The sequence below is a fragment of the Arvicanthis niloticus genome, chromosome 10 (assembly GCF_011762505.2).
Source record: "Arvicanthis niloticus isolate mArvNil1 chromosome 10, mArvNil1.pat.X, whole genome shotgun sequence".
NCBI lineage: Eukaryota > Metazoa > Chordata > Mammalia > Rodentia > Muridae > Arvicanthis > Arvicanthis niloticus.
The window spans coordinates 40,331,679-40,475,504 of record NC_047667.1 but is presented as its reverse complement, the minus strand read 5'-3'; the positions used below and the strand labels follow the sequence as shown (position 1 = coordinate 40,475,504).

Below are 143,826 nucleotides of genomic sequence, written 5' to 3'. Positions count from 1 at the left end.
AACCTGAGTTCAGTCCCTGTAACCCAGTGTGGGAGGAGGGAACTGACTCCCTTAAGTTGCCCTCTGAGCTCCATGGGTATTCCCACACTCACTGTGGGAATTCGCAACAATAATAAGTTAAATAAATTCTAAAAATTAGAGCTCTCTAGATATTCCTCATGCAGCTTCCCCAACTGTCTTTGCCTCCTACCCTGAGAGCAGGGGAAGCATTATCAGAACTCTTTTCAGTTTTAATCCCTCAAAGAGTTGCTTGAATTTGTAAGTAGACAGAGTTAGGAGGCAGGTTACTCCCCCACCCCCCAGCCCCAGTAGAGCCAGCTTCCAGCTAGCTAGCACTGAATCCTGATTCTGCTTCCCATCCTGTATCTTCTCTGTGGACTCTGGCACTGTAGCATTAAATATGCACTCATCATTCCTACCGAATGCCTAAAACGGGGAACTCTTGCTTTAGTGACCTGGGCCCCGAGTATCTACATCCTAAGGAGATCTTGTCTTTATGTCTAAGTAGATATCTTCTGGTCCTGGAGTCTTGCAGGTACTTCAAATCTACCTGAGTATGAGTATCTGAGATGAACTTATCAGCCACTTTTATAACACTGGTTATCTTCTGTTATTTCAGTAAAGGGCACCATTTTCCATTTTAATCCAGAAATTTAAATGTGGTTCCTAATCTTCCACTTGATGGGATGAGAAGCAGCTGTTCTGATGAGGATGTAGAGCAAGTATAATAAGTAGAGGCAGCTTTTAGAGCACCCGACCCACGCTGTCTACTGCTGGGCCTCGCGGTGCTGGCTCCCTGCACTCCACTCCAGGCCATTCATTTCTCTGTAGTTTACTGGCCCTGTTTCATGTTTCGCATGCCATTGCTCCTGGAATATTGCCACATCTTTAAGAAGATGTTCTTCAAGCAGGGCATGGTGGCACATACCTTTTAACCCCTGCACTCCTGAAGGCAGAGGCAGGCAGACCTCTGAGTTGGAGGCCAGCCTGGTCTACAGAGTGAGGTCCAGGGTTTGTAAAGAGACCCTGTCACAAAACAAAACATGAACTAAAAGAAGAAGAACTTGTTCTTAATTTCTATCCCTTCTAATCCCTACACTGGCCATAAAGTCAAGTCTGAACATGCATTTCTTGGGGTAAGTCCTTCACTAGTGACCGTTGACCTCTGTTGGAATAGTTCTCATGATCTTTTTCATCTCCAGCTGTCCTCTGTACTTCTGGCTACTGTGCAACTCCTCTGGTGACCACCTCACTCCCACCCACGCCATTTCTTTAGCTCAGCCACTCTCTCACTAGTTCTAAGCATATTTTGGTCTTGGAAGTCGATGCCACTTTCCTCAGGAAACACTCCACAAACCTGGTTTAGGTGGCTTTCATCCATGCCCCTCAGATGGAATGCCCCATGCTTGTGATAGGACCGGCACGAGGAAACTGCATTCCTGTGCCCACCGAGCTTAGCCTGTGATCCCGGCAGTGTATGTGGCTGTCTGAGCAAGTTACCACAGAGCTCTTTCCCTCTTCTTTGTGGCCAGAGGTGAGAGAGAAAAGCTGCTTAAAGGGAGGCTGAGAGCTCAGCTGGGAAGCCAGCAAGCACCAGAGCTTACCGACAGCAGTGCAGGTCTCTGGATGTTTTTCTGCTATGGACATGTGAGGAGCCTTGTGTGCAGACTTATTTCAGAAGGTGTCTGCCATAGGTCAGGGTGCTAAAAAGCACTGAGATGTCAGGAAGGTAGAGAAAAAAGAAACACAAGGTAATGTGGAAGCCCATGAGAATCCCAGGCCACCTACTCCTGTGCAGAATCAACTGTTTGCCTTGTTGGAATGTCTTAGATAGTAAGTTTCTGGAATACCATGCATACTGTACAACAGTCTCATCCTCATGGCTTGCCATTTTTTGATTTAGCAGAGACAATGGTTCTTTCAACAAAGCTGTAGAAACTGTCGTATGTGACCTGTTGGGAAAAGTGTTATGTAGGTACCTTAGGGAGATCTGTATTTGTGGAATGTTCTTTGCTGAATGTAATTACTAAGTAGCCCCTGGGTCAGTTAGGTCCTTGACTGAATAGGTCCAAACCCTTGGTTCAAGAGTTGTCTTCATAAACTCTATTATAATATTGCTTTATACCTCCTAGAACTTTATAATGCGTCAAGGATGTGCAAGAGTGGATGGGCAGGATTGTCCTTGTCGTTGTAAAAGAGAAACCGCTACAGAGAAATCAGACAGCTAGTAAGCACAGGAGCCAGGCCTGAGCACAGCCCTCATGGAGCCCAGTCCTGTCTTCTAGCATTATTCAGCTTTGTGTTTCAGTTCAGGTGCATGTCTGTCTGTCTGTCTGTCTGTCTGTCTGTCTGTCGGCAGTTATTAAATCTCTTCTATGATGTGGACCAGTTAAGAAAATCAGTCTTGGCCATAAATAAAGCTGGCTAGGAGGACCTGACCGGGATGCACACTAGAGGACTTCCCCGGCATCTCAGAGGACAGGAGTCCCTGTTCTGCACGGAAGAAAGTCAGGGTGTTTTTTGTTTTTTCTAAGAGGTGATTCACTTGGAGGCGGCGGAGTACATGCCACCTCCTTGAGAGCAGAGAGTTGGTCTGTACACATCCTGTGCCCAGTGTACACAGGACTGAATGTGGAGTTGCACTGAGCAAATACTTGTGAACCCAGCTGTGGTCACCGTGTGTCTCTGGTATGGCAGAGACGTAGCAGAGCAAATGTGTTGTAAGGCCTCACAAGAGCTTGGGTGAGGATTAGATAGCTGCAAAGTGTCTGAGGTCACGCCATGCAAACCTTGGCCATGCCCTGGCTGTGCCAAGGACCCAATGGCCCTTCTTCTACAGGGCTGGCAGCCCATGACTCCTCCTCTTCCTGTCCTTTGTCGCTCAGAGCTTGCTTCTCCTGTGTTCTCTTGTGAACATCTTCAGATATAACCTTTCTCTTTTTTATGTCTCTTTGTTGAGCTTTTGAATGAGGATATTTCTCCATTCCTGTTTCTGTCTCAAACACTCTCCTCACTAGGGTAGATAGTAGTTCTGAGGACAGCCTTCACATACCAGGAGAAGCACTCTAGCTAATGAGGGTAAGGCTTTGAATGTACTGAAAGTCCCCAGAGGACCCATTCCAAAAGTTTTCAGATTTTTAAGAAAATATATTTTAATTAAGCAGTCAGTGAAGCCCAGCATTAAGACTGGGTGAGCTTGTACTTTGTATTTTGTGGGGAAATGTGCAGTTTCCAGGTTTAGGAAGAGCCTACTGGGCCACTAGTGTGCTTGGTGTCCTGACGTTTTCCTGGTCAAATGCTGGGTTCCTCTTCATCAAGCCTCAAACCTAGTTAGGAATGGGGGCCTTTCTTGTCTTCATCCACACGACTTAAGAACTTTGATGTGCTTGTTCCACAGGAAAGGCCTTTGACATCACTTATGTGCGTCTCAAGTTCCATACCAGCCGCCCAGAGAGTTTCGCCATTTATAAGCGCACCAGGGAAGATGGGCCATGGATTCCTTACCAGTACTACAGCGGCTCCTGTGAGAACACGTACTCAAAGGCTAACCGTGGCTTCATCAGGACAGGAGGGGACGAGCAGCAGGCCCTGTGTACGGATGAATTCAGTGACATTTCCCCCCTCACCGGCGGCAATGTGGCCTTTTCAACTCTGGAAGGAAGGCCTAGTGCCTACAACTTTGACAACAGCCCCGTGCTACAGGTAGGCACTCACAAGGTGGTGTGGGAGCTAGCTGTCCTACTTTGACCATAATCAATAATGAAAATTACCCAAGTGATCGGTCACGTGGGCAGCTAGATTTTATGCCGTCTTTTGTATGTTATCTATAAGTGGGGGAAAAAAGGCCATTTTCTTCCCACTGTCTTGGGAACATGTGTTCTTATGTTTTTTCCTCTTAAAAATATATCCTAGGGTACAACCTTTATAAAACACATGTTTAAGGAGGTTTTCGAGACAGTCTGCCCATGTATGCAGTTGAGGATGGCCTTGAACCCCTGACCCTCTTGCCTCCACCTCCCCAGTGTTGAGATTATGGGTGTGCACTACCACACTCAGCTTCCTTGCAAATCTTATTAAAGCTGAACAGTTCTAACTTTAGTCTGTGCTCTTGAGGAGGGAACATTTAGCTTCTGACTTTTTCAAGAAGATATTTGGAGTAGGGCTGGGGATGTATGGCCTAGTTGGTAGACTGTCCAGTCACCAGTGCCTCTAGGTAGTTGGTTCAAGGCCGACCTGAAATACACGAGATCCTGTCTCGAAAAGATTCTAATTGTTTTACGTTTTGAGGTTTATTTTGTGTCTCTGTGTGTAAGCACAATAGCAAGACCTTCTACCATGTAGGTCCTGGGGATTGAACTCGGGTCATCAGCCTTGGCCACAGATACCCTTACCCACTGAGACATCTCACCAGCCCTGTAATTTGTTAATACATTCAAGGACACTTCTGATTTGGTTGTATAGTTTTAGGTAGAACCAAAAGATGAGAATATATTTTTCTGTGTGTCTAGGTCTCCACCCATTGCACTCTTTTGGGCTGTCCCGAGGAGTAAATCCATTAGCTGAGGACTTTCCTCTCCGTGAAGGGTTCTTGTGATGCAGATGAGATACAAGGCGGAGAGAACAGCTGATTTAAATAGATGGAATAGCTGAAGACAGAGAGGAAGCCTCAGGAGAGGCGATTTGACACACTTTGCGGCACTTGTTTCTTGGCTTGTTTCCTGACCTGTAGAGTCTGCAGTGGGATCAGGAGAGAATGAGGTTGTAACTGGTTTTCTGTCCTTTGCTGCTTGCATGCCCTTCAGCCTGTCCTGAGCAGACCCCCTGTAGGGATCCTGCAGTTTGCTGCTCTTCATGCCATAGAAACTAGTGAGACTAAGTGTTAAGAATGCTTTGAGCGTTCCTTTCATTATGTGGTAGCTTTAATTATGTGTGTGTGGATATAAGAGCCCTGGCTTTCATAGCCTGGGGCCAAATTGGGTGAGCAGATTTGACATCTAGCTGATCAGAGTAAGCTGCCTTCTCTCCAATGGAGGAGACGGAGGTCTCTGGTCTCACTGGCTGAGTTTTGGTGTATATTGGTTTGTGGTTCTTAGCCTCTGTTATACACTTAGCTGCTCTGTAGTGCGGCGTGTTCTCAGCCATAGATGCCTGAGACGCATTCTGATGTCTAGATGTGTTAAGTCTTATAACCCTCGTAACGCTGTAAGTTGGGTGTGTTTTCTTATTATCTTAATTTTTCCAGATGAGGAATCGGAGCTCAGGAAGGATGTAGATTGCCTCAGTGTACAGTTTTAAGTGGCAGAGCTGACACTGGGACTCTGTTCAGTTAAGCCCCAGATTCTCTGTTCTTACAATATTCCTATTGGAGGCAGTTGACTCAGTGACACCCTGTGAGCTTTGAAAAAGGGGAGAAAGATGGTAAAGATGGAGCCTTAGAAGGTATTATTAGCATTAAGTAGAGGTGTGTTTAGCTATTTATGTTATGGACAACTAACAGACTCCTGCCATTATGGCCTTGAGTGGGAGTTGTTATTGAGTTCCAAGATTGGATACAGTGAAATCATCTTCTCCATTCTAATTATCCTCGAAGCTTCTGGAAGATTAGTTTTTACGAGCGCTCCTTATTGCCAGGTGTTCAGCATGGCCTAAGGCAGTGGTTCTTTATCAGGAGTGCACTTGCTGGTCTCATAGAGCCCTCTGGAAGCATAGATGCCTGCATCAGTTCCCCTGCTTGTACATCTGTGAGGGCAAGTCTGTCACACAAAGCTCAACAGTCTCCTGAACTTGAGTTGAAGTACCATCTTTGGGTCTGGGCTCACTCATCAGGTGGGTCAACTGAGGGCTGAGTCTTTCTCTTCCCCTGTGGTCTTCCATGTTCAGGAGACCAGAGCAGACTTTTCCACAGTGAGGACAAGTTTCTTGGCATCACGAATAGTCCCTATTGAGCTTCTGCTTGTGTCATATTGACTGATGTCCCCTGGCCAAAACCAGCCTTACATCCAAGCCCAGAGTCAGCATGGAAAGCGACTGCCCAGGGTGTGGCCTTGGCAGATTGAGTCATTGGGATCATTTTTATAGCAGTGTGCCACTCATGTAAGCATCTGATAAAGTTAGCTCAATGAAAACATGGTTATTATAAGGGCTTAGATATCATAAAAACCAGGGTAGTGGCGCCACTTTTATTCTTGTCCGCTGTCGTTACGGTACACCTTTCAACCTGATCAGACCTAGATTCATTCACTTTGTGCCAAACATGAGGGACCCTGCACTGAACAAAATGGACACAGATCCCAACCCTCTGATACCTTTGATCGGGTAGTGGAGGCAGTGTGGAAATGGTTGACAGCAGAAAAGCAATGAAGCAGTGGTAATTTTAAGGTAGAATGGCCAAGGAAGACCCAACGGAGGTGACGCTGTACAAAAGGTCACAACAAACACAGACTGCACTCAGCTGGCTTGGGTCAGTATGCTCACACATTACCTTGTGCTTAGGTATCTGTCTGCCCAGCGTGCCTCGCTCCACTCTTTCAGTTACCTCAGGAAGAAGTCCTCGACTTTGGAAACTCCAGGTTGTACAGAGATGGTGTTAACTGCAGAGGAGTCGAGGAGGAAGATATGAGGGAATTGAAGATAGTAGTTGAGTAGTTAGTTCACTGAGCTAGGAGAAGATGGTCTGGATTAGCATAGGGACTGTTCAGAGGAGTTCGTCAAATCTGTTTCTCATCTTCAGCTCTTCTGCTTCTCTTCATGTGTCTGCTTTCCTTTTTTTTTTTTTTTTTTTTTTGTTTTTTTTTTTTTTTTGTTTGCTTGCTTCCTGGCAGGAATGGGTAACTGCCACTGACATCAGAGTGACACTCAATCGCCTGAACACCTTTGGAGATGAAGTGTTTAACGACCCCAAAGTTCTCAAGTCCTACTATTATGCAATCTCAGACTTTGCGGTGGGCGGCAGGTGAGTGGACTGTTAAATCTGCCTTGAAGGTGGTGGGACTTTGATTAGAGCTTGTTTGTGACTTTATTAGAATTTAGAGACCATGTGGGTCTGGAGAGACAAGCCGTAAACTAGAAGACTTTTTCTTACCAGATTTTCTCTTCTGGAAGCTAAGCAACTGGGTTTTCAGAAACCTTGTTAAATCTACATTTATTGACCATTTAAGTGCAGAATCCAGTAATAGGTTCTGCAGAACTGTTGCCTAAGGGAGAAGCCTTGACCTAGGATCTTAGGAGGAAGTTAAGGATAATTCTTTTTTAAAAAGGATTTATTTATTTTATGTATATGAATATACTGTCGCTGTCTTCAGACACACCAGAAGAGGGCATCAGATCCTAGTACAGATGGTTGTGAGCCACCATGTGGTTGCTAAGAATTGAACTCAGGACCTCTGGAAGAGCAGTCAGTGCTCTTAACCACTGAGCCATCTCTCCAGCCTAAGGATAATTCTTAAATAAGTAAAAATTGAAATATAGGTTGAACATCCCTAAACTACTATCTCAAGGTGTTCTAGTTTGCTTTCTATTGTTGTGAAAAACACCCCAACTCAAAGCAAGTTAGGGAAGGAAAAGGTTTCTTCGTCTTAAAACTCCAGATTATCTCCAGATTATAGTTCATCACTGAGAGAAGTCAGAGCAGAAACTGCAGCAGGGTGGATACAGGGACTGAGCCATCAGCCGTGGAGGGTGCTGCTTACTGGCTTGTTCTCCATGGCTTGCTCAGCCTGCTTTCTTACACAGTCCAGTACCATTGCCTAAGCATAGCACTGCCTACAGTAGCTGGCCCTCCCCACATCTATCATTCACTAAGAAAATGCCTACAGACTTACCTACGGGTCAATCTGACAGAGGCATCGTTGTCAGTTGAGGGTCCTCCCAGATTCCCCACACTTATGCCAAGTTGACAGAAAAACTGACCAGCACACAATACTTGAAATGTTACAAAATGAAATATTTTCTGGTGTTCATGTGATGTCACAAGTGGACAGTCAAAATGCTGGTCCCTGAGTGTTGTGTAAAGTTACCTTCAGGCCATGAAATTCATGCTGTGACTTGGTCCCACTCCCAATATACAGCAGTCTGGTTTTGAAAAAGTTCAAGAATCCAGAAACTTCCATTCTCAAGCATTTGGGGAGGGTGTTGGACATTTAGCTTGTGCTAATGCACCCATGTGTTCAAAACAAAAAATGTCATGAATCAAGATACAGAACTGTAAGACTAGAGGAGCAGGCGGGGTCTGGATGGGCCTTAAAGGACAGGTAGGATTTGGGTAGAGATTTGGGTCGAAGATGTCTGGATTGAGTACAGGAGGATGGCTGTGTATCATCAGAAGTTCAGCGTGTGATTCTGCTTGATGGGAAGATGACATCTCTGCACAACTGTAAACCAGAAAGATTGCTTTATGGCCAGAGATGACAGCCTAAGAATCACAGACTTGCTCCTCTTGTGTTAGCCCGTGAGGTCTCAAGAGCAGAAAAATCATTTTTGTATATGGTTTTCCTGGCATGTTCAGTAAGATTGGTTTGAAATGTAACCACTGAGAAATTGACTAGCGTTTGGAGTAAGGCTGTAATATGAAAACTGAGTTAGAAAGATGAGTGTTTGTTGAGAGTAGAGGATAGTGGTACTATAGCTATGAAGATAGCTATGAAGACACCATGAAGCCCATTACTTTATATCCTAACCTGCAGAACCAGTTTAAAAGAAATGTCTCAGGTGAGTGTGGAAACAGGGTAAAGGTGCAGCGTGGCTGGTAGAATTTCTGTTCCTCTTTGATGCTGTATAATCTGAATATGAAACAGCAAACACCTGATACCATGCAGATCGAGAGGGACATATAGGTGCATTTTACTGTGAAAGGAAAATTACCAGGTCTTTAGTCTAAGATGATCTTAGGGTCTGATGAGCAAGAGAACAGTGCTCCCACCAATAAAGGAAGAAAATGGGCTAACTTGGAGGAGATGATGCACTTAGTCATACACTTGGACAGTCTTAGGTCCTGGGAGACATTAAGTTTGTGTAATCACCAAGGACAGGAGCCTTAGAGAAGGATTGGAACAGAATTATCAAGGCGGGATTCATCTCTGCACAGTGAAGATGATTCCAGTGTGCACAGGCATTTTTTAGTTGTAGGTGAAGGCGTAGAATTGCTGTCTTTAAGGAAGCGAGTGAGAGAAATGTCTGTTCCAGCCACACTCATGTCTCCAAGTTCCCTCTGGCCCCCAGTTCATTGCTATACTTGCACCCAGGGGATCCTTCAGTGATCCCTGCCCACAGAGAGCCCAAAGGAACTGTTTGACTACTGGGCATCTGTGGGAAATGAGGCATCAAAGTCAGTGGCTCACCTGCTTCAGTCTGGCACACTCATTAGGGTGAATTACTGATATGTGTATTAACTTGTATTCTGTGCAGTCCTGAGTGCAGAAATAGAGCAATTCCCAGTGACTCTGAGAGGAGCTTTATCGTTGTCTCTGTTTTACAGGTGAGACTGTAAGTGACAGGGAAGGGTTTTAAACCCAGGTGGCCTGGTGTCAGACTTTATTTATTCTTAGCTATTGTCTTCTGCTGCTTCCCGACAGTCTTAACTTCAGGAAACATCCTGCTGGTGTTCTTAGAAACTGTTAGGGACTTTCTACTATCTAGTTAATGATGTCCCATCTTGGTGTGTGTGTGTGTGTGTGTGTGTGTGTGTGTGTGTGTGTGTGTGTGCGAGCTTATCCTCAGTTTATACTTTCGAATGGTAAAAGTCAAAGAATTCTTAGGTTACTTTTGGTTTGCTATGTACACACTTCTTCTGCATCATTTCTAGGATCTCCCAGCGGTTCCATTCTTAGCTATTTCTGTCTTCTCTCCAGGTGTAAATGTAACGGACATGCCAGCGAGTGTGTAAAGAATGAGTTTGACAAACTCGTGTGTAACTGCAAACATAACACATATGGAGTTGATTGTGAGAAGTGCCTGCCTTTCTTCAATGACCGGCCGTGGAGGAGGGCGACTGCGGAGAGTGCCAGCGAGTGCCTGCGTGAGTGCCATGGGTGTAGCCTGCCCATTTGTCTTAAGGACTATAGCAGGAGGGAGGGTGGGTGGTTTCCTCATGGATGAAATCTGTGAAGGGTATGGCTCCTGAAGAGTAGGGTACTGAACCACATGCCTGTCAGAGGAAACGATAAATGAGGAAGTTGATTGTAAATAAGCCCCCCTGGTTTTGTTTCCTTTGTGAACATCAGCTAGGAAGCAAATCTCCAAGGTTCAAGAGTTTGATTAGACTCAAATACTGGGCCAATGTAGCACCTCTAAAATGTGACCTCTGTAGTCACTGTGGCCCTTTAAAATCAATCATTCCTCAGTATCTGTATGAGATGGATTCCAGAACCTTCCTCACATACACGTCCATGCATGTTCAAGCTCTCTATGTAAAATGGCGTAGTATTGGCATGAGGCCACGTGCACTCTCTTCCACACTTGTTGTCTGTTGGTTACAGTGCAGATGCCATGTAAATAGTTGTCCCACATTGTTTGGGGAATAAGGACAGTAGAGAAATGTCTGTACATATGTATAGACATAAGTACAGACATTTCTCCCCTAAATAGTTTCTCTTGAGAGCGGATGGGATCTGTGGGAGTGCATCACGCTAGGTACACTTGTTCAGACTCCGTCACTCAAGCAGCCAGCTTGGTTAGCACGAGTCAGGTACACTGACCTGATCCGTCTTTCCTTTATCTGATCAATGGGAATAGTGGGAAGAGTTTGCCCAGCCACGGCCCTGCAAATCTGGGTGGCTTTGGGAGATGGGGTAGATCTTGTGCCCTATTAAGGGTCAAGATGAAGAAGTTAACATGTGTTTATCCTTCATAATGTCTTGATTCTGTACAGCCTGAGAGGGGAACTCCAGAGAGGAAACATAGAGTCATGATCTGTGAAAGGCTTAATAGTAACAAACTTTTAAGCAACCACAGTGTTCTTGAGTTCTTTGTTAGAGTGGGAAACAGAAGGACTGAGAAAAGGAACACTTGGAACTTAGAGCAATTACCACAGCACCTTGAGAAGGAATTACCTCCTGACTTATGACTGTTCTCATTGAGTTGTCTTGAACAGATTCATCTTCAGTTTCTCTCAACAAACCCCAGAGTTGCTGATAAACTTTCTAGCTTCCTCTAGTGTTTCTAAGCATTCCAGGGAGCTCCTTTAATCCCATTACCACACTAATGTAATTGGATGTTGTAAGGTGAGGACTCGAGAAGGAGATACATGAAGCACTTCTAAAACATGTCATCTAAACACATGTGCATTTGAAAAGTCCTGTGCACGTAGATGCCATGTTTCTAGTCTATCCAGGAAATAAGAACAAACAAAATGCTGTTAGTTTGCTACTAACCAGCTTTGATAAGGAGTTCACCGGGTTTGCCTTCTTCCGTAGTCTCTTCAGGACTAACCCTTCAGAGTAAAGTTCATGGATGATGTGACTATAGCAGGACGGTCCGGAAACTGAGGCTAGACAAGGGAGGAACACAGCTGTCTTCTTTCATCCTAGCCATTTATGAGAGAAGCACAGAACGTGCTATGGCAGCTTTGGGCAGGAGCAGAGTGGTCATGAGAACCATTCTGCCTCATGATCCCACACCGGACCACTCCTGGAAGGCTGGGTTGACTCCAAGGTGACATAGAACAGCTTGGGGTAAGACAGATAGCAAGTGAAAGGGGAAGATACCATACAGCAGCTACTGAAAGGGGGCGGGTACCAGCTTAACAAACTTGGTGCCAGCAACTCAAGTTTCTAAAAATGTTTTCAGTTGTAATTCTGTAATAGAATATATTGTACAGAGAAAGAAAATACGTATTCAAATATCTTTTAAAATAGTTTGAAAAGTATTTATCATAAATCAAGCAAAACTTTGTTTTTATGTGATGACCAAGAGCTTATATGTGCTTCGGACAGATTAAGTCTGAGAAAGTCATCTCACTACAAGCAGCACTAAAGACTCAAATATTTATTTGTTTGTTTATTTTAGAGACTGTATCTCAGTGTGTAGCCTTGGTCTGGAACTCACTGTGGAGACCAGTCTAGCCTCAGACACAGAATTGCCTTCTAAGTGCACCCTGCCAAGGCCAGCCAGTTACTTAGTTTTAAAGTATGGTTGTGTTTAACAGATGACCTAGTTAGAACTGTGGTTCCCCAGCAGATGGATCTGAAGTGTCTAGATTTCCCTGTAATTCTGCTTGCGTCATCAGACATGCTAATTTAAACCTGCAAGTCTTATGTTCCCTGGTCTGGAGAAAGTAATCTGGCCCCTTGGAAGCTGGTGTCTTAATGTGTTTGAATTGTTGAGGCAAATGTTCAAAGAAAAGATGCATGATAAATTAGTGCCTTGTTTTTGCTCTTAGTGCTAGAAGTAGAGGATGAAGAGTTAAGAAAGTGGGTGTGGTGATGCATGCTGTTACCCCGGGGTGCACTGGGAGGCGGAGGCAGGCAGATGTACGACTCAAGGCCAGATCTACAGTGTGAGTTCCAGAACAGCCAGCACTGCATAGTGAAATCCTGTCTAAAAACACAGTTAGAAAAATGATCATTTGACTTGGCTCTTATGTAAGAAGAGCCAATGGGAATCAGATTCTTTGCTGAATATAGGAGTTCTTAAGTATCCTTTTTCTATAAGGATGGATATTTCTCAGTAAAGTGATGGGTGGTCAGGCTTTCTAAATTTGTTGATATACTGGATTTTTTAATAAACAGTGTACCCAGTAGTCATTTTTATTCTATACCACCTGTCACAGAAATGTAGCAAATTGTGGTTTGGTTTTCTTGAGAGTCTTTTTAAAGGTATACAGGTCTTGGAGGCTACCACGCTGACTCGGAGGTTAAGAACACTTACAACTCATCTTCCAGGGTTTATTTCCCAATAAAGCACCTGTGTTGGGCGGCTCACAACTGCCCCTAACTCTAGCTCCAGGGGATCTGACTCTCTGCAGGTGTTCCCCCCACCCCTCCACCCCCACATACGGCATTCACTCACACAGATACACACATACATTTTCTTTAAAGGTATACTTATCTGGCATAACTTGTATATTTAGCTTGTGACTGCAATGGCCGATCCCAAGAATGCTACTTCGACCCTGAACTATACCGTTCCACTGGACATGGCGGCCACTGTACCAACTGCCGGGATAACACAGATGGCGCCAAGTGTGAAAGGTGCCGGGAGAACTTCTTCCGCCTGGGGAACACGGAAGCCTGCTCTCCATGCCACTGCAGCCCCGTTGGTGAGTGACATCCATCCCACTGGGTGGAGTAAGATGAAACAGGAGTCTCCTGAACCCCAGGAAAGAAAGCCTTGCTCTCTGAGCATGTGCCCAGTAAATGTGGCAGCATGTATGCTGTTCTAGCTTATAAATGTCTCACTGCTCCTTCATGCTAAGCAAGTTGAACTCTCAGATAACTTTCTAGTGTGTATAGAAGAAGTAAGTGGTTCTGTAAATAATTGGCAGCTGGGTCATAGACCATTTGAACTTTGACTGTGAAAGGCTTTTCCTTGTTAATGATTTTGTTTAGTCTGATGTCCGTAGAGAGCTGGGCCGTGTACAGCATGTCAGTGTCTGTCTCGAGATGCATAACATTACATTTCGTCTCCTATAATCTTTTTGGGGGGAGGGGATGGGACTTGGGCTAATATTTTGTTGTTTGTGCCTTTGTATATACTAAAGTTCTAGATGGAAGCCTTAAGGAACATTTGATTGCCAGAGACTTGACTCATCTGTGTGTACTGTATTGCTGGGTACAGTTTTGTTAAGAGCAATGGGTAGATTTACTTCAGGGCGTGCCTGTTAGGGCTTACAAAGCTGTGATCTACAAAGAGCTGTCATTTGGAATTCAGTCTTTACTTTCTCTGTCATCTGGAGATGACGCGCTGCTCATCAGGCTTTGCTTTTGGCTCCTGCTTGTGTGTGCTTTGACATTGGTTTTTGCTTATCCGTCTGTCCAGACTTGGGGTTGAACATGAACTCATTACATTTTAGGTTCTCTCAGCACACAGTGTGACAGTTACGGCCGGTGCAGCTGTAAGCCCGGAGTGATGGGTGACAAGTGTGACCGTTGCCAGCCTGGGTTCCATTCCCTCACTGAGGCAGGATGCAGGTAAATGTTTTCAGAACCAGAGACTGGTCCTGAATCTGCACAGGGAAGCAGTATCTATAGTGAGAACACTCTCAGCAGTAATGGTCAACAAGCTTCCAGACGGGTTGATGCCCCCGGGGTTTTGGAGAGTACAAAAAACTGTTTCTTACTAGTTTTATGTTATTGTGCACAGTATTAGGTTTTATCACCAGTGATGAGTATTCTTGACTGAAACCAAACCCAAATATAAAAATAACAGGAGTTTACCCTGTCCTTTAGAGATGCACTGTGTGTAGAATCCGCTGTTGTGTAAAACAGTTTAACTTTCAGAGTGGGGCTTTTTTCTTGTTCTTTTATTTAATTCTATTTCCCTCAAACAGGCCATGCTCCTGTGATCCTTCTGGCAGCACAGATGAGTGTAATGTTGAAACAGGAAGATGCGTTTGCAAAGACAATGTTGAAGGCTTCAGCTGTGAGAGGTAGCTCCAGCTTTCTCCAGTGTCTTCCTTGGTGTCAGACTTCCCGAGAAAGCAATGGCTGACCATGCCTTAATCTCTTTCAGATGCAAACCTGGGTTTTTTAATCTGGAGTCATCTAATCCTAAGGGTTGCACACCCTGCTTCTGCTTTGGGCATTCTTCTGTTTGCACAAATGCTGTCGGCTACAGTGTTTATGACATCTCCTCAACCTTTCACATTGGTAAGTTAGCCCTTAATCAACGCCTCACAGGCCTCCAGAACTCCCAAGACCATTTCTGTATGGGTATTTTTTGAATCAGTAACTTGGGAGAGTTTTTGATACTAGGAACATTTGATGGTACTAATACACATGGTTTTTCTCTTGTGTGGCCCTTTAATGAGAACATACATATGGTTTTAGAGAATGTACTGTAGTAAGCAGTAACTATAAATATTTTATTAAAAATACAGCTAAATGTGTCTTTCAGGGGACAGTGTATATATAGGTTCTGTTGTAGGGTCAATTTTTTTTATTGGTGATTTTCTCTATAGAAGGTGCAGTTTCATACATTTTGTGGGGCCTGGATATAGGATGTTTGTCATCTGAATGTACTTGGGTCTTCATCCCTACCTGCAGATGAGGATGGGTGGCGTGTGGAACAGAGAGATGGCTCGGAGGCATCCCTCGAGTGGTCCTCAGACAGGCAGGATATTGCCGTGATCTCAGACAGTTACTTTCCTAGATACTTCATCGCCCCTGGTAAGTGAGGCTGAAAAGCCACATGGCTTTCTGGATGCTTCTCTTGGTCACATCCTCACACTCTGACCCAGTCTAATATCTGCCTTCCAGCAAAGTTCCTGGGCAACCAGGTCCTGAGTTACGGGCAGAACCTTTCCTTCTCCTTCCGAGTGGATAGACGGGACACTCGCCTCTCTGCAGAGGATCTAGTGCTTGAAGGCGCTGGCTTGAGAGTATCCGTGCCATTGATTGCTCAGGGCAACTCCTACCCTAGTGAGACTACTGTGAAGTACATCTTCAGGTGAGACTGGTCTGTCAACTCAGGCCTGAATAGCTGAGAAAAAGAAAGTGGTTTTCTGTTGTTTTGCTTTATCTGAGTTGATCTGACCTCAAGGTATGTGTTAAAGAAAAACTTCTAGGCTAGATGTGGTGGCTCATGCTTACAGTCCTAAACCAGTGGAGGTTGAGGCAGGAGGATTGCCAGGAGCTCAAGGCCAGCCTAGATTACATAGCTAAATTCTCTGTAAAAACAAAACAAGTAAACAAACAAAGAAGTCCTTATGGATTATTGAGATGAGCCTGATTTTCTTTTGATCTTTCTCTTTTATAGTTGTAATGAGAAACTGGTGATACTCTTTTATTTGGTTAGATTGCCAGTATTGCCTGTGGTGGCAAGAAACAGGCTCCTTGCAGATCATCCTTACAGAGGTTCTGTGCCCTTTTTTTGTCTCCAGGCTCCATGAAGCAACGGATTACCCCTGGAGGCCTGCTCTCTCTCCCTTTGAATTTCAGAAGCTCTTAAACAACCTGACCTCTATCAAGATCCGTGGCACATACAGTGAGAGAAGTAAGTTGTGATGTCGTTAGGAGTTGATTGAGAAGGTGACTGGGTAGAAGGATTCATGCAAAAGAAAAGGTCCTGTTCTGATGTGTTCACACTGATCCAAAGTATTATCAACTGTATATTAAAATGTACTTTGAAACTCTCTGCAAGGATCTGGATAACATTCACTAAAATTAGTGATGGTTGTATTTTATAATTAATAAGCCAGTTGAAATGCCATTGTATATATATTTTCTCAGTCGTATTATTAATTACTGGTTCAACTTGCTTGATTTTCAACCTTCATTTCTTTTTGTTTACTGCCATGTAATTATCAAGTGATTTGAACTATTAGCTAAATTATCAGAGACTATGTATGATCCTGTGAACATTTGCTTTAACTTTGTGTAAACAAGGGTTAAAAATATGCCTTCAAGAACTTACTAATGAGGACTTTTTCCCTCTCAGGTAAGTAAAGGCTGTAACTTGGATGGGCTGGGGTGTTTGGTTGGTTATTTTTGAAATCCCTGCATGAGTGCATCCAGATGGAAATGTTTTATAAGTAATTACTAATATGCATCTGGGCCCTTGGAAGAGGTTTGGATTACAAATATAGGTTAGAAGCTGTCTACATTTTGGTCATTTACTTTTAAATTTGGGAAAACAGAGAAAGGGGATGGGATCCTAGAAACAGAGTTGAGGTCTGTGCCCTGAGGCCCACGGAGGAGAATTTGGAGAAGAAAGAATAGTTGTAGGTTTCACTGGGTTTCAGATGGGCATCGGGAGGTGATTGGGAAAGACCTTAGCTTGGCTTAGTGTGGAAGCTGAGCATGATCCCAGGACTCTCTGAACAGTGATTTTGAATGTGAGAAAGTATAATAAAGAATATTCATTTCAAACAGTTTGAAAGAGAGGAAAAGAGATGAATTATCTTTGGGGAGTAGGAGCAAGATTAAAGGGAGAATATTTTTAGGCCAGTGAGATAGAAGAATGTTTAGAGATTGGAAGTACATCATAAGTCATGATCTGACTGGAAAAAAAGCCGTACTCCTACCAAAAGTTAAGTTCAAGCCAGCAATAGAAGTTTCCTTCAGCCTAGGTGGTCAGTTTCCACATGAATTGTATAAACAGCAAGTCATGTTCTATAATATGAGAGGAATGTACTTTACCCATGACGATATCTTCAAAGATACTGTATAGCCTTAGAGCATAGCAGCTGTTTCTGCTAGATTGGATGGGCCATTGGCCTAGCTCATGGAAATACAAGAGCATGACTTGTGACATAATGGCTTTGGGCGGATTGCACACTTGTCAGAGCTATACAATCATCCTTGTGTGTGTGTGTGTGTGTGTGTGTGTGTGTCTGTGTGTGTGTCTGTGTGTGTGTCTGTGTGTCTGTGTGTGTCTGTATGTGTGTGTCTGTGTCTGTCTGTCTGTCTGTCTGTCTGTCTGTCTGTATGAGTGATGTTTCTATAACGTTGTCATACTTTGACTCCATGAGTACCCTGTACCACATAGTTGTCCCGGATGCTGTTTTCTGGTTGCTGTTCCTGATGAATGACTTAAGCTGATGGTTAGTTTTGTCTACACTCTTGGGTCTGGCTTCTCATGAGCTACTCAGTCTTGACGAGCTTCTGGGGGCTGGAAGACACTTCAGTGTGTCTCTTTTCCACACCACAAACAGGTGCTGGGTATTTGGATGATGTCACCTTGCAAAGTGCTCGTCCTGGGCCCGGAATCCCTGCCATGTGGGTGGAGTCCTGCACCTGTCCGGTGGGGTACGGAGGGCAGTTCTGTGAGATGTGCCTCCCAGGCTACAGAAGAGAGACTCCAAGCCTTGGACCTTACAGCCCGTGTGTGCTCTGTACTTGTAATGGGCACAGTGAGACCTGTGATCCAGAGTCAGGTAAGAAGGCCTGAGGCCGCTGCTGGGCCTGTGGGTCCTTTTGCCTTTAGCAGTGGCATTCATTGTCTTCTTGTTATTTACCTGATGGTGTATCTCTGCTCTCGAAATAGGTGTCTGTGACTGCAGAGACAATACAGCCGGCCCCCACTGTGAGAAATGTAGTGATGGGTACTATGGAGACTCAACCCTGGGCACCTCCTCTGACTGCCAGCCTTGTCCCTGCCCTGGTGGCTCAAATTGTGCCATTGTCCCAAAGACAAAGGAAGTGGTGTGCACACACTGTCCAACTGGCACTGCTGGTGAGTCTGCCTTGTTCCCCATCCTTTCAGAGTTCTGTACAGTTGTCAGCATTCACACAGCCTTCCTCGGGCGACCTCACAGCCCCAAGATGGAACTGTGACTGTTGTTTTGCTGTGACTAAAAAGGGCGCAGAAACAGTTGAGTGCCGTGTCCAAGGCTGTGTGGCAAGGCACTGGTGAGCTGGGGCTGCAGCACAACCTTATGACTCCAAATAGAACTGTCACCATATAATGTTATTTTTCATAAAGTGAGAACCCAGACTGGGCTTTCAGTGCTGGCTTGTCTGGAATTGTTCATGTGAAATGGCAATTTTAAAATTCTCTGAATTACCCTTCTAGCGTCTCAGAGTCCGTCACATTAGATTGGGAACATACGCCTTATCTATCTATCTATCTATCTATCTATCTATCTATCTATCTATCTATTTAAAGAGCTTTGAGTAGACTTCTGTCCCCATTTTAGCCGCCCCATTCATTTCCCAAAGAACATAAAATTACATCTGTTTTAGGTGATCATAGCTACTCTGACCACAGAGGGGTCGGGTTTACTAGCAGACTACCCCACCTTGGCTTACTTTGCCTTCACTGAAGGGCAGGAAGACAAATCCAGGGCTAAACAGCATGCTGCTTGGTCAGTGCATGTAAGGAGTGTGGGATTTGAACCGTGTCCCTAGACTTTGAAAGCAAATTGCATTTTGGAATGAGTTTAACTCAGGCTACCTGGTGTCTCTGGTTTAGTCTGATTCAAAACTCGTTTCAAGCTTTTGAAGCATAGGTTGCATGTGGACTAGCCCACTATCAGAGGAGGCATCATAGCTGGAATGCTGCCTTTGTCCCTGTGGTGATGGCTCTGTGGGAGCCTGGTGGCTGCCCTCAGCAGGGCCAGGAGGAGCCCCCATTCCCCTCTGTTATCCTGCGTTCTTACTTCTGCTCTCTGCTTTATCTCCAGCAATACTTCTGCTCGGCTTATTAACCCGTGTCTTTGCTTGTCAGGTCTAGTGGTCAGTATCATGGCTGTGCTGGACAGTGTGGCTGACTGTCCCCTGATCTGTTCTCTGACTTCCCACTCTCCTTGGTTTTCTTCCCTTTCCTCTTGGGTACCCCTTGATCACCTTTTTATTTCAACTGGAGATTTTCATATGAGTTTGATGATCTAATCTCTTCAGGCTACCAGGTCTGTACCTCACCACTGGGCTTGCTATGGTCTATGCACACACACAAACAAACAACAATGTGGCTTGTCTTGTAGCTTGTCACTGCACTTGAATTTAAACCTTCCTGCCGCCATGGTCCGACCTGGGTTAGTTGGTTCTGTTTCTATGTATAGCCTTGTTCAGAAGTGTTCCCATAGGTAGTCTCCTGACAGACTTATCTGAATTCTAATCCTAATGCCTCTTCTCCCAGTGTAAAGTGGCCTACACCGTCACTGTCATTTTAGCCATGGGGGTTTGGTTTAATGCTCTTGTGTTTGTCTGCATCTGATGTCTTGTGTGCTTATCTGTGCTGTTCCTCTAACTGCAGTAGCAGCTTCATGGGAGCAGAGACCACATCTACCCGCTCACACCCTGGAAGAGTGCTGGTGTGGATGTTCACAAGCAGTTGTTTAGTGAGTTAGCAAACAAATGTAATTACTGAGAAACATTGGGCTCTCTTAGGCCCTGCTGGCTGCACAGATGAAAGAGCCCATCTCCAGATGTCGGTGGCGGGGGTGTGGGGAAGGATGGAGCTGAGCAGTGAGGATGGAGAGAGCCTGAAACTGAGTTTCTAATTCCAATGCAGACATGGGTGATACCTGGTTGTGTTCTAGAGTTCAGCGTTAGCTGACAGTGCTTGACTAGGGATAGTGAATCTCTTTTATAAGTTAAGAGAGACCCTGCTCGCCCTGTCATTTGGAAAACTTAATGCATCAAAGGCTGTGCTTCATCTTTTTTAAGTCCAGCTAGAGGCTGTGTGGATGTGTTATTCCTTGGGAATTCAGAGGATGGTAAACCTTTGGCCTGTCTCATTTACCAAGAATTTTAACACAGCATCTTGGTTAATTGTCAGAGAGTTTGAAACGAGGTAGGCAAACCAGAGACTACCCTACTGAGGAAGTATGTCAAGGCCACTCCGCTGCTGACCCAGTGCTGGCCTTGGCCTGGATTTCCTGTTCACACCACACCACAGGTCCTTGTATGTACCCATTGGTAGTCTACAGCAGGAATGCCTCAGGCCTTTCTCCTTTAACCACGGATCCTCTCATTTCCAGGTAAGAGATGCGAACTCTGTGATGACGGCTACTTTGGAGACCCTCTGGGCAGCAATGGACCTGTGAGACTGTGCCGCCCATGTCAATGTAACGACAACATAGACCCCAACGCGGTTGGCAACTGTAACCGCCTGACGGGAGAATGTCTGAAATGCATCTATAACACGGCTGGCTTCTACTGTGACCGATGCAAGGAAGGGTTTTTCGGGAATCCCCTGGCTCCCAATCCAGCAGACAAATGCAAAGGTTAGTCTCTGGCCAGACTCAGTCACGCACACACCTTGATGTGCAGATCCATTGTGGGGTCTCTTTCAGTACTTACAGAAATTTGCGCAAATGCAGTGTGAACCACTTACATAACTTAAAATTGCTACACTCAAATAAATAAAACAGGAGAATGAATTTATTATAACAATATAGCTGACATTTTATTACTTATTATTCTGCAGGTAATAATCAGTTAAAAACTATTAATAAGATGGTTCTTCTTTTTTTTACCCTGCCCTATGTTTACAAAGTCCGTGTGTTTTAATTGATAGCACATCTCTGTTCAGATTGCCAAGACAAGACTATCTGTGCCTATCAGCTTCTGTATGAGACAACACAGGCCCAAAGACCCTGTTAAGTGTCTTATGTTTTAGTCCGTTCCCTAGTGATTTGCATCTGTTGCTTTCTCTGTCTTCCCACACTAGCCTGCGCCTGCAATCCCTATGGGACAGTACAGCAGCAGAGCAGCTGTAACCCGGTGACCGGGCAGTGCCAGTGTCTGCCTCATGTGTCTGGCCGGGACTGTGGCGCTTGTGACCCTGGCTTCTACAACCTGCAGAGCGGGCAAGGCTGCGAGAGGTGAGACCTGAGTCTTTGTATAAAGTGATCCTTGCTGTATGTGTTATAAGAAGTCCATTTCTCCAGGTTACTCTTAACAGCTGGCTTGATGATGTTTAGGAATTGTTTTCAGTGTCTTATGCAGGAAAGGTACCGTGTATGAGGACTTAAGTTGGGGACAGAAGGGATGGCACGGTGGCAATCCTGGTGTGTCAGACACTTCAAAATGCAGATTGCAAGGTTTCTTCTGAGATAGACTCATCAGGGCTGCAGCCTGGGAGTCTATCCAGTTCTCCGTCAGTAGGGTTTAGTGTGGAGGTTGCTGATATAGGGGAGTCTTGACAAAGAGTCCTGAATAGCACTCACAGAAAGTGTCTGGACGTAAGGGAACAAACATGCTGCCTTTCGGTAGAGAATATTGCTCGAACTCTGCTCCTCTTACCCTAGAAATGTCTTGTGTTTCTCTTCAGGTGTAACTGCCATGCTTTGGGTTCCACCAATGGGCAATGTGACATCCGCACCGGGCAGTGTGAGTGCCAGCCTGGCATCACCGGTCAGCACTGTGAGCGCTGTGAGACCAACCACTTTGGGTTTGGACCTGAAGGCTGCAAACGTAAGACATGGTGACTTTCAGTGCAGTGTCTCCCAGCTCCAGTTAATGCCTTACATCGACAGCCTCTGTGGTCATGGAAGAGACCTTCTGTGAATATTATAAAACTTTGAAAATCAAGGGCCTTTTGGTTCCTCTGTAACCACCTAGTTGATGTCTCCTTTTCTAGTTTTTAATACCTATTCCTCCTTGTAATCTTGTTTTCTAAAGAAAAAAAAAAATCTCCCCTTAAGTACTGAGCTTGCCCACTCGGCTTGTTCAGACTTGTTCAGCGATTGCACCGTCACTGCAGATAAGGAAGCAGCCATGGGTTCTGCTCAGCCGCTGTTGTCTTACTGTGGTCACTTTCCACCCTTGGAGCCTATTTGGTTTGGTTACTTATAAACATCTGCTTCTCCTTGGCATAAACACTTGCCTGGAAATCAGAACAGTTTTGCATTTTTTTGCTTTCTGAATTCTTTCATTTCTTCTGTGGAATGTAGAATAAGTCATTGAGTCAGTTCAGAGAGCAAAGTGAGAAGACAAACTGTAAAGAAATGCAAGAAGTGTTAGCATTTGGGTTTTCTTATTTCTTAGAGAAATTGAAGCTGTGGAAAGACGAGAGTAGAGGGGAATGAAGCATAAAGAGCACTACGTTGTTTAATATGCTGCGCGCACGCGCGTGTGTGCGTGCGTGCGTGTGTGTGTGTGTGTGTGTGTGTGTGTGTGTGTGTGTGTGTCTGCGTGTGTATATTCTTTTCTGTGTAGCTCAGGCTGACCTCACTTATCCTTCCTCTACCTCCCAGAGGCATATTCACCATGCCTGATATTCATGTAATTATTATACCACATGAAATGTGCCCCAAGGGGATGGGGAGGTGACTCAGTCGATAAAGTGACCAAGAGAGCCTGAGTTCAGATCCCCAGTACTCATGTAAAAAGGTAGGTAGATCCCTGGAGCTCACTGGCCAGCAGGTCAGGTTGAGAAACATGTCTCAGAATATAAGGGAGATCTGGCCACAGTGGCACACACCTTTCATGCCGACACAGAGGCTCTACCTTAAGTCCGGCACTCAAAGGCAAAGGTTAGCAGAACTCTTGTGAGTTTGAAGCCATCCTGGTCTCCATAGTGAGATCCAGGCCAAGCAGGGCTGCATAGTGAGACCTTGTCTCAAAAACACACAAAAAAATAAACAACAGAAATTAGGTAAAAGGTGGTGGAGGAGGATGGATACCCAGTGTTGACCTCTGACCTTTGTAGGCACATGCATGTACATGTGTGCACACCTATGCAACACACAAAATGGGCCCCAAAGAATGCTCATTTTACTTCACAACTTACTTTCCCTTTTAAAGTGTCTATCTTGTCTGCTACGTGGACTTAACCATTTAAAATCTCCTAAGTGAAATTTTCATAAGTACTCAGAATGATGGTACTATCAGTCTGAGTTAAAATGGGAATTGTCTTCTCATTCCATAGCTTGTGACTGTCACCATGAAGGATCCCTTTCGCTCCAATGTAAAGATGACGGCCGTTGTGAATGCAGGGAAGGCTTTGTGGGCAATCGCTGTGACCAGTGTGAAGAGAACTATTTCTACAATCGGTCTTGGCCCGGCTGCCAGGAGTGTCCAGCTTGTTACCGGCTGGTGAAGGATAAGGTAAGTCATCAGTAGGGCATTCATTCATTCGTTCATTCATTCACTCATTCCTTCAGTAGATGTGTACTAGAAACTTAGTCTGCTCTAAGCTCCAGAGAAAAAAATGACGAACACGTTGGACTTCGTCTCTTCTCAGAGGCGTATGCTCTAGTGAGGGAGAATGACCAGAACTGCATGTGTAAGAAAGCTACTGACGGAAAGGAATAGGTAATAACCATGGGAAACTGTGCAAGGCCTCTGCAAGGAAACTCCTGTGATGTGAGATTCCCAAGGATAGAGAGGCAGGAGTCGTGTGAGGAGGACTGTGGTCGGCAAAGGCCTGGAACCTGGAAGCTGCCTGGATCCTGCCCTGGGAGGAACTTCGTTGGTGGCAAGTTATATAGAACTGTGTTGTCTGTAGCAAGGAGTTTGGGGAATTATGTTCAAATCCAGTGGGAATAATGTACAGAAGTCCAATACGAGGAGTGTCATGACTGCCGATGGGGTGAAGGGGAAGCCCTTGCATGGACAAGATAAATATGTGTGTCGAGAGACCAGGCACTGGGAAAAAGAAGAATCAGGAACAGGCCTTGGGGCTGTTGCTTATTGTTGCTGGAGATGGTTTTAAGTCCCTGAGGAGAACAGAATCTAGAGTTCAGTTTGAGATACCTAGCAGGGATCTAACTGATGTTCCGGGGAGAGGTCAGGACTGGAGAACTGTCAGGCTGTGTGTACAGAAAGATGGTACCAAGAGCTTGCCGTGGAAGCCGGAGGAATGGCTTTTGCCGTCTGTGAGCCGCACAGACCTCCCTCACACCGCTCCTGTTTCCCACAGCGCACACAGCTACCTCTTTTTCTCGCCTCCTTAGGTCGCTGAGCACCGAGTGAAGCTCCAGGAGTTAGAGAGCCTCATAGCAAACCTTGGGACCGGGGATGAGATGGTGACAGATCAGGCCTTTGAGGACAGACTGAAGGAAGCAGAGAGGGAGGTGACAGATCTCCTCCGTGAGGCTCAGGAAGTCAAAGGTACCGTGAGCAGACTGCGTGCCTGGTGTCTCATTCCTAATCTGAATAGTTTTATGAAACTCTCAGAGGTTTGTTTGGTTTGTTTGTTTGTTTGTTTGTTGTTTCTAGACAAGGGGTTTCTCTGTGTAGCCTTGGCTGTCCTGGAACTCACTCTGGACCAGGCTGGCCATAAACTCTGAGATCCTCCTGCCTCTACCTCCTAAGTGCTGTCCTTACTCTAAACTAGGCTTTTTTAAATAAATAAATAAATAAATAAATAAATAAATAAATAAAATTTAAAAGGCAGATTCCTTTCTACAATTATTAAGTGCCTATAGCAAGCCTGGCCCTGAGCTCAGTGCCAGTGATGAGAAAGTGAATAAAGTCTCCTCCTGTTTAAGTCTCCTCCTGTTTGCAGGGTGCTCATCAGACTCAGCCCATTTGGTGTGGGGCTTTCCATTATGGGACAAATGTGCTCCCAGGTGCACATAATAAATGTTCATTAAAATTAGCAAGCATGGGACAGCAGTAACCAACTTCTCTTTGAGTTTATATATTTGTATCCATTTGGAGTTACATAGAGAAGTTAGCCTGTGCAAGAATATAGGTCAGAAACTAAATATGTTGCTTTTTATCTTTATAGAAATATCACTAATGTATAGAATTTTAATTTTTTATGATAATTGAAATAGGAAAGGAAATAACTGGACATATCTGGTTATGGCAAGTTGGTTTGGTTTATTTTTTTTAATGAGAGTCCACGTGAGACCTTTTTAGATATCAAAAAGCATAATGTTAGATGCTTATATATTTATTTGGGGTTGCTTGTGTGTATCATTTTAAGTGGTAAACACTGCCCATTTACGATGTTGGTTTCGTCGGTCACTTTGGCATGTGGCTTTCCGTTAGCATGCTTTATTAAAACAACAAATCCACATGTTGTTTGCTGTATACACAATATCATGAGGTTGATTATATTCTGACATGCCAGTTGGGCTAACCAGGATGTGATAGAATGCTCTGGGCCAGTACCACCAGCATACAGGAGGAGGCCCAGGGCCAAAGAAAGGCACCAAGTCTGGGCACCATCATTCCAAGCAACTTGGTATAGCTGAGCTACTGGCAGCATCCTCTGGCCACAGAAAGCACATATTTCCTATGCCCACACAGATGGGTCTGCTGGCTGGAAGCTCCACCACACTTCCTTGTACTATCTGCAAGCTGGAAGCACAAGGGGTCCTGGGCCAGGGTTAAAAGTCCCTTTCTGACCTCATTCATGTGAGTTCCCCACTGACCTTTCCTGCTTAGGTTCCAACTGGCCAAGAATGCCTTCATAAGGCCTTGCCTTTTGAGCCTGCTAATGCTCACGTGTAGTTGAGATGCGCTTATACTGCAGATTTGGAAGACAATTATATGGTATGGTTTAGGGCTGACAAGCAGACATTGGAAGTTGAAGGACAATTGACTTGAGCCTCCCCGTAACTGTCTCTGTCGTCTTCTCTGTGCTATGCTGGAAAACTGGACCATGAGGAGTGGCAGTTGGGGTGTAAAGCATACACGCTGCTTTAACCACATTGGCTGATTTTTTTTCTCTTCTAAACTTGTCTTTATTTCCAGTTTCTTAAAAATCTCTATATTATCAAAGAACGTCCTCTAAGCAGGACCCAGTGTGCAGTTGGGCATGGGCGTCACTTAGCACAAGGGTTTCAGAACCTCACTGTCCAGTTGCTGTTTTCCAGACACACTTCATTTGATCCCATCGTGGAACTTTCATATTTTTACATTCCTTAGAAAATTTGGATTTCAACACAGCATCATACTGAAATTAAAATTGCTCAATTTTTAAAAATTAAGTTCATTTTAAGTGCTATATTGAACTTAAAATTATTACATATATTCATAGAATGATAACATTTTGATATACAATGCATATATGCATTGCACAACTTTTAAATCAGGATAAACATATTTAGCTCCTAAAACATTTATTATTTCTTTATGGTGAAAACTGTCAAAATCCGTTCTTCTGTCTTTTTAAAATATATAGTGTGGATTATTACAGTTGCCTCGGTCACTATTCAGTAGCACATCAGAACTTCGTAGACTTGCCTAACTTACTGTCCACTGTCCATCTCCCACCATCCCTGCCTTCTGCTGCCATAATCAGACGGTATCGTTTCTTAGAGTTTTACTGCTGTGAACAGATACCATGACCAAGGCAAATTTTATAAGGACAACATTTAATTGGGGCTGGTTTACAGGTTCAGAGGTTCAGTCCATTATCATCAAGGTGGGAACATGGTAGCATCCAGGCAGGCTTGGTGCAAGAGGAGCTGAGAGTTCTGCATCTTCATTTGAAGGCTGCTAGCAGAACACTGACTTCCAGGAAGCTAGGATGAGGGTCTTAAAGCCCACACCCCCAGTGCCATGTCTACTCCAATAGGGCCACACCTTCTAATAGTGCCACTCCCTGGGCACAGCATATACATACAAACCATCACAATTGTTGATATCACATTTTTAAAACTTCCACATCTGGGTAAGGTCACGAGGCACTTTTTGCTCTGTGTGACTTATTTCACCTGCTCCGTCTATGTAGTTGCAAATGATAGGATTTCATTCCTTTTTGTGGTTGAACAGTATCTTTTTGTGTTTATGTGCTGTTTCTCATTGAGTGGTAGACCCTATTATTGCTTTTACTGCTTGGCTATTGAGACTAGTGTCTCCATGACGGGACTGCAGGTGTCTCTGACTTTTCCCTAGATCGTGTCTGTAGCATTGGGATTGCTGGATCATGTTTTAGTTTGAGGAATCCCCATCATGTTCCCCATCATGACAGCATGGGCACACACTCCGACCAGCAGTGTGCGGGGGTTGTTCTCCACCCTTACCAGAGTTTGTTCTACTCCATCTCTTTGACAGTAGCCATGCTGACTGAGGTCAGGGTGTCTCTCAGTGAGGTTTTTGACTTGATTTTCCTGGTGATTGATTCTGTTAAGACATCTTTCACATATGTGTTTTCTGTTTGTGTGTCTTCTTTTGAGAAATGTCTGCTTCTGTGTGTTGCCCATTAGCTTTCCCCCTTCTTGGTAAGGAGCTTTAAAGTCCTTAAGTGCTGCGAGATGCACGGCTGTGCTTGCTCTCTCCCGGGCTGTGGTTGTCTCTGCGTGCTCCTGATGGTCCCTTTGCTGTGTAGCCCTTCAGTTCGATGTAATTGAATTTGTCCAGTTTCGCTTTTATTTCCTGTGTTTTTGGGGTCTTGTCCAAAAATATCCTTGCCAATTCCAACATCCTGAAGCATTTTTGTTTTCTTTCAGTAATTTCATTATTTCAGGCCTTCTGTTCTAGTATTTAGTTCATTTGAGTTGGTTTTATTTATTTTTTCTGACTGGTGGAGTTAAAGGTACAGCCTCATCTCACATGGTAGTCTGTGTTCCCATTCCTGTTCTGGCTATCCTTTTACTGGTGCGTGTTTTTAACAGCTCTCTTGAAAGCTGGCTAGCTGCAGAAATGTGGATGGATTTCTAGGCTCTTTTCTGTTCCCAGAACTGGTCAATTTGAATAGAACTTGAAATTTTCTATATTAATAAAACCTCATGACATGTGAGAATTTAATACTGGCAGGCTTAATATTTACACAGGTTTATATTTACTGCTTGATTTATTAGGACCCAAGCATGAGGGTTGAGAAGAATGGAATATAGTAAAGCTCAACTTGAGGGTCTGTGTAGAAGCCAGATCCAATTGAGAATTGCATACTGATTCTGGGACAGAAACAAAAAACTGTATACTTAGTTTAAAGTACAGAGTTGAGTTTGCCACACTTGCACAGCTTGTCGATGGGCTGTTTTGTTTGCTTGTCTGTTTTGTTTCACTCTCGGGGTTTTGTTTTGTTTCATGTTAGGGTTTACTTTGTATCCCTAGCTGTCCTAGAGCTCCCAAGTAGACCAGACTGGCCTGGAACACAGAGAGAGAGCCGTCTGTCTCAGTCTCCTGAGTGCTGGGATTAAAGGCGTGTACCATTCCTGGCTCTACTTGAAATGTCCTTTTTAATAGTTATGTGTTAGGCTTTTAGTACTGACAGGACTTGACTAGTATGTAGTTGTGGTTAAATATGGCAGGTGTCATAGTATAATGATCAATTTTACTTTTCTTCATCAAACATCTGCATGCTTGATTGTCTCTGCTTTGACGACTATCATATAAGATTGTGGACCCAGTGATAGGTAGGAAAGGGACTCAGAGTCACCTGAGACAGACTGCAGTGCAGCGGGGCTGGCAGCACTGGAAGCATGGTGTGGTACAATAGAGGTTGGGGAAAATGTGTCTAAAAGATGCTGTTGGGGATATATTAAAAATACAGTTCCACAGCTGCACACAGATAATAGATCCCTTCAGATCGTGTACAGACTGTCTGTGTAATGCTCTTCCAGACGTAGATCAAAATTTGATGGATCGCCTTCAGAGAGTAAATAGCAGTTTGCACAGTCAAATTAGCCGACTGCAGAATATCCGGAATACTATTGAAGAGACCGGGATCTTGGCTGATCGAGCAAGGTCTCGAGTGGAGAGTACAGAGCAGCTGATTGAGATCGCCTCCAGGGAACTCGAGAAAGCAAAAATGGCTGCCGCCAATGTGGTAAGTGACTCTGAAGTTCTGGTGGGTTTTTTGTAGCTGTTGGTGGATTAGAGTGTGCGAGTTTCCGTCCTCCGACCTGGCACTCTGGAGCAGGAGGGCCATGCTGCTCATGATTATTGGAGCAGTTGCTTTTTTCCTGCTGTGGCAAAGTGAACAGAAGCAGAGTAAGACGGGAAAGGTTTGTTTGGTTCCTCAGTGTGGGCAAAGCACTGAGACAGCTGTTGGTAGGGGCAGAAGTATGTGGTGGCTTCTCATATAGCAGGCACATCTAGAAGCCAAGAATGGGACAGAAGCAGAACAGACTTTACCTCTAAAGGCCCATTCCAGTGACCCACTTCCTAAGGTTCCATAGCTTCTCCTAAATGAGGACCAGGTGTTCAAATACAGGAGCCTGAGGGCGTCACTTCAGGTTCAAACATCAGCAATTGTCCCAAAACAGAAAGAACTGGATAAAAATGGAGAGACGTCTAGGCGTCTTTCTCTCACTTGCCTCTTCCACAGCATTCAAAATTGAAATAATTTCTAACCAAAGGTGCCAATCAGAGGTAAAGATCTCTGAAAATAAGAAAAAGCATTTTTTTGTGTAAGAATTTAACAAAAATTTCGTGTTAATACTTGCCTTATGGAACTTAAATAATTCAGTCTTTTGAGAATAAGTGTTTTGTTTCCTCTTCAGTCAATCACTCAGCCAGAGTCTACAGGGGAGCCAAACAACATGACCCTCTTGGCAGAAGAAGCCCGAAGGCTTTCGGAGCGGTAAGCTGTGGTGTGCTTTGTGGTTCAGGCTTTGTGGGTAAAGCTTTGTGGTTCAGGCTTCGTGGTTCAGGCGGAGCACCCTAGCTGACACGTGCATGCTGCCCGGTCCCACCCATGGATACTTTCCGTTGAGGTTTACCCGCTCTGAAGTGTTACCACATAGTCATACTCTTTTTCTTTCACTTCGAAACTAGAATGTTTACCTTAAGTATTAGAATATAATAGTTTAGAACAAAATTATATATTTCACAGATCATATTTTTAACATTAAAGCCTTCAAATTTATAGATTTCTAAGAAACTCAATAGACGTTATTAATTTAAAATTTTCCATTAGTTTTCCAACAAGTATTCAACTTTCAAATCTCAATAGAAAACATATACTAACTCATTATACGTTTGAATGTAAGCCAGAGACACTGACCATTTTTTTTTGTTTGTTTGTTTGTTTTTTTTTTTGGTTTTTTTTTTTTTGTTTTGTTTTGTTTTTTTCAAGACAGGGTTTCTCTGTATAGCCTTGGCTGTCCTGGAACTCACTCGGTAGACCAGGCTGGCCTCGAACTCAGAAATCGCCCTGCCTCTGCCTCCCAAGTGCTGGGTCACTGACCATTTTATTCCTGATTTGTTTGGTTTTTATACTTTTAAATTAATTATAAGATAACTTCTTTGGAAGGCCTTAAATTGCAGGAAGAATCAAATTTTTTTTTTATAATGGCAAGGATGTAGGCATTGTTGAAAGCAAGCGTCTGTGTATGAAGCCCCAGTAGAGAACACTCAGTAGACTAAGGAATACAGACGGAAGCCTTATGCAGATGTGAGACCTGTAGACCTTGCCCAGAGCAGCAGCATTGATGTCTTACAGCTTCTAGGTTATGTTAATCTTAGCAGGGTTTTTTTCTATTCTGGTAAGGGTGAACATGCGAGGCATGTAATCATCTTTGCAGAACATCCATAGTTTCACAGCTGGATTTTCTTACTAAAGGAAGATAGCTGAAAACATGGAGCCTTCCAAGAAAGCTAGGTCTTGAAGATTTACTGATGTAATGGGCTTAATGCAAGGACTCATGATGAAAGTTTCTTACGCCAAGGAGAATGGCCACATACTGGGGTGCCACAATTCAACATGAAACGTTAGAAGCTGAAAATCCATTAGCATTGCTAAGATGCATTGCTTGGCTGGAGTCCCTGTTGATATGTTCATTGCTATTTGGTGTTGCTTTTTCTGCCAGTAATTAAGGAGCATAAGAAAAGTCTGAACAGAGAGGCTGTGTAGAGACTGCAGTAACTGTGTAAAGACTATGAAGTAACTGTAGAGACTGCAGTAACTGTAGAGACTATGTGTGTAGTAGCTGTGTAGAGACTGTGTAGCGACTGTGTAGTAACTATGTAGAGACTGTGTAGTAACTATGTAGAGACTGTATGGTAACTGTGTAGAGACTGTAGTAACTGTAGGGTTTGTTGTGTTGCTGACTAGATACATGGTTTCTGGTTAGCACAATGCTAAATTACTCATATTCTAAAGTTAGTTGCCTGCTTCCTTCTCTCTCCTCTCTGTACTCTGAGACATTTTTACTTCGTAACTCATCTGGCCTAGAACGCTAATCCCCCTGCCTCAGTGCTAGGGATATGGGCAGAAGCTACTACATTCTCAACCAAAAGGTGGTTTTTCTAAGAAAATACAAATTTGTCCCTGTAGGGTTTTGTGCCACTGATTTTCTTAGAAAATACTCTTTTTTTCAGTTTACAGATGCTTTTTATAAATTTAGGTGCCTGAAATGATTTTGAAGCTCCAAATGGGACTTTGCTGTATTCCTAGATGTCTGTCTATATTAGTACATGTAAATATAACAAAGTAATTGTTACCTAAATGGTACTTGTTTCCCTATTGAACCGTCTGTTTCATGTGTGTTTTTTATTTTTCCTCCTACATGTACAGTCATAAACAGGAAGCTGATGACATTGTACGAGTGGCAAAGACAGCCAATGAGACTTCAACTGAGGCGTATAATCTGCTTTTGAAGACCCTGGCAGGAGAAAATCAAACTGCGTTGGAGATTGAAGAGCTTAACCGGAAGTGAGTGTAATTGGGAAGTGGCCTAGTCCTGCTCTGCGAAGAATCGGGTGCTGTGGATTTGGGGGTTCTCCTCATGTACATGAGGTTCATTAAGTGCTGTGGCTGATGGCTGCACATCATGCTTTCAGAGTGGTGGTGTGATTGAAAGGGGGAGTGCAGCCACACCAAACTCTGTACCTGCCAAGACAGTAAGCAGACTAGCCATGTACTTAAGATTCTTCATATATGGAAACTGGAGAGAGGAAATTCCAGTGGTGTGGAGAAAGTGCGCTGAGCTGCCAACCTTTACCCAGGGAGAATGTGTAAATAGAATAATCCTAATTTGAAAGGTTAGGGACCAGAAGCGTTTGGGACTTAAGAGACATATTTTTTGAACATTTGAATACATAATGAGATTATGGATTATATTCAAGTCTAAACACAAAGTTCATTTATGCTCCCATATACATAGCCTAAAATGTTACATAGTATTAGTAGTGTATCTTCAGTTTGATAGCAGCCCTCACGTGGGATTAGGTGTGGAATTCTCCTCCTGTGTTCTTACAGTAGTGCTAAAAACGTTACAGGGTTAGAATTTGGGGTTAGGGATAACCAGTCTATATACAGTAAGCTAAATAGAATTGAAAAAAATGCGATGTAACTTTTAGCTAAGTGTTACTATCAGAATAAGAGCGTTGATACATTTCCTTTGAGGTGTTTGGAGATGTTGTCCCAGTGATAGTGACTGGATTGTTTCTGGTTAATATTAAGATGTAAAAAACAAAACAAACAAAAAACCCCAGCTTTTTAAAACTTGAATTCCATCATTTGTTTCTTAGGTATGAACAAGCAAAGAACATCTCTCAGGACCTGGAGAAGCAGGCTGCCAGAGTCCATGAGGAAGCCAAGCGAGCAGGTGACAAAGCCGTAGAGATCTATGCCAGTGTGGCCCAGCTGACCCCTGTGGACTCTGAGGCACTGGAGGTATGTGTGCAGAGGCTCTGGTCACTGGGATCCCATCACACCCTTGTCCCTCTAGTCTGAATAAGAGCCATTTTGACAGTGCCCTGCCTCTCCCTTCCAGACCTACACCTGACTCACTGGTAAAGGTGAGTTCTACGTTTAATACTCAGATAGAACTTAGTGAGATGAAGAAGTAGAGATGTGAAGGAGCAAAGATTACCTGGTGATATGAACACTGGTCTAGATGTCCCATGTAAGTCCAAACAGTGATCCATCTGAGTTCCTTGAAGCACAGGATGGCTAGCGCCTACCTCCTAGGCATTGTGTAACAGATACCTAGACAGCAAGAAGAACCATACCAGCCTGGGAGCACTATACCAGCATCCTCAGGAGCAGGTAGAATATTCAGGAGTTGGTAGTGTTTTATTTCATTCTGTAGGCATATATTTTTTCAACCTACTTTAATAAGGGTTCAACCTTTCCTCTAGCCCACCACCCAACAGAGGTAGTGGAAAAGAAAAGTTATTAGAGTTTGGGGGACGTGGACCTATTCAGCAGTAGTTCCTTGGGGTTGAGCTCAATCTTTTTTTCTCAGCAATTCAGTCCTGTAGCAAACACCAAATGCAATTCAGCAGCTGCAGTCCAGCCCTCTAGACAGGCAGACACCAGACAGCTGTAGTTCAATCCTGAAGAAACTGCCAGGCTTGCCAGCTGGCCTAAGGCAAGGCTGCAGGAACCTCACGAGCAGTTCTTGGGAGTTTCAATGGTGGCATTATCACAAATTGAGCTCAACAACGCTATGTAAGGCAAACCAATGCTCAGTGCTTGTCTCCCTCTGTCTGTGGGGTCATATTTATACTCCTTCACCAAATGTCCTTTCACCTGTGTCTGTCTGCTTCAGGAAAACATTCTTTCACGTGTCTGCTTTAGCAAGACATCCTTTCACCTGTGTGCCTCAGCAAAACATTGTTTGACGTAACTGACTTTCCAAAGAAACAAGAAGTTTCCGCTTCATCATTCTAACCATGGCTCCTCAAACAAAGCCTCCATGGCTATATGTTTAATACTAAGCTTGAAATGTACTGTCTTATTTCCTATGTCTGAGGTGCCAACTGGTATCACAAGGTTGAGGTCTCTTCAGACACCTAATGCCATCTGAGTCCATTTGTATGGCGTGGGGAAAGAGATCAGACTGACCTGGTGGTGGTGGTGGCAGTCAGGGATGTAGTGGGGGCAGCTGCAGGAGGGAGAGATAGGGGACCCCAAGGAGCTAGCTTCTTGTGTATAGACTATTCTGCATCTTGACTGGGGTATGGGCTAGCTGAAGCTATGTATTCATCAAAGTACAGGAAACACTGGAAAATCACAACACACACACATACAAATTTTTGCCACCTGCTATCTTTTAAAACTGTCAATGGAGCCCTAAATCTTAAGAGTTCCTATGATACCTTGTCATTCACTGTCATCATTTTGTTTAAAAGTAATGACCTTCCATGTTTGTCACAGAATGAAGCAAATAAAATCAAGAAAGAAGCTGCAGATCTGGACCGTCTGATTGACCAGAAGCTAAAGGATTATGAGGACCTCAGGGAAGACATGAGGGGAAAGGAACATGAAGTAAAGAACCTTCTAGAGAAGGGAAAAGCTGAACAGCAGGTTAGTTTGATTTGCTGCTGGCTGTGATTCTTGAGGTAACAATTTAAACTGCTCGGGTGGGAGCCTAGCCTGTCTAGCTCGCGGTCTCTCTGTATGTTTCAGTCTCTGGGCTGGGGCTGTGAGGGTCTTGTCTTTAGTGGGAAAGGTGACCCAGGAAGGTTTGTCCTCTGACCTGCCGTGCATTTGCAGACTGCCGACCAACTCCTAGCTCGAGCTGACGCTGCCAAGGCTCTTGCTGAAGAAGCTGCTAAAAAGGGACGTGATACCTTACAAGAAGCCAACGACATTCTCAACAACCTGAAAGGTATGGGGTCTCGTAGCAGCAGCACCTTCTGCATGCCCTCCACAGAGGCGGTCACCCATTTACTTTTTCGTTTTGTTTTTAGCACGATTCTCTCGGAACAAATAGTGTGGTAATTCCCACAGACTATTTAGGTGCAGTAGTTAACCTTTTACCATCTTTCCTCAATCCTCCACACGTGTGTGTGTGTGTGTGTGTGTGTGTGTGTGTGTTTGCATGTATGCATATGTATATGTGTGTGGGTATGTGCACATGTGTGTGTAGACCTGAAATCAGACTTAAGGTATTTTCTTTGCTGGCTCTCCACTTTTATTTATTGAGGCAGGATCTCTCACCAAACCTGGAGCTGATGTATTTGAAAGAAAAATCAGGGTGCCTCTGTCTTCTTGCTCCATCACTCTTCATTGAAGACCAAAAGCCACGAGTGGGAGGGTGGCCTTCAGTTAGACACCATAGTCTGCCTGCTCAGCTGACTTTCAGTGATATATGGAGATTATCTTTCGTTTTTTCTGACTCTGGTACCTAATTCTTCATTTTAATGAAACATGCCCAATCCACTGAGGGGCTGATTCATGTCTGATAAAAGTAATCACAGCCTCTATAAATGAGGAGGTTTGGCAGGCATACTAGCTGCGAGTGGGAGCTTTGGTGTCAGCGGGCCTGTCTGTACCCCTGCTCCCTGGGTCAGCCTCTTCAGTAGCTGGTTTTCTCATTTATAAGAAGAGTGTCATGGTGCCTGACACACAGTTGACACTAAAGACCCTGACGACAGCGGTCCCATTCTCGGGGCCCTGCTTCTCAAGTAGAACCCTTCTCAGAAAGAAACAGATGTGCATTTGACCTGGAAAACCTTCTGCACGGGCCTGTTTTCCTCCTCATATGAGATTTCGTCCCCAGTGGTCTTGTTTTTTTTTTTTTAAAAAGAAAAAGAAAAAAACCGATTTTTATCTATTATAAAACAAAATCCAATTGCAGTTTTGTGAAAGGTTTTTTTCTCGGCAGTTTAATTCTAATACATATTTTGCACTCCTTTTAGATTTTGACAGACGCGTGAATGATAACAAGACAGCTGCGGAAGAAGCTCTTAGGAGAATTCCCGCCATCAACCGGACCGTAGCGGAAGCCAATGAGAAGACAAGGGAGGCACAGCTGGCACTGGGCAATGCGGCAGCTGACGCCACTGAGGCCAAGAACAAAGCCCACGAAGCGGAGAGGATCGCCAGCGCCGTGCAGAAGGTGAGCGCTTCCGGCTCGCACACCGCGCACACACAACTCTCTGGAATCATCCTTGTCTGTTTCTTTTCTTTCCAATACTAATGAGACTATTTGTAAGTACACTGACTGAAGAAAGAGAGTCAGGAAAAGGACTTTCTACTGTCTCCGGTGTCTGACTGAGCTGCGAAGAGGGTGGTCTTTACGTCAGAGTCCCCGCCTATAAAAGTTCCTGCTCTCTCCTACGTAAGCGTAAGCGTTCTCCAGTCCCTCCAGAAAGCTGCTGTGGCCAGTACTGCCTACACGCTTCACTGTAAAGAGGCATTTCTTCAGGCCGGCTCTTTTTATTTAAAGATTCATCTTACTTATTTTAAGGAAAGATTAATGCTTGTTTTAAAATTTTCTGAGAATCACAAACAATTTTCTTTACAAGGATTGGTTTTAAATAGGTTCTGTTTCATAAGATGCTCCCATTTCAGGATGTGGTCTTTTGTACACGAGGCTACACTCACAAGAGTGATCAGGCAGCCTTTGAATTTAACATATATCCAAGTGAGAGAGCGTAATCACTACAGTGTGGTGGAAAGTGTTCACAGTTAAACTTTTAATTGTTCTCTGTGTGTGACCTCAGCTAAACGTGGTTCTAATAGGACAGAAAATTCTAAAGAGTAAAGAAGAGAGCACAGAGGAAAACACTGTGGTGTAAAATGCTGTTGTGGTTGACAATAATTTTTTTTTTTTAATGAGAACCTAGTAAATGAGAGTTGAGTCATGTGATGTACGTTCTGGATGGCACCCTGAGCCATTCTACAGATTGTAAAAGGGAGGAGGAATGTGCTGTAGGACAGGGAAGGCTGCCTCTGAGCAGTTGCTTCTTCTGTACCTAGAATGCCACCAGTACCAAGGCGGACGCAGAAAGAACCTTCGCAGAAGTTACAGATCTGGATAATGAGGTGAACAGCATGTTGAGGCAGCTGGACGAAGCAGAGAACGAGCTGAAGAAGAAGCAAAAAGACGCTGACCAGGACATGATGATGGCAGGGATGGTAAGAAGCGGAGTGGAGGGGTGCTGACTGGGAACCCCCCACCCCAACGCCTTTTTCATGTGAGCTCCAGTTTGTATTGCAATTCATCAAGAATTGGGTCAGTCGCTTACGTAGAAGACAAAGAATCTGGCTCCTCTGCCAGGGACTGATGTTGCACAATTGCCCAGTCCCAAAGCTTCTCCCACAGCTGCAGCTCCAGAACACTTAAAACAAAACAAAAACCAAATAAAACACAATTGTGGGTATGTGATGTTTTTAAATGTCATTTGAATGGATAATTCATACATGGGATAAAACTAAAAGAAAGAGATTACAGTGAAAAGCCAATTTCTTTCTTAGTTTTTCCAGCTGCTTGCTCACTAGAGGCAGAGGCCAGTTTCTTGTACAAGACACTTGTGATGCATTCTGTAGTACTACACAGAAACACACCACCTTAAGCCTGCTTTCATTGTGCACTGTCTGTGGTAACATACATGTATCATGCCACGTGGAAGAGTGGATCTGTGAACCTACAGTATAAGGGAGAATGAGGGTCAGCTCTGTCCATTTGGTGCTGTGTTTTGCATTCAGAAGAACCTCCTGGAGTGGTAGTGTGACTGTCCCTGTCCTGTTTGGTATCGCAGCCACAGGGACAGTATATGTCAGCTTGTTTACTCACACCCTTGCAATGTCAAGGAGAAGCCCAATTTTCTAAAGCCCCCAAAACAAGGCCTCTCGCTGTGGGTTGTGTTTACTTTGGGATAGAAAAGAGAAATGCAAGGTCTGTGGAAGTGATACCAATTTTGTACACCACTCTGTACAAACAGCTGAGTTGTTTTATTTGGAGTTTTATTTATTTTTTGTTTTGTGTTTGTCTGTCTGTTTGTTTGTTTGAGACAGGATGGTTTTACTATGTACCTTTGACTGACCCAGAGCTCTATGTACACTATGATAGCCTTGAACTCATAGAAATCCTCCTGTCTCAGCTTCCCAAATACTGGGATTAAAGGTATTCACCACCATGCCTGGCTATAAAGAGCTGAGATTTTAATCTTTTTGTTGGATTGTTCTGTGATTTTTTTCTTTAATGCAAAGCGAGGCTCAAATGAAAATTACCATGAAGCAAATCAGTTTTTCTCTCATATGCAGTCTCTCTGGACTTCATTTTTGATATTACATTTATTTATTACATGTGTTTTGGATGCATATGTGCCATAAAGTACATGTAGAAGTCTTGGGACAACTTATGGGAGTTGGTTCTTTCCTTCCACCATGTGGATTTCAGCACTAGAACTCAGGATGTCAGACTTAGTGGTGAGCCCTCGTGCCCATTCAGCCATCTTGACAGCCCTGTGGATGTCACTCTGACGGAAGAAACGTTGTATGTAGATCACTGACAACAGTGAAAGATACATGTTTATGAGTTCAAAAAAGGAATATGGGTTTAATTCAAAGAGCGAAAAGTAAGTTTCTCTTTTGTCCTTTTTGGCCCATAACTTTTTGAGAGCAGCAAGCCACCCCCCTGTGTACTCTCTCTTTTGTAATTATATCAGTTTTGAAAGTCCACCATTCAGGTAGTATCGCCTGAGTCTAACATTTTCTTCAAGCAGAAGGGTTGTGGTTCTTTCTGAAAGACGCCAAAGGTCACAGGTTAAACACAGCACAATCCTGTGCCCCAGTCCCAGAGACTCACAGGAAGCCTGCCTGTATGAGCTCCGAGAACAGCTGCAATTTGAACTGAGTTAATTTTTTTTTCTGTTTTCAAAATTTTCACAATGTTTTGATCCCCAAATGTTTGCTTTGTCCTGACCCCAAAACTAGGAAAAATAATTAGTGGCCGGGAGTGCAAAGCCACTCCTTTCTGTCCTGGTTGGGTTTGTCTGAGAGGGAGAGCATCTGCTTTCTGATACAGAGATGCTTCCTTTTCCCCAGCTGCTTCCTGTGACTCATGCTGTGTGTGTTTGTCCAGGTTTCATGGAACTTTCCCAAATATGTTTACCTTTGGTTGACTTTGAAAATATCCATTGTTTGTGTGTGTGCGTGTGTGTGTGTGCGCGTGTATGTGTGTGTGTTTGTTTATAGGTTGGCAGAGAACTTTCAGAAAAGCCTCACTTTCTGGAGAAAACTCTCCAAGAATAGAACACCCCTAATAATCAGGGCCCTAAGAATATCCACATTCTAGAATAATAATTCCTACACTCAACCCATACTTAAAATAACCTGTTTCTACTTAATGTACTTTCTCATGTGTTTGCTCATGTGTTTCAAGGTATTCTTGAGTGGGGGGAGGGAGAAAATAGGATAGTATTGATTTTCTGACATTAAGTGTACCCAGGCATGGTAGTACAGTCCCAGCACTTGGAAGGCTGAGATACAAGGATCTTGTGTTTGAGACCAGCTTAGGATGCATAGTAAGTCTGTCTCAAAAAAAAAAAAAAAAAGCGTATACTGTTCTATGCAGTAGAAATAACATCCTCCACCTGAAGATACCACCCACAAAAACCCTGCAGTGAGAGAGACTCTGATTCATTACTTAAGAAAAGGGGAACACATCTGAAAATAGACCTGTTGGCTCACTGGAGAAAAATATTTAGAGAAGAAGAAAACACAGAGTCAGAAGTATTCATGCTGTTTATTCTCTTCCACTGCAGGCTTCGCAGGCCGCTCAGGAAGCTGACCTCAATGCCAGAAAGGCCAAAAACTCTGTCAGCAGCCTCCTCAGCCAACTGACCGACCTCTTGGAGCAGCTGGGTAAGTAACAGAAGAGTTGGTGCAGCCACCGCTCACAGGTCTGAGTCCACTGGTTCAGAGGTGCCATTGGTGGGAGTTCTCTGAAAGCATTCGTTAACACATCCATATTACTGTTTCATTTAGTTCTTGCTTATTTCAAGATATACACTTTTTTTTTTTCTTTTTTTTTGCTGTGTCTTGCTTGGCAGAACCTTGTAAGGGCAGCTTGCATCGTCCAACACTGCTAAGGCTGCCCATTCTAGAGTGAAAGTGACTGGAGGTGCCAAGAAGGACACCATGGTCTTCACCTTTGAAGATGAGCTGACAGCTGAGGGTGCCACTATGGCCAAGGTCCAGCATGCAATTAAACAGCCATTTCCCCTCAGTTCCACCGGCTGGTGGAACACCTTTAAGGGATTTGAAAAGAAAGTCTCAGTGGTAGAATAAAACTGTACTTGAAGCTGACTGTGCTTCAGAGCTCAGAATTCTCTTCACTTCCCAACCAAAGAACAATTTGATGAAGTGAAAATTTCCACCCCAAAAGAGAGCAAAATTTTGTTTTGTTTTATTTTGTTTTCAAGGACTTATAAGCACACTGAGCTCTCATTTTAACCCAGTTTGGCAGAGAGTGGATCTTTTTTAGGACCTATGTCCTTTTGTCAGCAGGCTCCATTATGAAAGAGTCATGTAGCCGCTGAAGACTGGAGATTTTTTTATGGTTTTTTTTGTTTGTTTGTTTGTTTTTTTCTGAAAGAGGAGAGGAATAATATTTTATCTGTCTCAGAGACCAATAATAATAAATTATGTACCTGCAGACAAGCCTAGAAGGAACACAGTCTAAAGCAGGGGCTTTACACCTTGCTTTATCTGTGAGGTTGTACAAAAGCATGCAAATGATTCTTGACCATCTGAGAGTCGGTGAGGCAGACTGGGCTCAGGAAACTGCTCCTTTTTCTGATTTCATGTTCCATAGAGCATCTTCTTCCGAAAGAAACTTCGATTTTGTTTCTTGCTACATTTAGAGCGAAGCTTTGCTTGTATTACCTTGGCGTTTCAACCTCGGCCGTTTTCCATCAGAAGGTTCCTAGTGGTGTCTAACTCTTACAAGCAGGAAGTGACCCCCCCAAGTTAGCCCATCTTCCCTGAAACCTAGGAGTTGAGGATGTTTGCTTCTATCTTAGAGACTTTGGCATCTTTGATGATACTGAAGTGGTCCACAGATTACACATAGAAACCTACAGAGGATTGAGTCTTACTAAATCACCTTCTTCAGTATAAGCAAGGTCTAAGACATGGTGCTTGTGAATTTAGAAACACATCCTCCGAGGGCTGGAGAGATGGCTCAGTGGATACAAGCACTAGCTGCCAAGCTTGACAACCTGAGTTCAGTCCCTGGAACCCTCATAGTGGAAAGAGAGAACTAAGTCCTGCAAGTTGTCCTCTGACCTCCACATACATTCTATGGCATTCATGCAGACATGCATGTACACATACAAGCACAGTAATAAATAAGAAATATTTAAAAATTAAAATATCCTGTGAAAAACACTTTCTCAAAAAAAAAAAAAATCTGTTCTAGTATTAATGATACACTCCGCCCACATCCGTTGGGTAGATCAGTACCCCTCAGGCCCTTGAACGACACGCAGGTCGGGCTGCCTTTGCGTCAAGGAGCTGCTGGCCTTAGCTCAGGACAAAGCACAGGCACTTAGGAGTCAAGCTCCAGTTCTCACGGAATGAGCTCGTTCTCTTTTGTGCACTTCCTGTCTACAGGACAGCTGGACACAGTGGACCTGAACAAGCTCAATGAGATCGAAGGCTCCCTGAACAAAGCCAAAGATGAGATGAAGGTCAGCGACCTGGACAGAAAGGTATCTGACCTAGAGAATGAGGCCCGGAAGCAGGAGGCAGCCATCATGGACTATAACCGGGACATAGCAGAGATCATCAAGGACATTCACAACCTGGAGGACATCAGGAAGACCCTACCGACCGGCTGCTTTAACACCCCGTCCATCGAGAAGCCCTAGCGGCGGGAGGGCTGTAAGACGGTGTCCCTGACAGGGGGCCCTGTAAGGCCTTGGTGCCTTGACACAAAAATTACACTTTTCAGACCCCCACTTCTCTGCTGCTCTCCGTCACTGTCCTTTTGACCCAAGAAAAGTCAGAGTTTAAAGAGAAGCAAGTTAAACATTCTTAACCAGGAACAAAGGGTTCTGCCTAATAAAGTCTCTCCTCCACTCCTGTCAGCACCCTACCGGAACTTTCCTTGTTTGCCTGAAGTCACAGCATCTTCCAGTGGCATACCCACATCATGTGAACCTTTTTATGCCAGGGCAGACCCAGCCCCCTCTCCTCTCTCAACACCAGCAGGACCTATCTCAGTACTCATATTTCTATGAAGGAAATGTTTGGCTCCTCATCATAGCATTGAGATGGCCAATATGTCCAGTCTGCATCTTCTGCCTCCTTTTTGAAACAAAAGGAAATAAACATCCTGTGCCAAAGGTATTGGTCATTTAGAATGTTGGTAGCCATCCATCCATCCATCCATCCATCCATCCATCCATCCATCCATCCATCAGACAGACACTCTGACTGTTGGAGCATAGGACATTGAGCCATGGTGGGTAATAGTGTAGTTACATATGGGTCTCCAAGAGAACATGGCTCAAAGATGCTTAAGATTTTCTCCTGTATTAATTGACTAGGAAGATACACGTTTTGCAAATCCTCAGGCAGCTGACGAAAAGTCTGGATGGGCAGCTTGCACACACCACCACACTAGGTAGCTTTTGATATTTGTATAAACAGGACTTAATGCAGAAGAAACAGAGATGTGATAACCACTCAAGTTTTTTCCCCAAGTCTTACTAATTCTCAGAGCTTTGTTAGTATGTTAGTCTTGGAACTATCGTTACGATATCTATCAAAACAGTTGTCCTCCAAGGTCTTGACCAATGAAAGAAGAGCACAGCTTTTCCCCATGTTTTCTGGGAAGTGGATGGAATTGGGATGTAACCTGTATCCTTAGGATTCTGTAAGTGCATTTCTTTGTCTCTGTTGGAGAGAGATGTAACGTCTGGCCTTCAGCTCCACTTCTCTGATGGTTCCGTTCTTTCCAGAACTCTTCAAAACACATCACTGTTTGCCAGATCCTGGTGGCGAACGCTGCTCTCAGTGTTTCTCAAGGCAGCCAACCCCTTCTAGTGCCTGCACTTTGTGGCTCTGCCCACTCAAGGCCTTTCCTCTGTGTGGAGAGGGAAGATCCATGCATGGCATTTCCTAGTGGGCTTCTCAACCTCTGATCCTCAGCTCGGTGGTTTCCTTAAGACCACACTGTGACAGTTCCCTGCCACACACCCCCTCCTCCTACCTACCTGCCTCTGAGATTCATATTTAGCCTTTAACACTATGCAATTTTGTACTTTGCGTAGCGGGGGAAAGAAACTATTATCTGACACACTGGTGCTATTAATTATTTGAAATTTATATTTTTTGTGTGAATGGATTTTGTTTATCATGATTATAGAGTAAGGAATTTATGTAAATATTCCCAGTCCTCCCAGAGTGGCACTGTCTGCTCACGTCTCTGCTCAGTTTTCCCTCTCTGGCACAGAAACCTGTACACCTCCTCCCTTCCATCCCTCTCTGAGTCATGCCTGGTCCAGTGTTCTGCTCCACCTCTGACTGTTTGCAGCACCTTCACTATTTGACAGGACGCCTGCTCACCTCCACAGCCTGACCAAAGAGGGCCCTCTTCCCCGTAGCTCTGACCATCTGGGCTGCAACTCTGTGCAGTTCTCAGTGCCTGCCCTGGAGCTGTAGCCAAGCTGACAGGGTACAGGGATTCGGAAAGTTTGCTGATGGAACCTTCCCACACGGGTCAGTTTTGTAAGGGAGCATGTGATGACTGAGCACTTGAGGGCATCGGCACAGTGCTACTGATGAGAAAGGAGGCTCTGCTCAGCCTGTCTCCATCTCTGTTGGGCATACAGAGATTATCACAGATTCTCAGCTAGGCATCCCTGAGGTTGTGCTCTTGCTCCTCCAAGGCCTTCTCTGCTTTTGCAGAGGTGCGACCCCACCAAGTGCAGTGCTGATTGGCTAGTTCCTCTAGTGCAAGCTCACCACCTTAACATTTTGGTCACAGTTGCAAAAAAAATGGCTAAAACAGACCACCAGCATCCTTTGGGTCAACTCCACTCCAGGAGGTCCTAGGCGCCGGTGGGTGGGGTGTTTGCTTTGTCTTCTCCATCTTTGTGGTATATTTTTAAACAGAATTTTATTTTTAAAAATGAAAGTTATTTACAAGATGATACCTTATTACACTCCTGTGACGCAGCCATTGCTTTATTGTATAGTTCCAATAATCTGTATTTTATGTAATCAAATGGACAGAATGGCTGCTGTAGAATGCCGGGTGTCACACGGAACAGATTGTTTTATTCCCCGCCCCCCGCCCCCCCCCCCCATGGAATTTTCCTTTGATTCCAACTGTGGCCCTTTTAAATGTGCCTTCACTTTAGCTGTTTGCCTTAATCTCTACAGTCTTCCCCCAGGGAGGTTAATAAAGCGCAACACTTGGCATTTTTTATGTTTAAAAAAGAAAACAGTATTTTATTTATAATAAAATCTGAATATTTGTAACCCTTTATATCTTGTGTGGCCTAAATGCAGTGCTAGGACATAAAATGTTTAAAAGGTTTAATGAATGGACGTCTGCTTATAGTGCCTTTGACTGACTTGTTTTCCTTGAGAACCACCCAGTGCTGTCTGTTTGTTACTTGTACTGGGGTTTGAATTTAAGTTCTCCAACATGCTAGGCAGATACTCTGCCAATTGAACTACATCCCTTTCTTCTTCTTCTCCTTCTCCTTCTCCTTCTCCTTCTCCTTCTCCTTCTCCTTCTCCTTCTCCTTCTCCTTCTCCTTCTCCTTCTCCTCCTCCTCCTCCTCCTCCTCCTCCTCCTCCTCCTCCTCCTCCTCCTCTTCCTCCTCCTCCTCCTTGTCCTTCTTCTTCTTCTGATTTAGTTATTTTATCTTATTCAAATTGTGATCTTCATTGGGATCCAGAAAGTTAGCAGCCTTTCTCTTTATAGAGCTAGATTGTGAGTGTTAACTCAGCTTTTAGCACAGAAGTGGCCTGGGAGCAAAGAGAACCAAGTGAGGAGCCTCAATGTCTAAAACTGCTTATAAGAATTCAGATGTGGTGGCTTACATCTGCAATCCCAGCACTCGAGGCCAGCCTGGGCTACAGAGAGACCGTGGCTCATTGAGCAGAGCACTTGCAGTGTAGACATGAGAATCTGGAGTTAAATCTCCAGAACCTTCATAAAACAGGACTTGGTGGAATACATCTGGATCTTTGCTCAGATCTTTGCTCCTGTATACAGAGGGGAGACCGGAGAATCCTCAGAAGCTAGTAGCCAACTAGCCTGCCATATTAGTTAGTGGCAAACAAGGGACCCTGTATCAAACAAGGTAGAAGGCAGGGACAACACCCAAGGTTGTCCTCTAATCTCCATGTGTGCATGCATACACTTCCACTCACAAACCAGAATACAGGCACACAGTGTACACACAAAAATAAACCAAACAATAAAATCCACCAGCTGGAGCTTACAGAACCCCTGATACAGTCTCAGTATCTTAACTGTCACAACAGAGCTGCTTTGGGCTCCCTGAGTAGCAATGCCTGTGAAAAGCTGCCTTTCAGTATGTAAATGCTTTTAGTTACTGATGAAAATTTTTCTCAGACTTAAAATAGACCAAAAGGGAGAAGCAAGCTGCATTTGTTGTGTTAGATTGGTGGCTCGTCCAGACAGATTGCACCAGCACAGCACAGTTCCATGGGAGAGAGGTTTATTGAGGGTTGAGGACAAAAGGAGGGGGTGACGAAGAAGAAGGAAAGAGAGCGAAGGTCAGGGGGGCATCTGCCTTTTATTTGGGCTGTGATGTAACCACGCGCACCACAGGTAAAGGTGGGCAGGTGGACCAGGTGGACACTGGGAATGTATGGTAATTGCCCTGGCAACAGACGTAGGAGTCCTTTCATAGTCACTTAGGGGTGACATCACTGTCATTGAGGGATTCAGAGGTGACCTGTGACTATAAAGCCGGTTCCTGATGCCAACAGCATTAACAGGGCAGATGTGATGTTCCATCCAGGGCACAGGGGGACAAGTGGAGACATCCAGGCGAGACATTGTAGAGCTAGAAGTGGCAGGAAGGGTTGGGGCCTACAAATGCCTCCCTGGTTCCCTGCTTATCTCCCAAGGCCCTTTGAATCCTGTGCTTCCTTTTCTAATATCATAAACTGTTATAACCGTGGTTTCTGTAAAGAGCTTCTAACCAGACCTCCTCAGAGAAAGCTTTGGAGATACTTGGTTAACCTTTACCTGAAGAGTCACAACCCTCCTCTCGCCCATCTGCAGGGTCTGACTAAGAAGGGAACGTTAATCCTTTAGCTACCGTGTAGGAGTGATGGGTCAAGTGGTTAAATCTTGCTACCATCATTTCCCCCAAGTTTACAGCTTAAATAAACAAGCCCCTTGGCACCAGCTTCACCTATAGGACACCTCAAATGGGACACTTGGCAGTCAAGAGGATGGTGGGGCAGAAAACAAGGACACCTGCCTGAGGCACAGGGAGACCCAGCCTGTAGAAAGAGCCACTCTCCCAGACCCATGGTTTATGAAAATAGAAACTGGGCCATTTTAAATTCTATGGGATTGTGTCTGTTCACCCTAAGCATGTTGAAATGAAGTATTAACAAGTTCAGGGTGGGAAGGGGAGAGTGGTGTGCAGAGATGGCTCTGAAGTTAGGAGCACCCACTCCTGCAGCCTGGTCCTCAGGAGTTGTGAACACCTTCACTGAGCAGCTCACAAATGCCTGTAACTCCAGCTCCGAAGGGTCCAACGCCCTCTTCTGCCTCAATGAGCAATTGCACTCACAGGCACACACACTCACATATAAATACAATTTTTAAAAATATTTAAGGGAGGCTGGAGAGATGGCTCAGTGGTTAAGAGCACTGACTGTTCTTTCAGAGGTGCCGAGTTCAAATCCCAGCAACCACATGGTGACTCACAACCATCTGTAATGGGATCTGATGCCCTCTTCTGGTGTGTCTGAAGACAGTGACAGTGTACTCATATAAACAATAAAATAAATCTTTTTAAAAAAATCTTTAAGGGTAATTTCTTTTAATCAACAAGCAGGGTTGGGGGAGCAGTTCTGCTAAGTATCTCTGCAGTACAATCAATTTAAACTTATCCCTGACTAACTTACAAGTAAAGGAGACTCAGACTATGGTTATTTTATTTGGCTTTGACAATTACTGGGAGTAACCCCAAGTCTACTCTTCTAAATGCTGGCCTGGCTACCTCCCCAGATACTTGCTGTTTCTCCTGGCCATGTGCTCATGGTTCCTCTCCCCGCATGGCAGCTTCCTCTCTTCTCTCCTTCTGCTTCCTCTTCTCTCCTCCTCCAACCAGGTCACACCAAACCCACCTACCTCTAATTCCTCTAGTAACTGGCTGTAGCCAGTTTTATTTAACCAATGGTTTTAAATCAAGGAACAAGACTTACACAACAAAAGCTTGTAAAAGTAAGAATTCACTGGTAGACCTAGACCTTGCGGTACAGAATTTAGCCTTACAATATGTAGTAACAGACCAAACCTCAACTGATCTCAGAGGCAGCCCTTGTTCAGGAGAGCTATTCCCTGCCTCTTGGGATTACACAGTTCACATTAAGGCTTGATGTCACTGAAGCAGAAGTGAAATACATTCTTTTGCTCTCTGGCTTCTGAAGCCAGAGAGCCAAAGTGCAAATCCAAAGGATGCATGGATTGGAAGTTCAAACCTGAGAAACTTGACATTTACTTTGTCTTTTCTTTAACTCCTCTCTGTCAAAAGTTCCTTCTTCCCTTTCCCCAGGACAGTGTAGCCTAATGTGTCGAGGAGTCACATACTCTGTTGGAACTGTCTGGTCCACCCGGAGTCTAACACCACGGGCCTGCCTGGCTGTTAGCCTGGCCCTCAGCACGCTTTCATCATTCAAGCATCCCCTGATGGCCCTTCAAGTCATTTCCACCTGCAGTGACACCTTTAGGCTGGAAGGCAGTAGTTACTGAGGTTTTCTGAGTGGCAGGGAAGTAATTGTTTGTCTCCTCTTGCACCTGCTAGCTTCTCTCCCTCCTTCCACCCACGTTCTGTACCCTCAGCCTCCTACTTGAGCATATACTGTCTCTTATTTGAAAGGAGATAAATAAAACCACTTGTACCAAATGATGTAGCACATGATGCCACAGACTGCAATTAGCTCCTGAGATCTGGTCAGTAAGGCCTGGCTTCCCGGCTTCCAACTTCACACCACCCCCTCCCACATCCGTCCCTTTGTATCTGTGGATTGTAGAAGGAGCCCCTCCTGCAGCCTGGTCCAATCTCCTAACTCTTTGGCATGATTTTCAGTAAAATTGTAACTGATTGGTTGCATTCTCCCGAGCCTCAGAATGAATATAGGCCATAAAGGTATAACTCAGGGTAGTTTGTATCTGTTAAAAGTTTAGCAGCAGGCCCTTGATTGTGTCTGTGACCTTGCCAGGTGCGTGCCTTTAATCCTAGAATTTGGAAAGCAGACAGATCACTGTAATTTCCAAGTCACTCTTGCCTATATAGGGAGTTCTAGGCTGGCCAGGGATACACAGTGAGACCCTGTATCAAAGAAAAAGCAAAGTAAAATAAAAAGGAAACGTAGTTGGGGCTGGTGTGGTGTTGAGCAGGTAAAAGCACTCGCTGTGAAGCCTGGCCTCCTGGGCTCCGTCCCTGACACCCCCTGGGATCAGGAGAGACCAGACTCTTGTAATTGTTTTTGACCTCTGTACACATGCTGTGCCACGGCATAAATATGCACCCCACACACAGACACATACATAAATGCAATTTTTTTTTTTTTTTTTTTTTTTTTTTTTTTTGGGTTTTTCGAGACAGGGTTTCTCTGTGTAGTCCTGGCTGTCCTGGAACTCACTTTGTAGACCAGGCTGGCCTCGAACTCAGAAATCCTCCTGCCTCTGCCTCCCAAGTGCTAGGATTAAAGGCGCGTGCCACCACCGCCCGGCATGCAATTTTAAATTTAAAAAATATCACCTACTGTATCAATTCCCATGAGGAAGTCCAAGTGAACTTACGTGAGGCTCCACGAAGATGCCTGGTTCTACCTTTGATGACCACCTTTCTGTCTTCCCACAGTGCAAACAACAGAAACCAGTTTTGTACTTGAGTTTCAGGTGGTGCTACTGGGACCCATCCTATGCTGTGTACCACCATACTGAGAGCCTCAACCATTTCAGTAACTCAACTCAACGATCCGAATTGTTTTTATTTTGGTAGTGTTAAAGTTTTCCAGAACAACCCTGAGTACTCAGTCTCTTCTAAGATGGCTGTCTGGTTCTCTCCTTAACCTCTTCTCTGCCAGTTGCCCCCAGACTCTGTCCATGGATGCCTCTTTCCTCCTGACAATGGTCTCTGTGTGAGGTTAGTGCCAAGTAAGCACAAGCTCGGCTTGAACAGGACTGTCTGGGAGATGGGCTGTCCGATGGTGGATTACAAGCTTCTGGGCTGCTGAGCCAGGTAAAACCTCAAGAGGCTGTGATTTCCATGATTACACGTTCAGCGAGGTCAGAGCGTGTGAGAAGACCTGATGCCCTCCTTGCTACAATCTGTACAGTGCTGTCTCAGCGGGCTATCCTAGACCTTCAGGCCTGGCCCAAGGGATGATCACTGTCACCAGGTGTCAGATGGGAACTCTAAGAATTTGCAGGACCCTGGGAGGGTTGACACTGCCAGGATAGCTTGCTGTTTTGGAAAGTTGCTTTCACAGAGCTGGAGAGACAGCGCTTCGTGGTGGAGAGCATGTGTTGCACTTGGAGAGAACTGGGGTTCCATTCACAGCACCCACATGGTAGGTAGCTCACAGTCCTCTATAACTCCCATTCCAGAGAATCTGACACCTTCTCCTGACCTCTACTCACACCAGGTACAGACATGGTACACATATACAAACATACATGCAGGCAAAACAGTCTAAACATAAAATAAAAATAAATAAGTAAAAATCGTGCCTTGGTGGTCATTTTCTCGATGCCTCATACGCAAGGTGAGATAGAGAAGGGAGTGTGGAGAGCGCCCAGCGTTCTGTACGGTCTCTCCTGCTTCTGACCAATACTTCCTTTCCAAGCTCCTATCATATCTGTGTGAATGATCCTAAGTCACATGGATTCCTCTTCTCTGAACCAGGTCATCCTCCAGCGCCATGCTGCCTCCACCATTCTCTCAGGGTTGTCTCTCCCTCTCTGTCTCTTTCTTTGCCTCAAGCCAGTTCCACCCAGTTTAATCCTCCCTAGAGGACTTCATCTGAAGTGTATCTCCCATCAGAAGGTCTCACCCATTTCCAGTGATATTCCCTTTGATTTTCAGCAACAAAAGTCTGGAGTAAATTTCCTTCACGGCAGTTTTTCATGAGGATGATGGTGCTTTGCACTTGACTCTTTTTCCTGTTCTCTAAACTTTTTTTTTTTTTTTTTTTTGAGATATTTAAGGTTTGCAGAAAAGAGACAACATTCCTATATACTCTGCATCCAGCTCCTATGGCATTGTCGACTGATAGAACTATAATCATCCATTTATCTATATTAAGAAATCACTGGGACTGGGCATAGTGGTGCACCCCTTTAATCCTAGCACTTGAGAGGCAGAGGCAGGCCAATCTATGTGAGTTCAAGGCCACCTGGTCTGCAGAGCAAGTCCAGGACAGCCAGGGCTACACAGAGAAACGATATCTCAAGAAAAAAGGAAAGAGAGAAAGAGAGAGAGAGAGAGAGAGAGAGAGAGAGAGAGAGATCGCTGAGCTGTCAGCATGGTTCAGTGGATAAGGGAGCTTGCTGCACAGGCCTGGTGATCTGAGTTCTATTCCTGTAAATCAAGTAAAAATGGAAGGAAAGAATCAGCTCTACAAAGTTGTCCTCTAACTTTCATCCATCATACACACATACAGTAATAATAATAAATTACAAAATTATTTTTTTTCACTGGGCACGGTGGCAAATGTACAATCCTAGTGTTCAAAATTATAGAGCCATGTAATCATGGTTTTAATTCCAGCACACAGGAGTTTGGGACCAGCCTGGGATACATAGCAAGTTCCAGGCCAGCTAAGACTATATAGTAAAACCACATCTCCAACATAAATATTGATGCAGTACTATTAACTAATATGTGGGTTTGTTTGTTTGTTAATCTACTGCTTTATGGGTCTTGGAATTTTGTTTGTTTGTTTGTTTGTTTTTAATAGGGTCTCATTGTGTGGCTCTACTAGAACTCGCTCTGTAGACCAGTCTGGCTGGAAACTCACAGAGATCTGCTTGCCTCTGCCTCCTGAGTGCTGTGATTAAAGACAAATGCCACCACACCTGGCTCTGTTTTAAAATCTACTTTTAAATATTGATTTTTCTCTTCAAGGCCCATTTTTAGAGAACAGAGTTTGAAACAGAAAACAAGAATATATAACATTCATATTCCAATTTATAGGTCAATCTGTGTGTGCAGTTCAGGAAAGTTGATTTGCCCTTCCCAATACACAGCTTGTTGTTAATCACAAACAATGTCCACTTTACGACTTGTTGAAATACCCTCAATCTTCCAAATGAGCTTTTTAAACCATCTGCCCAAATAGACATGTCAGTCATAGTACGCATGGATTTGTTACGTGCTCATTAGACATAGAAAATTTACTTCAGGAGGATTAGATTTTTAAAGTTTTCTATTATGGATTCAGACTTGGAGGAAAATGGTAAATGAGGTAAACGTCCCAGAATTCTAGACTTCTTTTCCCAGAATGCCCGGCGTCAATGTGCTTTTACTTGGCTTTAACTTTCCCTCGCTCTTGCTTTCAATCTCTCAGCCATACTTTGAGAAAGAAAAAAACACAGAGAGAACCATTTTAAGTGCACAAGATCCAACACTTCTCTGAGTATCCCTGATGACAAAACTTCTCATATAAGACCAGTCAAATTGCTAAAACGGGGAGACTGGATACCACAGCATTTAATCCACACCCATCATTCCAATGTTACCAGCTGTGGTGGGCACAAGGATGCCCCAAAAGATACCCTCTTCTCAATCCTAGGATCTGTGAGTGTCTGAGGTTACATGGCAGAAGGGAATCCAAGTTACTAAATTAAATTGTTCACCAGCTCATCTTAAAATAGGAGGGGATCACATTGGATGATCTGGATCGGCTCTGCCGTCACCCCAGTCCCTATAGTGGAGGAAGGAGAAGGAACTCTGAGGCAGTATGCCAGGGACTCTGCCCAGCACTGCAGCCTTGATGATGGGGGTGGGGGGTTGAGTGAGAAATGTGACCTGCAGTGGGGAGCTGGAGAAGTCAGAAGCATGGAAATCCTGGGAAAGCAACAGGGAGACCAGTGAATCATGGGGAAACCAGTGAATCATGGGGAAACCAATTTATGTTTCTAGAAACTTGGTAATTTGATAAAGTGCTGTAAACCATGTGAGTGACATTTTCTCTGTGATAAAGCAAAAGGAAGTACGAAGGTCCTGTGCTATGGTCACCTGGTTTGTCTTCATGTGAGTCCTTAGGACAGGCAGCCCAGGCCTGAATCCTCTGTCTGGGGAGGCTTCTGGCTTGTCTGTATCTCACAGATGCTTCAGAAGAGTGCAGCAGTTGATGGCAAGAGACTGTCCCAGGACTAGATTCACGTTATACCCTTTTAGCAGGGATCACAGACAGGAGCAAGACCCTGTCCTTTTCAGTCATATGTCATCAGGAACCACAGGGTGACAACAGCCTTTGCAGCCACCTGTCACCTTCTGTAATCAGTGTCTTGTGAGGAATGTTTTGATGTGTGTGTGTGTGTGTGTGTGTGCTCACGTGTGTGTTTGTGTGAGCATATGCTTGCTGTTACTCCTCATACCATGTTCTACTAACTTTAGTACCATTGATGACTGACAAATGAAGACTTTTTTTTTAAATTTCCACCCCTTCCTTTCTCCCTCTTGCTCCAGCCCTGCTTGATCCTGCCCAAAGTCCACTGTAGCTGTCTTCAGACACCCATATGAAGGCATCGGATCTCATTACGGATGGTTGTGAGCTGCCATGTAGTTGCTGGGATTTGAACTCATGTCCTCCTAAAGAGCAGTCGGTGCCCTTAACCACTGAGCCATCTCACCAGCCCGAATGAAGACTTTTCTAACTCATCACTTCTTCTACACTTATTAATTTGTAGTTTATTGTGACATAAAGACTTTTCTTTTTTCCTTATTTATTTACATTATTTTAGCTCTGTGGAGTCCTGTTTTAATCTGTGCTTGATATCCATTTTAATTCTTAATTGGGCTTGATTTGACCACAGGATTGCCCTATAGCTAGCTGTTTTAATCTTTCTATAAATACCTAGCATTCTGTGGGTATTCTTACTTTTTGGCAAATAGAGCTATCTCAGACAAATCTTGTATTTTCCCTCACCTAGTCATGGACTTGATTATTTCTACAGTAAGGAAAACTTGTTTGGGGTGGTATTTATTTATTTATTTATTTATTTATTTATAAAAAGCCAACAGTAACGGAAATAACAAAAGGTAATTTTCTCAAATGAATGCAAACACTCAACAAAGACAGGTCTGGAGACATGGCTCAGTGGTAAGAGCACTTGCTGCTCCTGCAGAAAACCCAAGGTTTTTTCCCAGCATCCACATCGGGCGGTTCACAACCTTCAGGGGCTCTGATGCCCTCTCTGTACTGAGGGTCCCACACTCCCATGGACACACCTACACATAAGCACAGATACACACATAGCTTTTAAAAACTCAACAATGATGCTACATTTTAAAACAAATTGTTCAGTAGGTGTATTGCCTTTGGGAAGCACAGCTCAGTCTCTCCCCATTGATGACTCTGCTTTATGCTTTATTGACAAATATTTTGCTCTTAGAGATGAGAACTGAACTGGAAATTTTACTTACGTAAGAATGACAGTTAGAAAGAGAACATAAGAAACAGTTCAAACAAAAACAAAGATGCATTCCCTACAAAGCAGAAGGACATGCACATTCTAGTCAGTAACAGATGCTTGGAGGTATATGTGTGTATGTATGTATGTATGCATGTATGTATGTATGTATGTATATGTGTATATGTGTGTATATGTATGTGTATATGTATGTGTATATGTATGTATATATATGTGTGTATATGTGTGTATGTGTGTATGTATGTATGTGTATGTATGTATATGTGTGTAAGTATGTATGTGTGTATGTATATGATGTGTATATATGTGTATATATATGTATGTATGTGTGTATGTATATGTATGTGTATATATGTGTGTATATATGTATGTATGTGTGTATGTATGTGTCTGTGTGTATGTATGTGTATACATGCAAACAGATATCTGTAAAGCAGATGCTTGTATACTAATTATATGATGTCTGTGAAGGACAGGTTGTATCTGTATGAAAAGGAGTGTTGTTAGCTGTAATTGATCCTGCAGCAGTGGTTCTCAACCTTTGAGTTGAGACCCCTGGGGGGGACGTCAGATGACCCTTTCACAAGAGTCTCCTAAGACAATCAGAAAACACAAATATTTACATTACGATATATAACAGTAGCAAAATTACAGTTACGAAGTGACAATGAAAATAATTTTATGGTTGGAGGGGTCACAACCACATGAGGAACCCTTTAGGGTCACAGCATTGGAAAAGTTGAGAACTGCTGGTCTAGAGGGTGGGCTTGGGGACACTGATCCAGATACAAAAACACTTGGGCAGAGGTTGTGTTAAGTGCAGCTGAGAGTCAGCCAGGGTTTCCTCTGACTCCTTCCTTTCTGCACACTGCAGGTGGATGGGAGCCCTAGCTCTCAGCGTCCACTCCTAGCCTGCTCCTTGTTCATTTCGGCTCATGGTGTCTACTCTCAACTGACTCCACTCCCTGTGCTCTCTTTCCATCTATCTTCCAGGTGTTGCTCATCTCTTGTTCCGTCCATGATGCTGTCATCTCAGGAGGCAGATGGTCACAGGGCAAGGCGGGGAGACTGGAAGTTTTCACTACTCCTTTGAGGTTCTGAAGAAGAGCCCAGAGACCTAGCAATGCCGGGACGAACAGCAGTTACCAAACTGTGGATGGCCTATTGGTGTAGCCATGGTTACAACTGTCCTTTGCCAGAAAGTCTGTGCTTTACCTGAGGCTTTCCTAATCTCTCTCTTATGCCTCTAAGACTGGTGTCCATGCACAGAATACTAGCTGTTGACTTTTTTTTAAAGATAGGATTTCATCTAGCCCAAGCTGGCCTCAGACTCAAGATGTATAGACAATGAGAGCTTGAACTAATTCCTGAACCCCGTGCCTCCACTTCTAGAGAGCTAGAATTAGAAGCATACACAGTTGTGCCCAGTTAATTCTGTACTAGAGATTCAACCCAAGGCTTTGGCATGCTAGGCAAACACTCCAGCCACTGAGGTACTCCTTAGCCCAGATATCAGGTTTCATCAATCATTTCTTAGCCTTTAATCCCAGCATTCAGGAGGCAGAGGCAGATAAATATCTGAGTTCAAGGACAGCCTGGTATACAGAGTGAGTTCCAGGATAGCCAGGGATACATAGAGAAAACCCTCTTCAAGAAAAACCAGAGAGGGGTCGGGGACAGAGGGGGAGGGAGATTATTTTCTCCTGAAGTGTTAATCAAAATCTATGTCAAGTAAAGATGACCACCCCAGGATAGACTAGGGTTTTGTGCTTCATCCTTACCATATGAGACCAAGGCGTGGCCAGTTGGTTCTGATTAGTTCTCAGATCACAAGAGGAAAGAGAGCATACACTTGAAATAGGGAAAACCAATCAATACACTTAAGCACACCCAAAGTTCTGCCTGCCTACATCTCCTCTAGCTAAGAAGGCACAACCTTAGAGAGCAGTTTATCTGCTGGGTAAGTGTGAGCATTTGATACATCCAGGAGGGCACAGGCTCAGAGATGCTTACCTGATGGGCGGGTATGCGAACCAGTACACAGAACTTACCACAGGCAAGGCAAACTGGTTTTGTGGGGTCTAAGGTTTATACAGAGCATTGGGGACAAGGAGATGATCTGGCACACAATCTGACAACCTGAGTTCAGAACTCTGGAACCCATGTATAAAGCTGCCTAAGGAAATGCATGCCTGTAAGTTCCAGCACCTCTTTGGGAGATGGGAAACAGAGACATCCAGAAGCTACAACTACCTAACCTTCAGGGCGGCACCAGAAACAGCAACAGAACTAGCTAGCCTGAAGGGGCTGCAGGGAGCATGGAAAGAGCAAGAGAGGCCATGTTTCAAAGAAGGGAGAAGTCAAGAACAGATGACCAAAAATTGCCCTCCAACCTCCACATGCACATGGGGTGAGCCTGTGAGTGCGTGCTCTCTCTGTCTGTCTCTCTCTTTCCATTTAGACACTGTGAAACACACACACACACTATGGACTTACAAAAGCTCAACTGCAGGGCTGGAAAGGGGCCCATGCACTATGTCACCCTCACAAGGAAATGCCCCTTGATAAAGTTACTATATGTATTCTAAGCCACAAGGAAGCCAGGTCCTTGTTTCCTTCATGTTCAAGCATCTGTCGGGCTTCCGTCACTGGGTGTGTACATGACTGTACTTCCCTTCTGCTGCAAACACCTCAGCCACTGTCTAGCCAGGCTAACCTGTTTGGTGTGCTCATAGGATGACACGGAGGGTGTGGCTTGATGCTGAAGGTAGCCGGAGGCTACAGAATCAGACCGTTGCCAGGGAAGAACAGGCGCCCCAAGGCACATTCGCTAGTACTGCAGTGAACTCCTGGACTGGGCAGTTTTCACTGCTTTCAGGAAACCAGACCATGTCAAGAACGGAAGAGTCAACACTGCATACTGAGAAAGACCACTTCCTCAGTAGGAACTCCAGCCATCCTGTCTTCACCTTATTGCAGATCAGAAACAGTAGTTTGGGTTGTAGTATTGGTACAAGCCCTAGCTAGCTTTGAAGATTCCCTGCACAGCAAAACGGAACATGGGTCACACCTGAACTGGACAGGGCACTGGGGACATTTTTATTAAAACCAAACAACCACAAGTACAGAACAAAGCTACTCCAAGCAACTGTGAGGTCTGAACTCTTAATTGAACTGTTCTGAGGCTGTTTTATTTGCTTGTTTGTTTGTTTTTCTAGAGCTGGTGGGAAACTCAGAACGACCTTTCTCATTTGTATAAACCCCATTTCACCAAAGGCTTAGGGTTACCCATGGGATAGTTATTCGTAGTAACAGTGGGGAGAATATTCTAGTCAGAGATCACTAGGAGAGAAATATATATATTGACAGAGAAAAGATCTTATACAGTAACCAGGCTGGTCTTGAAATCACAGCTATCTGTCTTAGGCTCCTGAGTGCCAGATTTACCATCATGAGACACTGTGCTCAAATGAAAACACTGCTTTAAGACTAGGGAACTTTTTTTTGCTTTTATCAAAGAAAAAATATTTTATAGTTGTTGATCTAGCATTATAATAACACCAAGCATGCTCACCCAGCATGCCAAAAGTCTTTCTATGACTTTCTGAAATCAAACAGGAGAGCCTGGCCAACTGTGCACAATGAAGGTGATTTTATCTAGGACCCCACCTATGCCTGAGCTCGGAGAACTCCAGCAAGTCCTTATGCTTTCCTTACTTGATGACAACTCTCTCTGAAAAGGCACAGTGGGAGGCACCGTCTTACATGAGGGGGTTGTCACATGTTACAGAACAGACCAGAATCCCACTCTGATGGACCTGGCATTCCAGTGAATAGTACATGTGAGAGATGAAGGATACAACAGTAGACAATGGAGTCTCCTCAGAAAGGCACACATTGCATGAAACAGTGAAAAACCACTGTTCTATACAAATGGAGTCAATTAGGGTAGGGCACAGCCCAATCTCAATATAGGGGCTACTATTATTCCCATGATATAGATGAGAAAAGTAAAGGACAGAGAGGTACCATTGTGTGGAAGCTATGTCAACGTGGCTGGGACCCGGGGGTGGGGCACAGTCAGGTAAATGGAGCAGGGCACAAGGTGTAGGATTCTGGGTCCATTATAAGAACCTTGGCTTTTCTTCAAAGTAAGGTGAATGGCATGAGAAGCCAATGACAAGTGAAGACATGACCTGAGTTATATATCTAATAAGAGTAGACTTGCAGCTGTGTTAGCAGAAACCAGAGGCGGGGGCAGAGGCAGGGAAGTGAGATCAAAGCTACTTACTCAAGGTGACTATGACAGGGGGTGGGGTGGGCAGAGGAAATGGTCCTTGCTGTTTGTCTTCACTCTGTGTGTGTGTGTGTACATGCATACATACACACATACATACATACATACATACATACATACATACATGCAATGCCTCTCAGAAGATTGAACAGCCAATAGGATGAAGAAAACTGAGGCAGAAGTCTAGGGGCAGAGAAAGCAGGGACTCAGCCTTGTGTATTAAAGTGAGATGTTAATTACCCATCCAAGTGCAAATTGTAAACAGATAACCGGATAGAAGAGCCTAGAGACCACCACAGCTTGGCGATCGATTTCATACACAATCTTGAAAATCTTCAGGTGACACACTGAAAGCTGTGAAACAAGTTGTGAAAGCCGCCTTTGTGTTGATGACAGAGAGAAAAGAGGTGAGGCCTAAGGCCCAAGCCTTGGGCAACGTCTTCATTCTACACTCAGAAGTCAGAAAGAAAGAGGGGAAGGGTTGAAAAGGGGGTGACCGTGACTGGGGAGGAAGGGCCCTAAGAGCCGAAAACCCAGAAGGCATTTTATAGAGAACAAATGACCGATGACATCAAACGTTGCTGGTCAGTGGGAGATGAGAGGCTTTGAAGTAGCTGGTGGTTCCCGCATGTCCCATGCGACTCTGCCCAAGTCTCATGGGGGAAAAAAAAAGTTTGAAGTAGCTGGTGGGTTTACACAGAGGTCCTTGATACTTCAGCAAATTCAGTTTGGGTGGTGGAGAGACAGGGTTTTAACTTGGCTGAGGGGATTTGGTTTTGTTGTTTGTTTGTTTGTTTGTTTGTTTTTTGAGATAGAGCCTCATTTTGTAGGTCCGGATGGCCTGGAACTCACGGAGATCTTCCTACCTCTGCCTCTGGAGTAAAGATGTGAGCCAATAGGAGAGAGTTCTTGAAGTCTATTTGGTTTCAAGAGGTAAGATGCCAGATGTAGTAGCATATGCATGTGATCCCAGCACTTGGGAGGGCAAGGCAGGAAGACTTCAAGTTCAAGGCCAGCCTGAGCATCACAGTACGATCCTGTCAAGGGGTTGGTGAGCAGAAAGGAGAAAGAAATGGGGAGGGGCTGGAGGAACAGAGATGAAGGGGTTGCATGGATTGTAGGCCTCAGTAGCTTGAGGTATCATTAAAGTCTGGTGCCTGAGGCTTTGAAGAGATGTAGGTACAAGGAACGGTAGCATCTGGGTTCCAGCATAGAAGGGCGTGGCCCAGGGAGGGTGTGCCCGCTACTCTAGGGGATTTACTCAGGTAGGCAGGCACTCTTCTCTCTCTCTTAGTTTTGAAGCAACTTCAGTAACTCAGCGTGAAGCTTTGCTTCTCAAACAAAGCTTAATGAAGTCTTTGCCTCCTGGAAGAAGCCCATGAGTCATGAATGACACATCATGATGCATGGTGGCTCTTAGCATCCTGTCCACAGACACAGTGGGAATGCTTGGGATGCTGATGTAGAAAGAGGATTTGAGCCCCAAATGAACACCAGTGTACAATCTTGGGGCTGGTGAAGTATGCTTGAGTAATCTCTGTAAAGCCAGTGGTCTGGAGAGGGTATTTAATTACCGGATTTCCTTTTGTGATTGCCCCGTGAATTTGGCTGCACCTCTTGAGAGAGGTGGAAACCATGTGCCTATGAAATCTTAATTTGACTGGCTTTTTTTCTTAGTAGTTAAGCCAACCAAGAAGGAGAATGTCTCATGAATATAAACTCCTATTGATAATCTTAATTCATTATTATTATTATTTTAGAAAAAAAAAAAAAAAAGAGTTACTGTGAGTTTCCAAGTGAGGCCCACAAATAAGCAGAAATGCAATCAACACTGTGTTAACTATGCTGCCAAAAAGCAAACATAACAGTTAAGAAGGAGCCAGATCTAAAATCCCCTGAAATGTTTTAGGCAGTAGGCATTTGTAGTGAGAACTTTGGTTTCTTTAAGAAACACAGAGATGCCAGGCAGTGGTGGCACACCCCTTTAGTCCCAGCACTTGGGAGACAGAGGCAGGTGGATTTCTGAGTTCGAGGCCAGCCTGGTCTACAGAGTGAGTTCTAGGACAGCCAGGGCTACACAGAGAAACCCTGTCTCGAAAAACAAAAAAACAAACAAACAAAAAGAAACACAGAGATATTATAAGAGTATGTTTTTGTTATGTCCCAGGGGTGGGCTATGGGGCTGCTTCAGATTGTTCACAGCAGCTGACTATGATTTGCCTCGTGCTCTAACAGGGGTGTGACTTTGCCAGTGGCAGATTGGAATTCTGGGAGCTTTTCAGAGGGTATATAAATTCTAGGGTGCCTGAGAGACAGGGTGGGTTGTTTTGGTTGTTCGTTGGTTGCTGTTGGTTGTTGTTGGTCTTGGTGTGCAAAGAAACAGAAGTTAGACATCCTGATGAAGACCAACCTTGCCTCAAGGAGCTCAACGTCCCTAGTCAGTGTGAGGTAGTCTAACAATAATCTTGTCACCTTTCCCCTCTATCCTTCTTTCTCTCTTATCTAGTGTTAGGGGGTTGAAAGAGTGGAAACGGGGTGGAGAAGTGTGGAAGAAAGAAGACCCACAAGGTAGCCAAGGACAAGCTACAGTTCAGTGTTATGGGGACATGGGGAAAATGTCCTGTCTGTTTGTGAATATGAGGAGCCACACTTTAGAAAAACTATTTATGGGGGTTTCGTTTACCTGAAACCACACTTGCTGCCCACGTCTTCTTCTTGAACCTTCTGTTGAATCAAGGTAGAGGCTGCACACTGCTCCCACAGGCAGTAAGAAACTGATGCAGCTCTGAACCAGGAATGATTGCTCTCTTTAAGAACAGTCATTCAGCCACCTTTGGGACTGTCTCGAGAGTTGTTTGTTTTTTCCTTTTCTTCCCACCTTCTTCTCCCTCCCCCCCCCCCGTTTATTTTATTTATTTATTTATTTATTTATTTATTTATTTCTATGTGCATTGACATTTTAGCTGCATTTATGCCTGTGTGAGGGTGTCGGATCCTCTGGAGTTACAGAGTTGTTTGTTTTTTCCTTTTCTTCCCACCTTCTTCTCCCTCCCTCCCCCCCCCCCGTTTATTTTATTTATTTATTTATTTATTTCTATGTGCATTGACGACATTTTAGCTGCATTTATGCCTGTGTGAGGGTGTCGGATCCTCTGGAGTTACAGGTAGTTGTATGCTATCAAGGGGAGGGGGGGAAGTGCTAAGAATTGAACCCCAGTTCTTTGGAAGAGTAGCCAGTGCTCTTACCAGCTGAGCCATCTCTCCAGTCCCTCCCCCTCCCCTTTCATTTTAATGGCCTGAGATCATAGGTCAAAATGAAGGCCTGTCTCCCTCCAGTGAGTGTGAAAGCTGGGCAGAACAGGACAGGACAGGAGTCACGGCTGCCAATGTTGGGGAATGTGCTAGCTATAGACCAAAGAATGGGTCGGTTTCCAGAGAGATGTGTCACAGTTCCTGGAAGGCTGGTCCCAGGGCAGTCAGAACTGAAGGGACTCTGGGGCACAGAGAGTCATTCTGCTTAGAGGTAAGCTTTGGAGAAGTATGCAAACACCAGTCTACTTCCAAAGCCTAAGCTTTGGAAAAGGTTTTTGGTTTTTTTTTTTTTTTTAAGGTGGAAGGGTGTTTTGAATGCATTTATCTCCGTGCCACATGCATGCCTGGAAGAGGACATTGGATTTCCTGGGACTGGAGTTACAGACAATTGTGAGATATCATTTGGATGCTAGGAATAAAACCCAGGTCCTCTGGAAGAGCAGACAGTGCTCTTAAGTGCTGAGCCATCTCTCCAGCTCCTTTTGGGAGGAAAATTCAAATCACTTTCACAGGGAAAAACAAAACAAAACAAAGCAACAACAACAACAAAAAATCCTGGTAGAGATGACGGTACCTACAGTTTGATCTGACCAGACAAATGTAGAAACAAAGTTTATAGGGAATCCAAGGATAATCCCCCCAATCTCCACCGGATTTTATCCCTCCTTTTCCCCTGTTTACTTTGTATACAGTATCCATCTCACCCCACAGCTCAGCTGGGCTGGAACTTCCAATCTGACTACAGAGTCCCAGGTGCTGGGACTGCAGGAGGCATGTGCTATCATGCTTGGCCCCTCATTTTCTTATAAATGAACAAACACCAACAGATTCTTTCTAATTTTAAGCAGACTCTCTCCAAGGAAAAGTTCAAGCAGATTTTTAGCTCTTTGGCAAATTACAGTGATGCCGAGTATTCGCTCAGGTTGTTGCTGGCATGCCATTTTAGAGAGCTGATGCTAGGCCCATGTGTGTTTTAAGAGCAGCGTGAAGATCGTCTCGGGCCTGAGTCGACACAGGATTCCTGCCAAAAAGGGTGCCTGCCGATGGCCTGAAACACTGAGAGCACACTTTCAGACAGGCAGCAGCACCAGTTCAAACTCGCCAGAAATGCTTTTCCACCTGGCTCATAGCTATTCATTCATATTGGTTTTGACCATCCTATCTGTTTGGTTGTTTTAAATCCTAATTTGTTTTCAAGCCTTTCCATATAAGGTTAGCAAAGGGATGCTGACTCCACAGCTGCCACTTGGGACATTAAGATTAATTTGAGTTTTAAAAATCTCATTTTTTTATTTTTTATTTTTTTGTCATCTCTTTCCCCTCCCCCGTTTCCCACACCCGCTCAGCTTAAGGGTGCAGCAAACGCTAAGGCTTAATTATGGAAAATTCCATCAATTTAGAAGGTATTGGTTGGCTTTGGATCTGTTTCCAGCGGTGCTCAGTAAAACTAAAATCAATTTTTCTACCAGAGATAAGAACAGAAATATGACCCAAGAGGAAAAAACAGATACAATTCTGCTGCAAAGAGAATCACAAATAATTTTGTGTTGACAAAATACCCTCGAGGAGGTGGGGGATGGGTCCCACTCTCAGGTGTGGGATGGGAGCAGAGAGCAGCATGGGAATGGGATGCAAGTGTTCAGATGACTCAGAGGAACCAGAAGGAAGCCACACTGACTGCCTGCTCCTGTGACCGTGAAGTGACAGGCCACTTCACCTCTAACGCGCAATAAGGACAGACTTAGAGCGGCCCTGACTGAAAGAGCTATAAGGGGATGTGACAGCTAAATGTATCCTGTGTGGGATCCAGGAGCAGAGAAAGAACACAGGAGGCCTGAGGGCTTAGCTCATTGGTGGAACTCATGCTTAGGGTAGTGGGGTCCCTAGGTTCAAACTCCAGCAAACATGCATGAGATACATGGGGTTTTTAAAAATTAAGAAAATCTGAATACAGGATGAATTTTAGTTTCAATATTGGTTTTGCTAATCGCAATATAAGGCATTTTAATGCAAGCTGGAACAGGGGACTGAGTATGGGTTATATGAAAACTCTGTCTTCTATCCTAGGGTTGTTTTGTTTTGTCTACAGCTGCTTTATAAGTAATAATAATAAAGTCTACACTGGGCTTGCTGGCAAAGCCCTGTAATCCCTGCTACTCCAGAGACTGAGGCAGGAGTGAAAGTCCAGGATGTAGGCTGCTGTAAAGCAAATTAAGGCCAACCAGGGAAACAGCCAGTTCATGACACAAAATTTAAGACAGTTTTTAAAAGGTCATAGGAAGCACCTGGGACTATAGCTCACTGGTAGAGCACTTTCTTGGTACTCAGGAGGCCCTAGGTTTGATTCCCAGTGCAATAACTAACTAAATAAATACATTTTTAAATTCTATTTAAAGGGGAACACTACTCAGCTTAATGACAAAGCCCACAGCTCTCACTGAATAACACAGAAAGTCGGATCACAGATGGGACAGTTCTGGGTGATTGGAACGCTTTCACTGTAGACCCTGTTCACTGTTCACTGTTTCACTGTGGCCCCTGTTGTGGTGACCCCAGCCATAAAATTATGTCGTTGCTACTTCACAGCTGTAATCTTGCGACTGATATGAATCCTAACGGAAATACCAGATGTGCAATCTCCGGGGGTCGAGACCCACAGGTTGAGAACTGTTGTCGTGTTCGCCAGCCATACTGTGAAAAGTTTGAAGTAAAGCTCCCACTTCCCAGCGCTGGACCGCTTCTCCTCACACAGACCCCAGCTAACACCGCATGTGTTGTGCTATAGTTGTGTGTAGACCATATTTCTTTTCACCGTCATGCCGGCCAACACCATGTAGTAGGCAATGGTTTTATCAGCGTCATTTTATCCACGGTGAGAATGAAGGCTAGAAAGGTGGAGAACTGTGCTCGGGTTCACCTTGCCTAGAAGACAGGGACTGGGACTCTAGTTCTCTAGGACTGGGCCCACAACCCTTTTATCTTTTATGCATACTCCTTCCCCAACTCTCCTCTTCCGACCATCTCGACCATCTCGGTAAGGGAGGGCTGGTCTTCCTTTTCCCCAACAGGAATTGCCCTCAGGATATGAATAACCGCGTTTCTTGCTGTTAACTATGCTGCATAAAGGACACAGTGGAACAATGGAGGTGGGCGGAGACAGAGAAGCCTAATTAGAGCGGTGGGACTCAATGCCATTAGGTGGTCAATTTTAACCTTAAACCTAACTGCATCTGAGGGCAGTTTCTGTACCAAACAACGGTAATCCCACCCGGTGTATGTAAATGAAGCTTCCAGTAGCTGAGCAGAGTTTCCCAGCCTTGTATTTCAGAATGGTTGGCCCCCTTTTATTTACAAAATAAAGTAGGATTGTTTCAGTCCAAGTGAGGAGAGGTGGGGCCCCCTTTCGTGCCAGCAAGAGTGTTTAGAGACTTCCATGCACCGAGTTAATTAGGATGGCAACCTCAAGCTCTGCCTTTCCCACGGGTTTCCTTAGGTAGAAAGTTCACAGTTTAATAAAGAGGGTTAGAAAGGATAGTCCATGGAAAAGGCCCATTCAATAACGTCCTAAGTATAGGGGCTAAAACCCAAAACCTCTATTATGACCTCCTGCTGGAAAAGTCAAAGTGAGTTTAGACAAAATTGCAGGGAGGGGTAGGCCTTCCAGAGCACACAGGCTGGAAGAATCCAGGGTTTGGGGTGTGCCAGACAGGGTCAGGCTTGAGTCCTCTCCCCACCCATCTCTCTGCTCTGTCTCTCTGTCTCTTTCTCCCTCCCTCCTTCCCTGTCTGTGGGAGTGGGGCAGTGTTTCTCCCTCTCTCCACAGCATCTCCCCATGTAACTCAGGTTGTCTTTAAGGTCACAGCACTCCTCCTGCCTCTGCCTCCTGAACTCCGGGGTTATCCCCAGGTGCCACACACCCAGCTCTTTTTCCTCTCTTTCCTCTCTTTGGTTGTCTCTGTCCCCAATGGTTCCACAGTGAGAACATCTTGCTCCTCTTGTAATGAAAATAAGCAAGAAGGGCCAGGACAACAAACAGGACCGGCTGTTATTTGGGCCGGGGAATTTATCATCTGAAAAATGATAGTGAGAACATGTGTGAGGCAGCAAGCATGATACCCGGACAGATTGGGCATTGCCCCGCCCTGATTCTAGAGGCCACGCCCCCTGAGACAGACCGGATGCTGCCAAGCAGTGTTGCTGTGATTTTAGGATCATTTCTTCTGTGACTGCTGCAGGATTCTGAGACATGCCACCTAACACTTGATAATCCGGCAGCCAGTTTCAGTAATTCAAGGAACAATAAAACCAGACTACACCAAGCAACAACAACCAAAGACGATTCTACCGACAACACAGGGCCACAGCTGGAATGGAGGCACAATATAGGGGCTGGCTCCTCTTGAGCTTCAAACTCAAGAGCCATGGTTCCAAAGCATTTATTGTTTCTTTTTAAATTCTGCTTTGAAAAGGACAAGAGAACCATCTTAGAGACTTCTGTCAATCCTACAGTACATCCTTCCCTGGATGAATAGCACCTTTAATATCTAAAGAATTAAGCAGCTGTCCAGTGAGGGTCCAGGTTAACCTAGGGCAAGGATTAGGCAATCTTCAGCGGCAACAGGCCTGGGCCTTCTGGTCTCTGCTGTAAGTTCTGAACTCTTGAATACATTGCGAACGTAGCCAAAACCCACACGAACTGGAAAATGATTACCATGTTCTAACACAAGTTTCCCAGAACAGCTGGCAGGCAGGATGTGGCCATGGGCAGAGGGTTTCTGGCTTCAGCTAATTCTCTTTCCTTTTAGCCCAGTGATCAGTGAGCCAGGCTGACATTCTCTAATGGGATTACTGGTCCTGAACTGTGCATAGACTGTTGGCCCATTGCGGAAGAGGAAACACTTTTGCTTGATGTTTGTAGACAATGCTTGGTGTTCCCCACCTACATGAATAAGGAAATATGGGATCCTGATGGCCACTGGCGAGCAGTCTCAGCTAAGAGTAGAAACAGCTTTCCTTTGAGATTCCTGTTAGTTCCATCTGACATAAGACTTTAAAATGAGTTTATGACTCTCAAAATTTGCAAATACTAGGATGAAGTATATACCACATACTACCATTAAATTTTCTCATTGTCCTGAAAAGTAGTAAATAAAAATCAGTATGACAAAGCAGGGTGTGGGGGTTCATACTGTAGTCCTTGAACTAGGACGATCACTAGTTCAAGGCTAGCCTGGGGTACACAGGGAGACCTTGTCTTAAAAACAAACACAGTCTTACTGACTAACTAAATCTATGCTAACTAACTGTGACAATAGCTAATCCTGTGGTCAGTTTGACTGCACCCAAATCAATTGCAACGCAAGCAGCTGGCTGCTCGGGTAAGGGGGTTTCCTGATCATATTATTTGAAGCAGGAAGAGATCCACCTTAAATGTGGGTGGCACCTTCTGTGACAGGCCAGGTAGAGGGACATGGAAGAAACAAACTGCTTTTTTGCCTGCTCATCCTCACCCTCGCTGGCAAGTTCACCTCTCATTTTGTCACATTATTTGCTCACCAATAGAACGAGCTTCTTTGACCAGCAGCTCTCCAGGATCCTCCAAGCCTTCAGTGCAATCAGGACTGCAGAGCCATCCAGCCTCATGGACGGAACAGCTACAGATTCTAGAATTCTCTGGTGTTAGTCAATGTTGGACTACCCAGATACATGCCAATTTTGCACTACCCAGATGCATCCCATTAGTTGGTCTAATATAATAACACACACACACACACACACACACACACACACACACACACACACACGTTCTATCAGCTCTGTACCTTTAGAGGACCCAGCTGATGCACCAACTAACTAGCTGTACTGGTGTATTTCGTTTGCTTACCTGCAGTAATGGGTGTGAGTTTTCCAGGGGATGGAGACACTTTCATAAATGACCTTCAGGAAACCAGGTGAGGAAGCATTGGGTACTTACACTTATTTTCTCTGTCCCTTCTCCCTGTCTCTTCTCCCCTCTTCCTGTCCCCTCTCTCTTGAGTCTTCAGGGAAGGTCTCAGGTCTCATCCCTTGCAATCATATTTATTTATTGGTCTATTTTGGTAGCACATGCTGTCCTTGAACTCACTACAGATCAGAGATTGACTTTGAACTGATCTTACCTCCTGAGTACTGACTTCCCTTCGCAGTCTTAACACTCTAAACATAAGGCAGGATTTTCCCTAAGCATCATCTCATTTTGAAGAATACTTTTTTCACACCATTCTTATTTTAGGTCCACACCATCCTTTTATATTTATTTAAATCTCCCTTCACTATAAAAACACATGCATTCATTTTATTTTTTTTTCACTTAAATTTTTTACTTACATTTTATTTTACTTAAAATAGGAAAACTTGGGCTTTGAGAATCAGTTTTTCCTCGAATAAGGTCAAATCTGTATAGTATTAACTTAGTTGTGTTCCTAACATTCTTAAGGAGTAATTTAGATAAAATATAATTTCCCTTACCACATTAATGTTTAACCTGAACTGAAGAAACGTGAGTGATTTCAGCTTTGTAAAATAAACACTAAACCATGTATAGTCCATTCATTCCAACAGATGATTCTCAAGGCTTACTTGAAGGAAGGCGTTGTGGTCGAAGTGTGGGGCTTACATGTATGCAAACAAAACACATAAAATAATAAAATAAAACTAGAAAATTAATTAAGCAACTTCTGAGGCTTATGTCAATAGAGGGTTCTAAGCAGAGACATCCAGAGCTTTGGTAAAGCATGGGCAAACCTTGTTTGCTGTCTTCATACAGCAAAAATCAAACCATTAAAAAAATTATCCAAGTCATTCAAGCCTACAACACAAATGTATACAAATCTAAAAGAACCAAGTCCTCTAGGCAAATGTATGGCTTTGGTTTTTATCCACTGAATTAGTTACCTTTTGTCCACTGAATTAGTTACATTTCTTAAGAATTCATCTAAATAGACACATTGAGGCTGGGAAAAAACTTGCAAGTAGAAAAGTGTCTCTAGATTCTGATTGTAGCTCTCTGCAATGAAGTTGGGCAGTTCCACCTTTGAACCCAAATCTGATCCAATCTTCTTTTAGACTTCCTGGTAAAGAACAACCCGGGAATGTTTGGGGATTTCTGTGCCACTAGCCCGGGAATAGTTGCACCCCATAATATAGCTACCAAATCCTTGAGCTTTTTCAGACTGCTCAGGCTCTTCCCAACTGGGCTAAAAATAGCTTCCAGTTATCCTAAGAAGTTAAATAGAGTTATTTAAATACAGGGCTCTTACATCTAGATTAAGATATCAGATGCAGAGAGAACCATTCGAGACCTGATTGGATGAGCTAAAAGAGCGCTGTGTAAGATCTGACATCGTTGTACATAGTGGAAGAGTGACCGGAGGTAATGTGAGAAGGAGAATGTACCCTCAGTAGACAAATCTTGTTTATTGTTGATTTTTGGAAGAAGAATCATTACAGAATATCATGTATGTAATAAAGATTAGGCATTTCTTGTTTTGCTTGATATATAATTTAACTTTTTGTTGTTACGGAAAGGTAAGTTTATCCAGTGAAAGACTGACTTGTTTTAATAATGTAACCTAATAATAACTCTAGCTCAGTGGTTCTCAAGCTTCCTAACACTACAGCCCTTTAATACAGGTCCTCATGTTGTGGTGTCTCCACAACCATAAAATTATTTTCATTGCTACGTCATGACTATTATTTTGTTACGTTTACGGATTGTGATATAAATATCTGTGTTTTCCGATAGTCTTAGGCAATCTCTGTGATACGGATGTTCAACCTCCAAAGTGGTTTCGACCCACTGGTTGGGAAGCATTGCTCCTGAGTGTGGTGTTGATGTGGGTTTGTGAGGGAGACTAATAACTCACACTGAGAATATTAATGGCACCTGCTTTGTGGGGAAGGAGCACACTCCCTCATGCCTGTGCAGGCTCTGGGCACATTAGTGTCCAGTACAGTCTGTCTGGCCTTATCACAACTGTCAACATTACAGCTGTGAGTGTAAAATGTGTCCAGTATTTTCAATTTAAGACAGAAGATTGGGGTCTAACTGTGACAGAATGTTTCAGACTTAATCATTCAAGCTAGGAAAGGTGGAAATGATGTCCATTTAAATTTACAAGTGTGATTAGAAACATCCTTTCCACCTTCTCTGAACAGGAGTGGGGGCTCTGATGAAGGGGTGACCACGTCACTTCCAACTTGCCTTGTCAAGCTTACTAGGGATCAGCTCTGGCCCACACACATACCATGGCAGCACAGGAAGAGTGTCACCAAAGTGGGGTCATTGGCTCTCTTTCCAATCTGTGATTGAGACACAGATGAAAGATATTAGAGGAAGTATTAACTTCTATTGGGTGGTGTCTACTCAATGTCTCTCTCCAGGACTTTGTTTGCCCCCTGGTTTGGTTTGGTTTTCTTTGTCAGTTTTGTCTTTTCCTACATAAGTCTTTTCATGCCTCCTCATTAGGTGTACTGAAAATGAATATTCCTCTCAGAAATACATCAAAAGAGATGCAAATAAGGTGTGTGTAGTGCATGTGTAGTGTGTGTGGTATGTGTGGTGTGGTGTGTGTGTACCTGCGCAATATTGTGTGTGAGTGTGTGTGGTATATGTGTGTGTGTTGTATGTGTGGTGTGGTTCATATATGTGTGTTTTGTATATGTGTGATGTATGTGGTGTGTATATGTGTGTATGTGTGGTGTGTGATGTGTGTGGTATGTGTGTGGAGTGTGGTGTGTGTATATAGTGTATGTGGTGTGTGTGTTGTGTGTGGTATGTATGTGTGTGATGTGTGTGCGTGTGTGTGTGTGTGTGTGTGTGTGTGTGTGTGTGTGTTGATGATTTCCAAACACTTCCCCTGGAAAAATGTACCACTAGCCAACCTCACACAGTCACCTCCCCGGGGCTCTTCTCTGGCTTCTCAGGAGCTCTGAAAACCTGCTGAGGGCACTTTGTATGTGTTGTTGCACAAAGTAGAATTGTGCCACTTCAGCTCGGGTTCTGCTTGAGGGAATATGGTTTCCTGGAGTGCAGCCAACCTGGGAGAATTTATGCAGCCGATCCAGGAAACACTGAAGCTTTCCATTTAAGGGCACTTTCCTTTACCCATTAAGAACAAAGCCAGAATTAGGTTGGTTTTCTTTTTCTTTTCTTTTTCTCCTAACCTCTATGTTTTAACATTTGAAATTTTAATTTGAATGGTGATATAATTAGAACTTCCTAGGGGAGACTGTTTGGAGGTCAGGGAATTGGGGCCCACAAGTCTGTCTCTATAGTTGGCATGCTAATAGCTGGTGCTTCAGTGTTTTATCATAAGTGAGTCTAAAAGCCGGTGACATGCCAGGCATTCCTTCAGAAAGTTAACTGAGGTGATAATGGAACCAGAGGCAAAAATCACCATGTCATTTGTAATTCTATTTGGGGCTTCAGGGTCCGTTCGGTAAAATGATTTACATGGCATTGTAAAAAGAAAATTCCCTTGGGTGATGGCTGAATTGAAAACGCAAGAATAACAAACAAAGGGGACTTCCAGGGCTCAACTGTGTGGGCCACGCCCGATGGGAATGCCCCAGAACCTTCCGGTATTGCGGTTGGACAGACACTAATGAAGGTGGCAGCTTTGGGTACATGGAAATCTAAAAGGCAACTTCCAGAAAGGAGAGTCCAAGCTGGGCTTGAAATTCTTACTTGTAAGCAAATATTCTAGAGAGGCATGGTTACCTTTAGAGGTCACCGAAATGAACCGGAAGAGGGGTCCTCTTGAAATTCCCAGATGCCACAAAGACTAAGATGGCAGCTTTGAGCTCCTCAGAGTAGCAGAGCTGGCTTTGCCACGTCTCATGAGTTTGCTGATCTGTTTCTGGCAGTGGCTTTGCTATTGCACATTTGCCTGCAATCTCATCTTAATGTGCAAATGCAGCTTTTTGAGACCTCTCTCCTTTAAAATAGCCTTATTTTATTTTTATTTTTAATCTGGTGTCTATGTGTATATCTGTGTGAGTTGGTGCCAGTGCCAGAGGAGGCCAGAGGTGTCAACTCTCTGGAGTTGGTTACAAGTTGCCTGATATGGCGGGGCAGTGGTGGTGCACACCTTTAATCCCAGCACTTGGGAGGCAGAGGGGTGGATTTCTGAGTTCGAGGCCAGCCTGGTCTACAGAGTGAGTTCCAGGACAGCCAGGGATACACAGAAAAACCCTGTCTCAAAAAACCAAAACCAAAACCAAAACCAAAAAAAAAAAAAAATTGCCTCATGTGATGCAGGGAACCAAACTTTGAGTCCTCTGCAGAATCAAAAATCAGGGAGTTATCTCTCTAGCTCCACCCCCTTAATATCACTTTACTGACACATAATTTACATACTATCAAGTTTACCAATTTTTGAAGCATAGGAAATATATATACACACACAGACACACCACTGGGGAAAACATTTGCCTAACATGCTCCACCCTCACTCAGTACAGTGATAATTAATTAATTGAATTAATTAGTAATTAATTAAACAAGCAAGCCAAACTTACTGCTGTTAGGTATACAATTAAACTACCTGTATGTATGTGCTTGAATGTTTCTGTGTGCTTGGATACGTGTGTGGTATTTATCAGTGTATTCAAACGTGGAGGCCAGAGATAACCTTGAATATCACCCCTCAGGTGCCCGGTTATTTTGTTTTTTGAGAAAAGCGCTCTCACTTACCTAGAGCTAGCCCATTTACCTTGGCTGACCAGACATAGAGTCCCAGGGACCTGCCTGCTTCCACCTTGCATCATTGGGATTGCAAGTGTGTGCCACCAGGGCCAAATTTTTATGTAGATTCTGAGAATTGAACTCAGGTTCTCGTGCTTGCAAGCACGTTACCAACTGAGCCAGCTATCCCTGGAGACGACCTTAAGTCACTGTGGACTCTAATCATATTTCAGAATATTTCTCTCACCCTCCAAACAACACTCAAGAAAGCTATAATCTGCTTTCTTGTCTTGTAAAATTTACATTTCTACAACTTCCTATAAATAGAATGGCATAGTTTCTTTCTTTTTGTGTCTGCTTTCTTTCCCTTGGCCCAGTGCATTGTGAGTCATCTGTGATGACTACGGATTGATAATTTATTCTTTTCTATAGCAGAGGGGTATCATCAGTTTGACTTTTGTCGAAAAAAAAGAATACAGATTTGTGTCAAACAGAAAATCAAATACATTTTGTTGCCTTTTTGAAAGGTCACATATTAAGCTTAATCATAAAACTACAGTGCACTCTATCATCTCTTTATATTTTGCTTGGAATGTAAGACCTCAGTCCACCTTAAACGAAGCTCTAAGTGGAAACACTGAACCTTAGACAAGCAGTCTGTATAGATTCCAGCTTGAGAGTGTGTGGACCACACCTATAATCCTAGGAGGGAGGCAGGAGCATAGGAATTAAAGGGTATCCTTACTTTTTTTTTTTTTTTTTTGGATTTGGTTTTGGTTTTGGTTTTTTGAGACAGGGTTTCTCTGTGTACCCCTGGCTGTCCTGGAACTCACTCTGTAGACCAAGCTGGCCTTGAACTCAGAAACCCGCCTGCCTCTGCCTCCCAAGTGCTGGGACTAAAGGTGTGCGCCACCACTGCCCGACAGGGGTATCTTTCCTTAAACAGTGAGTTCTAGGCCAGCCAAGGAAAGGGGGGGAGGGCAGAGAGCTGCATATATGGTTAAAAACTGAAAGTTAGTTAACAACTTAATGAATTTAAGTGATTCAGATATGAACTATGACAATAGGGTCCCTGGGGTTCAAAACTAAAATTAAAATCAGCAAAAAGGTTGAAGCAAGGCATTTATTTGTAAGGTGTTTGTTAGTGGCAAAAACAGATTGGCTGTTGTGATTGCTCAGACAGTAGCTTTGAGCCACCACCACTAATGGTTGCAACAGTGAATATATTATTGTAGTGCACAGAATATAGTGTGTGCCTGCGGCTGTGCCTAGCTCTGTCATTAACTCATCTACATTTCTCAACAACCCTACTAGATTCGTGTTTTATCATTATTCTCATTTTATAGTAGAAGAAACCAAAGCTCTGGGGACCCAGAGCCTTGACTGTGACCACTGGAGTCCTTTTAGAGCCAGTGATACACAGGAGAAGATTTCTGAATAAAAGGCACGAGGCCCAAGCAGAGGACTCAAGCCCGAGGTGAGGGGTTGTTTCCGTGGGTGAAGAGTGAGAAATGGAGTCAACAGGAGAGTGCCTGCTGATGGTGTAGAATCCTGTACTGTCCACAGAAATGAGGCATTGGTTGATCTGGACCCAAGATGCCTGCTGTCTTATTGACTCCCTCTGTCCAAGTGACTAGTGGGTCTTTTCAGAGCTAACATCTTGGGGAAATCACAAGCATTTGTGCAGAGTCCTTTGTGACTTGGCTTCCTGGATGAATGCCAAGAGTCCACAGTCTTGCCCATTCGGAGGTGGTTGTTGATAACTGATCTTAGATCATTCAGGATTGTGAACTTATCTTTTTCTATGGTCCTTTTTAATCTGACTATCAAAGCACTATGAACTGTGGAGCCAGATTGCCTGGCATTGCATCTTGGCTTTGCCATTCTTAGCTTGTTGCCAAACTCTTCCTGGCCTATGGCATAGGGAAATTGATAGTATATGTCATTCACAGGGTTCTATTGAATGTTAAAAGGGCTACTATGTATACCAGACTTACAGCAGTAAATGACAGATAGGTCCCTTTGTTACTATTATTATCATTATAGAGATGGTAGCAGACGAAAATGAAAGCATTTGAGATATGATAGACAATGGAAATTAGTGCTAAAAACCAAATTTTGTCTTTAAGGCTTTATTTTGCAGGGCCCCATGCAAACTAGTAGTCTCAATATTTTCATTTAGCCCATGGTAAACATGCAAAGACCGGCACTCAGAAACAAGCTCTCTCTCTCCGAGGAACTGAAATGTTAGCAGTAGCTGGACACCGATTTGGAATGGGAAGAATCTTCATATCTTTGGGACAGAGTAGAAGAGAGTTAGGTTAAGAAAATTAGAATGTCCATTCTGTTGCTTACTTTGCACTAGATTTTAGAGACGTCAGCTTATCTGCAGTATCCTATCTTGCCTCTGTTCTTCAATGCTTTATCCACTTCCTTGTTAGAACTAGGCATTTAGTTCAGACTCCATGTTCTGTACAAAGCCAGCCACATCTCTCCTGCCTACACCAGTCACTATCACACTTAGAGATGGAAATTCTCACATCATTTGACAATATATATGGATTCCATTGTTAGTTATCTTAGAGTGTTAGCTACAGAACTATCTATAGTACAGTCATTCATTTAGTCAGTGACTATGTATTTATTGAGGGCCTTTGCCGTCCTTATCATGGAAAAAAGGGAGTGGTTATTGGTTGTAATGGATACATTGTGTCTATATAAATACTAGTAAATCTTAAATCTCTAGCAGGATTTAAAAGCCTCCTCTGATAGTCACTTCTGCATTATTCACCTTAGGAGAAGTTCCCAGGGCAGTGTAGGATATGCCAAGATTTGTATCCCCTCCCCCAGTGGTGTTACTCACTTCACTGCACACGCATTTGGCTGGTACTGTCTCTCTTAATGTTTTTTCCAGCGGGGCCAGAGAGAATGGCGTGAAAAATATGCTCTAAGATGTTAAAAGACTAGGAAATCATAGTCCTTTTTTCTTATGAACAGAAGGCTTGTTGAACATCAACTGTGAACTAGTTTATGGGAGGCTGGCCTGCCAACAGTTAGTGACTTTAATGAGTTTGCTAGCTCAAGGTTTAGGGGGCAGGTAGACTCAGGAGAAGAATCTTTGGGTCACCCTGGTGTGTGTGTGTGTGTGTGTGTGTGTGTGTGTGTGTGTGTGTGTAGGTGTGAGTAAAATAGGAGGTATATCAGCTGTATCTCAGAATACAAGTTGCTTGGGCCCCTCAGTGCAGTTAATTTGCCTCTCTGTGTTTTAGACCAGAGCGGAGGGGGCTTCCACTGTGACTGGGATGGATCAGCATCTGTGCACTTGAGACTCCCTCGCTCCACCCTGGTTTGAGGAAGGGGTGAGTTCTGCCCAGGACCACCCCGGGAGAGAACGGCTGTCTCTAGGGGGGTGCGGAGAAACGGAGGGAATGTGGCACATTCCAGAAGGATCTCTGGACCGCAGCCTCTGCACCACGCCCTCGGCGGGGCCAGGTGTGCGCCCCGGTTGCGGAGGGGGGAGCCCGGGCCGCAGCGGGTTTACTGCTCCGCGTGCGCTGAGTGTTTGTCTGCCTCGGAGGGTTGGGTCCTTCTTGTTCACAGGTGAGTCACGCCCCGAAACACCGGCTCTCTTCCTGTCAGGACTGAGTCAGGTAGAAGAGTCGATAAAACACCTGATCGAGGAAAAAGGAAGGCACAGACTCGGCGCCCAGCAGGCACCCGCAGCGGCGGAGCGCGGCCCGGCCATGCCTGCGCTCTGGCTCAGCTGCTGCTTCGGTGTCGCGCTCCTGCTGCCCGCAGCCCAGGCTACCTCCAGGAGGGAAGGTGAGTGCTCCCACCGCGCCTCCAACTTGCCCTTTCCTGCAGACCGTGACTGTGGTAGAATTCACCCCCAGGATCCACATTCGGCCAGGTCAAGGATAGTATCTGCAGAGATCTTATCTCCCAATCTGGGGCTCCTTCAGAGTTGGGCTCCAAAGTGACAGTTTTCCCATAAAGCCCCCGGAGTTAAAAGCACGAAGCTGATGGGTTGTGCCAGCCGAGGGTTTCCATGCCCTAAAGCCATTCCTTTTTCAATTCTCTCCCTTTCTTTTCTTTGGCACCAGGGGACCCCTCCACATTCGTTCAATCAGTAACACGCTAGTCTTTAAACTGTCCTGTGCTTGTAATTTACCAGTGGGAGTTAGATGGGACTTTTTCCATGCCCCGTAGCACCACACAGACTAAAAACAGAACTTCCACAATCCCCTTGTTATCCGTGTTGTATTTTCGAGATAGAGAGTGAACTTTAAACATTTTCGTAATACTCAAAATGCAAGTGGTTGCTTCTTAGAACAATTTAATCTACCAGGTATTTATTGGGCTCAAATGTCAAGTATCATCTACTCCTACCGAGAGCACCGAGTGGCTGTCATGTTCTGAGGAGTTAAGTTCATGTAAACAAAATTCTGTGAGAACCTAGCGACTGCTTTATTTTTCCGTGTGCGTGTGTCCTGTCAACTATGATGACACATAGTGCGGGTTTCCCTGTCACTTAACTGAGGCGCTTTCTTCTGATCACCTGACATTCGTGTTTACTGTTGCTTCCTGCACTGGCATTTCAGTCACCACTGCGGAGGATCCCAGGCCACAGTGCTCGGTCATGTATAATTGTCACCAAAAAGGGGTAATTGTGGGATGATAGACATGTTCATTTTCTTGACAATAGTAACCATCTCACTAGTCCTACCAAAACCTGCTGTGTACCTTAGATATGTAAAATGAACTTTAAAAAAGAAAAAGTATGAAAGTGGCCATGTAGAGTAGGCTTTCTTTGAGTCAGGATAAACTAGTTGAAACCTAGTAGAAAACATTCTGAGAGTGAAAACAGTCTCTGAATATTAGAATTAAAAGTAACTGCGTATGGATCAGCAATTAAGAGTCCTTTGATAGAAAAGCTGAGCAGTTGGCAGTGTATTTGCACAAGGCCACCCAGGCAGCTATTGGCAGGGGCAGAGCCTTTGATCCAGGTGTTCTTAGCTTTTTTGACCTCATTATAAAAGAGATATATATACACAAATATATATACAAATATATATATACAATATATATAGTATATATATAGACACACATATATAAATATATATACAATATATATAGTATATATATACAAATATATATGTATCTGTGTCTGTATGCTTTTTCTTTTACAAAGATAGGTACAGCAATTTCCCTCTTGGCTATAACTAAATACATATGTGTATGTTGGTATTACATAACAAAAATAAATCTATAGCATGCCATCAATTGTTTAGTAAAGTCAGGTTCAACGGCAGACTGTGTGTCCAAGCAGTCCATCCAGACAGGTCACAAGTGCTCTGTCAGCTCATTTTTGCTCTTTCCCTTCCTTGGAGACAGATGCTTGAGATACCAGGTTCTCTCCTCAAACAGCTTTATTTGGGAGCCAAGTGAGACTATGTCATTATGGTAAATCATTCATATTTTTCCATTCATGCCACACTGGGATATAAGTTGGGCTGAAAGTATGATACCTGTTCTGATCCAAAGTGGCCTGTACCCAGGGATCTTGTGGGCTGCACCCGTGGGCTGTGAAAGTCTAAAGTTGTGATGTTGCTTCCTGGTTGTTTCTTGCAGGGGAAATTATGGTTAGGATATAATTACTGAGACTTACAGGGTTGGTCTCAGCTAAAACACTGGCTTTAGACTCAGCCTGACCTGGCAAAATTTTTTGGTTTATTCACTTGTTAATGCCTGTCTTAGTCACTGTTCTATTGCTGTAAAGAGACCCCATGACCAAGGCAGCTTATAAAAGAAAGCATTTAATTGAGGGTTGCTTACAGTTTCAGAGGGTGAGTCCATTACCATCATGGAAGGGTGCAGTAGCTGAGAGCTGATATCCTGATCAGTAGGCAACAGGCAGAGAAAGAGAGTGGGCCTAGCTGTTTTTTTTTTTTTGTTTGTTTGTTTTGTTTTTTTTTTTTAATTTTTTACATTTATTTATTTATTTATTTATTTATTTTTGGCTGGGGTTTTTTGAAACCTCAAAATCACCCCCAGTGACACACCTCCTCCAACAAGGTCACACCCCCTCATCCTTCCCAAAAAATTCCACCAACTGGGAACCAAACATTCAAATATATGAACCTATGGGTGTCATCCTTGTTCAAACCATCACAGTGTTCTCAGTAACTTTAACTCAGGCTCTTCAACTTCTTGGAGTCTGGTTCTTCATCTGCTAAATGAAACATTAGTAGTATGCAAGTTTGTAGACTTGGCAAAAGGACAGTTATTGTGAGCTGCCTTGCAAAGCTGGGTCTATCCATACTTCTTTAAGAGAGTCTGGAGTACAGGTACCATGAATTCAGATGCCCAGCAATGAGTAAGAAACCCATAGCATACTTTGGTGAGAGACTGTGGCATGTGTCCCCAAAGGTCTGGATCATATCTCTGGGGGAGGTATGGCTAGAGACGTCAAGATGCAGAGAGGAGCGTGATAGGAAAGTAGTTGTGAATCTGGCTAGTACGAGCATATGCTGCAGGCTGTATAGGAAGCCTTGTAAGCAAAGAAATGTTGCAAAGAGTTAAGGGGCAGGAATGGTTGAGTGCACTCACGTTTTAGGGAAGCCTCTGTAGAGCTCAGAGCATGGAGTCAACTGAGGAGAGCCAAATAAAAGGCCACTGCACTAATCCAAAGGAGACATATTAGTAGTGAAACACCAAGAAGAAAGGCACCATCTGAAGAACTTGGTGACCCACTAAGTACCTGATAAACCTGTGAGGCCCGTTACATTGTATCTCTAGGGCCTGCCAGGGCTTCTCTTTCATCTCTTCTCAACAGCCCAAGAGAGGTGCTAAGTATCCATCCCATTCAGGCGAACTGCTCCAGGATTTACCCAACAACCAAGGTAAAACATTAGACAAAGACCTAAAGCAGATTAGAATTTCAACCCTGGCTTTCATGTCGGCCCTCCTTGCTTTTCCTTGATCACCAGAACACATCACATAGTGATTTATCAAACCCACCCCTCCCTAGAACATGCCCAAAACATGTACGGTGGCCTTGAACTTTCTGATGGAAGCTGAATCTCTCATCTCTTTCTCTGAAAAATGTTCTGGCCAGCTTGATTCTGAAAACATTTAGTGGCGTATATGTAGTAACCATCTGTCTCTTTGTGTTTAGCTTAGTGAGTCACATAAATATATTTAAAGTCATGTGACATACAAAGTGATATACATTTGACTTGTTTGTCTTTCATGAAATAATTGCATTCATGAGGTAATTTCCACTCAAACTCAGAATCAAGATGCTTGTCTTCTTAAAGGCATTTCCACACAGTTTCTTACTTCAACTACCTTGAGATGTGATTCCACTGAACCTTTTTTGAGGAGGCAGGGCTAGGGTTTCCCTGTGTGGTCCAGGGAAGTCATGACCTGTTGCCTTTGTCTTCTGGATGCTGAAGATCTAGGTATGAGCTACTGTGCCTGGCTTTGAATCTCCTACCGTCAGTTGAAAAGTACTGGATTTTTAAAACAGTTAAAGGCTTTAAGTATTTCTGGAGCACGTTGTGATCTTCAGAGCACAGTCACCTTGAACTCTCTGTGACAGCTCCCAACACTCATGATTGTGAGATAAGGGCCGGGGTGTTGTGTGAGACAACTTGGCATTTTTCTTAGTGGTAAGTATCCAGTATATTGAGTGAGGTCATTTTAGCTTCATGTCTTCCCCAGATAACACTTAAGTCATTGAGAAAGTAGTAGGTAAGTTTTTTTTTTAAAGGACTTAAATATGACACTGCCCCTAGGAATAATTTTTGGTAAATTGAAAAGTACACACACACACACACACACACACACACACACACACACAGAGAGAGAGAGAGAGAGAGAGAGAGAGAGAGAGAGAGAGAGAGAGAGTAAACAGGGTTAGAGAATGAGGATGCAGTGTGAGCTGGGGAGTCTCCTGGGGACATTCACTTTGACATCCTAAACTGGGGCAGTTGATTTAGCTCTAGCGGTCGATAAAACTGTTGACTTGTGATCGTGTTTATGGGAAAGTCAGGATATGAAATTACCCCAATGAGACGATTCTGGGGCTTTGTTTCCCGTTTAAGTCCTCAGTAGCTTCCATTTGTTCTTTTCCTGGGGAAATTTGCAAGGTCAGGGACCAGACCCTAATCATCACTCTCAGAGCAGTGCAGAACCAGGAGCCCCAGGATTCTGGAATTCTCTAAGTTAGTCACAAATGGAGCTTAGCAGATTACTGAGGCATTCCTGGGGCTGCGTTGTAACAGACGCCCTAGATAGATGATGTCATGTTTGAATCACCTCCAAAGCCAAAAGCTGTCTTTTTCGGTGCCTGTGGGTGACTGTGTGTCTGCAGACATCCCTCCCTGCTGAACAAACATATGCTTCTTCACAGCACATCTGTGAAAGAAGAAGAGTGTGGTGGCTGTTCCTCCAACAGCAGCCAACAAATGGCTGAAGTCTTCTCCTTCTGTGGCATGGGATGAGAGGAGACCATGGAGCCAAGATCTGTGTCCCAGCCTTCCTCAGGCATAGCAGACCCATTACAGAACCCCCAACTCTATCTTGTCCAGATTATATTTTTATTTATCATGGGAATATACATTTCCATATTGTAAAAGAAAATCAAATTGAAGCCAGATCACTTCCCACAACGAACTCAAAACTAGACAGATTATCTAAATATTGAGCTGCACTTTATGTGGAAGACTTACAACAAAGGCTTACACATCCCCATTGTTTCCTAGAGCTGCGTGCTTATCCCTGTCCAGAGCAGGGCAGGGCCTAAGTAGGAGCTCCATTCATTCTGAAGTAACCTTGCTTAGTCCCACAGGACTGAATGAGAATGTATCAGACACTGAGAGAGTATATCAGACACTGAATGAGAATGGACCTATGAGGTCTCTATGCAACCTCTTGTTTTATAAGAGAGGATAATGATAATCAGGGAGGTAAAATCACTGCCTTGCCATAGCTAGAACCCTACAGTTAGTAACAGGGCCAGGACTCACATATACATACATACATACATACATACATACATACATACATACATACAAATGTGTATGTGTGTGTCCCTTTTTAGTCATAAGAGAGGATTAAGGAAGCTTTCAAAATGTTTTATTTATTTATGTGTATGTTTGTTTATTTATTTATAAGAATGTGTGCCAAATGCTTGTGTAGAGTCTAGGTGTCTGATTTCCTGGGGCTGGAGTTACAGGTGATTGTAAGCCACCCAATGTGGGTGCTGAGAACCAAACTCAGCTCCTCTGAAAGAGCAGCAAGTGCTCTTAACCACAGCCATCTCTCCGGCCTCTTAGTTTTCATTCTTGTTGTATACGTTCATTTAAATTGACTTCGGTGGCTGGAGAGATGGTGCAGGGGTTAAGAGCAGAAGTTGTTCTTTCGAAGACCTGAGTTCAGTTCTCAGCACCCATGTCAGGTTGCTTATAACTGCCCATGACTCTAGCTCCAAGGGATCTGATGCCCAATTCTGGTCTTTTAGGACACCTGTACACACACATGGCTTACATACACACATAACACTTTTATTTTACTTTATGAGTATGGGTGCTTCGTCTGCATGTATGTCTGTGCACCATGTGAGTACCTGGTGTCCTTTGTTCACCACTGACTTTGGTTTTAGTAAAAGTGGATTCCCAATGTTTGAAGACCCTTTCTCATCTTGGCTTGATCTTCTCTCCCATAACAATGGATCCTGTGTTGATCCTAACTTGTGCTCTCGCCTCATCCAGGACATGATAGGAATCTTTACCTTCTGAGCTCTGTGGAGACCTAAGGCAAGGCCACAACTTGTGTGACTAAGAAACAGAAGTGGAGAGGCAGCATGCTCACCCCACAGACATATAGGACTTGTCCCTTCTACTGCCTGGTGGAGTATCTATGGTCCATTCTTTTCCGCTCTTTGTTGCTTCCCTTGCTGGCTGTATACATGTACCTGAGCCCTTAAGAGCCCATTAATTGATTCTTCTGACTTCAAGCAATACAAGTTTAGATTTTTCAAGTAGGATTCTTAAAAATGCACTTAATGCACATTTTCCAAACCTCATAAAGCTACAATAATTACAGCCATTCTCTTGATAAAACTGAGATGTGTAACAGTACATAGTAGACACATACTTATTTAAGCATACACACACACACACACACACACACACACACACATATATACTGGTAGGTAGAAACTGTAGCTGATATTTATCTCTGAGAACTTATTGCTCATAAAAAATCAGTAAGGGATTTAGGGGAAATTTTTGTCTGCCTGGGGCTCTGGTGTCCTTATGAGGTGTTATGGGAGGCATCCCCCGGTAAGAACTCCAGGTCACCAGGCTGAGTCACCTGCAAGCCACTCACATGAGTCCAAGCCTAGTTGTGACAATATGTGTAAAGCACTGATAGTGAAGGTAGGAACTTTCTTTAGCTCATCACTATTCAAAAGAAGAGTGTGTCGATGGTCATCTCTGTGTCTCTTGGTCACTGTGGACTGTTGACAGTTGAAGAGACTTATTCATGTTCTATCATTCAAGATGAGACAATCAAGCCCTACCCAATTCCTGTGGGCTTACTGTGGCCTTAACCACACTGCTTGGATAGGACATGGCTCAGGTAAGGGACATCTCAGAAGTCCTGGCTATGCTGGCTTAAAATGCCAACTGGGAAAAAAAAGTGGAGAAGAGAGAGACAAAAAAATGGAATTCAATTAAAGATCTCTTGGTGAGGGAAATACCTGTATTCTAATCATAAACTAAGTTATATCATTCTTTAAGGGGATTAAACTGGAAACAGACATTCATACACTAAGCCGAAAGTTCAAGACAAGTTTGAAGGATGAACTAGTCATAATGTGTTTTATTTACTTAGATTAAATATTTATTCAGATTTCAGAAAGAGATGTCTCATAGAGGAGATTTTAAGATTAGAAAATCTTTATGAACATCTCATTGTCACACATAAGCATGGCAGAAGGTCATGGTTTCATCTTAAGTAGCTCAGATCTGAAGTCTGAGTTTAGATAGGATCAAAGATTCTGATGCAGTTGATACCAAGTGACAACTGATGGGTGTATTTTGCTTCAGAATTTCATAAGGATTGTGTGATTTGAATATTTGTAAAAATGCATTTAAGAACACATTAGAATAGAGCCCTACTGAAAGGACACCTCTGATCACTGCTTTTGCACTTCAGGCAGCCTGTGGCAGGCGTTTTAAAAGGGAGTAAGTATTCTCAACCTAATCCCCACTTACCAAGTTCAGTCCAGGTAAGTTTGTTCCTGCGGGACCTCATGACAGGCAAGTTCTTGGAAATGGGGATGGCAATAGATCTGTCCGTCCATCCATCCATCCATCCATCCATCCATCCATCCATCCATCTATACATTTACTTGAATTCTGTTCTCTCTCTCTCTCTCTCTCTCTCTCTCTCTCTCTCTCTCTCTCTTCCTTTTCTTTCGGTTGCATTTTACGCCAGCATAGTCAGAACTATTGAGACGACCCTTGCTTGACGGTATTAAAATGGTTGCAAAAAGAGGGGAGAGTTTGCTACAGGACCAGTCCTTAAACTCTGAAGTAGAGGGTGGTGTCTAAGAGGGAAAATTAACATCTTATGTTTAGTGTAATTTCTTTGAACAAAGGAAAGAGCTATTTGAGATTTTCTTGCCTTAACTCAGTAGTCTTCCCCATGATGGTTTTCCTTTACAAAGCAAGAGCTGTAAGAAGCATAGGGAAGAAAGATATCAACTAAACAGTATAAGCCAGGCTACCAGAAGTCCTTCAAACCCAGCTTCTTGGGAAAGTGAGGCAGAAGGACCACAATTTCAAGCCCTGTTTGGGCTATTAGAACAAATACAAAACTAATCTGGGTGGTGTGCATGAAGCTGTCAAAATAAAAGAATGAATGAAAGAACTGAGATTAGCTCTATGGTAGACCAGTAGGCTCAGTCCTCACTGCAGTAGATAGGTAGATAGGTAGGTAGATAGATAGATAGATACATACATACATACATACATACATACATACATACATACATAGAAGATAGATGATAGAAAGATAGTGTCTTAGTCAGGGTTTCTATTCCTGCACCATGACCATGAAGCAAGTTGGGGAGGAAAGGGTTTATTTAACTTACACATTCACATTGTTGTTCATCACCAAAGGAAGTCAGGACTGGAACTCACCCAGGGTAGGAAGCAGGAGCTGATGCAGAGGCCATGGAGGGATGTTACTTTCTGGCTTGCTTCCCCTGCCTTGTTCAGTTTGCTTTCTGATACAACCCAAGACTACCAGCCCAGGGATGGCACCACCCACAATGGGCCCTCCCCCCTTGATCACTAATTGAGAAAATGCCTTACAGCTGGATCTCATGGAGGCATTTCCTCAAGGGAGGCTCCTTTCTCTGTGATAACTCCAGTTTGTGTCAAGTTGACACACAAAACCAGCCAGTACAGATAAATACATACACATATATATACATAGAAGATAGATGATAATAGATAATATATACAGACAAATATATACACATACATAGAAGATAGATGATAGATAGATAGATAGATAGATACTCCTCAGATGAAAGTTTTGTGAAACTAGGGAAAAAAAAAAAAAAAAAAAAAAAAAAAAAAAGACCAGATCCTGTTTGTTTGTCCTTGTAGGCAATCAATGTGATGGAATTCTAATTTATAATCTTAGAGGAAAATGTTGGCATTCGATAGCTTTAAACAGAGAGGAGTCAAGAAAATTTATATTTTGGCAAGATTTTCTGGCTACCAAGTTAGTGGAAGGAAGCAAAAAAAGGCTTCATGTAGTCATAAAATCGGTCAGTCGTGATTTGCTCAGGGTTGGATTGAGAATATCCCCAGTGGAGACAGACTAGGGTTCACTTGAGCTGGTGGTGAGTTAAACACCGGTGTGAGACAGGTTTGTGGCAGCTGAGAAGGTTGTCTCTGGGGTTCTAAGGTTTGCTTCAAGCCACCTGACTTGAAGCCGAGGGGTTTTATTGTTGACATTTGTTTGCCTATCTGCTTTTTTGAGACAGGGTGTTGCTGTGTAGCTCAGGTTGGCTCCTCAAACTCTTGTTCTACCTGTGTCAGTCTGCCTAGTACCGGGCTTATAGGTGCCTGCCACTGTGGTTAGTTTCTGAGTTTAGTTTTAAATGGGTTTTGTCCAAAGATATAACACTCAGAAGTGGAGTGGATGGCTGAAGTTGGGGATGAGGTTTGGGCTGGGGACCTGTGCTGAGAAGGTGACCCTGACGGTAGCTATGAAAACCTTGTTTTGATTGGGATGAGGAGAATGGTGTAGAGGGAGCAGTTAATAAGACTCAGGACTGAGTCTTGAGAAACCAATATTTGGAGTTGGGGAAGGTACGGTTCAACGAGACTTGGTTGTGGAGAACAAGGCCCAGGAAGAAACCTGATAGCACGATCACGTGCTGCCTAAGAGAAGCGGGTTTGGGAAAAGCAGGGGAAGGATTTGGTGTCTCAGAAAGGGAACCCAGGAGGAGGAAAGGAGGCAGAAGGCAGACACCTTTCCCAAAATCGGGAAGACAACTCAGTGTCAATCTTAAATGTTTCTACTTGGGTTCAGTCACCGGGAGATCACTGTAAGTCATTATGCAGACCTGTACCCAGCAGCTGAACCGGAGGTAGGAGCATAGGAGCAGCGAGGCTCTCAGGTAACATTGGCTAGCACACGCTGTCAGGTTCAAACTTGCTGCTCGCTCAGATGCCTAGCTCCTGAGGTAGTACTGCTTACAGGGCAGGCTGCCCCATCAGGGCCTGCTGAGCTCATGACTCCGTCAGCCGGCTGCACACCTCTGCCTGCCCCCCCTTCACACAGCCCTTGGCTTGCTGCCCATCTGAGGCTGCTGTCTCAGGGGCCATGGAGAGATGGTAAGCCTGGGACGGAGATAGTTCCTCTGGTGTTAGAGGCAACCTGCCTGAAAGTTCCAGATCTTTTTTTAATTGAAAATACCTTCCTAACTAGATTCTTTTCTTATCTCACCATGGATGTTTTTGGGGTTGAAATAGTAGCCATTTTTACAGTGAATGTCAAACGAAAATAACACCCACAGAATTGGGTGAATTTTTATGTAGTTCCTGGGGTGAAACCTCGGGGTCTTCATGTGTTACTAGTAGCCCCCTGTCACTGAGCCTCATCCCCAGCCCTACACTCTGGGAAACGTCAACGTGTATTCCTGGACTTGTGGGATTCTCTGTAGTTCTCAGTAGGTTCAGGTTTTTATTCAACTTTTCTGTTTTTATATTATTTGCTTTTTTTAAAATTAGTGTGTGTATTTTAATGTGTCTGTGTGTATTTGTGGCTGTTTACATGCCATGGTGAGCATGCAGAGAGGTCAGAGGACATTTGTCGGAGATGTTTTTCTCTTTCCACCATGTGGATTCTATGACTTGAACTCAGGTCTTTAGGCTTGGCAGCAATCTTCCTTATCCACTGAGCCATCCCTGCCAGCCCCTGAATGATGTTTCCTACAGTCAGCCTGCCTGTATCATAATCCTCCCTCTCCTTCCTCTGCTTCTTGTTCTTCTCTCTTACTTCTCTCTGTCCATCTATCTTAGCAACAATAGTGCCAAGCCCTGGTGCAGGTACCGCTGGAAGAGACAAGAGAGAAATTCTAGACATGAACCGGACAATGCACACAGATGTGCTATATATGGAAGTAGTGAGCTCTGTGGTCATGTGGTGAGGATTGCTTCCAGCACTGAGAGAGAAGCCACTGCAGGTCGTGAGCAGCGCATAATCTGATTTATGTTTCTTAGGGCGCCCAGCCAGTTCTGTGGAAATGGCAAATCTGAGGCCAGAGGCAGCGAAGAGCTCAGGGTTCTGGAATTTGTGCAAGCATCTAGTTGTTGAGACCCAGGGAACAAGAGAAAGAGAGTTAAAGGAGGGGCTGACATGGGCCAAATATACAGGAGTATGTATATTTTACGCACATTTTCATTTTGTTCTTCTCTTTAAGTCACTAACAGGCAGAGTGACTTCACATGCTGCACCCTTGTGAAAAGCTAAGTGTATAAAGTATTTGTTTTAGTGGGTTGTTTGTTGTGTGTCTGGGACAGATTCTGCTATGTAACTTCTCTTCCAATTCAGAGCAGTCCCCCTGCTTCAGCGTCCTGATATTGGAATTACAGCCTGAGCCCCACACTTGGCTCTTTAGTGCTGATGATCAGAGGTGTGCCAAGTTAGTACGATTTCTGGTAGCTGCTTGCTCCAAAGGGTGATATTTTCTCATGGGAAGTCTAAAAAGTGTACCTGATGAACCTGTGCCCACCAGTGGTGATTATTCCTTCCCCCAAGTACAGCCCTAGGAAACATTTTCTGTTTCCTTTCATTCTCCTAAGTCTAAGGCTTGGAAACAGCCTTTGCCCCGTGGCTTCCTGTCCTGACTTGTCGGAGGCCACGTTTAGTGAGGGGTGGGAGCGCTAGGAAGAGCCCAGAGGGATTCCAAGCTCCAGGCTCCATTGTTAAAGAAGGCTTCAGCTCCTTTGATCTGCTCTCCTGAAGAGTGTGGGTGGTAGTGGGCAGACTAACCTGCCTTGTCTGGCTGCCTGGCAGGTCTCTCCTAAGGAGCACTTTGAGGGTCAGCCACCACGCTATTACAGTTATCACTATAATACACACTTAAGCAGCCAAGAAGCAGCGCACAGCACACAGACCCAGGTGCCACCCACGCTTTACTAGACCTACAGAAATTTGTGAAAATCTTTGTAAACCGATTCCGGTTCCGAAGTGTTTGTTTAGGACAGGAGGTGAACTTGATGGACGGCATTCCTTTATCTGTGGGGAGAACCTGGCTGGCTGTCAAGAGCAGAGCGGGAGTGAGGGGACAGAGAAGCAGATGAAATCTGAAGAGATGTTTGTGGCTGGGAAAGGCTGTGCTGTGAATGAATAGGCAAGGAAATAATCACCAGGATCTAGCATAGTGACAGTTCAGCTCTGAGTCCTGTGTCCAGGGTTCATGTGTGCTTTTAATTTTGTGATTTTTCCCCCCATTGCACTGTGTGTGTGTGTGGGGGGCTGCACACGCCACAGCCCATACATGTAAGTCAGGGAACAATTTATGGGAGTCACTTCTCTCCTCTCATAGTGTGGGTTCCAAGGACTGCACTTGAGTTGTCATGCCAAGTGACAAAGTGTCTTTATCTGCTGAGCCATTTTGCCAACTCTGATTTTGTGTTTTCTGGTGCAATGTTTCATATCTCTATATGTCATCTATCTATCTATCATCTATCTATCTATCTATCATCTATCTATCATCTATCTACCTATCTATCTATCAATCATCTATCTATCATCTATCTATCTCTCTATCATCTATCTATCATCTATTATCTATCTATCTATATCTATTATCTATCTATATCTATTATCTATCTATCATCTATCATCAATCTATCGTATATAAATCTATCTATCATCTATCTACCCACCTATCTGTATGTATGCATATATATGTATATATTTAAGTTGTGTGTGTATGTGTTTGTCTGCACATGTATGTGTGTACTTGCATGCATGTAGAGATCAGAGGATAATATTCCTCAAGAGCTGGTTTGGTTTTTGTTTTGTTTTGAGACAATCTCTTGGTTTTTTGAGACAGTCTCTTGTGTTTTGAGACAATCTCTCATTCGCCAAAGACTCACTGATCAGGCTAGAGTACCTGGCCAGCCAGCCCTGGAACCCATCTCTGCTTCCACAGTGCTAGGATTCTAACCCATATTTTTAATGTGGGTTCTGGGGATAAAACCCAAGTCTTCATGCTCGCATAACGAGCACTTTACTGACTGAACCGTCTCCCCAGACCCTGTAATGATATCTTAACGCTGGCTTCTGGACACAGGCCTGCTCATGGGGAAATTGGAAAACATGGGTAATAAATGTGATGAGTGTTTAGTGAATATATACAGTACTTCATTTATTTATGCCTGCTGGTTTTTATATTCCTCATTATTAAATATTGCTATCCTAATATGCTCTCTATGTATTACTCCTTTATCTTGGTTATCTGCCATGGAAACCCTTGAGGGCTGGGACATATGTGGTTTTGTTTGCTGCTGCATCCTGGAGTCTGGAATAGCCTGGTGCATGGTTAGATGCTCCGTGTGTGTTTGTCCAGAGTGGACTGAACAGGACCGAAAGGACTGTGAAATGGCCTGCTGCTGATGTGTCTTACTTGCCCTGCCATCACGTGTGTGTGTCAGGGACTCCCAGTGAAAGCTGGAAGGTATATGTACAATGTTTGAAGCTGGGTCAAAGTTAGGGAGAACAGCAACAAATTTGAAAAATAAAAGTGAAAAAAAATTTTTAGGCATAAAATTGAATACACCTAAAAATAAGGGAAGGAAAGTATACTAATAAAAAAGGATATTTTTAGAATTTCCTCTTATTTCAGAAGGTATTATGGGCTCCCATTTAGGTATGTTTCTCTAAGACTGAGCTGAGTTGGACTCCCATGGTGAAGAACAGGGAAGAAGGACTACCAATTTGTATTCTTAATATGAATGCAGATACATGGGGGTAAATATGAGTGCAGATATGTGGGGGTGGATACGAGTGCAGATACGTGGGGTAAATACGAGTGCAGATACGTGAAGGTGGAGCTCATTAAATGGTAGAAACATAGGCATCTGTCCCCATGGGTAGTGTTGAGTCCTTATTCAAGGAGTTGAGGTTAAAGCTCACACAGTTCTGCAAAAGTAGCAAAGAAACTTATGTAAAGCAAAGCAACGGAAGTGATCAGAAGACACAGCGAGGACATCGAGCCATGTGAGTGAAGACACCCACATCCTGCTTATTGCATGGAGTTGATTTGGAGTTTCCTTTTGGACTTAGGAGGGCATAGGTTACTCAGAGATTTAACATAGGCAATTTTCTATTTAGACATATACAGTCATATAGTCATTTTTCTATTGTGCATGTCCCTTCCCATAACACATCTGAGTTTAATCATATGTATGCCCAATATGCTGGCATAATATGGTAAATAAAGGATTTTCCCTGAAAATTTACTTGAGGACACGAAGTTTGCCTTCCTGTGCAGGACCAAAACCCAGCTCCAGCTGGAGCAGTCTTTTTGTTCCTTACACCTAGATGCAATGAGAATAGACACTATATTTGAATAGAAGCTGACTTAGCTTGATGGCTGTGCAGGGAAAGAGAAGTATCTTACTATCCAGAGAAGGGTGTGCATGTAGTCTTGATGCAGGGGTAGGGCAGGGTATCTGGGTACATTGTGTGGACCAGCTTCTAGCCCTACATGATACCCCAGGGCTTTAATTTTCCTATTCCTGTCTGTTCGAAGTAAGACATAAAGTATAACCCATTGCCCTTAATGCAGCTTTGTTTTTTTGTTTTTTTTTTTTGTTTGTTTGTTTTTTAAAAAGGAATACTTAAAAATATATTTAGGTAAACATTTAAGATTCAATAGATTTCCTACACAAATCCAGATTACTATTTTCGTTGAAATGTATAAATGGAAACCCTGACTACCCTTTGCCCTGGTTGGCTGCTTGTTGCTGTCCTGGGAAGGTGAATGCCACTTTCCCTTTTGGTATGGTCAGTCTGGTGGGTGCCCTGTGGCCACTGGTGAGCTCATGGTGCTATTCAGTAAGAAATGGCCTCCAAATGAAGAAGAGCTGCATGCAAAAGATGCAACAGGATGACTCTTCCCCTCGTCGTCTGGATGTGAGTGCTTGAAGCCTCAATATGGTGCAGGTCATGTAACCGCAACCCAGCCTGGCAACTAAAGAGTCCTGGAGGCAAGGCTCTTGGGAGTATTGTCACCAAGTTCTCAGGCAATGCAGACCCTCAAGGCCGACAGCTCCTTGGGTTAAGTCCATCTGTGGGATGTGGTAGCAAATGCCTGTTGTCCCAACGCTTGAGAGACAAGAACAGAAGACTCAGGGGCACACAGTCATTTTCAGCTTATATTGAGTTCCAGGTCAACCTGGGCTACATGAGACCCCATCTCAAAAACAAAACGACAGTATACTCTGAATTAGAAAAGCAGAGTGGAGTGTGTAATTGCTTAGAGACAGCTCCTGGGAGCATGGGGCAGGAAGGATGCTGGCTCATAGGATGTCACAGTGGAAGAGCCTTACAGGGACAGCTGCCTGGTGTGCATAACACACATGACGGCCATACCCGTTCCTCGGTAGAAATTTCACAGCACGTGACAGCTGTGTGGCACATCTGTTGGAGATTTAAAAAATCAGTTTCACCAGTAGTAGTTGGGAAAGACTCAACTTGGCAGTGGTTCTGTGGGAAAAAAACCAAAAAGCAAACACCTCCAGCAGTTTGAACTGGGAACAAATTCAGTACACTGTAAACTCAATGAAATGTTGGTCTTTGTCCCTGGAATAAAGATGTCCAGTCTCAGAGCAGGACTCTGTTACGAGCTGAGATGTTCAGGCCTTGAAGTACCATAGGCAAGTTCCATCTTATAAATAAAGAAAAAGTGAAAAGTGGAGTTTGGGATAGTCATGGTCACGCACACCTTTAATCCCGGTACTCAGGAGGCCCAGGCAGTGGATCTCTGAGTGCGAGGCATGTAGTGTAGTTGGCTACACTGCTTTGGCTCCCAGCGGGTTGCACAAGTGCACACACCCAAGAGCTCTTTGGATTCATGCATGAAACACACACACACACACACACACACACACACACACACAGAGTTAATGTTTGACATGCTGTGACTTGCTCAAGTGCTGGGCACTCCTAAACCTTTCCCTGCTGGCAAATGCTCACCTCTGGTACTCCTGAGACTCTTAAATTTTCTCCTGCTACCCCAGGCCCAATTGGAGAAGTGGCCACTTAACTGAATTCTTACATGGCCAGTTGAATTTCTCTCCTGCAGCTCTTATGTCCCATCCTTCTCCCCTGAGTCAGGGCGATTCTCTTTCATCCTTTCTCCCAGTTCCTAGCCTGTTCAAATCTAAAGGTCCTAGCTCAGTTTACCTGCCCAGCCATTGGCAATTGGCTCTTTATTGATCGATCAAAAACCAACCTGGAACAAGAACCTTCAGGGTTTAGACATGCAGATATCCAATTTTGGGGGCTGGATTAATTCAAACCATTGGAACCAATCCCTAACAAAGGCAAGATGCACACCTGCTCTGAGCCTTCACCTTTCCATCCCCTAAACAAAGAGGTTAAAATATTGATGGGAGGATTAACCAAGCTGATGGATGTAATCCCCAGAAACCCTTGATCAAGGGATCAAGATACCAGTAGGTAAAGGCACTTGGTGCCAAGCATGAGGACCTGAGTTTGATCCTTGGGTCCCATATGGTAGAAGGAGAGGAACTGACTGTCCTCTGTGCTCTAAATGCATGCAGTAGCATGCACACATAAAAACATGAACACACATATAATAAAACTTAAAAGAGACAGAGTGGCTCTGGGCTGGTGTTACACATTGAGGAAGCCAATGAGATGAATGGCAGTACCTTTGTGGCTTCAGAGATGGACCCGGGGCCTGCACAGGACAGCTAGCACATGCGGCACCTTTGCTGGCGTTATGGTTAGCATTCTGGTTAAGTCACAGTTCTGAACATTCCAAAACCAGCTTCACACGCACACCAAGGCTTTGCCTCATACACCAAGGCTACAGGGCCAATGAAGACAGCATGGAAAAGTTTGGCTTCAGAGCCCAGCTCTTATTGGGTCAAGTTTCTTCACCTTTAAGTGCTATTTTAAACCCTTGTCTTCCGAAGAAGAAAAAAGAGCTCATGCAAGGGCACTGGCTGGTCCTTATTCAGATGGATCCTCTTAAGGTTGCCAAAAAGATGACTTGTTCCACACTTATAGAAGAAGAAACAGGGTGCAAATGTCAAAGTGATTTACCCAAAGCACTGAGGACATAGCCCACTGGTAGAGCGCTTGCCTAACATATATAGAGCCAGGGGCTGAGTTGAAGGCACAGAGCCAGGAGGGAAAAGCAATTTGTTCAAAGAAATGTTTCAGTTCTTTGGATTTTAAGGCTCATCACCTTTTCCTATAAACCATGATTAAAATGTTTTGAGTGTCTACTATGTTTCAGATACTATGTCAATTACGTCCATGTGTGACTTTCACTTAGAACCACACGCAGAGTTGGCTAACACTGCATGCTGGTTTTCTTTGACAAGGCTTTGGGAGGGACATACAAGATACAAGTAGGGATGAGAAGAACTGATCCAGGTGATCAGTCACTCAGCGTTGACACTGTTGAGAGACAAATGTTGTATACCTTCAACGGTGGACATCATGAGCTGCTAGTGAGTTGGATGAGAGGTCATGACTGACGGTGACAAGCCTGTGGACTTGTTCTGTTGGTTTACACAGTGCTTACAGTGAATTCTCTGCAGCTATTCTAACCATGAATTTTCATATAAAAACATCACCTAAGCTTATTATAGGCTTCTCTTATGCAATTGGACAGTTTGGTGACCCTGAATTCGTGTTTCCCAAGCAATGATCACCCCAGCACTACCTAATAACTGCTTCCTTTAGGTGAAACAAGAGTCCTCATTATTCTCCCAATAGCCCACATCACCTTCTTTTTAATAAGTAGTTTAAGTCAACATGTAGTCGCCCATGCATAATCGATGATAGTAACCACCTGGGAGAAGGTTCTGATCTTTTTGTTTCTAACAGTGTCTCTGTTTCCTCTTCCCTAGTCTGTGATTGCAATGGGAAGTCCAGGCAGTGCGTCTTTGATCAGGAGCTCCATCGACAGACAGGCAACGGGTTCCGTTGCCTCAACTGCAATGACAATACAGCCGGGGTTCACTGCGAGAGATGCAGGGAGGGATTTTACCGGCAGCGAGACAGAGATCGCTGCCTACCCTGCAACTGCCACTCAAAAGGTAAGTGGGAAGAAGGTGAAGGAAGGAGAGAGGAGACTGAGGGAGGGAAGAAGGAAGGACAAAGAGAAGGGGAAAGGAGGGATTAGGGAACAAGGAAGCCGAGAGAGGTGTTGCACAACTGGGTCCCCCCACTACACATTGGTCATTTTAGCAATTGCCCCTGAGGGTAATGGAAGGACCCAGGGTCATCGGAGTCAGCCAGTTTGAATTCTACTACAGAGCCATATATTTTATTTTCGGTACTGAGAGTTTAACACAGAACCTTGCATGTACTAGACCAGCATTCTACCGCTGAGCTATACCCCCTTTAAATGTTTATAATGTTGAGATAAGCCCTAAGTTCTCTAGGCTGGCCTTACATTCCTGATCTTTCTGCTCAAGGAGTAGCTGGAATTACAGATAAATGCTACCACACCTGAGAGTGAGGTTTTTGACTTTTCTATGTAGGTAAGTGGTTAACTTCTCTATGATCCAGGGACAAAGAAAGGTGGTCTCTCCCAGTGACGGTTCTTTGCTTTGACCAGGTTATTGAAAAGAGCAATTGGCTAGGTGTGGGGTCATCTGCCTTTTAATCCTAGCACTTGGGAGGGAGAAGCAGGAGGATCAGTATTTCATGGTCATCTTCAGATGCACAGAGGGTTGCCTAGGTTACATGAGACCCAGTCTCAGAAACCAAGAAACAAAAAGGAAGAAAAAGCCAGATTGTAAGGACGTGTTTTTGCAGTTGTTCTGGGTGCTAGCCATTCAAAGTACAGACAGAAAAGCCACAGACAAAGAGTAGAGCTGCCAAAGGTGCTGTTCACAAGAGCAGACACCATATAGGAAGCTCCTAACTGGGAGGTGAGCTCAGAGAGCTAGCTGTTATTGGATTTATTCTATGTATCTGTGTATTTATGTATCTATGTATGTATCTATATATATGTATGTATCTAGTATGTATCTATGTATCTATGTATCTATGTATCTATGTATCTATCTATCTATCTATCTTACTGGGTTTTGTCATCTTCTCCAGTGTGTCTATTGTGCACATTGGGCTGTGTTCATCATGTACACATGTCAGTGTACACATGTTAGTAAACACATTGGGAGAAGCAGAGATCTATAGATATACTGAGGTTTTTATTGGTACCTCGTAGTCTATTATCTTTCCTGGCATTTGGTGCTTCTTCTTGTTGGAAAGCATTTAGGAGCATATAACATGATGCACACTTAAAGGGTAATGCCGTAGCATGGTTCTGCCTTAGTGTAGCTTAGGAACCAAGCCACAGCTGGAAGAACCTGAAACTGAACAGGCTTTTGGGTATCCAAGAGGAGTTGTTAGGGGAGTAACATCAGGAATCTTATAGGAAACTGGAATGTTTCCTATAAGGGGTGATAAAGATCTGGGGTCAGTCCCAGCTTCACCTGGGTTTGCTGTTATGTGGTCTGAAACCAATCTGTTTAGTTATGAGTTTAATTAACCTGACATCCAGAACCTCTTGGAGTTCTCAGTTCTCACCATGAACCAAAGGACTTCATAAAGAAAGAGCAAGAAAAAAAAAAAAAGATTCAATTTTAATGAGTATTTGAGATTCTTGGGGGAGCCAAGATCCCCATAAAACATGCAGCTTTGCTGCACAGCACAGGAGCTGAGTTGTCCCCATAAAATTGTCTGTGAGCATGTAACCAGAGACGCAATGGGCTCCCCTGCAAACCCTGGGCAGAATACAAAGTTTTAATTTGGAGAAGACAAGGAAGGAGCTGCTGAACAGAAAGGGCAAAGAAAGGTTTCTCATCTGTCTCTCTGTATGGTTCCCACTCGCCCAGTATCAGAAAGCATGTCTCTTTCTCTGGAGACATCTAGGACGTCACGGGAGCACAGTGGGAGGTGTAGAGACACACAATGATAGCTAGCACAGTGCTGTTCATGCAGTAATCAGATAACCTTCTGAACAGGGTGTTTGTCTCAGAAATGAGGATAGCAGACAAGAAGATGCCTGGGCAAGGTTGCAGAGCTAGGGTGTCGCGTCCTACTCGTCCAGCAAGGAAGACGCGAACAACCGGATCCTTCTCAACAGCCTTTATTACAGAAGCGCTCTTTTAGTTTTCAGGAGGAGACCCCGAATGCCCAGGGCGAGCTGCTTATATACCCTCAGCCCTGGGGGCGGGGGGGGGGGAAACGCATGGAGGTGCGCGATTGGTCAGAACTGCAGTGCCTCATTAGCATACCACATTAGCATACCCCGCCCAGGAGGGGGTGATTGGTCAGGATCGTGGTACCCCATTAGCATATCCTGCTTGATTGTGGTGCCTCATTAGCATACCCCATTCGGGTGGGGTTTGGCACCAAACTGAGTTGACACATGCGCAGTGCACTATTTACTAGTAGCCGATACCAGAGGCCGAGGCCGGCCGGCACCATCTTGACTGGCCGAGTTGGGTCGATGGCCTACACTAGGGGGCAGAGCAAGGACTTTAGCCTAGGTTTGCTGACAGCATAGCAGGTAGCGGTGAGTTTGGGAGCCAGACAGCCTGGGTTCAGATCTTGTCAGTGTGGCTCCCTCTGAGTCACTTGAGACATATGGTGTCACCTCTACACTGCTCTCGTGTTCTCATTATTTAAAAGGTCACACTATAGTGCAAGAATAATCAAACACATGATAGACAAGTTAGTAAAGTATAAGTCAATGATAGATATTCTTGTAAAGATGGAGGGTAACCTGACCTTTTGAAAACTGACCTTTTAAAAAATAATTATATCGTAACCAGATGTGATGGTACAAGCTTGTAATCCCAGCACTTGGGAGCTAGAGGAAAGAGAATCAGGAGTTCAAGACCAGTTTTAGCATTGCAAGTTCAAGGTTATCCTGGGCTACATGAAACTCTTGGTGGAGGGGGAAGGAGGGAGGGAGAGAGAGAGAAAATAAAATAATAATATCCAGGCATGACTGAAGTCTCATAGTGACCATACATATGATCTAAAATGATTTGTTAACATTTTAGTTATTACAAACTTCAGTTTAGCCTTGACTACCTGAAAGTATCTTGTAACCGTGAAGAAGCTGATCTAGAAGGTTACTAAGTAGCCCGAAATCTCCCAGCAAGGTACTGCAAGAGCTGCAAATATAATCCAGGTCTTCTGGCCCCAGAATAGGTTCTTCCTGTCCCTTCCATATGATTAAAAAAAAAAAAAATCAAAATGCATGTTTATCTCCAAGACAGACAGGTGCCCTCAAAAAACCCAGATTCCCTAAGGGCTGACTAATGCTTTAAACTCTCCAAAACATTTTCATAGCCTTGACAGGCTGTGCATGTCACACACCCACATTTCTTGTGGCGAGATGAAGAAACTACAGATTTAAGGTCCAGCTGCCTAGGCTGAGGGACACATTGGTGGGATAAACTCTTTCTATTACTTATTATTCTTAAGTACACCTGGGCTTTGCCAATCACTAACCAGTAGCCTGACTTGAGGAAAGAGTGTTAGAGACAGAACTTAGAGCCTCGTGCATGCTGGGCAAGTGCCCTGTCACTGAACTCTGATCCCAGCATCATTTTATATCGTTTTACTTTGAGACAGGGTCTCATTAAGCTGCTCAGACTGGTAGTAAACTTGCTCTGTAATTCAGCAGGCCTTGGGATTGCAATCCTCCTGCCTCAGCCTCCCAAGTAGGTAGAATTATGGGTCTGCTTTAAAGTTAACTTCCTGAGTGATTTCAGTCCCAAGGTCATTTCCATTTTCAAGCAGTAACTTGAAAGAATTTATAATAGCAGTTTCAAAAAAAAAAATCTTAGAAAAGGAAAAAAAAAAAAAAAAAAGCCATGTCATTATGTCATGTGCGGTAAATGAAGCCAACAGTTGACCGATGCTCACAGTAGTTTGGCCTTCGTACAGATTTCTGCTAAGTTTAGAAATGAGCTTATGAGTTTACACATGTGTAGTGTACGTGTGTGTGCAGATGTGGTGTGTATATGTGGGGGTACATATGTCTGCAGGTATGTGAGGGTTAGTGTACATGGTATGGAGGCCAGAACTCATTGGGTGTTTTCCTTGGTTGCTCTCCTTTATTTACTGAGGCAGGGTCTCTGACTAAGCAGAAGCTTCCAGATTCAGCTAGTGTAGCTAGCCAGCCTGCTCCCGGGATCACCTGTGAACAGAGTGAGTTCAAGGGCAGCTGATGCTGTGGAATGAGACCTTGTCTCGAAGTAACACAGTATGAGGAGGGCTTGAGATATGGCTCAGCCTCCTGGGCTCTGAGATTCAGTGAGGAGCTGGAGACTCAAACTTTGGTTCCCACATGTGAGTGCTTTATCCCCTGAGATCTCCCCAGCCAGAAGTGAGTTTATTTTAGAGGATGACTTTGTGGTTCCAGTGACAGTGCTGAGTGCTAGTCACATATATAAGTCCTGCTAACCTTTCACAGATACTTCAAAACGCACTGTGTATGTGCTCACTTTTCCCTCCATGACACCCAAGTTCTTGAGATGTGTGGCCATCAGTATCATGGGGCTTCTCTTCCTTCATTACTTTTAAAAAACATATCTATAACAGTATTACTCAGATTAGCATATTTCAGCTATTTAAAACATCTTTAGATGTAAGTTTATATGCATGTATACATGTTCATACAATGTTGAGGCTTGAATCCAGAGCCTTGCCCATGCTGAGCAAGTACTGTACTATGAACTATATTCCCAGCATGCATACATGCACATGCATACAGAAGGAGATGTGGAGGGAGGGAGGGGAGGGAGGGGAGGGAGGGAGGGAGGGAGGGAGGGAGGGAGGGAGGGAGAAGATTCTCTTGGAAATTTTCTTGGCTTAATTTTAAACATGAATTACTTTTAACACCCTCTGTGTCCTCAGATGCATAGAGATTATCTACCTGAGAACACTCCATGAGACACAAACCTGAACCAGGAAAGCCATTCTTGTCTATTCTTTAAAGCCCTGAGCCTAGCTTACAACATAGACATTGGAGCCGGCATTTTCATCCTAGTGAGGCGCTTTTAAAACCCAGTGCTGTTGTTTTAGAAGTTCTAGAATGTGAATTAAATTAGTCATGTTTGCATTTAGAGACGTCAAACAGCCCCATGCCAACCTTGAAGGCCTGCAGGATGCCTCAGGGAAAATTTCTACGGTACTGTTAACACTATAATAGTCTATTGCTGTAGTGTTTACATTTTAGGCGCCCACTATATGTGAGACACTGGCTTAGGCACCACTTACATATTAGCTCTTAGTCTCACAACAGCCTCGAGAGGCGTGTTTTCATTCTCACTTAAAAGAAATCGCGTGTAAGCAGTTTTCCCAGAGGCATGCAGCTAGAAGAGCCTGGTATTTGAATTGAGATCCATCAAACTCAAAGCTGGGGTTGTTTTCTTGTCCTCCAGCTTCTTCTAACCCAGTGGTTCTCAAACTTCCTAACCCATTAATACAGTTCCTCATGCTGTGGTGGCCCCAACCATGAAATTATTTTGTTACCGCTTCATAACTGTCATTTTGCTACTGTTATGGATCGTAATGTAAATATCTGACATACAGGATATGTGATATGCGACCCCTGAATAGTCCTCTGCAAATGTTCTCTGTCTTCCTCTGGGTGGAGGCTGAAGTGTGGAAAGGCACAGAGGGGAGGGGCACAATGGTTTAGGTGAGGGAAGATGGAACACAGACTGGGGCGGGTAAGCAGGCCTGTGCTGGAAGTGGTGAAATGTTTGCTACCCCATCCTGAGTCTTTCTTTCCTGCTGTCTCCATGCAACCTCAGAGGACCCACTTACAATTAAAAGCATGCCGGTAGGAAACTGAGTCATTACGATACTACTCACAGAAGCTAATCTTTGAGATAAGCCTGGGTGTCTGTCCACAGAAAAATGTGGCATATATACACTGTGGAGTTTTATTTAGCACAGATACGGAAGAGCTTAGGTTATTTACAGGAAGATGTGTGGAACTGGAGCTCATGTTAATTGTAATTAGAAGGACACAGAAAAACAAAAATTATATTTTCTCTGATATGTGGAACCTAGGTCATATATGCATATAGATATGTGGATGACATGAGAATAAGAGGAGGACTATCTGGGAGGAGGGGGAGCAGAGTACTGAAAAGGGAGAACTGGGGGAGGCGGGTGGGTATAGTGGGGGAGTTAATATGGTCCAAGGCATGATGCTTCTGGACCAAATGTCATTATGAGGGGAGGCTGTAGCTTAGTTGGTAGAATGATTGCCTAGCATGCTAGAAGTCCTTGGTTCAATCCCTAGGACTGCATAAACCAGGTGTGGTGGAGCACACCTGTAATCCTAGCGCTTGGGAGGTGCAGGAAGATGGGGTATCCAAGGCCATCACTGGTTATGTACTGAATTGGAAGCAAGCCTTATACCCAGGAGATCCTATCTCGAAAGCATCATTATTAAACCCATCAATGTAACGTAGTGAACGTACACTGTTGGGGGAAATGAACAAGACATTGTAAGGCAGTGACCGAGCCACCAGGAGATGTTCCACAAAGGAAGTTTTCTGCTTCCCCTGGTTAGTGAACACAGTCTTAGTTAAGGGGTTTTTGTGTGTACTTAAAAAATATATCAGGGCTAGGGAGATAGCTCAATCAGCGAACTGCTGGCAGGGCCTCCGTTTGATCCTTAGAAGCCATGTAAGAAAGAGCTGGGAGTGGTGCCACACGCTTGTAGTCACGGTGCTGGGGAGGCAGGGGCAGGTGGGTCCTGAACAACCTCGTCTAGTTGTCGAGTTCCAGGCCAATTAAAGACCCGACCTTGGCAGGAAAAATGGTGATGGTCCTCTGGCCTCCACACATATGCCTATGTTCACATTCACATAAACACACACGAGTATTGACCCCTAGAAGCTGACCTTTGGTTGCTAGACAAGGGAGAAAGTCATTCATTCTAATATGCTAATACACTAGCATTGTTTTTTCTCCTTGAGTTTTCAAAGGCTTGAACAAGTTTTGAACTCACGATGTAGACCAGGCTAACTGAACGTGTTGTGGGTCATTCTACTGGAGCCTCCAGGGGTTATAGGCATGCATTACCACACTCTATTAATGGGATTTTAAAAAAAGTAAGAAGGAAAAAGAAAGGCACTGTGCATTCCCTAATGTCAAGCCAGAGCAAGTGTGGAAATAAACATGTTTCTGTGAGTCGCCTGCTTCTTTCTGTGAAGCAGGCATCGTCACTTGTCAAAATGTCCCGTACCAAGTAGAGATTTAAACGGCATGGACTCCTTATTAAAAGCACTGGATTTGTACATTGTTTAGGGTGTCTGGAGCTCCCATGAGGAGATGGTCATTTTTTTTAATGCCTTACAAATATTTATTTTTCTTCTTCTCCCCACCTTATGGGCTACAGGTTCCCTCAGTGCTGGATGTGACAACTCTGGACAATGCAGGTGTAAGCCAGGTGTGACAGGACCCAGGTGTGACCGGTGTCAGCCAGGCTTCCATATGCTCACTGATGCTGGATGTACCCGAGACCAGAGGCAACTGTAAGCATCTACTACCTTAGTTTAACAACTCGGGGAAGAAAGGGGGTTGTTATATCTTCTACTTCCAAGTGACAATCCATCATTAAGGGAAGTCAGGGCAGGGACTCAAGACAGGAACATGAAGCAGGGACCATGGAGGACCACTGCTTCGTGGCTTACTTTCCAGGTCATGTTCGGCTACCTTTCTTTTCTTTTTTTAAATTTGTTTTATTTTATTTTTAAAGATTTATTTGTGTTATTGTACATTGTGGTATTAGTACACTGTAGCTATCTTCAGACACACCAGATTATTCTACTTCGAAGTCCTTTTTGTACAATAGGGGTGTGATGACCTTGGTATGTTCCTTCGTAAATGATATCTTGTCGTCATTGATATATTATTAAAATATTTGCTAATAAGCCTATACTTAAAAGAGTGGTTGAGTTATAGTGAAATCATATTACTAGGCCAGATGTTAGTAAAAGAGCCGAAAATGCCCCTGTTAATGGTCATGGGCTTGGGTTTACTATGTGATATGCATGGTTTTGGTGGGTTGTTATGTGTTATCATGTGGATATAGACTGACTAAAAGAGTAAATACCTATGCTTAAATTAAAGCTACAGCGAACTCTAGAATGGTAAGTAGAAGTAAGGTAATAAATGTAATGGTGGCGATTGGTGGGCTAATATTTATTAATACTAAGGTATTAATAATTAGATGTATTAGCATGTATTAGTAGATGGCCTGCGGTGATATTAGCTGTCAGTTGGACTGCTAGTGCTATAGGTTGAATAAATAGACTGGTTGTTTAATAATAATTAGCATAGGAGTCAGTGAAATAGGAGTCCCTTGTGGAAGGAAATGGGCTAGTGAGTTTTTTAATTATTTATGTCAATCCCATTATAGATGGTTATAAGCCACCATGTGGTTGCTGGGAATTGAACTCAGGACCTCTGGAAGAACAGTCAGTGCTCTTAACTGCTGAGCCATCTCTCTGACCCCTATTTTATTTTATTTTATTTTATTTTATTTTATTTTATTTTATTTTATATATGTGAATACACTGTCACTGTCTTCAGACACACCAGAAGAGGGCTGAAGGTTGTGAGCCACCACGTGGTTGCTGGGAATTGAACTCAGGACCTCTGGAAGAGCAGCCATTGCTCTTAACCGCTGAGCCATCTCTCTAGCCCCAACTACTTTTCTTATATAGCCAAGACCTGCCTGCCTAGGAATGGTATTGCCTACTGTGGGTCAGGCCCCTACACCAACTAGGCATCAAGAAAGCGCCCCATAGACTTGCCCACAAGCCATTCTCATGGAGGTAATTCTTCAACTGAGAGTCCCTGTTCCTGGGTATAAGTTGACAACCAAGATTAGCTGTCATAGCATCCTTACTCTGCCATTGCTGTTACCAAGGGAATAATGACACCACAGCCACAAATACTTTAGTGACTCTTCATGTAGGGTTGTCTAATTTTATCATTATAAAAACACTAAGCAACTGGGATTATCATTACACTCATCTTAATAAGAAGATATTTAAACCATGAAAATTTTAAATGCCCGGCATTACTGGTGACGATGGAACTGGTTTGGAAACCCAGAGACTTGGCACCTGGATGTATGTATTTGGCTTTCCTTAGTGAACTAGAAGGGACACAGAGCCTTCCATGTTCCAATCAGGGACCCATCAGACCCCAGCAAACTTTGTGTAGAAGGTTTTTTTTTTTTTTTTCCTGCTTGATTGCCATTTCCTTTTGTTTGAAATACCTGCTTTCCATCCTCAGATTCCTTTTTTGAAGGAAGGCTCAGACTGTCTTCCTTCAATGTACACTGTATATCACACAGCACTTGCAGAGACACAGAGCTGAGGGGTCTCGGGGAGCTTGATGGTGAATAATTCACCAGAGAGGTATTGGCAGAGGAATTTCTGAGACCAAGGGAAAAGCTAACTAAACCCTCTGGGCTTAACCTGCTTCATCTGCTGACATCAGCAGCCTGCCCAATGTTACTGGTCATGATGGACCTGTTTCCCTAGACTTAACCTGTTCTTGTTACTTTTCTTGATTCTGCAAGCCCCTAATTGTTGCTTTTCTAGATTTAACCATTTAGTTACTACTTTTCAAAATGTAACCAGCTCTTATTAATTTTTCTGAGTTTAACTTGCTCTTAATCATTATTTTTCTAGACTTCACTGCTCTCAGTTAATTGACTAAGTTGCTTCTAAGCACCATCAGGTTTGGAGGAATAGATAACACCTCTCATGTGAGGGTCGGAAGGGTAACAGTTGCAAACGTTCAGACCACTGACTGATGTCCAGCCACCTGTCCCCATACCTCAGCCCATAAATATCTCCAAACTCATTTCCACATCTGGCTATGTCCCGAATAAACTCTTTTGCAAGACTTGTCTTTCCAACGATTGTCATACTGCATGGCGGGCAGAACAAGCTTGATTTGGTAATAACTTGGCATGCTAGCCAGAAGCAAAGTCCAGATAGACTTCTGGCCAGTGGCTCACTGGCTTGTTTGCTGGTATTGAGATGTTGATGAGTCTAGGCAGCTGTCTGGGCCACTTGTCTCAAAGACTGTCCTCAAGATCTCTCCTGGTTTGGCGCCATTAATGTTTTATGCATCACTTCACTCTTTCTGTAGAGAAACTGTGCGCTAGGAACACGTATGGTTTGGTAAATGACTTCAGTAGGAGACACCCCCCCCCACCCGCTCTTTCCTTTTTTTTCCTCCTTTCTCCCTCATTTATTTTGGTTTGTTTGTTTTGCTTTTTTGTTTGTTTGTTTTGTTGTGTGTTTTATCCGTTATGTTTTGAGACAAGATCTTGTTCTGTAGCTCATGCTGGCCTCAAATGATCCCCTGCCTCAGCCTCCACATGAGTTATAGGTATGAGTTTCAACAACCCAGTTTAAGATTTCTGATTTTTCCTTCCCTTTGGTCTGGCCTTCACTGTGAGGATCCTGGTTTGGGGACATGGATCGTATAAAAAGATGGGGCATCTCTATCCACAAGTCCACGTGGTTCTGTTTCATTCCTGAAGTCTGATCCTGGGTTCAGGGAGAATAACAAGAAATGCATGCCCCTGGCCAGCTGTTTACAGCAGTGGAAAATGTTCATTCTGACTCTGAATACAGACCATCGGATTGCAGCCTTCAAACCTAGGTGATGTTAAGCTGTGGATTCATGGAAAGGAAAAAGATGGTAATTTTCTATAATGCCATATAGCTGCAAAATTCCTTAGACTCCAGAGAAAAATTAAATGAAAATAGGCCAGACTTGATAACATCACTTCTCTGATGCCCCTATTTGTAGTCCCTTGCTCAGATGGACACATCCTCCTGGCCTTACTGGCACTATCCTAGCCATTGTCTGGATTTTCTGTTCTCTGGGCCTTTGCATAGATTACTCTCTTCTAGCCTCCCCTGGCCTTTTAGATCACTTTCTCATTGTTTTCCTGGTTCCCACACTATAGCCACAACCTCGAAGGAATAGTGTGTGTAGCGTTCATCCCTTTTCCTACAAAGCTATGAAGCACTTCAGGAGGCTCCACACTTCACGCCATCTCCTCCAGGGCCCACCCTTATTTCCCCCACTGAGCACATAGGAGTCTACTTTTATTTTGGCTCTCCCATTTGCTATCAGCATTTGGTTTTCCTCTTGCTAGAGCTTTGTCTTGTTCATGGCTGGGTTCATTGCCTGGAGTTGAGGAAGAGGAAGAGGCACTATGGGGTGTTTCAACATGGCTGCCATTATAGACCACTGCTATTGCTGTTCCTGTATCTGCCCCACCTTGAAACCTCAAGAATCAGGACTGGTTCCTATTTCTCGTTGAGTCCCTGGTTCTTAGCACTGAGAATGTGTTTGCTGGTTGAACTGGATTAGTAGTATGGAGGCACCAAAAACGAAGATTGGACAGGGATTCTGGATGTGAGCCTGGTTAGATCTAGCATTGGCTGGATTGGGAAGGTGAAGGTGAAGGAGTCCAGCAAGCTTCAGGTTTGGGCAGGATTTGATGGGGTCATAGGACAGCCGGAGGGGAACATCAGTCACTCTTTCTCCACTATAAGGCCTTTGAGCAGAGTTTCATCACTAGGGAAGAGCTGGCAGCTTTGGTTTTAGACTGATGAGGTTGATATGTGAGCATGTACCAAAAAGAGTGATGGAAACCAGAGCAAGCCCTGAGACAGGGAGGCGGTGTCAGGATCAGATGACAGCTCCCATGCCTCTTTCAGTAAGAGGTTTACCACCAAGGCAAACAAAAGACAGCAAAATCCAGAAATTCCACTCCTAGACATACGTGCACGATAGATGAAAGGGTAAAATGCACAAAACCTTGTGTGCTGGAGTTCATGCAAACATTATTCATCATCACTAAGAACTGGGGACACACCAAATGTCTACCAGCTAAGGCATAAATAAGCAGTTTATGGTCACTCCATGTGGTGGGATCATATTCAGCCATCAGGAGGATATCTACTCCGTGACATGACAAGGGCAGACCATGAAAACTTACGGTATGTGAACTAAGCCACTCACAAGTGGCCACATATGGTATGATTTCAGTGATAAGAAATGTCCAGAGTAGGCAAATCTAATGAGATAGAAAGTGCATCAGTGGCCACATCTGTCTGGGGATGGGAGGGAAGGGAGGATGTGGCTTGGCTCTTTTAGGAGCATTGAAAATGTCTGAGGTCTGATCTTTGTGATAATGGTCATTTGACTTCCCAGAACTGATTACAAGCCAGGGAACTGTTCACCATTTGCAGGTGAATTCCATGGCATATGAATTATATCTCAGTAGAGGACGTAACGAATGGAAGAGCCTGAACATACTGCAATAGGCGGTCCACGGACTCCACCGGCTTAAAAGGCATTATTGAGTTAGACTATTTAGAAATAAAGTATGCATTTATTTTTAAAAAGACTAAACTGTTAAGTCAAACTAAACTGTTAGTAATGGCCTTGGCCTGCACTCGGGCACGCTCTTCTGTTTTTGGGTAGGTACCCAAGGGTTCACTGGCCACTGCCCCACTGGCTTAAATAAACACGAAAGAGTTCAGCATGGATGCGATCGCTGAGGGAAGTCCCCAGAAGAAGGGCGCGGGGGGGGGGGGGGGGGGGGGAAGGGCGCTTGCTCAGATAGCTCACTTTTATATGTACGATTGTGAAGCAATAGAAACCAGCTCCTAACTTTCTTCCGCTTTTTGTTTGCTCAGAGATTCTAAGTGTGACTGTGACCCAGCTGGCATCTCTGGACCCTGTGATTCTGGCCGGTGTGTCTGCAAACCAGCCGTCACTGGAGAACGCTGTGATAGGTCTGTGTGAACCATACCCTCGAGGGCTTGAGGGACAGTGCTCTGGCACCTGGCATTTAAGAATGAATCCACCAAGAACGATTATGGAAAGTGGATTCTGAACAAATTTGAGGACTTCTTTCTCCCTGTCCTCAAAGACTGATCTTAAAAAACAAAAACAAACAAACAACAACAAAAAAACCCAAAAACTAAAAACCAATTCATTGAGGTCCATCCTCTGTTTGGGTCCCTTCTGTTTGTTTTTCCTGTGACAGAGGCAGAACACCCCAGAGAGTCCCCTTGGCAGCTGGCTGGGACTCCCAGGTGCTTAGATGCAAGGTGGTGTGCAATAATGAGATCATGTGACTGAAGTGGGTCTTGGGAAATGCCTGGCCTAATTAAACGCGTTGAGGAAAATCCTTGTAACAGGGACCCTGGCAGTATATGGCCATACATAACCATTGTGTACCGAAAAGGAACCGCCCCAGGGAGGGGATGGTAGTACACGCACACACATGAACTGGGGCAGCACGTCAGAGCTCTTTGGGTCTGAGCCATGTTGGTGCAGGTGGTGCAGTGAGGAGCCATTGGCCCTTAGGTGCTGCTTCAGGACATCTCTTGAGTCCAGACTGTGTTCTAATTAAAGTCTCCTCTCCCCTGAGATGGTTGTGAGCAGAGGGGCTGTGAGGGAGGCCTCACAGCTCAAAGCCTCCTTCTCAGTTCCTTAAAAGAAAGCAAGCATTTTCCTGGCACCCGGCCAAACACTTCTACCTCGGTGAAGGAACTGCATTCCTAGCCTGTGTTTTCAGGGTTTTTTCTTCTTTTCCTTCCCTGCTGAAGAGAGAGTTAGAAATAAATAGTTTGAATGTTAGGAAAGCAGTCACATTTTAAAAGCCTTTGTGAACATTGTTGGGGGAGGCACACAATGGAGAGATGGCTCGTCAGTTAAGAATACTTGATGCTCTTTCAGAGGGTCCCACCCAAGATCCCTGCATCCGTGTCCAGAGCCTCACAACTGCCTGAAACTCAGACACTCAGACACACACACACATACACACACACACACACACACACACACACACACACACACGATTTACATGTTGAGACAGAGTCTTACTCTGTAACAGAGGCTGGGCCTAGAACTCATTATGTAGCCAGGCTAGTTTTGAAGTCATAGCAATCCTCCTGCCTCATCCTCCCAAATGCTAGGATTATACTACTTCCTACTGGAAAGCCTGTTTGTTTATTTATTTATTTATTTATTTATACTGTTTATAAGACATGGTTTAGAATTTGCTACAAAATAAGACAGGGTTCAGAACTTACTACAATTATTTATTTATTTATTTATTTATTTATTTATTTATACTGTTTATAAGACAGGGTTTAGAACTTGCTACATTTATTTGTTTATTTATACTGTTTTAAGACAGGGTTTAGAACTTGCTACAATAGCAGAGGGTGACCTTGAACATCTGATCCGCCTACTTCTATTTCTCAAGTACTGGCATTACAGACATGTGCCGCTAAATCTGTCTTGGAAGTCTTTTAAATTCTACAATATGAAACAAAATAGGCAGCTACATAAAGCAACAATTGCTTTATTACTGGCTGTTTCCTCTATGGGCAGGACTAGGTTATGATGAACATGGTGCTAGTAAATACTTAAAAGATTGGGACAGTTGAATAGGTGCTGAGGTAAGAGCCTGGGCTTTCTGGTTCCCACTTCCCCTCCATTCACACTCGATCCAGGGCATGTCTGCTCTGCATAAACCTGTCATATTCCTCCCAACGCCACCCACCCACCTCCATCCATCACCAAGGATGGGTCAGTAGTCAAGTTTCCAGACTACCAAGGTTCAAGAGAAGGCAGAGATAGTGAACACTCTCATTTGTTGTGTATGTGTTGGGGGGGGCTGGGATTGCCCCTCAGGTGGTCTGGAGTGGAGGGTCGGAGGTCATATGTAAGCTTTGCCATGTTCTTCCTTCTGGAAATTAATAGTGCCAATTGGAAGAGAAAGTAGAAGAGGCGGAGTGAGCCATGACATTCTCTGCGAAATAAGAATAGCGTTGTCCTGACTGCTACAATTCTGCCGCAGGTGCCGACCAGGCTACTATCATCTGGACCGGGCAAACCCTGAGGGTTGTACCCAGTGTTTCTGCTACGGGCATTCAGCCAGCTGCCACGCCTCTGCTGACTTCAGTGTCCACAAAATCACCTCAACTTTCAATCAGGGTACAGTTTCTCAACAAAGGTTTTTTCTTTTTTTTTTTTCTTTCTTTCTTTCTTTCTTTCTTTCTTTTTTTCTTTCTTTCTTTTCTTTCTTTCTTTTTTTCTTTCTTTCTTTTTTTTTTTTTTTTGCATTGCACAAAGCTCTGTGACTTGTGTCTAGGTCAGTGGCTTCCCTAGTCACAGGATGACTTCTCAAGTCATGGTTAGTCCACCTCCCAGGTCCTGGAATTACAAAGCTGTCCCATCACACCCATCAATTTTGTGCCAGGGATTGAACCCAGGACCTTGTGTCTGCTAGGCAGACACCTTCCCAACCGAGCCACATCTCTAGTCCTCTTGTGTTGTTTTTTTTAATGTACATTATTTTGTTGGGATAAGACAAACCATATATCTTGAAAAATTACAGCTGAACAGAATTTGAATAAAGTAAAAATAACTGAAAAGAGACAGCTATTAATATCCCTCTACTTCCCACCCATATCTATTTCAAAACCACAAAGAATTATTCATGTGAAAGAGGGGTTTATGAGAACATCTCAGAATCCACACTCACTAATAACATCGCAGCGCATTGAGTTATTATATCTCCTTAGTTAGCTTGCTTCAGAACACTACAGAAATATTGGAAACTGTTATTATTTTAGCTTCTTTGAGTTTTTGCCTCACTCCATTAAGGCTAGATCTTGTTTTGGTAAGCATGATAAAAAAAAACACACACACACACACACAAATTGCAGGCATGTGAGAACAAGCCTAGAGTCATAAGCCTGGATCACTGGAGTCCAAAGATAAAAGCCAGACAAAAATAAGGCAAAGGGCCAACGAGAGGGCTGGGAGTTAGTGTGCTTGCCACCAAGCCTGAGGACCTGAGTTCGACTCCTAGAACCCTCCTAATGGTGGAAGAGAACTGATTGGGACAAGTTGTCCTCTAACTTTCATACACACACACACACAAGCATACACCTACACTGTGGCATGCACACACACACACACACTGTGACATGTGCCCATACATTGTGGTATGTGCACACACATACACATGAACTATTTTTACAATATATACTTTTTTAAAAAGGCAAAGCTGCTGAGGACAGGGCCTGATGCACAGGTATGACTGGGGAATTCTGAAAACTGTAAAAGAAGGCAAAAACGCTACGCAAACCCCTTTCTACTCCTTCTGGGGCTCTTTGGCCAGTGAACCTTGCCTTGTTTAATTCAAGGGGCGATGGGAGTGGTCTCAAAGTGGTGTCCTTGTCTTGCAGATGCTGATGGTTGGAAAGCAGTTCAGAGAAACGGGGCGCCTGCAAAACTCCACTGGTCACAGCGCCATCGAGACGTATTCAGCTCTGCCCGAAGATCAGACCCAGTCTATTTCGTGGCACCTGGTATATGAGGGGTGATTTCTGCAGAAGCCAGTTGATAAAACTACAGAGTCAAGAGAGAAAAACTAAGTTAAAAAATGTGATGTGGGACCCATCCCCATCACTGGGGCTGCAGCAGCTCCAGTAGACAATTAGAGCTTAGGCCCAGTCTGATAAGTCACCCTGCCATGACACTGTAGAGCAGCCATCCAGGCATCCTAGAGCTCAGCCCTGACTGGTATTCCCTCCGTTCCCCCATTAGTTAAATGAGCAGTTTCTAGATTTTACATCAGAGCATGAAGTCAAACTTGATGCGTCTGTTAAGAAGCAGACACAAAGTACGTCTTTTTGAAAAGCTAAAATGTTTAATTAATGTGTATGTATGTCTTCGTGTGGGGATGCACACATGCATGCAGGGTCCCTCAGAAGTGGGAAGAGGGTGTTGGGTCCCCTGGAGCTGTAGCTATGGGAGGCTGTGAGCCATACAATATATGTGCTAGGAAACTGGACTCAGGGCCTCTGGAAGGTCAGGAAGAGCTTTCTAACCGCTGAGCCATCTCTCGAGCCCCAAAGCATGGGTTAAAACTTTAAAAATATTGTTAGTAATCTGAGCGGCAAAGGTCTGGCTGGAATTTGAATCCTGGTTCATAACCTTAGCTAATGAGCACTTCCCAAGCAAGTGGTTCTTTTTAACGTCTCTGAACTTTTGTCCTCTCAGCGACTGAATGAGAGTGGGGCATGCCAATAGTCAAGAATTATTGTCACCAGATATGGGCAGAGCTGGGGTGATGGCTTAGCCAGTAAAGGCAACCTGCATTTGAATGCTGAGAACTCATGTGAAAAGCTGGCAACTGTGGCACATGCCTGTGACCCCAGCCCTACAACAGTAGGGACATGAGAATCCCTGGGGCTTGCTAGCCAGAGGTGGGCTCCAGATTCAGTGAGAGACCGAGTTTCAAAACTGAAGGTGGAAAGTAATTGAGAAGGACACTCAACATGATATCCAGCTTCCACATGCCTGCTCACATGCGTGCACACATATTCATGTTCATCTGTACACACATAAGTACACACACATAAACACATGCACACAAATATGATGCCTGCTAAGTGTTCGCTAAAATGAAAAACACTTATATATAATAAATGGTACTCTTGCTGTTTCTCCTTGGATCTTTGGCCATCAGACTGTCTATAATGGTCATGTCATGAGTCCTCTAATAGGTAGAATTATCTTATGTTAAGGCTTCTTTGAAACTACTTACACAGCCAAAATATCACACCCACATCCCATGATATGACTGACCCTTCTGTCAGGGTGGTTTGGGATGGAAGGTTGGGCGGATCATATAGGGCTCCAACAGAAACTGACAATATTAACTTAATTTGTTCATGCGTTTGCCTTCCCAGCAGTACCACTGATCTTTTCAAAAATCCATTTCACAGCCAAATTTCTCGGAAATCAGCAAGTGAGTTACGGGCAGAGCCTGTCTTTTGACTACCGAGTGGACAGAGGAGGTAGACACCCATCTGCCTATGATGTGATTCTGGAAGGTGCTGGTCTACAGATCAGAGCTCCTCTGATGCCACCGGACAAGACCCTTCCCTGTGGGATCACAAAGACTTACACATTCAGGTAAAAAGAGGCCACACGCACACCAACCAGCTCGAGCTGTGTTGTTTGTTCACACATCCAGCCAGTAGGCTTTTCTGAGCCATATGGGTTAGTAGGCATGGTGTTACATGCGGAAACATCGTTCCTTCCCTCCAGTAGCTGGCAGGTTCACAGGCATGGGGAGAAAAATGATGTACGGTGACTGTTGGGTGACTGAGATAACAGGGTGGACACAGGTATTCTGAAGACGCATAAGAGCGGCAGCTGCACTGGGGTGACGGAGAGACTTGTCTCAGGTGAGGCGAATATGGGAGGCAGTCTTGGTGGAAAGGAAGAGGGCAAGGTCAGCAGGCAGAGGAGCTGTACATGGTATCACCAGTAGTTGAATTCCAGTGGAATAAGACGTGGGATGAGGAGTGTGGGAGAGGACTGAGGTCAGAGAAACTGCTGCAAGTGACATTGCAGAGCCTGGGTTCATCTGATAGAAAGTGGCTTTGAATGATGAGTTCAGAGAAGCAGTGAAGGGAAGCTGTGCCCACCCGGTGCTTTGTCCTGTGTTAGAGGCTAAGAAAGATGGGATAGAATCTCGTTCCTCCAAGAGCGTGTGATCTGGCAGGATCTATAACACACCTAAAAGCACGCACGCTACAGCCCAGTAGCTGCCTCAGTGCTGCTAAATGTTCATTTTGAAATTTTTAATTGTGCCTGGAACTCTCAAGGAAAGCTTTATGAAGGCATCAAGTGTGTGGGCTGAGAATGGAAAAGACACACAAGGCTATTGCAGAAAGAAAAAATTAGAGGAAGATAACCTGTATATGTGAATTTCTGTGAGGATGTATAGAGTCATTGCATGGGGCAAATTTTATAAAAATACACACACACACACACACACACACACACACACACACACACACACACACAGAGTCCAGAGAAGCTGTTGGAATTCCCTTGGAATTGATGGTAGATGGTTGTGAGTTACCGTGTGGGTGCTGGAAACCACAGGGCTCTTAAGTCCTGAGCCATTTCCTGAGCCCCAGTGATGATGTCTTTGTAGCTGGAACATAGCATGGATAAGGGAGATAGATACATAAGATTGGTAAGTCTAGAAAGGCTGTATCTTTTGTGTCACACCAGGTGCTGATATCTTGTCTATGCTGGCAAGATGATGGAAAGCCACCGAGAGGCTGTGCGTCAAGAAGTGTCACTGGACATAGTAGCTCACACCTTCAATCCCAGCACTCAGGAGGCAGAGGCAGGCAGATCTCTGACTTCGGGGTCAGCCTGGTCTACATAATGAGTTCCAGGACAGCCAGAGATGCATAGTGAGACTTTGCCTCAAGAAGAAAAAAAAAAATGAGTCAGGGGTTGGTGAGATGGCTCTGCTGATAAAAGCACTCGCTACTCAGATCTGATAACTCGAGTTTAGTCTCTGGAACCTACAAGGAGGTGAAAAGAGACCATGAAGTTGTCCTCTGATCTCTGCATGTGTCCCACAACATGAGACACCCCACTATGCACATATGTACACAACAATAATTTTAAAAAATTTAAATTTATATGTGTGTGTCAGGGGGTATGCACATGTGAGTCCCAAAGAGAATGTTGGAACCCCTGGAATTAGAGTTGAGGCAATTGCAAGCTAGCTGATGGTAGGGACTGAACTCTGGCTATAGGCAAGAGCAGTATACACTGAGACATCTCTCCAGCCCAAATTATATACATATATGGGTGTCACCTGCATGTGGATGTCCTGGAACTCAGAGATCTACCTGCTTCTGCCTTCTAAATACCCAGTATAATTAAAACAAACAAACAAACAAACAAACAAACCCTTTATGTGTGTGAGTTTGTGTAGGTATATGATGTATACATACATTTGTGTGTGTGTGAGTGTCTGTGAAGATATATGATGTATGTGCATGTTGTGTGAGTGTATGTTTAGATATATGATGTGTGTGTGTGTATGTGTGTGTGTGTGAGTGAGTGTGCATGCAAGTTCAAAGGACAACCTCAGGTGTCAGCCCTCACCTTCCACCTCATCTTGAGACAAGATCTCTGTGCTGCTTGCAGTCACATACGCTTAGCCTGCCCTCAAGCTTCCAGGCATCCTCCTGTCTCCACCTCCCATCGAGACATAAAAGCACTGTGATTACAGGCGTGTGCTATTGTGCACAACTTTACGTGAGTTCTGGGGAGTCGAATGTAGGTCTCTGTGCCTGCACTGCAAGTACTTTACCTACTGTACCTACTGAGCCATTTTCCCAGCCCTGGGCAAAGTTCTTAACTGGACCAGCAGAAGACATTCACAGTGCATCGGTGCAGGAGTATGCCCGCCGCCCCCATGCCAATAGGAACAGAGAGAGACAGACTCAGAGAGCCCTCACGAGCTGTGCTTAATTAACTGAGTGCCACTTATTCTGATGACATGTACACCCTCCCTGACTGGGTTCTCACACCCTTGGCTTAGTGAGCTTATTCTTTGGGGTTCAGCTTACATGCACTCTTTGTCTGAACTTTCTCCGAACCCCAGGCCAAGTTACAGACATCGTGTTCTGTTTGTGAATGGCTAACAGCCCAAACTAGATTAAATTATTCCCACTCCAATGTCTGAACCTTAATCATCTCTGCCTAGTTTTCTTTTCCCCTAATCCCATAATTTCTTTCCCAGACCAAGGACACAAATCAACTTTGATTTTTTAAAATTTATTTCACTAATGTATTCATTCATTGCAGTGCTGGGATTAAATGCAGGGCTGCATGTATGTTGGGCAAGCGCTCTACCACTGACCTGCATCCTCAGTTCCACAACCACGTTTTATTTAATCAACCAGTCAGAGAATGAAATAAAAAGGCCTTTCTTGCAGTCAATATTCTAGGAAAAGCAACCCGAAGGTTTGCACAGAAACTACTGGGTACAGGCACCACAGCGTTCATTCTGATGGCAGCTGCAGCTCTGTGATGGGCACTTGTCTGGTGTGTGTGAGGCCTATGTTTGATCTCCTGCACTTACAAGAGGGTTCTGGGGAGGGCAAGGGTATGGACAGATGGAAGGAATCAGTGAAACATGCCCAGGTCACAAGTAAATCCCTTAAGAACAAAGCTTAGATTGAACAGTAACTTTCCAGGGCCAGAGCTTGGGGACGTGAAATGTGTCTAGTATTGGGTTATGCAATAACTAAGAATACTGTGTGTCTGAGGGCTTGGGACCAGCTTTTGCAGTGATCCCTGGAAATATGTACACTGACACACCTCCACTGCTTCCTGTGGGATTCACCCTCCCCGTGGAGAGAGAAAACCCCAAGCTTCTGTCTCTTAGAAAACTCGAAGCAAGGAGGCCAAAGCTTAACTATTCTCACCTTCTGAAACATAATTTGTATCAGGTAGCAATGTGGCATGACTTGAATTTGTAAGCATCGAAAAATGTTCAATTATGCAGATTGAATGAGCATCCAAGCAGTCACTGGAGCCCCCAGCTGAGTTATTTCGAGTATCGAAGGTTACTTCGGAACCTCACAGCCCTGCTGATCAGAGCTACGTACGGAGAGTACAGTAAGTGACCAGAAAAGAGCAAAAGACCTCAGCCCTGGTTTTAGTTTCATGCACTGTGGAGGTCTGTGGGGAGGCTCTGGTCAGAAAGATACGCTAATTGATGGATTTCACTCAGAAATCCTGAGTCTGTGTTTTATATTCTTTGTTCCTAAAGGGAATGTTTCTCTAGTGAGAGGTTAGCTCTCTAGCTCTCATGAAAAGCGGGTGATACTTCCTTGCTAAGAGTCCCTTCTTCAATTCAGTTATGTGGAGGGGACAATCTACAGCTAATGGACATATCCTTTGTTAAGTCCCTTTTATGAACGTCCTATGTTGGACCTACCAGCAATAATTTTAAGGGGGGAGGGGGGCTCTTCACACTTCTAAACACTGAATAAAAACGTGTGGATGGCCTGCCATGTCCATGTCCCCAGTGCCACAGATATAGCAGGGAGTCGGGAGGATGGCAGCCAGTAGTTTGTTGAATGTTACCATTTCCCAGGTACGTTATGCCAGGTGGTGTCTCATGTAGTTCTCACAACAAACCAGGGGGCTAGACAATACTATTGCCTCTCTTGTAAACTGAGAACATGAAGTCTGGAAAGAGCAAGGAATTTGCCAAATTCACACAGCTAATATGGGTTCATCCACAATCTAGATCCCAGTATTCTCCATTCCAGAGTATAGACACCGACTGCTATTGCTGTCCATGTACCATGATGTGTGATTACCACCTAGGTAAAGAAAACAAAACCCTGGGTGCTCTTGAACTGGTAATGGTAAACCAGGCTGGCCTTGAATTGGCAAAGATTCTCCTGCCTCTGCTTCCCCATGTGCTGGGTCTACAGGCCTGAGGAAGCCACTACTCTCAACTGTGGTATTAGACCTTGCCACTTCTAATGTCTTTTTTCTATTGCAGGTACAGGGTACATTGACAATGTGACCCTGATTTCAGCCCGCCCTGTCTCTGGAGCCCCAGCACCCTGGGTTGAACGTTGTGTATGCCCTGCTGGGTACAAGGGACAATTCTGCCAGGAATGTGCTTCTGGTTACAAAAGAGATTCGGCAAGACTGGGGCCTTTTGGTGCCTGTGTTCCCTGTAACTGCCAAGGGGGAGGGGCCTGTGATCCAGACACAGGTGAGTGAAATGACATCTGCACCAGGTGTCTGGGGGTAGAGGCAGAGGAGTGGGTCTCCCATAGAAGCAAAGGCTGAGGAGGAAATATCATACCTGAATTCACTTAGGAGATGGAGAAAGAATGGTGGAGAGCGTGGGACCGAGGTGAAGGGAGACAGACATGGTGACAATACACTTAACCTCTTTCATTATGGAATTACCATAGGATTGTGAGCGAAAGGTGCCAAGTTACAGGAAATGACTGTCATGCTCCATACAAGGTGGGGGGATTGGTGTTGAGTTGCAGTAATTGCATGGGAAGATCAAAAGCAAGTCAGGCTCTAAATGGGAGTGGTGGCAAACGGTGTGACCATGAAGGACAGGGGAACAGTGCAGGACAGGGGAACAGTGCAGGACAGGGGAACAGTGCTATGCTACGGACAGTGAGGATGTCTGTGTCTAACTGAATGTGATGGGTGAGGCTGAAATCCAAGGTGGTGGCCACGTTTCTATTTGGTTCAAGGATGAAGATGAATGTCAGCATTCGGATGCTGGGGGATGCTCCAGGAAAGCCTGAGCCTCTGTAGTCTGATCCCCACATTCCATCCACACTGATGGGAATATGTAGTCTGACACTGTCATTTCTTTCTTCTACACTCCAGGAGATTGCTACTCAGGGGACGAGAATCCCGACATTGAATGTGCTGACTGTCCCATTGGTTTCTACAATGACCCACACGACCCCCGCAGCTGCAAGCCATGTCCCTGTCACAATGGGTTCAGCTGTTCAGTGATGCCTGAGACAGAGGAGGTGGTGTGTAACAACTGTCCCCCTGGGGTCACAGGTAAGACCAACACCCTGTTCTTCCTTCAGCTTCCTGTCCTGATGCTGTGGACATGTGTAAATAGCTCCTGTTCTGGAGAATTTCCCAGAAGTTATACTTGCTTCAGGCAAATCTAAATGTACACATTCTAAAGATAGGTATATGTGGTGTCTGAGCTGATACTGACCAGGGGCTGGTGCAGTTATGGAGGGAGGAGCATAGTGCTGGTTGGTTGGCAGTCTTGTGCATTTATTTAGGAAATGAAAGTGTCAGACCAAGTATGTGGTTAAGTCTCCCTACCCCTCCAGGACCTTCTGTAGCCCAAGCTGGTCTTGAACTTAGTATTTGAGGATGACCTTAAACTCCTTTTGAAAAAAATATTTATTTATTTTTAATTATGTGTATAGGGGGTGGTCTGTGTACATGAGTGTAGGTGCCCACTGGGTCAACAGAGGTCATTGGATGCCCTGAAGCTAGTCATAAGTAGTTGTGAACAATCTCATGTAGATTGACGGGAATCAAACTTGGGTCCTGTGAGAGAGCCAAAAGTGCTGTTAACCACTGAGCCATCTCTCCAACTCTGACCTTGAACTCTTGGTCTCTTGCCTCCACCTCCTAAATGCTGGGAGTATAGGTGTTTGTCACCATATCTGCTTTTGTGCAATCCTGGATCCAGGATCAGACCCGGACTTTTGTGCATACTAGGCCAGTAATCTACCCTCGGAGTTACATTCCTTGCCTGAGTTTACGTTACTTTCAAATGAGCTAGGGTAAGAAGGAAAAGTTACCTCTGAGTGTCGCATTATCTCTTCAATCTGAAAAAGTGTTCTGCAGCAGCCTTGGTGTCACTGAAACTTCACTGCCTCAGCATTCCTGCTGACTTTTACCCACAAGCTAATTAAGCCTCTTTGTGGTGCTGCAATATTCCAATCTGTGGTGGCCATGACCATAAAGTGGCAGTCTCCACCCCTGCCACATTCATCTGTTCACCGAGGGTATTGTCCTGGGAGCCTGGGATTAATAATGCATGTCTTCTTACGGTTTTATTGCTGTGAAGAGACACCATGACCACAGCAACTCTTAGAAAGGAAAGCATTTAATTGGGGCTGGCTTATAGTTTCAGAGGTTTAGACCATTATCGGCAAGGTGGGAAGCATGGCGGCATGCAGGCAGGCATGATGCTGGAGAGGTAGCTGAGAGTTCTACATCTGGATCTGTAGGCCGCAGGAAGAGACACATTGAGCTTGGTTTGAGCATCTGAAACCTCAAAGCCCACCCCCAGTAAAACACCTCCTCCAACAAAGCCACACCCACTTCAACAAGGCCACACCTCCTAATAGCCCCACTCCCTATGAGCCTATAGGGCATTTTCATTCAAACTAACACAATGCATCTATCTGCCCGTTTCTTATTCTACCAAGTCCCTGTGCCTCTTTCTGGTCCTGCTGCCCACGGGGAACAATCTGGTCTGGGTTGACCACATGTTCTTTCTTCCTTCCCAGGTGCCCGCTGTGAGCTCTGTGCTGATGGCTTCTTTGGGGATCCCTTTGGGGAACGTGGTCCAGTGAGACCTTGTCAGCGATGCCAGTGCAACAACAACGTGGACCCCAGTGCCTCAGGGAACTGTGACCAGTTGACAGGCAGATGTTTGAAATGTATCTACAACACAGCTGGGATCTACTGTGACCAGTGCAAAGCAGGTTACTTTGGAGACCCATTGGCTCCCAACCCAGCAGACAAGTGTCGAGGTAGGACTATACCCCAAGACAAATTATGCACCCCATCTCTCTCTCTCTGTATATGAGTGTGCACGTGCATGTACATGTGTGCATGTGTGTGTACACGTGAACATGTGTAAAGATATATGAACTTGCTTGAGTCTATACATGGGAGGAAAGGCAAGGACAGCTAATCTCACAAGGCAACTAGTTCCGTGACCAGACTGGCTCCTGAACAATCTGCACCATTCATTCACCTGCCAAAAGCCTTAAGACCAGTCCCCACTGCACCAGCTTCTAAAAGCAACATTAAAGACTCTCAAATGGTTAAACCTGGGTGGGAAAAGTAAAAAAAAAAAAAAAAAAAAAAGGTCAGGTTTACATTCCTGAGTGAAAGAGCAGATAAAGTGGGGCCACATCCTATGCCCAACCCCAAGGCAGGTAGGCAGAAAAGAAGCTGCCAAACCTGTCACCGGAGAGCAATAAATGACTCACCACTGAGCCGGAACAAACCCGAGAGGGGAGGGGTCCGGTTGTAAAGCAGTTTAAGAGACCCTCTCAGGAAGTCAGTGTGATTATGTACCGCTGAAGGCTCTCCCGAGAAGACTCAGCTTCAAAGGAGCTTTCATAGGGGGCTGCTAAGGGCTGCTTCAGATCAAAGCACAGTGTGCAGGTGTGTCCCTCAGCTCAGCTCTGCTCGCAAACATTAGAGAGAAGAACCATGTTCAGCCCCTTAACACGACACACAAAGGCTCCAGATGGCTGGCTGGCACTTAGACATGTGCCCGTTACCAGGTCCTGACACCGGAATGTCACCTAGAGATACCTGAGGACCCCTGTGATAAGGTGGGGTGGTTCATGCCTGTAATCCCAGCACTCATGAGCCTAAAGCAGGATAATCCTGAGTTAGAGGCTAGCCTGAGCTACTGAGCAAGACCTTTTTTTTTTTTTTTAAGTAAGCAAACATATAGTACATAAATTAAAACTCTCTCATTGTTTTAGATTTCATTAGACAATATCCTTTATTGTGCTGTCAAGCTCCTGACATTTGCCTGCAGTTTGCACCTCAGTACTAGGGTCACAATCGTGAATAAGTCCTAGCTCCTCGGGAGTTCATACACTAAAAGGGAAGACAATGGGAACTATGTGCAAGTAACGGCAGAGCACTTAGCTCTGAGAGCAGCAGAGTAGCACCTCTCCCACTGCTATGTCCTTGTCTCCCAAACAGAACCTGGCACACAGTAGGACCACTGCCTCCTCGTGCCTTCCCTGCAACGGGAAGAAAGGAACACTGGCTCTTCTAAGCTCTTGTGGCAGCTTCTTTTTATTTGGTCTAAGATCTGAGCATACCTTCTGAGTTCACATTCCTCATCCATAAAACAGAAGCCACTGTTTACAGCTGGCTTAAAATAGGCCGTAAAAAAAAAAAATGCACTTTTTAAGCAAAATTAGGATGCCAGCAAAGTACCCAGTAGGCTTTTGGCACAATGAGAGGAGGAAGATGATAAGCTTCCTGGCACCTCTTCATTTGAGCACACACACACACACACACACACACACACACACACACACACACACACACGGACCACACTTGTGTGATTCCCTAGGCTTGCTTCTATAGGAATGTGCTTGAGGCCACAGCAGAGGGATGATGGATCTGACACAGTATCAGCGTTCTCTTCCCTTGCTGCACCTCCCATTCTGGGACAAGCTGGGTGGGAATACACCATTTATCTGCATCTTATCTCTAGCTTGCAACTGCAACCCCATGGGCTCGGAGCCTGGAGAATGTCAAAGTGATGGCAGCTGTGTTTGCAAGCCAGGCTTTGGCGGCCTCAACTGCGAGCACGAGCACGCGGCCCTAACCAGTTGTCCTGCTTGCTACAATCAAGTGAAGATTCAGGTATGCCAACTTTTCCAGCCCCCCAGCCGCAGGCAATCAGACTCTGAGTGGCTCTGTGCCCTGGTTCTGTCACAGGTCTGGAACCCCCAGGTATCCTTGGGATGGGCCTGGGGATAGGTATTGATCGGGGAAAAAAAAAAGAAAAAAAAAAATATATATATATATATGTGTGTGTGTGTGTGTATATAAAATGTATAAATATTTTTATTTGTATATAAAAAATCTGTGTATTTTTATATACAAAAATATGTATATATTTATTTATATATGTATATAAAAAGAGTGGTGAGATAGCTCAGTGGATAGAAATAATCTGACAACCCTGAGTTCAATTCCCAGACCCCATGTAAAGGCTAAAGGAGTGAACAACTCCCTAATGTTGTCCTCTGACATCCTCCACAAGTATGCGCTGCCATGTGTGTACATGCACTCACACACACACAATAAATAAATACAATAAAAAAACTTTAAAGTATACTAAAATATTGTGTAAGTTTACCTTCTCGTCTATACCATTTTAGTATCTTCGAGAAGATACTAAGTCTCACTTGGACTAAAGACAACCTAGTGAATCTGGTGGGGGAGGGGAAAGCATTCGAGATTCAGTTTTCAAGGGTTAATGTCTGAAAGTACTTGTGATTTTTCTAAGTGGCCTGGCCTCATGGGACTGGGAGTGCCGCTCATGTCCCCCAGAGTCTAAGTCCAGTCCTCTTTCATTTGGTTCGTTTTGGTTTTATTTTTGTCAACTTGACACAAACTAGAGTCACCTGGAATTCAGACCCTCACCTGAGAAAATGCCTCCAGCAGACTGAACTGTGAAAGTCTGTGGGACATTTTCTTAATCAATGATTGATGTGGGTGGGCCCAGGCCACTGTGGGTAAAACCCCTGAGCAAGCAGTCCTGGGCTGTGTAGGACAGGAGACTGTGCAAGCCAACTGGCATGGAGAGTGAGCCCACACTTCAGTTCCAGCCTGGAGTTCCTGCTCTGACGTTCCTTTATTATTATGGGCTGTAAGTTGAAATAAATGCTTTTTTCTCTGAGTTGCTTTTGGTCACACTGTTCATTACAGCAACAGAGAGCAAATTAGGACAGTGCTACCACGTGCTGCTTCCCAGCTGGGTCCCCTCCTGCTCCTAGAGATATCCTTATAAACCAAGTCCCAGAGCAGATCGTGGTGACTTGGGTGTAATGGGTGTAATCCCAGCATGCAGGAGGCTGAGACTATTGCCCAGAGTTTCAAGCAATCCTGGGCTAACTAGTAAATTCCAGATCAGCCTGGGCTACAGAATGAGACCCTGTCTCAAAAATTAAATTATAAAATTAAACTTTAAACTTCAGAGATGAATGTACTTGGTGTTGTTAATTGCTAATCATTCTTTTCTAGAAGGTACAATACAGGGAAATTGAACTTCATATGTAGAACACTCTCGATCTGTTTTTAAATTATTTTTTAAAAATAATTATGAGTGTTTTACCGACATGTATGTCTGTGCACTTCATGTGTGCCTGGTGCCCACAGAGATCCAAAGAAGGCGTTGGATCCTTTAGAACTGGAGTTACAGATGGTTGTGAGCCACAGTGTGGGTCTGGGAACTGAACCTGGGTTCTCTTCATGAGCAGTGAGTGCTCTGAACCTCTGAGGTACCAGACAACCTGAGGCTGACTTTGAACCCATGATCCACTTGCCTCTGTCCCTCAAATGCCAGGATTACAGGCGTGCCCCACCATCTTGCTAAATATCATACTTTTTTTTTTCATTTTACGTAGTAGTAAGAACTGAACCTCATGTCTGCTGGGGAAGAACTTTAACACTGAGCTATGTATCTCTAGCCTCCAGTAGCCTTTCTAGAAAGTTCTGTTCTTAGCACTTACAAATATCAACTCATTCAGCACAAAGAAAAACCATGTGAACAGTATTGTTTTTATTACCCCTACTAAAGATTAGAAGATGACTTGCCAAGGTCACTGGTTAGAGCAGTGGGCCAGGATCCTCCCGCAGCCAGTCTGGCTCAACAGTCTAGATTTCGACCACCACAACAAATCAAGCATGTGACCCCTATACCTGCTGCAGTCCTGGAGCCGAACTGTGCTCTTCCACTCTCTTCTGATTCCTTTCTTGTGTGTTTTCAGATGGACCAGTTTACCCAGCAGCTCCAGAGCCTGGAGGCCCTGGTTTCAAGGGCTCAGGGTGGTGGTAGTGCAGTCCCCAGTGGGGAGCTGGAAGGCAGGATGCAGCAGGCTGAGCAGGCCCTTCGAGACATTCTAAGAGAAGCTCAGATTTCAGAAGGTGAGGTGGCCAACTGCTTATCATCAAGGAGATTCAACTTTCATTCTGGGTCACAGACTGTTTGTGGCCATCATCTCTGTGGTACTTGCAGCCAGTCCTTGCCTGGGTGGAGGTGTTGTCTATGACATTCTACTGGCACCTGAATGACAGGGTGAAAAACTGTCAAAGGCATTTGTCACTGACAAATTTTTTCTCATTTATCTCTAAGTCATTCAGCTTTGTGGGTTAGCTCGGTCATTCTACATCAGCCTGCTTTCCTCTTTGTGTGCAGGTGCTATGAGAGCCCTCAGCCTGCAGCTGGCCAAGGCAAGGAACCAAGAGAGCAACTACAAGAACCGCCTGGATGACCTCAAGATGACTGTGGAAAGGATTCGGGCCCTGGGTGGTCAGTATCAGAACCGAGTTCAGGATACGAGCAGACTCATCTCTCAGATGCGCCTGAGCCTGGCAGAAAGTGAAGCTTCCCTACAAAACACGGTAGGTTTGCCTGGTTAGTGTGTATATGCATTGTGGCCATGTTGGATCTCACTACCATCCCAACAGGTCTTACTGTCTGACTCTCTGTCCCTGGATTTCTTGGTCTACCTGGCAGGTAGCTAGGCTTTTCTTCTTTGTCACAGGCCCATCTATGCTTTGTGTCCTTGGCCACCCAAAGTTTCCCAAGGAACTGTATTATACACCCCTCCACAGGTGATTTCTCTGTAGCCACATTTTCATGATAGACAGAATCCTGACTTCCCTCTTTTCTTTTCTGTAGAATTTAGCTTGGTTTATATTTGTATTCTCAGCCCCTTGTACAGTATGTGGCTGTTGTATTTGTCCGATGCATAAGTTAAAAAAAAAAGATAAATGAATTAATGAATGAATAAAATGGAGGAAAAGAAGGGGTCTGATGAGGACATGGGACTGAAAATTAGAGAGTGAGCGAGTGCCTGTCTAAGGCACACATGCCTTGTGTGGTTCAAGGTGCAATAGGAGACATGGCGAGCCCTGGTATTTATGAGTTTGAAGGCTATGGAGTAGGGGGCTAGTAGCAAGAATGCCTTTGATCCCAGCACTTAGGAGGCCCAGGCAGGAGCACTGCAAGTTCAAGGTCAGTCTCCTTTGTACTGTGAGCTCCTGGCTCAAACCAACCCAAACAAACAGCTAGGGTGATCTTAAGATAATGAGTAGAGAGGAATTGAAGAACTGGGCCGAGTTGGGTGGAGGCAGGAGGACCAGATCAAGGTCAGCCTCCACTCAGAGGCCGGCCTAGGATATGAGATTCAAAAACAACAGCAATGAATTAAATTAAAAAAAAAAAATTGAAAGATAATCAGCTACTATAGTAAAGAAATCACATTAAAATTGTTTTGATTCCCCCATTCAAAAAGTGTTTATGGTAGAAAAAGTTTTAAAAGCTCCCATGATCCAGTTACTACTATGACTATTGTCAAAACTTGCTACATCGGTCTGGGAAGATGGCTCAGTAAGTACATCGCTTACAGTGACTGCATGGAAACCTGAGTTCAAATCCCCAGAACCTCGTAAAAGCCAGCTGTGGTGATACATGCCTGTAGCCCCAGTGCTAGGAATAGGGGCAGAGTCAGGAGGACCCCAGGGACTCACTGTCCAGCCCTCCAACCCAAATGGCAAGTTCCAAGTATCTTAAAAAGTAAGATACAATAAAAAAGAAAGGCATCCAAGATCTACCTCTGGCCTTCATGCATGTATATACAGACAAATATGTACACACACTCACTCTTGAGCACACACACATACATGCACATGCACCCTCAAGCACACACACAGACACACACACAGACACACACACACAGACACACCCTTGAGCACATACACACACATACACAATACCAAGTCAGAGAAATTATATATATATATATAATACACACACATTAGATTCATCTATTTTACAAAGACTTCTCTTGAAATTGCATATCTAATTTGTTCTTGCCAGTGCACACATTTTCTGAGTGATCTTGGTGACTAGGGACCTTTGATATGGAGGGGTCTGGACTCCTGTGGCAGCTAGTGAGAATTCTCTGGCACTTCTGTTTAGGCTCCAGAGTCAAATGCAAACGTTAACTGATTCCCTTTGTTCCCACAGAACATCCATTCCTCCGAGCACTATGTGGGGCCAAATGGATTTAAAAGTCTGGCTCAGGAGGCCACAAGATTGGCAGACAGGTAAACAGCCAGTGCTTGACACCCCTACTCCAGGCAAGACTGTGGAACATTCAGGTCTTAAGCACTGGATTTGCTGCCCGCCAGGCTTCTCTGCAGCCCTCCCCTACCTTGAAGCCCAGTTTGAACCACTTAGCTTTCAGGGTATGGCAGGGGACAGACAGTCCACTGGGCTGTTTGGCAGGAGCTGGGGAAAGTATTTCTTTCCCAGCTTTCTCTATGACTCACAGATGGCTTTAAAAGTACATGTTAGATGTGAGTCTTCTGGCCTCGTGAAATGAATCAGCCTCTGGAAACGGGTGTTTGCAGCTTTCAGGGACTCCTCAACTCCCACACCAGGCCTGAGAACAAGTAGCAACGAGTTGTTTGCTTGTGTGTGGGGGCCAAGTGTACAAAAGGACCGTCCCCCTGGAAACCGGCTCTGCAGGACCCCACAGATGACAGGCAGTTCCCTTGGTCCTGCCTTCTCACTATAAACCCCACCACATTCAAAAGCTTTGCTAGGCAGGGTGGCAGGCTCTGCTAATCTCAGATGGAATTCAGTCTGCAGAGGGGCTGGCTTCTGCTTTTGGAGCAGGAGCTGCCCTCTGAGGCTCTGGTTTTTGTTATTTTAATGCCACTTCCTAGAACCAGGAGATCAGAAGGTTATAGGAGATTTTTATTAACAGATATCTGCCTCCATAGTTGCAGGCCCACTCTAAAGCTTCATCCAGAGTAATGAGTGAGGAGGGACTCAGGATGTGTAAGACCTCAGGGGTCCTGTTTGATGGAGGGCGGGGACAGCTTATAGGCACAGTGATCTGTCACTCTACCCAACCGCCATCTACCCTCCCCATACCTTCTCTGAGTATGGCTTAAATAGGAATGACCATAGAGGGGCATATTGAGGCATCTGCTTCTCAATAGCTCCTCCAACCCATGCTTTCAAGTCAGTTCTGTTTGGCTTTTACAAGTCAAACTGGTTCCTTCATTCTTCTCTGCACGAAAGATTTACGTTACTAACCCGCACTGATTTTTCTATGAAAACCCTAACTCTTCATCTTTCATGTCTTCAGCCATGTTGAGTCCGCTAACACAATGAAGCGACTCTCAAGGGAAACCGAGGACTATTCCAAACAAGCACTTTCACTGGCTCGCAAGGCTCTGAGTGGAGGAAGCGGAAGCGGCATCCTGGACAGCTCCGTGGTACAAGGTCTTATGGGAAAGTATGTTCAGCCTGTCCTCATCTGGGTTGCCATAAAAGCTGACTCCTCCCAGTGTATAATGCAAACTACACTTGAGAGGCACATGAAACTAGACATCAGTCATAAGAAGGCGGTCTGTGTGGCACCATATTGTGGGGTTTTTGCTCTTCAGGACAGGGTCAGGATGAAACTACCAAGAATAAGGCCTTTACGAGACACCAAGTGAGATTTAGAAGGCAGTGAGAAGATACAACTGACTACTGTGCTGGGAAATAACTGGTAACCCAGGACGAAAATAAGTATAACATACCCAAATACAGGATGACAGTTCATGTGACAGATGGTTCATCACTGTCATCACCTGTCAGGTTCTGTGTGCCCACACAGAGGGGATGTGGTGGTCTGCACAGCATATGCACATGATCTACCAAAGCACAGTGTAGACGTTGGCCTGCCAAATCAGGTTGCACCCTGTTGTACTAGCCTGCTGCTGGCCCACAGGTGTCTCAGTAGGACTGGCATGGAGAGGATCTAGGAAGGCCAAGTGGAGGTGACCGGAGAGGCACACAATGTAGAAAGCCTCCATGGCCAACCTGGTGGTGCCTTCATCTGCTATTTGGACGCAGGTCTTGTTCGAACTATAACTGGCCATAAAATTTTGAGAGTCATGAAGGGAGCCATGGATGGAGGCTTGTCTGTCCCCATAGTGCCTACGGATTCCCTGGTTATGACTCTGGAAGCAAATTCAATGCAGAGGTACATCGGAAGCAGAGCATGGGTCAGAGTGTTACGGACAACATGCTTGCCTAATGGGGGAAGATAAGGATGCTTAGGAGAAACAATTCTCTCAGTACACAAAGAACCCTGGAACTCCAGACGTGACAGAGACGATGTGTAATAAGGCTCATGCTTCAGCTAGCCTATGAGAAGCCTAAAAGAGAAGTAAAGAAGAGGAGTGGAACCCTCCCAGAATGCTCCTTGTCCAGGAGAAAGATCAAGTTACTCAGAAGAAGGCAAGCTCCCTTGGAGCTCAGGGACCGGCTTGGGAACAGGCTGCTGAGAACTAAAGCAATTATTGGCCTAATAATAATAATAATAATAATAATAATAATAATAATATAATGGCAAGAGAATGAGTATTACTTTGGGGAAAATATTTTTAAGACTAGGAAAAGAAAGGTTATGGTATCTAAGTAAAACTTACATTCTGACTGAGACATGACAGTACAGGGAGAGATGGTTGCCCTCCAGTTTATGAAGGAATATATAAGCCCATCTGACAGGGCCAGTGACAGAAAAATAACATTTATATTATCAGCGGTTGGGAAGCTTGAGTTCAATTTTTCTGGCCAAACCTAAACAAGCTATAAAGGTTATATTTAGATTATAGAGAAAGTCGCTTTTTTAACATGTAACCTAGCTTGTTTGTCCTGCTTATTCTAATTATATGGTGCCTGCATGTATGTGTGCACATGTGAGAATGCACACACACACACACACACACACACACACTGACTGAGGAAGATGGGGAGGAGAAGGAGTGTGAGTCCTTAAGTAGCTAGCTTCTGGCTGGCCTTCAACTCACAGAGATCTACTTGTCTCAGCCTCCTGAACACTTTGATACTCATGCCTCCTGGCCCAACTACATATTTTTAAAACAAGATGAAATATATATATATATGTGTATATATGTGTGTGTGTATGTATGTATGTGTATATGTGTATATGTATGTATGTGTATATGTGTATATGTATGTATGTGTATATGTGTATATGTATGTGTGTATATGTATGTGTGTATATGTATGTATGTGTATATGTATGTGTGTGTATGTGTATATGTATGTATGTGTATATGTATGTGTGTATATGTATGTGTGTATATGTATGTGTGTATATGTATGTGTGTATATGTATGTGTGTATATGTATGTGTGTATATGTATGTGTGTATATGTATGTGTGTATATGTATGTGTATATATGTGTGTGTATATGTATGTATGTGTATATGTGTATATGTGTATATGTATGTGTGTATATGTATGTGTGTATATGTGTATATGTATGTGTGTATTTGTATGTGTGTATATGTATGTGTGTATATGTATGTGTATATATATATATATCTCAAGGAGTACATTCTGCCATATATTGTTGTTTATCCTTGTAATCCTAGTTTTTGGAAGCAGAGGCAGGAGGATTGCAGTAATTTTCAGACCCACCAAAGCTATGTCATGAGTTCCTGTCTCATAAGTTCTCAAGGTTCCCCCTCCATTATTGCTATTATTGCTGCCATTATTATTATTATTATTATTATTATTATTATTAGCCATCTACTTTTCCTCCCCACAGATTAGAGAAAACCAGGTCCCTGACCCAGCAGTTGTCAAGGGAGGGCACCCAAGCCGACATTGAAGCTGAGAGGTCTTATCAACACAGTCTCCGCCTCCTGGATTCAGCGTCTCAGCTTCAGGGAATCAGTGATCTGTCCTTTCAGGTGAGGTCACTGATCCTGTGTGCATGCTGCATGGACAAATGGCCACGGAAACTTTCCTCTCCATAAATTCCGTAAGACTGTTCAACCTTCCAGCTTCTCCATGCCAGCTGTGTCAGTCAGCGTCGCATTCCTCAGTGCTCTGACTGAGGCAGCTGGCTTATTAGGAGAAAGAGTTTCTTTTTCTTTTCTTTTTTACAGAGTTTCTGTGTGTAGCCTTGGCTGTCCTGGAACTCACTCTGTAGACCAGGCTCTGGAACTCACTCTGTAGACCAGGCTGGCCTTGAGCTCAGAAATCCGCCTGCCTCTGCCTCCCAAGTGCTGGGATTAAAGGCGTGCGCCACCACCTCCCAGCCAAAAAAGGGTTTCTTTAGCTTAGTGTTTCAGACAGTTAAAGGCCCAGTGCCTGCATTGGCTCTGGTCTGCTAAGGGCGACAGAGTCTCTGGAGGACAGGGGGAAAGACTGGCAAGTGGGCACAATCCCTTTAGAGCTCACATGGCCTAGAGGCCTACTACACCAACAGAGCCTTCCATCACCCCACCAGCACCCATGTCAACCAGAAACTTAGCACATGACTGATAGCCCGTATTTAAAACCTAGCATGGACTTTGGGGTTTGTGGTAGGAGGAGACAGGTACTTCCTGTCAATTGTTGTCTGGACTCCGAAAGGGAAAGTGACTTGGATGTTTAATCTAGAACCCCTTAGTAGAGAAAAGTTTTATGTCTCCTCCCTAGTTCTAGAGACCCTCAAATTGAAATCAGTGGAGAATTTTAATGGAGTTTGATACATCCCTCTCTGCTGTTAACAAGAAGACTTTTGCTATCAAAAGGTTTGCTTTTTTGTTTTCTGCCATTTCTTATTTAGGGTTTTAGTGCTGTGAACAGACACCATGACCAAGGCAACTCTTATAAGGACAACGTTTAATTAGGGCTGGCTTACAGGTTCAGAGGTTCAGTGCATTATCATCAAGGCAGGAACATGGCAGCATCCTGGCAGGCATGGTGTAGGAGGAGCTGAGGGTTCTACATCTTCATCTGAAGGCTGCTAGTGGAAGACTGACTTCTAAGCAGCTAGGGTGAGGGTCTTAAAGCCCACACCTACCCACAGTGACACACCTACTCCAGCAAAGCCATATCTCCAAATAGTGCCACTCCCTGGGCCAAGCATATTCAAACCATGACAGCCACCAATCTCCTTAGTTATTGCAACCTCATTGGATTAAGTTCACCTGCATACCTAACAGATAAAGACACTCACTGTGATCTCCATAGAGATATGTTCCATGAATAGATACAGCAATTATTATTTAACAATTTTATTTTAAAGAGCAGAGACCAAGTTCACTGTATTCTTGGGAGACATACTGCCTGTCTTTCCTTAGCACCCTGTCTCATTTCTGGTAGGCTTTGGGCCTTTAAGGCCAGTGTCTGCTTTCTTGGCTTCTTAAGGCTGCCAGTATTTTTGAATGGTGACAGCAGGTCCTGAAGCTGGCGTGGTGACATGTGAACAGACAGTCACACTCATTCGTATCTTTGTGCCCACAGGTAGAAGCAAAGAGGATCAGACAGAAGGCTGATTCTCTCTCAAACCTGGTGACCAGACAAACAGATGCATTCACGAGTGTGCGAAACAATCTTGGGAACTGGGAAAAAGAAACTCAGCAGCTCCTACAGACTGGAAAGGATGGGAGACAGGTACCTCTGTCAATCTGTTCACTCAGCCAATAAGCATGTACTGAGTGCAGACTGTGTGGGTAGAAATGGCCAGAGCCACTAGCAGAAACCCTCCGAAGGTCATGATGCCACTGGTTACAGAGGGAGTAACCAAGAATGAAGTTTGATGGGATTCGCTCTACCCACTGAGTCAGCATTTGAACCTAGGATGAGGACCCAGGCCTTGTAGGTCTCATTTTGGTCCAAATCTGTCTATCGTAGATTCAGGAAGTAGCTAGTATTTAAAATTGTGATTTGCAAAACTATTCCCGCCCCTGAAAATGGAAAGAGTTGGAGACTCTCCTCTAAAAGGTATCTATAACAAAGTTTGTTCTTGATCAGATACTAGAGGGCTTTGCTGCAGCACCCCTAGACTGTGGTGAGTCACAGCACAGCACTGGTGTCACGGAAAAGTTGTGTCAGGGTGATTTTGCTACCAGGAATGCACTTATTCTGATCTTGTTCTATTTACAGACTTCAGATCAGCTGCTTTCCCGTGCCAACCTTGCTAAAAACAGAGCCCAAGAAGCGCTAAGTATGGGCAATGCCACTTTTTATGAAGTTGAGAACATCCTAAAGAACCTCAGAGGTTAGTGCTGTGTGATCCAGTTTTAAAGGTACACTTATGATTCATTTAAGTCCTCCTTTACCTCCTTAAATGGTGGGTGTACTGGGTTATTAATAGATGCTTAGTCACTACCTTTCTAAGGTAATGGTGATCTCATTAATACTTGATGGAGGTGGTGGAAGTAATTCAACTAAGTGCCAGGGGTTTTGAGTTCTAACCCTCTCTGGGCCCTGTGATCAGCTCAAGGTCTCTGTGTGACCTTTCTAGAACCCTGTGCCCTCCTTAAGAGGAACAGGAGATCTCTAAGGTTCTTTATATCCACTAGGTCACAACTGTGTTGATATTTTCCTCTCCTTGTGGCTTGGTTGGTTCCAATATGGCTACTCTGAGGTAATGACTTGTGGTTCCCAGGAGGTTTGCGGTATTATCTTGAAGACATTTGGTTTAAAACTACACGTTATTCACTAGCAAACAAAAGGGAATTATCTCTAAAGTCTTGGGATTCTCTTCATAGAAAGTCCCTCTATATCCACTGTGACCACACCCCAACTCTGCTCTTTGGCTTCAGGCTTGGACTTAGATCTTCGGTCTTTGTCTACTTTGGATGTTGATATCCTTGCAGTGGTGAGGACCCAGGGCAAACCATTGAGGGCAGCTCCCTCAATGGTTTCTTTGAGATTCTTTCTCTTGGGAAAGGGTAATCCCAGCCACAACATCTTACTTCTCCACCCCTAGCTAGTAATTGTTCCCTTTCAGGAATTTTTCCTCAAAACATCAGGTTCTCTCACTCAGTCGTCCCAGTGGCAAGTTTTCTGTTCTTTTTTCTTCATTCCAGAGTTTGATCTGCAGGTTGAAGATAGAAAAGCAGAGGCTGAAGAGGCCATGAAGAGACTCTCCTATATTAGCCAGAAGGTTGCAGATGCCAGTGACAAGACCCAGCAAGCAGAAACGGCCCTGGGGAGTGCCGCTGCCGACACCCAACGGGCAAAGAACGCAGCTAGGGAGGCCCTGGAGATCAGCAGCCAGATAGAGCAGGTAAAGAAAAATGGATACACAGGCTGCCACAGGCAGTGCCCAACACAGCATTGTTCCAGGGAGAGCGAGCTTCAGCTCAGTTCAGCCTCCATGGCTCAGAGTCCTAGAGAGTGCATAGCAGTCTGGCTTCACACACCCACCCTTCAGCTGGATGGATTCTGTCACTGGCTAGCAGCTGTAACACCATATTCAATACCCCTTTGAACAGCACTGTGGAACATCCACAGTTGTTTACTATGGAGGGTTCTAAGGGTGCTATCAGAAAACACTTGGAAAACTAGAAAAGACTTTTGTACCATTCAGGAGGCTAGGATGGAAAACTAGTCAGCAGGGCTCCACTTCTCCTGACAGCTCCAGGGGGAATTCTGAGGAGGGCAGTCAATCCTGGGCTTCCTTGGTTCACAGCTTTATCAGTCCACTCCATGCTTGTGTGATCCCCAGAGTCCTCTGTCATCTCTTTCTCCCTCCTCTTTCCCCTTCTTCCTTCTTCCTCCTTCCCCCTCCTCTTTCCCCCTCCTCTTCCCCCTCCTCCTTCCTCCTCCTTCTTCTTCCTTCCCCCTCCTCCTTCCCCCTCCTCCTTCCTCCTCCTCCTTCCTCCTCCTTCTTTTTCCTTCCCCCTCCTCCTTCCTCCTTCCCCCTCCTTCTTCTTCCTTCCCCCTCCTCCTTCCCCCTCCTTCTTCTTCCTTCCCTTTCCTCCTTCCTCCTTCTTCTTCCTCCTTCCCCCTCCTCCCTCCCTCTCCTTCCCCTTCCTACTCCCTCCTCCTTCCCCCTCCTTCTTCCCCTTCCTTCTCCTTCCTCCTTCCCCTTCTCCCTCCTTCTTTCCCCCTCCTCTCCCTCCTCCTTCCCCTTCCTTCTCCCTCCCCCTTCCTCTTCTTTCTTTCTCACCCCTTCTTTCTTTTTCTCTTCTTCTTCCCATCTTCCTCTCCTCTTCTCATCTTTTCCCTGTTTTCCTTCATCTTCTTCAAGACATGGTCTCACTATGTAGCCCTGGTTGGCCACTGTATTCATATCTCAGTCTCATCTTATAAGAAGATAACTCTCTCATTGAATTAAGGGCCCACCAGTATACTGCAGTGTAACTTCACTACAGCTAATCACATGTGCAACAGTCAGTTTTCAAGTCAGGTCATCTTCTGAGTTGAGAGAGGTGTGTAAGGGAACAAAGACTCCACCATGTCTTTGTTGGCGCTGGTAAGCTCTGTCCCCCTGAGAAACATCCCTAGCCCTTAGGACTTCAACGTGTGATTTAGGGCATAAATTTAACTTGTGACAATTGACCTCATCAGCGTTTTTGATTCTTGATATGAAATCCCTGGGCTCTAGAGCCTTCTATAACCTACGTCTCAACTTGGCCTCGTTTGAGTCTGTCCTCAACTGTGTGTGCTTGATGCTAGGGATGGAGATAAGATCTATCTAGTCCCTTGCTTGAAGGAGCACTCAAGAGAACTGAGGTAGGCGGCTATGCTGTGCGTAGAGCCCACTGTTGCAAGCTACAGTGGAGGAATGCTTCTTGGCTGAAAGCGAGCTCCTTCGTGCTTACTTCTAGGGAGCTGGTGCCACTCCAGGAAGCCAAGAGGTCTTGGGCATCTAGACTATTCGATCTCACTTTTAGACTGCTTGGTAGCCTACAAAAATAATTTCTAGTAATTCCCTTGAGCACGGTTTCATAAACCTTTCTTTATATGGCATCTAGCATAAAGACACCTGTAATTTTTCAATTATAGCTTATTGATAAAGATATCGATGAGCTTTTCTCCTGAAAAGACAAAAAGTTATCACTATGCTAACTCAAGGTCTGCATTCCAAGTACACCTGTCTTGGGGAAATTCTTGTAAAGTTGTTCCAAAGACCAGGGCAATAAAGACCAGAGAGCCAGAGGATGATGGTTCTTGCCCTCTGGATTTGCTCAAATGCTTTCCTGATTGTGTTAAAATTTGTTTAGGCACTGAACTGAAAGCAAACCAGTGTTTTGCACTGACCCTCCTAGTCTCTAGAGAGCTAACCTAGAACTAACTTGCTTGAGGGCAAGCCTAGGGAAGGGTGTGTCCCCAAGTCTGACTCTCTCATTGTTCATGTGACTTACTCCATCAGAGCCAGGCGCAGCTGTATTTTTTTCTACAATTTGTCCTTGGGATGGTTTGAGCCTCACCCTCTCTCTCCTTCCGTCCCTGGCTCCTTTTATTCTCCCAGGAGATAGAAAGTCTGAACTTGGAAGCCAATGTGACAGCAGATGGGGCCTTGGCCATGGAGAAGGGACTGGCCATTCTGAAGAGCGAGATGAGAGAGATGGAGGGGGAGCTGGCCAGGAAGGAGCTGGAGTTTGACACGGATAAGGACGCGGTGCAGCTGGTAAGTGCCGGCATCTCTCCATGTGAGCTCTCTTTAGTTGTCAAGATAAAAATAGCCTCTCAGAACACCTCTGTACTCACTCGTCCTCAGGTGATTACTGAAGCCCAGCAAGCTGACGCCAGAGCCAAGAGTGCCGGAGTTACAATCCAAGACACGCTCAACACATTGGACAGCATCCTACACCTAATAGGTCTGTGGAGCACCACAGCTTTCCAGCCCAGGGTCTGTCCCCAGAGGACTCGATATTCTTAGTCTGGATGGATGGGGATCTCAACTTTCCCTGAGACCATCTGGAAATCTGCTTTGTTTCAGGGCCCAGACACTTGGGTCAGGTTGCTTTACATTTCCTCTGTTTTGCCATCTCTAAGATGAGTCAGCGAGCACTTGTATCTGGAAGTGAAGGTCTGTGAGTCAGAGCACTGGGTGTGTTCCAGGAAGTTCCCAGAAGACTGGTCAGCTTGAGGGTCCTGCTGAGGAGTCTGGTCTTGAGCCTGAGGGGCCCCCTGGGCAGTCTTAAGAAGGAGAGTAACCGCATCTCTGCACTAGAGAGGAGAAGTTGATGGGGGCTTAGAGGCAGCGAAGGCCATGTGGGAACTGTTGAAAGCAGACAGGAGCCCACTATGAGGCAGGAGAGGTGGGGAGGGAAAGGCGTGGAGCAATGGGCTGCCTTGGTCCAAAGGACCATCTGCTGAATCTGACGTCGTTCCTCCCTAGACAAGCCTAAACCTGTTATAATCAACTGGGAAAAGAGGAGCCTCCTGGATAAATAAGCTGGAGGAAATGTGCAGAGAGTGGGAGATATGTGGATTTTAGGACAGGATAGATTTACTAGCACAGTACGGCAGGGAATCGGGTTTCCCCATAGTTATTACCTGAAGAAAACTAATGTTAACTACAAGTCTAAATCCGGGGGCTGCAGAGATGGCTCATTGTCTAGCAGCATTTGTTCTTCCTTCGAAAGCATCCCACTTTCATTCCCAGTATTCACGTTGGGCATCTGTAACTCTACTCCAGGGGCAGCTGATACCCTCTCTGTCATCCATGGGCACCTGTACACATGTAGAACTTGAACACACATACCACATGCATGCATGCATATGCACACATAAATCTTTTTTTTTAGAGATTGGAGTCTAAATTTAAGTAGTTAATAGGGGCCCCTCATCAACGGAGACTGCAGTGGATGGGGACTAGGAACTGGGTCACATATTACCATGACATCCAGGAGAAGCTTAGCTACGCCTCACCGGTTCAGTAGAACAATTCCAATACCTGATTGCCCCATGGAGGATTATCCCCACACTGACAGGCTAGTGTTGTCTGTGCTGTTATACTAATGGGTCTGTTTGTGATCCAGTAAGCCCCAGAGGGTAAAATGTCCCCTAAAGATTAAAGATACGATCTTCCCAGTTGAGATTTTAGCAGCATAGCTTAGCATTCAAAAAAAAAAAAAAAAAAAAAAAAAAAAAAAAAAAAAAAAAAGGTAATGAAATTAATGGGGCCTTTAAAGGGACCATGAGTGGGAGGGAGGCGAGTGGGAAGTGCTAGCTAACCATTTACTGCCTGTCAGGTACTGTGCCAGGAGCTCTCCGGGCATGACCATTTAAGTCTTGTTAGCATTCTGGGAGATGGATTTTTATTATTGTGCTTCACATGGGGGATAAACTGAAGATTCACAGCACACAGTAAACTGTGGGGTGGGGCTTACCACTGAGATCTGTGTCTCCGTGTTCCTGTCCTGTTCTTTTCCTAAATGTGGGTTCCCGTACCATACTGTTATTTCACTGCCAAGCTTACTAATTTGTTGTGTGTTGTGCTGTCACAGAACCCCTAATTCTTGTAGTTTTCCCTGAAGGGTCCATTGGGTCAGTATTGTCACTGTGGTATAATTTCTACTTTAGGCAGTCTGTTGAGTTTGGGGGTAATAACTCATTAAGTACTCTAAGTACAGTAAGTGCATGCATTCAAATCTTAGCACTGGGCTTGAGAGAATTGACTCTCACAAGTTTTCCTCTGACCTTTATACATGTTGTGTGGCATATGTACACATACACACACAGAAAGAGAGAGAGAGAGAGAGAGAGAGAGAGAGAGAGAGAGAGAGAGAGAAACAGAAAGAGAAACAGAAAGAGAAAGAGAGAAATACATATAATTAAAAAAATAGGAAGAAACAAATCATATCACTGAGGTTCAGATACACGAGGCAGCCTGACCTTGCATGTGAACCCACTTAAGAGTTGCTTAAATCTACTTGAACTAAATGTATATGCCCAGGTACTCTCGTGTTGAACATCGGCTTTATATAGTGTACAGGTAGAATATACCTGAACAAATGCCATGGCATTTGTTATAAATGAAATGAACAGACTCCTAGCCAGAATGGAGTCTTGCATCTTTCCCTAGCAGCTGGAATCCATCCTCCAAAGAGCTAAGCATACCCTGGACTCTGTGACCCCTGTGGCTCAGCCCATTTCTAAAGATCTCCTAATATAAAACAGCAAGATACTTCCTTGGGTGATACAGGAAGTCTATTTGGAGTTAGTTTAGATCCCAGGGGTGAGCTGTGTTAGACAGTGACCTCGGACAGTGCTCAGCCCCTTATAACCTTCAGCTTTCTCAGATCACGATCTGTTATCTCAACCAGATAGAACTCTGGACTTCATTGGCTACTTGATGGAACTCAGTCTTGAGCTGAGCTGTTCATAGCACAGATGCGTGCCTCGTGTTCTCAGAAAGATTTCTACTTTATTCTTAAAGCAAGGCCATCTCGGTGTATGGCAAGCTCTTTGCTCTTGGCAGAGTTTGTTAGGATGTCGGGGGGGGGGTGCATGTGTTCCTGGAGGTCTCCCCACAGCTTTGCTCCATTAACATCTTTCTTGTTCCCTAAAATAGACCAGCCCGGCAGTGTGGATGAGGAGGGGATGATGCTATTAGAACAAGAGCTTTTCCAAGCCAAGACCCAGATCAACAGTCGGCTTCGGCCCTTGATGTCTGATCTGGAAGAGAGGACGCGTCGGCAGAGGAACCACCTCCATCTGCTGGAGACCAGCATAGATGGAATTCTAGCTGATGTGAAGAACCTGGAGAACATTCGAGACAACCTGCCCCCAGGCTGCTACAATACCCAAGCTCTTGAGCAACAGTGAAGTTGCCATAGAGATGTATCCACTGTGGTGAGGGACACAGTCCCCAGGGGTCAGGAGCCATCTCATGTGGATGGGCTAGGCTCAGGATATTTGAACACATCTAATGGGTTTGTTCAGGTCTATTGGACCGGATGCCATCCCTGAGACCATGGTAGATGGATGTCGTCCTGTACCAATCTAATAATGTTTGCTTCCTGATGCTGGCAGTGTGGCAGATAGCATTGAGTATGAGAATGACCAGGGACTAACAAATGCTGAGCTCAGAACAGTGACACACTGAATTCTGGGATATAGAACGTCCTGCTGCTGTGTTAGGGCAAGAGATCTAATCCCGCTGTGGCCAGTAAAGTACTCTTGCTTTTCCCACTGGACATTTTTGTTGACCACATTTCCTCCACTGCCCACCCAATACATGAGTATGTCCTCCACTTCATGCTGGGTGAGGAGAGCAGTGAAGGCATAGACCTGGAAATCCGGCTCATTTGGAGCAGTGGTGCCCACTGCCACCCCTCACCTTCACGCTCTCCACCTGAGTGTGACAAAACAACTCAGAGACTGTATTTTTATGAAAGCATATTATTTTTTAATCAGCCAAGTAATCATTGGGAAAGTATCTCCTCTGAGTTTCAAAGTGATATAAGAAAATGTATCTTGGGCACTAAAGGAAGTGGGATTATCTAAACGGCCTTAATCTAATCTTCCTTTGGAGACACTAAAACTCATATACATCTGTGTATTGTATCTTATTTTCCTCTTTCTCCCTAAGTCAGGGATAATCCATCCTTCTAACATATATTTATTGAGCCACTACTATGTGCCAGGGGTGAGTAGAACAGTATGGACGTTCTCTACTCTCATGGAGTTGAGTGTCTAGTAAGAAGGACAAATATTAGAATAACAAATGGAAACTCCCAAGCCTTGCTCATCTCGTGTGATATTTATTGCAGTCACCCAGTCTTTGGTTTGAAACCTCATTTCTTAATAGAACATGTGTTGCAAGACAGTCCCGAAGGGACTTGAGTTAGGGCAAAGTTGAGATCGCTCTGAGTTGTACACATTTCTCTGTGTTCCAGCCGTCCCTCCACCCCTTCCCACAGCAGACTGTTGCCACAGATGGTTGCATCATGGCAATCCCAGTGGGAATTGCTGAAGGAACCGAGGCACTTGTACCTCAGTTTGGAAGACCTGTACTGTCTTACTTCTGTATTTCCTTGTCTTTTCATGGATGTGTATTAAATAAAGAAGGAGTGTTAGATACTGGGGATGAGTTTCTGATTTTATTAAACTCTTAGTCTGGGGTAGAAGGACCGGGAGTGAGCATCCCACCCTGAGGTTGACAGCTCCAGACTCAGCATCTTCAGTCCTCAGAGCCCTACTTTGTCCTTTCCAACTATGAGAACATCTCTTAAGACTTAGATGACGCTGCATCCTAAGCATGAAGAATTATTTCTAGAATAATCCAAACTGGGTGGAGGCTATAATTATTTTTTTTGCCTTTTTTCATCTATCATAAAGTAAAGGTAAAACCAACAGTTCATGGTATTTATGTGATGCCTTCCAACAAATTGCAATTCAGTAAGTTAAGGCCAATTGTCTTTTACCCAAAGGGCTGAGAAAAAGATTCTGCTTTGTCCTCAGTGACCCCTAAATTCTGGGAGGTCTGATGACTTGGTCCTTTGTGGAAGTAGTCTGATAATTCTCTCTTGGCATGCTCAATCCCATGGCCTACAAACATCCTGCAGTTATTTAAACCCTGCCATTTATAATTTATGACTTCTAGGACTGCCTTGAAAGGAAGCCATTTTTCAGTGGCAAATCTACACCATGAAAGGGGGTACACACTGCTGTGTTAGCTATGCCCCTGCAATCATAAAGAGTCCCCACTGGTAAGGAAGTTATGAGAATTAGGAGATGTGGGTGTGGCTCAGTGGGTGAAATTCCTGCCTAGCATGAAAACTGCTCCAGATCTGGTCCCCAGCAACAAATAAAACAACAGGCTATGGTCATTCAATGGAAATCTCAGGACTCTGAGGGTGGGGGCAGGAGGATCAATAATTGTCACCCTTGGCCTCATAGTGAGTTTGAGGCTAGCCTGGGATCCATGAGACCACATCTCAAAAAAAATTTATAAGGATGTCCTTCTTGGCAAGTGGCAGAGATCTCAGTAGAGATGGGCAGTGAGAAGAGACTATCGGGACTGCTGGGACAGAGAGACATCCTTGTTTTCTGAGGACCTGGAAAACTGTCCCTGTTGGTATCAGGCTCCGAACCCAGTGATATCACATCTAGGCAACCCCCACACCATTGCCAAGACAACTGCCATACATTCCCAGAATCCACCTGGCTACCTCCCCCCTTTAACTGCAAGAGGCTACGTCACCATGGCCCATATAAATAGGCAGAACCCCCTGACCTCTCTTTCTCCTCTTCTTCTCCCCGCATCTTCTTATCCCCACCTTTGCCCTATCTCCTGAATAAACCCCACTTGGAACCATTTGGTCTGGTGTGGTCTGTTCCAAGCTTCGTGCCAACAAACATCAGTCCCTAGGGAGAAGAAAGGCTGTGGTTGAGAGGTAGCCTAGCCCGAGCCTAGGGCTGGTCCTGATCTGACCCTGCCAATAGAAATGATGTTTTGTTTTGTTTTGTTTTCTGAGTTCTTGTCATTCATTACTCATTTCTTATATGTCTCCCCTGGGGGTTTCTGGTAACTGTGCTCTGGTAGCTGGTTACGCCCAACCTTATCTACTGCAGCTCATAGCCGATGAGAGAGGGGCAGAAACGAAACTGCCCACAGGGGCTGACTCCTTAGCCTATGTAGTTCTGATGTTCTGACAGGATGTGGTTTCTTTCTAGGCCTCTAAGGAGGCCAGAGAAAAGGGTCAAAAGGTACTCAGTCCTGTCTACTGTTTGGAACAAATCTCAAGGACGGCAACTGTTTATCGGTCTTCTTTTGCGTGTTTTGCATGCTCATGGGAATGTTATGTGTTTGTACTGTGTTTTAATTTTCCCACTTAGAAAAGAGTAGAGTTTCTCTCTGCCTTCTTTATACTATTGGCCAGGTAGAACTTCTTGTGAAATTCCAAAATGTAAAGCTTCCAGGTGCATCGTAAGGGAAGAAATTCACACGACTGATACATTGTATTTCATATAAACCAGTGTTTATATTTAACTTTAAACACACTCGTCATTATGCACTCAGGACGTGGGAGGTGCTATAGTTAGCTTTGTGAGGAAAACAGCAAACATAAACACAAGTAACCAATTTACAGAGAATATTAAGCTTCCTTAAGATACGACGTGAAGCCCCACATGGATACACAAAGCTGGCTAATCTCAGTTTAAAGAAGCAAGAGGAAGAAGACGAATAAAGACAGGGGAGGAGGGGAGAAAGGAGGAGGAGAGTGGGGAGGAGAAAGCACAGGAGAAGGAACCCTAAAGCCAAAATGATCACAGAACAGAACGAATCTGACAAGTATTTAAACCCTTAACTTGGAACAGGGAGGTGCTGCACCACCTCCTGAGTCACAGCAGACGTTTGGGAAGCCATACCGGACGACCACATCTCAGGCCCAGCCAAGCTGGGTTATCAGCAAACAAATCATCTGCCTTGCTTACTTATACTGCCAAAGGAAATCGTGAGCGTGACCATTCCTCAGTGAAGAGCTTTCATACCAAAAACCTAAGCAAGTTTTTACTTTTCACAAATATGTTTTTACTTCCTAAAGTACTAACTTTATTAAAGAACCAAAACTGCCAGGCTTGGTAGCACACCTAGAATTCCAGCACTAGGGAGGTTGGGTCAGGAGGATCAGGAATTCAAGGTTATCCTTTGCAACAAAGCAAACTGGAGGCCAGCCTGGGCCACATAAGACTGCCTCAAAAAATTGATCAACAAATAACTGAAATTAACTAAGAGTGAACTATGTACGTTGGTTAGGACCTTAGGATTAATTTTTTCAGTCATTTTTTTAGACTGTGTTTATGTGTGTGTGTAGTCAAGACTAGTATAGAATAAGGCATTGGATACCTGGAACCAGAGTTACAGATAGTTGTGAACCACCATATAGGTATGGGGAATTGAACCCTTGTCCTCTGTGAGAGCAGTAGCACTCTTAAATGACAAGCCATGCATCTCTCTACTCTGCAAGAGTTACTTTTCTTAAACTGAGAAAACTTAGGCACAACTTACAAATTTGCAAATTATCCTCCTCTGTAGAGTGTGGAGATGATGGTCACGTTTTGCTTGCAACCGGGACCAAGACCCTTGGGGGCAGGAGTGAGGGCTGGTAAGAAGGTGCAGGGTCAACAACACAGACTCCAGGAGTCAGGCAAGTGGCAAAAGAAGAGTGGTTTATTGCAGGAACTCGGCAAATCCCGCCTAGCATCTCATTGGCTCTCAAGCAGCCAGCTGTGGCGCTGTCCCTTTCTCATTGGCTCTATCCATCCATCCCTTGATCCAGCCTCAGGGGTCTCTAGCCATGCAGGCAGATTCTAGGTTGGCTCAGGGAGGAAGTATCAGGGGTGCATGATAAGTTCTTCCTACAATCATGGTGTGTGTGTGTGTGTGTGTGTGTGTGTGTGTGTGTACAACTTACTGTGGTTGGTTCCCTCCTTCAATCTTGAGGATTCCAGGGATTGAACTCAGGTTTTTAGAGGTGACAGCAAGTTCTCATTCACTGACTCCCCTGGTTTCCTTCACACGTGGCATCAGCTGAACTAGGCAGGATATCACTTACTCTGGGCATATTTTTACAACTGTTCTGTCCTACCAAGTAGCAGTAAGCAGAAGAAGTGACTACTTTTCAGAGGGACTCACAGGGAAAGTTCTGGACAAAGACACAAGACTCTAGTAGCGTTGTCTGATTTATTAACATAATTGAAACATTTTGCTGATAAAATTCTTGCCCATGACTATCCTAGCAACAAAACTCTACTCAAAACTATTTCACTGTGAAATGGTATTGCAACCCCAATGCAGTTTTTACTGAGTTGACTTCCATAAAGTAAATCTCACTCTTAAATTAGCAGATATGATTTAAAAAAAAAAAAAAAAAAAAAAAAAAAAAAAAAAGCTTCCTCCTCCCCATTCCAACCCCATGAGGATCGAGATGAGCTGTGGGCCTGGGAACTCACTGAAGGCGGAGGGAAAGGGCTGCAAGTCGGTCTAACTAACTGGAACAGGCTACTGGGACACTTCCAAACGCACACTACACAGAAACCACATAAGGAGTGAAATTCACCAGTCAGCTCACAGGATGGTACAGGTTGGATCAGCATGGCAGAGCACACCCGTCCTTATTACCACAGGCTAGCTCTAAGGTGTGTTACTTACATGAGCTACAAAATCATCCCGTCTCCATTCCTCGTACCCCTCCTGCTGCAACATGGGGGGGAGGTCCTGAGCTTCTCCTAGTCTGGTTTTACATTGCTGTTTTTGTTTTGAGACAAGGTCTTATATGTCCAGAGGCTGGGCTTGAACCCCTGATCTTTCTGGCTCCTCCACTGAGTGCTGGGTCACAGGCAT

The 143,826-nt window shown here is 44.4% G+C and overlaps 2 protein-coding genes and 1 pseudogene across 2 annotated transcripts in view; all 3 read left to right on the top strand.

Moving 5' to 3' along the window:
• Lamc1 (laminin subunit gamma 1) overlaps positions 1-44,626 on the top strand; it is a 110,888-nt gene extending 66,262 nt beyond the window's left edge. The window contains exons 2-28 of the mRNA XM_034513056.2: positions 3,398-3,702; positions 6,822-6,952; positions 9,846-10,012; positions 13,064-13,252; positions 14,006-14,123; positions 14,483-14,581; positions 14,665-14,801; positions 15,198-15,320; positions 15,411-15,600; positions 16,034-16,146; positions 17,807-18,028; positions 18,139-18,327; positions 20,576-20,821; positions 21,268-21,421; positions 21,871-22,013; positions 23,470-23,648; positions 24,497-24,653; positions 29,066-29,271; positions 29,948-30,027; positions 31,963-32,100; positions 32,919-33,063; positions 34,552-34,701; positions 34,891-35,005; positions 36,039-36,238; positions 37,102-37,260; positions 39,891-39,990; positions 41,743-44,626. Of these exons, the coding sequence (XP_034368947.1) occupies positions 3,398-3,702; positions 6,822-6,952; positions 9,846-10,012; positions 13,064-13,252; positions 14,006-14,123; positions 14,483-14,581; positions 14,665-14,801; positions 15,198-15,320; positions 15,411-15,600; positions 16,034-16,146; positions 17,807-18,028; positions 18,139-18,327; positions 20,576-20,821; positions 21,268-21,421; positions 21,871-22,013; positions 23,470-23,648; positions 24,497-24,653; positions 29,066-29,271; positions 29,948-30,027; positions 31,963-32,100; positions 32,919-33,063; positions 34,552-34,701; positions 34,891-35,005; positions 36,039-36,238; positions 37,102-37,260; positions 39,891-39,990; positions 41,743-41,999 (4,412 nt within the window). The 3' untranslated portion in view covers positions 42,000-44,626. The remainder of the gene's footprint in view (positions 1-3,397; positions 3,703-6,821; positions 6,953-9,845; positions 10,013-13,063; positions 13,253-14,005; positions 14,124-14,482; positions 14,582-14,664; positions 14,802-15,197; positions 15,321-15,410; positions 15,601-16,033; positions 16,147-17,806; positions 18,029-18,138; positions 18,328-20,575; positions 20,822-21,267; positions 21,422-21,870; positions 22,014-23,469; positions 23,649-24,496; positions 24,654-29,065; positions 29,272-29,947; positions 30,028-31,962; positions 32,101-32,918; positions 33,064-34,551; positions 34,702-34,890; positions 35,006-36,038; positions 36,239-37,101; positions 37,261-39,890; positions 39,991-41,742) is intronic.
• Positions 44,627-75,859: 31,233 nt separating this feature from the next.
• Lamc2 (laminin subunit gamma 2) lies at positions 75,860-139,564 on the top strand. The gene is made up of 23 exons (XM_034513035.2): positions 75,860-76,179; positions 94,074-94,262; positions 101,615-101,750; positions 106,962-107,060; positions 109,139-109,275; positions 110,535-110,657; positions 112,080-112,269; positions 115,685-115,797; positions 116,696-116,914; positions 117,556-117,738; positions 119,220-119,465; positions 121,187-121,338; positions 123,471-123,627; positions 123,899-124,104; positions 125,735-125,814; positions 126,867-127,016; positions 129,349-129,493; positions 131,037-131,186; positions 131,679-131,793; positions 132,608-132,807; positions 134,998-135,156; positions 135,247-135,346; positions 138,049-139,564. The coding sequence occupies exons 1-23, from the start codon at positions 76,101-76,103 to the stop codon at positions 138,300-138,302; spliced, it is 3,582 nt and encodes a 1,193-aa protein (XP_034368926.2). The 5' UTR covers positions 75,860-76,100; the 3' UTR covers positions 138,303-139,564.
• On the top strand, positions 127,023-129,386 carry LOC143443692 (large ribosomal subunit protein uL18 pseudogene; annotated as a pseudogene).
• Positions 139,565-143,826: the final 4,262 nt, after the last annotated feature.

Excerpts from the sequence above, each read along its gene's own strand:
- Lamc2 (XM_034513035.2), top strand. The coding sequence starts at position 76,101 with ATGCCTGCGCTCTGGCTCAGCTGCTGCTTCGGTGTCGCGCTCCTGCTG. Across the intron at positions 129,494-131,036 it reads TCAGTGATCTGTCCTTTCAG|GTAGAAGCAAAGAGGATCAG; the intron begins GTGAGGTCACTG and ends TTGTGCCCACAG. Across the intron at positions 135,347-138,048 it reads CAGCATCCTACACCTAATAG|ACCAGCCCGGCAGTGTGGAT; the intron begins GTCTGTGGAGCA and ends TCCCTAAAATAG.